Source organism: Coffea arabica, chromosome 4c (genome assembly GCF_036785885.1).
Source record: "Coffea arabica cultivar ET-39 chromosome 4c, Coffea Arabica ET-39 HiFi, whole genome shotgun sequence".
NCBI lineage: Eukaryota > Viridiplantae > Streptophyta > Magnoliopsida > Gentianales > Rubiaceae > Coffea > Coffea arabica.
In genome coordinates this window covers 31,765,972-31,910,150 of record NC_092316.1, presented here as the reverse complement: position 1 = coordinate 31,910,150, position 144,179 = coordinate 31,765,972, and the positions used below count along the sequence as shown (strand labels likewise).

Genomic DNA, 144,179 nt, shown 5'->3' with positions numbered 1-144,179 from the left:
ACACATACTTAAAACGTATATATCTTATTTCCAATCATCGCTTGCAAATAAAACTAGTACCTCCTAGTTTTTCTTTAAAATTCCAAAGCATAATTTCTTTAGAAGGTATGTGGGCGGAAAATGCATTTTACTCCTTTGGTACCTTTTATCTCAGTTCAAAATCATTACACATAAAACTTGACTATCACATCTCACCTTTTATCCATGGCCATGGCCAGTACTAGGAATCACCTCAATTCCTTCCACACTTACAAACATAATAGAATTCAAATTCGTCCAATCTTTCACTAGTCATCTAATTCCTCAATTTTTTCCTACAAGTCCCAAATAAGGAATTTTCAAACAATCAATTTCTTTGTCCCACTAGGATACAATAGCTCCTCGTTCACATAATATTCAAATTAATCTCACAGTCAGGCATCCTAAACTTCAAACTTAGGATACACTACAGAGATCTGAAGCCTAAGCTCTGATACCACCTGTGACAGCCCCAGTTTCCCCTAAGGCGAACCAAAGGGGTTAGCGGACTGCCTGCCCAGCTCTCGCCAGGACTAACGGTGCAGTATAAAGCGATCTATCACGTTTTGAAACTTATAATGCGTGCAAACAAGGCAAAAGGGCAAAATAACCCAAAATAAAAGAAATGAAATCCAGAGTCGGCCATGAATAGTAACCGACCCATCCGAAACCCAACCAAACGTTGAAATACATATACAACATAACATTAACCATTTACAAGCCACAATGGCATTTAAAAGTGATACAAAAGTCACTACATATGTGGGTTGCCAAAACAAAAGTGAAAACGGCCCTAATGATACATTTAGGGTCCCATTTTATATACAACACAAAAGAAGCATTCATCTAGTTCATTCGGCAACCATTTAACAAAATTCATTCCTGTAAGGAAAACAAAAGAAACGGGGTGAGCTATATGCCCAGTGAGAATACAACCACCATAGCAGCTAAGATCACATAAGCATAACCGTTCAGTTCAAGTATGCAAATAAGAAGTAAATCAAACCAGTGAAAGGATACGGACGGCTCTCAAGAGCCCATTTCCACGTTTACATTCTTGATCCAATCTCATTGACCCTCCGTCAATGTTTAAGAATACCCGACCGTAGACCTCACTTCACTCCATTCCTTCCACCAAACATACCCCAACCGGGCCCGCACTCCAATTCAGTAGCTTTTGGTAATACTCGAGTATACCGGAACCGAGAGTCTCATTACTACAAGGTTCCTCAGTACAGTCCCCGTGGTATGTCACGTATCACGACCAAGCCCTTGCCGGCTCGATCCAAATGACCACCAAACGAGGTTGAGCTCAGTAATACAGTGAGGTCGTTGGACATCATCCAAACAACACCAAATCAGTTTTCCAGGATTGCAATTCAATAACTCATATAGCCAGTGCAGTATTTCAGTATAACAGTAGACAGTCATGAATGAAATCACAAGGGGGTGAGGGCGATCAAGTACACCCTCACCTCTATCAATTCCAATAGCCAAGTAAGCCTTCAAGGCTTCAAATTCATATATAACAAAGCCACATTGTAACAATTAAGTGAGTAGTATACTCACAAGCAAGAAAGTGGTGTTTCATACACCGTGGTCACCAAGACGTCGTGAGCTACCGTCACGCCCTAAAACATGTAACACATACAATAAGACTCGAGAACGAGTCACCAAACAATGCTAAACACAACCCCAATAGGGTTTTATATGTATAAATGAACATGATAGCAAATCAGAAATTTAAAAGAGCATTAGTCTTGGCCCCGACTTGAAAAACTGTTTTGCACTCATTATGCGGTAATGGCGTCAATTTCACTACGGTTATCGAATAGGGGTGTAAGACCCACCGTTTCGAAGCTATGAATCAGGGCTACAACAATGTAGAAGTTCACTCAGTCCAGTTCCTAGCTTAACTAGGTCAAAAAATGCCAAATACTATACCAGAATTACCAAAACAGGTTTGCAAAATACAGAAAACTGTAATCGGTATATCTCAGTCCATACAAGTCCAAATGCCGAAATTCCAAAGGCATAAGTTAGCTAAGACATCCAGCTACATTTCATCAGAAGACACCAACTCCAAAATCCAAACCAATTCCAGTCAAAATGGCCAATTACTATCACAGTTTTCGCATTCTGATCAAAGCAGAACAGCTACAGTAATTTCGTCATATCTCACTCTACACTAATCCAAATGACCTGAAATTTTACAGGCACCTCAAACACATCAATACCTACAACTTTAATGTTTTAAGCAAAGTCTAATTCGGCCTCTAACCCTATGATCTAAAACCGGACAGAATTGGGATTTTTATGAACCCTAACTTTCCATTTTTCATCCAAATCCAAAATTGATTGCATTTAACCACAATTCACACCTACTAGAGTCATTATAGTCCATTGCCAATCATCAAAGATGGCCACAACATTCATTTCATATTAAACCAGAAAAATTCTCAATAAAATAAAAACTTCACCAAAACAAGCCAAATCAAGAGATAAATCACCTATTCCAACACTCAAGCCACTTCTAAGCATAATAATACCATCATTAGGTGTAAGGAAGTAGTAAAACATCACTTACCTAAGAACAAGAGATGTAGAGAGGTTGGCCACCTTAGAGCTTCAAACAAACTTCACTAAGACCCTTACTAGCACTAGAAGAAAGGTTTTTATGGAGTAGAATCCAATCTAGGCTTTTGTTTGTAGGAGATTAAGGCAAATGGAAGCTTGAAAGTTGGTGGAATGCCTTTCTTCTTTGCTCAAGGAGAACCGGCCACAAGGAGAGAAAAATGATGAATTTTGTGCAATTTTTGATATTTAATCCTTTGGTCAAAAAAGTCAAGAAAGTGAATAGTATTTCTTAAAGTCCAACCAATAAGAAGATGACACTTGTCACCTCATTAAATGCATTCTTATCTTTCTTTTCTCTCTCACATCAATCACTTCACACACCCTACTTATCTCTTAACACCCGATAAATTTTACACAGTATCCGGAATTTAACCTAATTGGCCGAATTTTTCCGAACTTTTCGCACTAGTGGGTCCCACGTCCACTATTTACTCTTAACTTCCTAAAATTTCTCCAATGCTAGAAAAATCATTTTAAAACTATAATTGCTCATAAAATTCACTAGGAAATTATTTCTAAGCCAGAAAATGCAGAAAACATGCAATTAAGGGGAAATAAACCCTAGGAAAAATATTAGGGTTTTACGGGTTCTCACAAAGCGAGCAACCATTTTGTGACTATTCTTCAAGTGAATTTCAATTTCTTGATCCTTATTGAACGAAACGTCTAAGTTTCGAATCTTAGTCATATTTCAAAATTCTCAAACTGAGTTTTATCGCAGATTTGGACTCCGAACCCGGAGTACAACCTGAAAGTGACCAGTAACGGCACTATATCTTTTGGTGAGTGCTTTCAAATATCGAATTGCACTTAATACTTGTATTTGATACGTGACTAATGTGATTACATGTTATATACGTGAAATATTAGGGCAAGAGTGTACTTTATCGCACTTGCCCTTATCAAATTTGCTATTGTTCCATGATTTCACTCGAAATGCTATACTTGCATACAAATTTCATCTTGTCTGGAATTTCAGAAACCCTGTGACTAGTTAATCGAGTCGAGCCGGCAAGGGCCTGGTCGATTAGATAACAAACCCTTGGTAACTAGTAATGTCGAGTGGAGTGTATCTCCTCGGCAAAACGGTATACTCGAGTATTATCACTTTCATTCGTGTATGCCGTTCGGCCCGGTAAGGGGGTTGATCGGTGAACGGAGATTGGCGTTAAGTGGTGCTCTACTAGATTGGTTACTTACTTGAAGGTTGACGGAGTGTCAACTATTACCTGATCAAGCCCTGATGATGCGATGGGAATTTGGCTCTTGAGAGCCATCCGAATGATTATACTTTGGAGTGATTACTATTTACAGAATTATTGTTTCTTCTGAAAACTTTTACACTCGCTCACTTTGAAATTTGCTATTTGAAGTATTATTGTTCACTCTTATGAACTTTTGATGCCATTAACTTGCTACGTTGATATTCGTATTTTTAAAATGGTTAATTTGTTATTTGGAACCTCACTAAGCTTTTAACCCATTCCACGCCATTTGTTTTCCTTACAGGGGGTACCAGCGAGGCATGAGACATGTACAGACTAGCGTAGTCTAGTTGTTTTGAGTTTTGCTTTTGTACTCACGCTAGTACCCGACTAAGGTTGATTGTACTCGAATTGTATAAACTTTGAAGTTTTTTTTGGTATGTAGAAACTTTGTATCTGGATTTGAGCATCAATGTATATATTAAGTTGAAATGGATATGTTATTTATTTTCTATGGATACACGTTATTTTACTTGAGCTATGAATGAGTGCGTGAGCGAGTCCTGGCGAGAGTTGGGCAGGCGGTCTGCCGAATCCTTTGGTTCGCCTTAGGGGAAAGTGGGGCCGTCACACTAATTCTCTTCAAATATAAGTGTTTTGCTTTTAAGAGAATCAGGTACAAAGGTGTCAAGGAAAGAAAATCAACCAAAAGAAGAAGCAAAAACAGGGCACTCATGTCGGACGTCCGAAAGAATGAAGAACATCAAGAAGGAAACTCTGTCGGACGCTCGTAAGGAAGCATCAGACGTCCGAGAGGATCGGACGCACATCGATCGCATCGGACGTCCGAGAAATTTCGCAAAATTTTGATAACTCTCTGACGACGTTCGGACGCAGATGCTGTCGGACGATAATATCCTATCGGACGTCCGAACGACAACTTGGCTGATTTTCGGATGATGGGATCGGACGGTGATTAATCTGCCGGACGTCCGACGGCCCCAACGGCTAGTTGACTCTTCATCTGCCTACTATCCGTTGCAAGCATTATTGAAGCTCATTTTTGGTCCCCTTTAAATTCAAACGATTCTGAACCAGTGAGGGACTTTTGCACACTTCGTTAACAAGATCTCAAGAGATATTTTAGCTAGAAAATAATCTCCTTAGCAAGATTTGTTCTCCAAGTAGTATGAATTTCTTGTAAGCACTTCTCTTGTGTTTGAAATTTCAATAGTGTAGCTTTGTTGAGAGTTATCTGAGTGATAGTAAAACTTCCTAGCTTGACTAAGTGAAGCTTGGGGCAAGGAGGAAGTGATCCCTCCATAGTACATTGAGTTGATTATTGTTCATCAAAGAGAAGGTGCTCATCTTTGTGATTGGCCTTCAAGTTTGAGGAAAGCTTGGTAGACAATCGGTTTGATACTCTATCTTATTCTTTTTGTTTAATAAAATTCTCATTGCTTATATACACTCTCTTTTCTGATCAACATTGCTCACTTCTTTAAATTTACTTGGCTAGTCACTACTAGAAAAGAAGGTAAATTTTTATTAAAGAAAAAGTGCATAAACTAAATCAAGTAGTTTTAATCAACCTAATTCACCCCCCTCTTAGGTTGTCTTTGGGCCTTACAATTGGTATCAGAGCTTGGTCTCCTTGAGATTAAGCTCAAACGGCTTGGAGTAAGGATGACAACCAATCATGCCATGTTTGTTGAGGGGCAATCTGTCACTAGACCTCCCATGTTTACTGGTTTCAATTATGTTAGTTGGAAAGAAAGAATGATTATCTTTTTGCAATCCATTGATATTGAGCTACGGTTTATTGTGAATGAAGGACCGCATGATGCTAACATTCTTGATGCAGATACAGGTTTGTTTCGGCCAAAAACAAGAGCTGAGTTGAATGCTCAAGATAATACCAATCTCACATTGAATGCCAAAGCCATGAATGTTCTTTATAGTGCCTTAGACTCAAATGAATCAATTAGAGTAAAAGGATGTAAATCTGCCAAAGAAATGTGGGATAAGTTAAGAGAAATTCATGAGGGTAGTGACAACGTGAGAGAACAGAAAAAGTCTATGTTTGTGACGACCCCACCTCCCCCTAGGGCGTACCAGAGGGTTCGGCGGGCCGCCTGCCCAACTCTCGCCGGGACTCAGTCGTTCACTACAATCCTCAAATATATTACAAGAATAAACCTCAAATATTACAATGTAAATCTCCAATATTTACATATAAACAAAACGAAGCGGAAACTAATTCCAAGCGTGGAACGTATGTATACATCCGATCGATTCCAAACATTCAGTACAATCCCTAATAATAACTATCACACAAAAGGAAATCCATCCATTCACATGAATAAGCACAACAAGTCCTGCCTTCGCCTTGAGCCCTGTGGGGGGGGAAAATATAAAACATTTTTGGGGTGAGCTAAAAGCTCAGCGAGTAACCAGAAAATCATTAATCAAATCGGTTTCACAATAGTTCATTTCAATGATGTCATATAGCAATGATAAATCCGAAAACAACTACATCATTTGCAAAACAGTAAATCTGGATGATCAATAATTCAAGAAACATTTACAATGGAAAGCGATAGTAACATTCATGAAAGGATACATTCATTCTCCTGACATTTCCTCGCTCATTTGGTCATTTATTTCATTTCATTCACCCCGTCCCTGGCTTTTGGCCAGGCTCCACCAACCTACATAGGTAATACTCGAGTATACCAAACGTTCACCCAAGTTCCTAATCGCCTGACCGAGTCCGCTTCTGGCTCAAGACGACCGGTAACAAGGGGCAATGGCCAGTTCAGCCCAAAAGGCTTACATTCATGCGCAAGTAACATTTCAATCGAAAATTTCACATTTATCGAGGTCGAGTGCGATAAAGTACACACTCGCCTCGAAAACTCGTTTTGGAAATCATTATAAGCGCTTAACACGTTATCAACCAAAATACAAATCATAAAGTCAAGAAATATAGCAAACAAGGCACACTCACATGCCAGCACGCATGATATGCAAGAAAACATTTCAAAAGTAACTTTGGAAACAGTTCAAAAGTAAATAACGTAAGAAACGGTTCATAAATAACTTTAGAACTAGTTTGAGGTCACTCACCTCCACGGCTCAGAAATCATCCATCATGTATCATTGCCTTGCTCAAAACCAAGTCTTAGATCACAAACTCAATGCAAACTAGTCCTTTAAAAGTTCGGACAGCACTTCCCCTGAATTTGCTTACTTTTCTAGCCGTCAAGGCTTCATTATTTCCTCAGCCAGTTCCAAAGTCACACAAATAAGTTCATCCAATAGCCATTCAGCAAGCTCCAAGTAGTACTAGTACAAGTCAAGCTAGGGAAAAGTCCGGAAATGAAGGTTAAGCTCAAAACCAGAAAAACAGTTTTGACGTCATTTTGCGGTAATGGTACCAAATGCGCTACGATTGTCGGATGAAGGTGCAAGACCCACCGTTTCGAAGCTAAGAAACAGGGCTACAACAATGTAGAAGGCCACTCAATCCAAATCCTAGCACAACTAGGTCAAATATGCCAAATACTACACCAGAACCACCAAAAACAGGTTTACAAATCACACAATGCTGTAATGAACACAACTCAGTCTATACAGGTCCAAATGCCGAAATTCCAAAGGCATATGTTAGCTAAGACATCCAGCTACATTTCCTCAGAAGACACCAACAACAAAATCCAAACCAATTCCAGTCAAAACAAACGATTACAAGCGCAGTTTTCACATTCTGAGCAACCCAGATCAGCAACAGTAAAATCGATATAACTCACTCTACACATATCCAAATGACCTGAAATTTTGCAGGCACTTCAAACTCACCAATACCTACAACTTTCATGTTTTGAGGAAAGGCCAATTCGGCCTCTAACATAGTGCAATAAATTCGGGCAGAATGAAGAACTACAAAACCTAATTTTCTGAAATTTCTTCCAAAACAGAAATTGATTGCACTTAATCACTTTTTCCACCTCCTAGAGTCATTAAACATCATTTCCAATCATCATACATGACCACAACACCATGATCACATTAAACCAGAAAATTCCTCAAAAAAATAAAAAACTTCACCAATTCAACCAAAATCAAGTTTTAATCCATAAACTTGCATCTCCTACTATCACCAAGCATGAATTTAACATCATTAGAGGGAGGAGAGGGGTCCTTCTCAACTCACCTTAGTAACCAAAGAGATGGAGCAACCTTGCACTTAAATCTTCCAAATCACTTCACCAAGAACCTTAATCCAACCAAGAGAAGAGTTTTTATAGAGTAAAACTAAAATTAAACGGTTAAAAGTGAAGATTAAGCAAGCTTGGAGCAAAGAAATTGGAGAGCTTCTCTTCCCTTATTGCTTGAAGGTGGCCGGCCATATGAAGCTTAGCAATGAAGATATTTTGGTCAATTTTTGAAGTTATTATGGTAAATGGTAAAAGGTTGAATAGTAAGTCAAAGTCCAAGACTTAATCTTATGGTGACACTTGTCACCCTTAGGTTTAAAACTTATCTTTTGTCTCTCCAATTACAAATATCTTAACACCTTGTAAAATAATATCACTTAATACAAAATTTAAACAAGTTGTAAAAAAAATATAATGCATTTACCGCACTTGCGGGTCCCACGTCCAAAATACGCTTTTAATTTCTCAAAAACTAATCGATACTAGAAAAATCATTTTAAAACTATTTTTGCTCATAAACTTTATCTGGAAAATTTTTCTAATCAAGAAAATGTAGAAAAGGGGGGCAATTAAAAAAATAAACCCTAGAAAATTAGAAAATTTCCGGGTTCTCAAACTCAGTTTTTTTTTTCGGGGCGTCACAATCTCCCCTCCTTAAAAGAATGTCGTCCTCGACATTTCCTCTTGTACTAATCAAGTCAAGTCATCCTGCACAAATCTCTCAAGAGTCAAATCAAACCCACAGTCCGGCATCCTAAACTTCAAGCCTAGGATACACTACAGAGATCTGAAGCCTAAGCTCTGATACCAACTGTGACGACCCCACCTCCCCCTAGGGCGTACCAGAGGGTTCGGCGGGCCGCCTGCCCAGCTCTCGCCGGGACTCAGTCGTTCACTACAATCCTCAAATATATTACAAGAATAAACCTCAAATATTACAATGTAAATCTCCAATATTTACATATAAACAAAACGAAGCAGAAACTAATTCCAAGCGTGGAACGTATGTATACATCCGATCGATTCCAAACATTCAGTACAATCCCTAATAATAACTATTACACAAAAGGAAATCCATCCATTCACATGAATAAGCACAACAAGTCCTGCCTTCGCCTTGAGCCCTGTGGGGGGGGAAAATATAAAACATTTTTGGGGTGAGCTAAAAGCTCAGCGAGTAACCAGAAAATCATTAATCAAATCGGTTTCACAATAGTTCATTTCAATGATGTCATATAGCAATGATAAATCCGAAAACAACTACATCATTTGCAAAACAGTAAATCTGGATGATCAATAATTCAAGAAACATTTACAATGGAAAGCGATAGTAACATTCATGAAAGGATACATTCATTCTCCTGACATTTCCTCGCTCATTTGGTCATTTATTTCATTTCATTCACCCCGTCCCTGGCTTTTGGCCAGGCTCCACCAACCTACATAGGTAATACTCGAGTATACCAAACGTTCACCCAAGTTCCTAATCGCCTGACCGAGTCCGCTTCTGGCTCAAGACGACCGGTAACAAGGGGCAATGGCCAGTTCAGCCCAAAAGGCTTACATTCATGCGCAAGTAACATTTCAATCGAAAATTTCACATTTATCGAGGTCGAGTGCGATAAAGTACACACTCGCCTCGAAAACTCGTTTTAGAAATCATTATAAGCGCTTAACACGTTATCAACCAAAATACAAATCATAAAGTCAAGAAATATAGCAAACAAGGCACACTCACATGCCAGCACGCATGATATGCAAGAAAACATTTCAAAAGTAACTTTGGAAACAGTTCAAAAGTAAATAACGTAAGAAACGGTTCATAAATAACTTTAGAAGTAGTTTGAGGTCACTCACCTCCACGGCTCAGAAATCATCCATCATGTATCATTGCCTTGCTCAAAACCAAGTCTTAGATCACAAACTCAATGCAAACTAGTCCTTTAAAAGTTCGGACAGCACTTCCCCTGAATTTGCTTACTTTTCTAGCCGTCAAGGCTTCATTATTTCCTCAGCCAGTTCCAAAGTCACACAAATAAGTTCATCCAATAGCCATTCAGCAAGCTCCAAGTAGTACTAGTACAAGTCAAGCTAGGGAAAAGTCCGGAAATGAAGGTTAAGCTCAAAACCAGAAAAACAGTTTTGACGTCATTTTGCGGTAATGGTACCAAATGCGCTACGATTGTCGGATGAAGGTGCAAGACCCACCGTTTCGAAGCTAAGAAACAGGGCTACAACAATGTAGAAGGCCACTCAATCCAAATCCTAGCACAACTTGGTCAAATATGCCAAATACTACACCAGAACCACCAAAAACAGGTTTACAAATCACACAATGCTGTAATGAACACAACTCAGTCTATACAGGTCCAAATGCCGAAATTCCAAAGGCATATGTTAGCTAAGACATCCAGCTACATTTCCTCAGAAGACACCAACAACAAAATCCAAACCAATTCCAGTCAAAACAAACGATTACAAGCGCAGTTTTCACATTCTGAGCAACCCAGATCAGCAACAGTAAAATCGATATAACTCACTCTACACATATCCAAATGACCTGAAATTTTGCAGGCACTTCAAACTCACCAATACCTACAACTTTCATGTTTTGAGGAAAGGCCAATTCGGCCTCTAACATAGTGCAATAAATTCGGGCAGAATGAAGAACTACAAAACCTAATTTTCTGAAATTTCTTCCAAAACAGAAATTGATTGCACTTAATCACTTTTTCCACCTCCTAGAGTCATTAAACATCATTTCCAATCATCATACATGACCACAACACCATGATCACATTAAACCAGAAAATTCCTCAAAAAAATAAAAAACTTCACCAATTCAACCAAAATCAAGTTTTAATCCATAAACTTGCATCTCCTACTATCACCAAGCATGAATTTAACATCATTAGAGGGAGGAGAGGGGTCCTTCTCAACTCACCTTAGTAACCAAAGAGATGGAGCAACCTTGCACTTAAATCTTCCAAATCACTTCACCAAGAACCTTAATCCAACCAAGAGAAGAGTTTTTATAGAGTAAAACTAAAATTAAACGGTTAAAAGTGAAGATTAAGCAAGCTTGGAGCAAAGAAATTGGAGAGCTTCTCTTCCCTTATTGCTTGAAGGTGGCCGGCCATATGAAGCTTAGCAATGAAGATATTTTGGTCAATTTTTGAAGTTATTATGGTAAATGGTAAAAGGTTGAATAGTAAGTCAAAGTCCAAGACTTAATCTTATGGTGACACTTGTCACCCTTAGGTTTAAAACTTATCTTTTGTCTCTCCAATTACAAATATCTTAACACCTTGTAAAATAATATCACTTAATACAAAATTTAAACAAGTTGTAAAAAATATATAATGCATTTACCGCACTTGCGGGTCCCACGTCCAAAATACGCTTTTAATTTCTCAAAAACTAATCGATACTAGAAAAATCATTTTAAAACTATTTTTGCTCATAAACTTTATCTGGAAAATTTTTCTAATCAAGAAAATGTAGAAAAGGCGGGCAATTAAAAAAATAAACCCTAGAAAATTAGAAAATTTCCGGGTTCTCAAACTCAGTTTTTTTTTTCGGGGCGTCACAATCTCCCCTCCTTAAAAGAATGTCGTCCTCGACATTTCCTCTTGTACTAATCAAGTCAAGTCATCCTGCACAAATCTCTCAAGAGTCAAATCAAACCCACAGTCCGGCATCCTAAACTTCAAGCCTAGGATACACTACAGAGATCTGAAGCCTAAGCTCTGATACCAACTGTGACGACCCCACCTCCCCCTAGGGCGTACCAGAGGGTTCGGCGGGCCGCCTGCCCAGCTCTCGCCGGGACTCAGTCGTTCACTACAATCCTCAAATATATTACAAGAATAAACCTCAAATATTACAATGTAAATCTCCAATATTTACATATAAACAAAACGAAGCGGAAACTAATTCCAAGCGTGGAACGTATGTATACATCCGATCGATTCCAAACATTCAGTACAATCCCTAATAATAACTATTACACAAAAGGAAATCCATCCATTCACATGAATAAGCACAACAAGTCCTGCCTTCGCCTTGAGCCCTGTGGGGGGGGAAAATATAAAACATTTTTGGGGTGAGCTAAAAGCTCAGCGAGTAACCAGAAAATCATTAATCAAATCGGTTTCACAATAGTTCATTTCAATGATGTCATATAGCAATGATAAATCCGAAAACAACTACATCATTTGCAAAACAGTAAATCTGGATGATCAATAATTCAAGAAACATTTACAATGGAAAGCGATAGTAACATTCATGAAAGGATACATTCATTCTCCTGACATTTCCTCGCTCATTTGGTCATTTATTTCATTTCATTCACCCCGTCCCTGGCTTTTGGCCAGGCTCCACCAACCTACATAGGTAATACTCGAGTATACCAAACGTTCACCCAAGTTCCTAATCGCCTGACCGAGTCCGCTTCTGGCTCAAGACGACCGGTAACAAGGGGCAATGGCCAGTTCAGCCCAAAAGGCTTACATTCATGCGCAAGTAACATTTCAATCGAAAATTTCACATTTATCGAGGTCGAGTGCGATAAAGTACACACTCGCCTCGAAAACTCGTTTTGGAAATCATTATAAGCGCTTAACACGTTATCAACCAAAATACAAATCATAAAGTCAAGAAATATAGCAAACAAGGCACACTCACATGCCAGCACGCATGATATGCAAGAAAACATTTCAAAAGTAACTTTGGAAACAGTTCAAAAGTAAATAACGTAAGAAACGGTTCATAAATAACTTTAGAAGTAGTTTGAGGTCACTCACCTCCACGGCTCAGAAATCATCCATCATGTATCATTGCCTTGCTCAAAACCAAGTCTTAGATCACAAACTCAATGCAAACTAGTCCTTTAAAAGTTCGGACAGCACTTCCCCTGAATTTGCTTACTTTTCTAGCCGTCAAGGCTTCATTATTTCCTCAGCCAGTTCCAAAGTCACACAAATAAGTTCATCCAATAGCCATTCAGCAAGCTCCAAGTAGTACTAGTACAAGTCAAGCTAGGGAAAAGTCCGGAAATGAAGGTTAAGCTCAAAACCAGAAAAACAGTTTTGACGTCATTTTGCGGTAATGGTACCAAATGCGCTACGATTGTCGGATGAAGGTGCAAGACCCACCGTTTCGAAGCTAAGAAACAGGGCTACAACAATGTAGAAGGCCACTCAATCCAAATCCTAGCACAACTAGGTCAAATATGCCAAATACTACACCAGAACCACCAAAAACAGGTTTACAAATCACACAATGCTGTAATGAACACAACTCAGTCTATACAGGTCCAAATGCCGAAATTCCAAAGGCATATGTTAGCTAAGACATCCAGCTACATTTCCTCAGAAGACACCAACAACAAAATCCAAACCAATTCCAGTCAAAACAAACGATTACAAGCGCAGTTTTCACATTCTGAGCAACCCAGATCAGCAACAGTAAAATCGATATAACTCACTCTACACATATCCAAATGACCTGAAATTTTGCAGGCACTTCAAACTCACCAATACCTACAACTTTCATGTTTTGAGGAAAGGCCAATTCGGCCTCTAACATAGTGCAATAAATTCGGGCAGAATGAAGAACTACAAAACCTAATTTTCTGAAATTTCTTCCAAAACAGAAATTGATTGCACTTAATCACTTTTTCCACCTCCTAGAGTCATTAAACATCATTTCCAATCATCATACATGACCACAACACCATGATCACATTAAACCAGAAAATTCCTCAAAAAAATAAAAAACTTCACCAATTCAACCAAAATCAAGTTTTAATCCATAAACTTGCATCTCCTACTATCACCAAGCATGAATTTAACATCATTAGAGGGAGGAGAGGGGTCCTTCTCAACTCACCTTAGTAACCAAAGAGATGGAGCAACCTTGCACTTAAATCTTCCAAATCACTTCACCAAGAACCTTAATCCAACCAAGAGAAGAGTTTTTATAGAGTAAAACTAAAATTAAACGGTTAAAAGTGAAGATTAAGCAAGCTTGGAGCAAAGAAATTGGAGAGCTTCTCTTCCCTTATTGCTTGAAGGTGGCCGGCCATATGAAGCTTAGCAATGAAGATATTTTGGTCAATTTTTGAAGTTATTATGGTAAATGGTAAAAGGTTGAATAGTAAGTCAAAGTCCAAGACTTAATCTTATGGTGACACTTGTCACCCTTAGGTTTAAAACTTATCTTTTGTCTCTCCAATTACAAATATCTTAACACCTTGTAAAATAATATCACTTAATACAAAATTCAAACAAGTTGTAAAAAAAATATAATGCATTTACCGCACTTGCGGGTCCCACGTCCAAAATACGCTTTTAATTTCTCAAAACTAATCGATACTAGAAAAATCATTTTAAAACTATTTTTGCTCATAAACTTTATCTGGAAAATTTTTCTAATCAAGAAAATGTAGAAAAGGCGGGCAATTAAAAAAATAAACCCTAGAAAATTAGAAAATTTCCGGGTTCTCAAACTCAGTTTTTTTTTTTGGGGCGTCACAATGTTGATCACAAAGTATGAATCATTTGAAATAGAACCCCTTGAGGATATTGATAAAATGTATTGCAGGTTCAATGACTTGATCAAAGATCTCGAGGTGTTGGGTAAAGAATACACCTTGGGAGAGAAAAACAGGAAAATTCTCAATGCATTGGGCAAAGAATAGGAAAGTAAAGTGACTGCAATAGAGGAGGCTAAGGATTTGAATTCTGTGCCTATTGAATCTCTCATTAACTCACTAACCTCCTATGAGTTGAAGTTGAAAACTAAAGTGCAGGAGGAAGAGGACGCAAGAGCAAAGAGAAACATAGCTCTAAAGGCAGCCCAAGGTGATGATGATCCAGCTCTGTTGGATGATGAAGACTCGGATGGTGATGACAACGATCTTGCTCTCATCACAAAAAGCTTCAAAAGAATCTTGAATAAAAGGAAGTTTAGAAGGGGAGGACCTAGCAATCAATTCCAGAATCAGTCTTCAAACGCAAGGAACAAGGGAAAACAAGAATTCAACAAGAAACAATTGGACAAATGCTACGAGTGTGGACAGTCTGGACACTACGCAAACGAATGCTCTCTAAAGAAAAAGAAAGATGGAAAAGCTGATCGAAAGTCAAGGTTCAACAACTTCCAGATTACATGGAATGAATGCAACTCCGAAGGCGAAGTTGAAGAAGAAGAAGAATCAGCTCAAATGGCCTTCATGGCTATTGGAGATAATGAGGTAAACTTCCATACACTTTCAATCTGATAGTGATGATGAAGATGATGATGATCTTGAATCCTTTGTTGAAATATTGCACAATGCGTTGAAGGAATCTTGTGATAAAAACAAGCAGCTAAAACTGAAAATTATTTTTCTCAATCAAGAAAATGCAAGACTTTTTCACCAAAATAAACAACTAAAGACTGACAATGAGTGTCTTGTAAGAGCCGGATGTGATGTTCAAAATGAACTTGATAGAAAGACAAGTGTTTGTGAAAAACTAAAGGAAAGACATGGTGATTTGAATAAAAGGATGGACAATTTGGATGAGATCTTAAAAGCTAGAAAACAAGATTATCTCAAAAAGAACATGTCAACCACCTCTCTTATTGCTCATAAAAGAACATTAGCACACAACAAAAATGCACATAGTTTCACAATATATAAAAGGAGTGAATTGAGATTTATCAAACCATTACATACTAAAGACTCTTCCATTGTGTGTAGTTTTTGTTGTCAAAGGGGGCATTTGAAAGGAGATTGTTATGTGAAAAGAAATCTGAACAAAGGAGAGAAATGCATGTGGGTAGTTAGACACAATGCTAACTAATGAGGACCCAAAAGTTAAAGGGTACCAAACACTCTCTCTTTTCAGGGAAAAGGCTCAAACAAGTCAAAATGGTTCATTGACAGTGGCTGTTCAAGGCATATGACCGGTGATCCTTCGTTGTTCATAAAGCTAAAATCAAAATCAAGTGGAAAGGTGACATTTGGTGATGACGTGAAAGCTAAGACAATTGGAATGGAAAAGCTAACAATTGGAGATGAAGGAAACTTTAAATCAGCAGCAAATGAAATGGAGGATGAAGCGCATGATGATCAAGAAAAGGAAGATGAAGACAAGAATGATGATTCATTCAAAGACCTTCCCAATGCTTGGAAATTTAGCCAAATCATCCAAGAGACCTTATAATTCGTGATCCATCCGAGAAGGTAAAGGCTCGTTCCTCATCTAAGAAATTGATTGACAATTTTGCTTTAGTCTCTCTTTTTGAACCCAAAAATATCAATGATGCTTTAAACGATGAAAACTGGATTTTGGCAATGCAAGAGGAACTTAATCAATTTGAGAGAAATAAGGTTTGGACACTTGTTGATAAACCTCCAAATCAACCTATCATTGGCACGAAGTGGATATTTAGAAATAAGTTGGATGATAAAGGTGCAGTTGTAAGAAATAAAGCCAGATTAGTTGCTAAAGGATATGCACAAGAAGAAGGAATTGATTTTGATGAAACATTTGCTCCCGTAGCTAGATTAGAATCGATTAGAATGCTTCTTGCTTTTGCTTGCTTTGAAGGTTTCAAATTGTTTGAAATGGATGTTTAAAGTGCCTTCTTAAATGGTTGTATTGATCAAGAAGTATATGTGGATCAACCTCCCGGTTTTGAAAATACAAAATTTCCAAGTCATGTGTTTAAACTCTCAAAAGCATTATATGGACTAAAACAAGCTCCAAGAGCTTGGTATGAAAGATTGAGTGGTCTCTTGATTGAAAATGGCTTCAAAAGAGGTATTGTGGACACCACACTTTTTACTAAGCAAGTGTTAAATGATCTTCTTATTGTGCAAATATATGTAGATGATATTATTTTTGGTGCTACTAATGAGTATCTATGCAAGGATTTTTCCACCATTATGCAAAGTGAATTTGAAATGAGTATGATGGGAGAATTAAATTTCTTCCTTGGACTTCAAATACATCAAGCCCTAGAGGGAATTTTTATAAATCAAGCAAAATACACCAAGGAATTGCTGAAAAGGTTTGGCATGGAGGACTCGAAGCAAGTTGGAACTCCAATGTGCACTTCTACAAAACTTGACAAAGATGAAGAAGGTAATCATGTGGATGAAAAGCACTATAGAGGTATGATTGGAAGCCTACTCTATTTAACCGCAAGTAGACCTGATATTATATTTGTTGTTTGCTTGTGTGCTAGATTTCAATCTTGTCCAAAAGAATCACATTTGAACGCTGTTAAAAAGATTTTTAGGTATTTGAAAGGTACATTAGACTATGGTCTTTGGTATGCTAGATCTTATGAATTTGCTCTATATGGATATTCGGATGCAGATTTTGGTGGTTGTCGTGTGGACAGAAAAAGTATTAGTGGAACTTGTCACTTTCTTGGTAATTGCTTAGTTTCTTGGTTTAGCAAAAAACAAAATGCAATCTCTTTGTCTACAACCGAAGCGGAATATATTGCCGCTAGTGCATGTTGTGCTCAACTTTTATGGATGAAACATACCTTGAATGATTTTGGATTGTTATATGACTGCATGCCTATATTCTGTGATAATACTAGTGCTATCAATTTGACCAAAAATCCAATTCAACATTCTAGAACAAAACATATAGATATAAAGCACCACTTTATTCGCGATCTTGTTCAAAAAGGTGACGTTTGTGTGAATTATGTTTGTTCTAAAGATCAGATTGCTGATATTTTTACAAAAGCTTTGCCATTGGATCAATTCATTCATCTAAGATCAAAATTAGGGATAATCGAAAAATCATCTTAAAAATTTTTCAAAGCCTTCGGACGTCTGAAAGTAGATGAGCTGACGTCCGATAATGTTTTTCAGCTATTTTCCCAGAAAGCACCTGTTCGGACGAAACTGTCGGACGCACGACTTCGTTCGGCCGTCCGACAGTGCAACGGTACACTTTTTAAAGTAACTTCCCTCCTCAATTGCTTCAGACCCTTCTTTTTCTCTTCTCTTTCGGACGAAAACTGTCTCGCCTTTCACTATCAATTCATGCTTTTCTGATGCACCTAGTCCAAAATTGACTGAACAAAAAACTTTTCCTGATCATTGCAAGTTCATCTTTCTGATTTTTCACCAAATATCATCACATTTCAACAGTTCCCAAATTTCCCTCAAAACCCTATTTTTCCATAACCACTCTGATCAATCATTTTAAAGGCTCGTTTACTCCAAAATTCTTGTGAGATTCACTCCCATACTACTGTATGCATCATTAGCATCATACATCTCACGCATTTCACACAATGGTGAATCTAAGAGGAGGAAAAGTGCCTGTCGGACTCAAACACACACTCAGGGATGAGGATGCTGATTCTCCTAGGGCCAAAAGATCCTCCAAACATTTCAAAAAGGGAGCAGTAAAGGCTCAAACTTTACAGCCTTTTGCCCAGCCTGAATCCGGACAAGGGACTACATCTCAACCGCCCTCCCAATCAACCACTGTCTCCCCATTCTTTGATGATGCTACCAAAGAAAAACACTCCTGGATAACCCAAAAAGGTTTCATTCCTCAACGCACTATAAATCCCTCTGAATTTCGCAAGATAGGTTTAGAGTCCATTCTGCGTCTCTTTGAATTCCAGAAATGGTCACATATGATTTCCATGCCTAATGTTTATTACCCTGAAATGCTATATCAATTCTTTGCCAATCTTAGGAAAGGCACTGACCACACTGAAATTATGTCCCGGGTAAATGGGGTAGATTTAGTGTTTGATCTTGAGATTGTGAATGCAGTTTTAAATACTGTTATTGAACCAGGATGCAAAAGTAAAATTGCCAATTTCTTTTCTTATGAAGAGCATCCCACTGCTGATAATCACTTTGACAGTGCTAAGATGTTGTCCTATTTTCAAAAGAAGTTTTCTACCCCTGCTGATGTAAAACTAAATGACCTTACTCCTATGAATCTCATTGCTTTCTCAATCATTTCAAATTTGCTTGTGCCTACCGATGGTCATAGGACAGATGCCAATAAAATGGAGCTGTATCTTTTTTATTGTTTTCAAGAAAAAATTCGCATTGACTTTGGCTTTGTCGTGTGCAAGTTTTTACTTCGCTTTACCACTGATTCTCGTAGAAAATTGTCTTATGGAAAATTTCTTCAGAAGATTTTTGAGTTTTTCAAAGTACCCATCCTTGGTGTTTGTCCCAAAGAAATGTTTTCTTCTGCCTTTACTAAGGCTTATTTTGAGCGTAAGAATCTTGTCTTTAGGGATAATTTGTGGGCTTATAAGTGGGCCACGTCTAATGAACCTAGATCTAAGGCTGCACATGATTCCCTTCACACTCTATCACTGACTTCTATTCATCCTAGAAAGACTGCCACTAAAGCATCTTCTTCTTCAAATTCTGAAGTGGTTGAGCTGCTTCTAGATCTTAAACAACATGTTCTACTTCTTGAACATGGTTTCATGCTCACCATGTCAGCTGAGCAACAAGCAGACTTCCTGGATAAAAAGAATCTTCTCTTTCCCCCACCTATGATTGAGGAAGTTCCACATGGCAAAGAGCCGCGCTCTACTAATCCCAGTTCATCAGCTCCTATTCGCTCTATGAGTCCTGCTCCTATTGACCTCACCTCTACTCCCGTGGCATGTGAGAACCCTCATTTTTAAAATATAATTTTTCCAAACTACATGCCTTGCACCAAGATTTAAACCAACTCTTATATGCCCTAACATTATATTTCACAATGTGTTACAACAAATCCCTTGTATTGACCCTCACTTTAAAACACAATTTTCTTATTTACATGCCTTATTATAAGATCTAAACCATTTATTATATGCCCTTATAAAATATTTTCTACATGTTACAATAATTTCCATGTATAATGTTCCATTTTATTTTACTTGAAGTAAGAATATTTTCTAGAGCTATATTAAATTAATGCACCACTTGTGTTTGTCCAAGTGTTCTTTTGTTAGTGGTAGCAAGTTATGTGAGTGATTAGAGATGTTAATCATGTATTGGTACATTTGGAAAGTTAAGTAGACCATTAGTCAAAGATTAAGAAAGGTTTGGTTAAGAAAAGGGCCATGTGGCAAAACCTTGACCATAGACTTGTTGACTAAGGATTAAGAGACAAAATAAAAACTTAGCAAACCCTTTCTTTTCTTCTCATGTTGGCCGAATTTCAGGTCAAGGAAGAGAGAGAGAGAGAGCTCCCAAATCAGGTTTTCTTACCTAAACAAATCAAAGACCAAAATTCAAGAGAGGAATTTAGGGTTTGCAAGGAAGCTTTCTTTGTTTTTAGTGTTGAATCCCAACCTTGGAGCCTCTACTTGGTGGATTTCTTGGTGATTGGAACACCTTGTAAGTAAGGTAAGTACTCTTTAATTTGGGGGTTTTATGTGTTAGATCACCTAGTATAAGCTCTAATCATGAATTGCAAGTTGTTGTGGTTGGAATTGGAAGTTAACCCCTTGAATTAAACAAGTAGTGGATGAATTGTTAGTATGCACACCAAGTGTTTGATGAAATGTTCAACCCTTATTCATGTATGTTTATGAGGTATTGATATGCTTTAAAACCCTATATGGTCAGATGTAATACTTGGGATATGCAAAAAGTGAAAATAATGAGAAGAGTGAAAGTTGGGAAAGAATTAAGTGTGCTGACCGAAATTTGTCCAGCTTGCTGTCCGAAATTTGCCCTGATGTTTCAAGCATATTTTGGCTACAAATGTGAGTGATATATGTTGGGTTATGTGTGTAGAGGTTGTCTACAAAAAATTAGCCAATTTGGTTGAGTAAATTTTGAGTTGCAAGCAAAGGGACAAAACTGGACTAGGTCCAGAAACTTTCTGTCCAGCCATGTTGTAAAGGCTATAACGTTTTACTCACTGATGAAAATTGAGTGCCGTTTGAGGCATTAGAAAATAGACTCTTAGAGCTTTAAAATGGTACCTGGCTCATGTTCTGGTTCGTCCCGAGCAATTCGTGGCAAGTCGTGGAAGTCGGCTACCTGTGCGGTACTGTTCATCCGAGGCAGTCCAGAAATTTCTTTTGGTTTCTTAATTTTGAGCCACTTATGTTGGGATTTTGGAAATGGTTTCTTCTAGACAAATTTTGCCTTATGAGCCTAGTTTCCAATGCAACTGACGGAACCTAATTCAAACTTTCCCACAATGAGAAATGACCATTTTCCTGAGGCTGACCGGGCGAGATAATTTAACCCGTAATGAAGTCTTTGAGCTTTAGTGAAACTTTTCTCTTGCCAAACTTTTATGTACATACTAGACTTGTTTTCCATGAACTTTCACCATGGTTTAGACCCTATTTGCATGCCGGATTAAGTAACTTAAGCTACTCACTTGGCCTCTTACTGAACCTATACTTTAGTAGGGAACGAATCCAATCATTAATGTTTTCACTCGTTGACCTAGGTTTGGGCAACGACGGTGATCGTAACTGAGACGTTTCACGTCGATTATTACTTTTTCTTGACAGGTGAGTGTTCCACTACCTGCTACTTGTTATGTGAAATATTTGTGTACTTGAAAGTATTGAATTGTTATTGATTGAACCAAACACTGTTTTAATTAAAATTGAGGCGAGTGTGTACTTTATCGCACTCGACCTTCCTGGTTATTTTTCTTTTCACTAAGGCTCTACTTACTGAATGAATTAACATGAAATGAGATATTGCTATACATGACTGTGCCTAAGTTGCGTGGATGACATTCCACCAACTACTGTTACTGTTTGGGTACCCAACCTCATAGGTGAGTCGGTTGTATCGAACCAGCAAGGGCTTGGTCGAGAAGGCCGATAAACCTTGAGGACTGTTTACTGTTCACTGGAAATCGAATCTTGCTTGGAGGTCCCTAGTGAAGCATAGCCGTTGTGCTTGCTTGTTGTGTTGTCCAGCACCACTAGTGATAAAAATCCTCGGCTTGATACTGTTTCATTGGAATCCTTGAGCATTGGAAACTCGGATTCCTGGTATACTCGAGTATTACCAAACTACTGTTTTTGGAGTGCGGGCCCGGTGGGGGGTTGTTTGGTGGACGGAGACTGGTGAAAGTGGTGTGCTACGGACCTATATACTGTTACAAGTGTTGACGGAGTGTCAACAGGAGGCAATTATGATCAAGCTCAAGTGGACCTTTGACTTTTGAAAGCCACCCATATCCTTGAATTGAACTGTGATTAAACTGTTATTTTACTGTACGGTGTTTAGTTGGCTATTTTGTGATTTTATGTGGCTGTGTGTTTACTTGTTTACCTGGAACCTCACTGGGCTTTAGCTAACCCCATTCCCTTTGTTTTCCTTAACAGATCGGGAAGGGATTTGATCGAGGGATTTCTTAGCTTTATTTTGCCGTTCTTGCGTTGTGAGGTTGTAACTTTCGTTTAAGCAAACTTGTAAGCTTAAATTCTTAAGGGTGATTTATATTATGTAATTTTGAGTGAAGCGTGGTAAGTTGGCATGCGATGATATGTGTACTAAGCTGAATTGTTGGATTAGTGATTATGTTTGAGTTAGTGTTTCAATCCCCTGCATTGTCAAATGTTACATTCATTTCATTGATGATATTAGTACTTTGAACGACTGAGTCCTGGCGAGAGCTGGGCAGGCAGTTCGCTGATATCCTAGGGTTTGCCCTGGGGAGAGGTGGGGCTGTCACAGTTGGTATCAGAGCTTAGGTTTCCGATCTCTGTAGTGTATCCTAGGCTTCAAGTTTAGGATGCCGAACTGTGGGATTGGTTTGAAAGTTGAGTGATCGCTGGTAGGGATAAAAATTAGAGCCTTGGTTTGAATTGGCCTGAGTGAATGAGAAATATTCGACTTGAGGATTATATTAGACTATTTTCCCCTTAAGAGTACTTAAGTTTCCTTTATACTTTTTGTTGGATGGACGGGACGGATCTAGTGGCCCTAGCAATAGACCGGTTGGCGAGCCGTATCATGGGGACTTACCGATGATTAGGTATCGAATCAGGCCCAGAGGAGCTAGAGCCTATTGGAGCCCATCTAACCGCTACAGGCGGTGCGAGTGTCTGTATATTTATACCTATCCTAATGAAGTAGTGTTGGCCGTTGTGAAGGAGTGGAAGGTGCTTGCAAGGGACAATGCTAGGTTTGAAACTGAAGTGAATCAATTGAAGGAAACTATTAAAAGGCTAACTGATCGGATTAAAGAGTTTGAGTATGATGTGGTCGAGGGCCGAGAAAGGGTTGATGACCTTTGTACACAGCTTGGAGAAGCTCAGGAGCGCAGGATTAAGAGGGCCATGAAAGTGAGGAATAGAGCTGAATCAATTTTGAATATTTGTGATGATCTGCTGGGAGAAGTGAGTGACGAGACTTCTCACAATGGAGATGACATAGTAGCTGAACCTGCCCAGTCTGGGGGGGTCAACTAGCCCTACGACGGATTAAGCTTCTAATCCTAGGCTACTACCTTGGATGATTTTGACTATTACACATAGAAAGGATAGGAGAGGTTGTGGCTCGGTGGTTGTACAGTTTTCTTTTGACACTTGTGCTAGGTTTTGTTTGATATAACTGTACGACTATATCTGTACTCTTGAGGCTCGTACTTGCTACTTTTGGTCCTGTTATTTTGTAAATAACTGTTAGGAGCCTTTATGTACAGTGTTTTGACTGTTAACTTGGATCTTTGACTTTTGAACTTTTTGACTTCTGACTTTGACCTTATTTCGGCATTGGCCTTTAACTGCTTTTCAATTTCACTCGTTTATCGTGACTTCGATTCCATTTCTTATATGACCTTTAAATATGAATAAGCATATTGTATACCCCTATTTGCTTACCTTGTCAGTTATAATACTTGGGCCCTAGACTAGTGAGTAATCATGGAGACTAGACGACAATATGGTTGGGACCATGGGTGTGGATCTAGGTAGGTCCAAGACTAAGAGGAGGAATAAAGGTCTGTAATCAAGTAGAACCAAGGACCCGAATGTGGAGAAGGAGACCAGGTAGCTACAGCTATCAATCGTATGACTGATCTATTGTTTCTAGGCCTGTTTGGTTGACCATCGAGGTCAAGTACCAGGTAACTAGTAAAGGAACCTTGAAGTAAGTGAAGATAGGGCCTGAAATGGTTCCAAAGTTTGCTCCCCCTAAATTTCTTAGAGGACCAAATCCCAAAGCCGCCGAGAACTGGTTTAAAAGAATGGAAGATATTTTTGTTGCTTTGCATGGTCCCTACGTGGAGTGAGTTTGGGGTCAAGTGGTGTTATTGTCCGATTTTGTGGGTAAGTGGTAAGCACTAGGTGCTCTTCTGGGGCGTAAGCTATAAATCATGACTGTTATAAGTATAAACCCTTTATCAGGATACTTGGGAGGAATAGATATGTACGTCGGGTAGGAATCCGTAATATGGGCGATTTACTCTTGGGACTGGTCGGCTCGAGTTGTGAATTATCTTATTGTGGATTCTTGTACTTGAGTACCAAAAAGAGGAGAGCACTAGAATAAGGGTCTGTATCTTGATGGTACTTGAGATAAGTTTTAATGGCAAAAGTCAAGGTACGGAAGATTCTGACACTTGACCTAGTTGTTGGACTGATTGAGGGGATATATCTCGGAAGTTATCATGGACTAATCTTGAAATAGTCTGTTAGCGTTTCTATAGACGGTGGCTAGACTGTAGTGTACGTTGAGAAATTTGCACTGAAGAACTATTTCCTTCTCCTGCGACTGTGAAGACTTGATGAGTGTTTATTTCGAATGTGTGGCGGTTTGATTACAACTACATTGATATTTCTACTCCTCTTGTGACATTCTTTCCTATACTTCCTTGACACCTATCCACTAATATCAAAGTATGGATTTGTTTTGATTATTATAGTGTTGAGATCAAGAGTTTTGGAATTTTGTATGGGGATTGGAGAAAAGAATTGGGTTCTATACCTGTACGCAAAAGCTTGAGATAAGGTGTGGAACTTTTGATATACAAAATACGCTTTAGGGTTTCACTATGTACATAAGTGGCAATTGTACTTCTTGTGTTAAGACACCATAATAGAAATAAGTGGCATAGTATCTTGAAGTATTGCCCCATTTGTGTTCTGCTTTCTTGTCTATCTCAATTGGGAATAGCTAAGTTTAATTCCTCGTGGTCGGATTGGAAATGAATGAACTTAAAAGTTATATGACTAGACCTTCTACGAAGCCAATCATAATTAGAGTTGCCTGGCAAGCTACTATCGATAAGTGAATCGGTGAGATGACAAAGGTGATTGATCAGCATGAGAAAATAGAGACTGTTCAAAAAGAAGTAGAGTTCCAAAAGAGATGAACTGAGTACTGGGAAAGATGATGGGAACCAAAATACCTAAAGAACATTGAACTACCGTATCAGGACATACAATTGAAAGGAAATATGAAGGGGTTCCAGAAGAGGTACAGAATAAGTTTGCATCAGTACATTTGCCTAGTTGAATAGCCATTAATGAGGTTTTGCCCGGATAAATTATAATCATTGGACTATGCATAGTGACATTTTTTTTATAGCAGGATGTATTCCCTTAGGAATAGTGGACTTGGTACCTGCTGTTTTAATAACTGCTATGAAATATTGGTGGTTGTGCAGTATTGGATCCTTATCCCCGAGTTTGTTGCCTTACTTTGGTCTTTGAGTTAAAAATTTATTGTTTGTCGCTCGAAGGGAAGAAATGATTTAATATACAGTGCATGGGTTAACGAGCCAGTAAGAATAGTAACCATGTTGTAACTCTTCTTTTATCGAGATTAAAGTTTGCGTCACATTTTTCACCTTGACTAAATCAACAATTTGACTGAATTGTCTTCATCTTCCCTCTTACTTGGCCGAACTAAGAGAGAAGAGAAACCAAAGAGAGACCTCCAACTTCAACCTCAATTTTGTACTTGAATCTGAAGTTACTCCATGGAAATGTTAACTAAGAAAGATGTCAACGTATTGATGGAGCGATTTTTGAGGAAGAACCCCTGGATTTCCATCTTTCTTGAGGTTATAAGGTAACTTTGGCTAGCAATTTTCCTCTACTACCAATATAGGTAAACTAGTGGATTAAGGTAGTACTTTTGGCAGCTTTATGGAAAATTTCATGGGTTGAACTAGTGTTGTGGTAATTTATAGTTTTATGGTGAATTTTCTATCACACGTCATGCTTAAGTATTGACCATGGTCTGATAGCTTTGTTATGACTTGCCTAAAGAAAATTCTAGCTGGTGATTAAGAATTTCAGCTTCGGGTTTCATTTTGCTAAACTTGAGTAGAGACGGTTATATGCTTGATGTAGTGAGTTGTGGGCTTGGTATTTATATGCTTGAGTTGAAGCTATTTCATGGGAAGAATGAAGCCTTGAATGAGCTAGGAAAAGTTAGTAAACACAAAGGATGTGTCGCTGAAAATTTTTCCGCAGGGCACCTTGGAAGGTTTTACAGAATTTGTTATATCTTGATGTAGAAAAGTCAAAATTGAGTTTTATTTATTATGTTTGAAAATGGGTTCAGAGTATCAGTATTGTTCTCAATTCCCATGAATATCTATGATTTTTCAAAGTTGACTGAAACTGTATACCTGTTCTGTCTGTTACTGGGTGAAGCAGCAACTTTAGGTTGAAATTTGACCGACTCATGGATTGAATCTTACAATGGTACCTTCTAGAAAGTTGTAACAATTTGAATCCATATTCCGACAGTATAAAGTTTTTAAGTTTTGGACATAAGAATCTTGAGATAAGATTTTCAAATGAGATCACGTAAAACTAAAAAAAAAAAATAAAATAAAATAAAATAAAATTCTACTTTTCCTAGGATTATTCCTACTTACATTCCCAACTTTAGGATTGGAGTTAGTAAACTATTTTGAGGTTGGTTTATGAGTGGAATCAAGACTTAAATGAAAGGAAAATGAGTTCTCAAACCACCTTAGGTCGGACAGTTTACAACTTTGCATTTTGAACGTCTTTTCTACTTTCTCTAAACGTTTGGCTATAAGTGATACTTTTCTACTCTAAATGACTTTTACAACATTGATTAGTAAGGACATAAGGATTATTCTTCGATGGGAACAAGCTAGTATTATATTTCGATAGGTTATACAACTATGAAACTTGTAAATGGATACATGTTCAAAAAAAAAAAAGATTTGGAGCTTCAATTCCTACATAATATGGCTTTGAATTGCTGGTCTTACTAAAGCATGCGCTCACAGGACTCGAGAGAGTTAAAAAGGATATTTAACGAAAATATTTTGAACTACTCAGTAATCAAGCTGAGAATTTCAAGGGTGAAATTCTTTAAGGAGGAGAGAGTGTGAGAACCCTCATTTTCAAAATACAATTTTTCCAAACTACATGCCTTGCACCAAGATTTAAACCACCTCTTATATGCCCTAACATTATATTTCACAATGTGTTACAACAAATCCCTTGTATTGACCCTCACTTTAAAACACAATTTTCTTATTTACATGCCTTATTATAAGATCTAGACCATTTATTATATGCCCTTATAAAATATTTTCTACATGTTACAATAATTTCCATGTATAATGTTCCATTTTATTTTACTTGAAGTAAGAATATTTTCTTGAGCTATATTAAATTAATGCACCATTTGTGTTTGTCCAAGTGTTCTTTTGTTAGTGGTAGCAAGTTATGTGAGTGATTAGAGATGTTAATCATGTATTGGTACATTTGGAAAGTTAAGTAGACCATTAGTCAAAGATTAAGCAAGGTTTGGTTAAGAAAAGGGCCATGTGGCAAAACCTTGACCATAGACTTGTTGACTAAGGATTAAGAGACAAAATAAAAACTTAGCAAACCCTTTCTTTTCTTCTCATGTTGGCCGAATTTCAGCTCAAGGAAGAGAGAGAGAGAGAGAGAGCTCCCAAATCAGGTTTTCTTACCTAAACAAATCAAAGACCAAAATTCAAGAGAGGAATTTAGGGTTTGCAAGGAAGCTTTCTTTGTTTTTAGTGTTGAATCCCAACCTTGGAGCCTCTACTTGGTGGATTTCTTGGTGATTTGAACACCTTGTAAGTAAGGTAAGTACTCTTTAATTTGGGGGTTTTATGTGTTAGATCACCTACTATAAGCTCTAATCATGAATTGCAAGTTGTTGTGGTTGGAATTGGAAGTTAACCCCTTGAATTAAACAAGTAGTGGATGAATTGTTAGTATGCACACCAAGTGTTTGATGAAATGTTCAACCCTTATTCATGTATGTTTATGAGGTATTGATATGCTTTAAAACCCTATATGGTCAGATGTAATACTTGGGATATGCAAAAAGTGAAAATAATGAGAAGAGTGAAAGTTGGGAAAGAATTAAGTGTGCTGACCGAAATTTGTCCAGCTTGCTGTCCGACATTTGCCCTGATGTTTCATGCATATTTTGGCTACAAATGTGAGTGATATATGTTGGGTTATGTGTGTAGAGGTTGTCTACAAAAAATTAGCCAATTTGGTTGAGTAAATTTTGAGTTGCAAGCAAAGGGACAAAACTGGACTAGGTCCAGAAACTTTCTGTCCAGCCATGTTGTAAAGGCTATAACGTTTTACTCACTGATGCGAATTGAGTGCCGTTTGTGGCATTGGAAAATAGACTCTTAGAGCTTTAAAATGGTACCTGGCTCATGTTCTGGTTCGTCCCGAGCAATTCGTGGCAAGTCGTGGAAGTCGGCTACCTGTGAGGTACTGTTCATCCGAGGCAGTCCAGAAATTTCTTTTGGTTTCTTAATTTTGAGCCACTTATGTTGGGATTTTGGAAATGGTTTCTTCTAGACAAATTTTGCCTTATGAGCCTAGTTTCCAATGCAACTGACGGAATCTAATTCCAACTTTCCCACAATGAGAAATGACCATTTTCCCGAGGCTGACCGGGCGAGATAATTTAACCCGTAATGAAGTCTTTGAGCTTTAGTGAAACTTTTCTCTTGCCAAACTTTTATGTACATACTAGACTTGTTTTCCATGAACTTTCACCATGGTTTAGACCCTATTTGCATGCCGGATTAAGTAACTTAAGCTACTCACTTGGCCTCTTACTGAACCTATACTTTAGTAGGGAACGAATCCAATCATTAATGTTTTCACTCGTTGACCTAGGTTTGGGCAACGACGGTGATCGTAACTGAGACGTTTCACGTCGATTATTACTTTTGCTTGACAGGTGAGTGTTCCACTACCTGCTACTTGTTATGTGAAATATTTGTGTACTTGAAAGTATTGAATTGTTATTGATTGAACCAAACACTGTTTTAATTAAAATTGAGGCGAGTGTGTACTTTATCGCACTCGACCTTCCTGGTAATTTTTGTTTTCACTAAGGCTCTACTTACTGAATGAATTAACATGAAATGAGATATTGCTATACATGACTGTGCCTAAGTTGCGTGGATGACATTCCACCAACTACTGTTACTGTTTGGGTACCCAACCTCATAGGTGAGTCGGTTGTATCGAGCCAGCAAGGGCTTGGTCGAGAAGGCCGATAAACCTTGAGGACTGTTTACTGTTCACTGGAAATCGAATCTTGCTTGGAGGTCCCTAGTGAAGCATAGCCGTTGTGCTTGCTTGTTGTGTTGTCCAGCACCACTAGTGATAAAAATCCTCGGCTTGATACTGTTTCATTGGAATCCTTGAGCATTGGAAACTCGGATTCCTGGTATACTCGAGTATTACCAAACTACTGTTTATGGAGTGCGGGCCCGGTGGGGGTTGTTTGGTGGACGGAGACTGGTGAAAGTGGTGTGCTACGGACCTATATACTGTTACAAGTGTTGACGGAGTGTCAACAGGAGGCAATTATGATCAAGCTCAAGTGGACCTTTAGCTTTTGAAAGCCACCCGTATCCTTGAATTGAACTATGATTAAACTGTTATTTTACTGTACGGTGTTTAGTTGGCTATTTTGTGATTTTATGTGGCTATGTGTTTACTTGTTTACCTGGAACCTCACTGGGCTTTAGCTCACCCCGTTCCCTTTGTTTTCCTTAACAGATCGGGAAGGGATTTGATCGAGGGATTTCTTAGCTTTATTTTGCCGTTCTTGCGTTGTGAGGTTGTAACTTTCGTTTAAGCAAACTTGTAAGCTTAAATTCTTAAGGGTCATTTATATTATGTAATTTTGAGTGAAGCGTGGTAAGTTGGATAAGTTCGGAAAAATTCGGCCAATAAGGTTAAGTTTCGGATACTGTGAAAAATTTATCGGGTGTTAAGAGATAAGTAGGGTGTGTAAAGTGATTGATGTGAGAGAGAAAAGAATGATAAGAATGCATTAATGGAGGTGACAAGTGTCACCTTCTCATTGGATGGACTTTAAGAAACACTATTCACTTTCTTGACTTTTTTGACCAAAGGATTAAATATCAAAAAAATGCACAAAAACCACCATTTTTCTTCTCTTGTTGGCCGGCCATCTTGAGCAAAGAAGGAAGGAGAAACTCTTCAAGTTCTAGCTTCTACTTGGTGCAAATCAACCAAAAACATTTGCTTCCATCCATTTCACTCCATAAAATCCTACCTTCTAGTGCTAGTAAGGGTTGTAGTGAAGTTGTTTTGAAGAGCAAAGGTGTCCACAACCTCTCTTTCCCTTGTTTCTTGGTAAGTGATGCTACAACCTCTCCCCTATACCTAATGATGCTTATAATATGCTTAGAGGTGCCTTGGGTGATGAAATATATGATTTATTTCTTGATTTGAAGAGTTTTGGTGAAGTTTTTCTTTTATTGGGAATTTTTCTGGTTTAATATGAACTGATTGTTGTAGCTATCTTGGATGATTGGAAATGGACTATAATGGTTCTAGTGGGTGTGAATTGTGGATAAATGCAATTAATTTTGGATTTGAATGGAAAATTGGAAAGTTAGGGTTCATAAAATCCCAATTCTGTCCGGTTTTAGATCACTGGGTTAGAGGCCGAATTGGACTTTGCTCAAAACATGAAAGTTGTAGGTATTGATGTGTTTGAGGTGCCTGTAAAATTTCAGGTCATTTGGATGAGTGTAGAGTGAGTTATGCCGTTTTTACTGTAGCTGTTCTGCTTTGATCAGAATGCGAAAACTGCGATAGTAATTGGCCTTTTTGACTGGAATTGGTTTGGATTTTGGAGTTGGTGTCTTCTGATGAAATGTAGCTGAATGTCTTAGCTATCATATGCCTTTGGAATTTTGGCATTTGGACTTGTATGGACTGAGATATACCGATTACAGTTTTCTGTGTTTTGCAAACCTGTTTTGGGAATTCTGGGTTAGTATTTGGCATATTTGACCTAGTTGTGTTAAGAACTGGATTGAGTGGTCTTCTACATTGTTGTAGCCCTGTTTCTTAGCTTCGAAACGGTGGGTCTTACATCCCCAACCGATAATTGTAGTGAGAGTTGTGCCATTACCGCATTAGGAGGCCAAAACTGTTTTTGTTATTAGGGCTAATATAGTTACATTTCCTGATTTTCTGGTTTGCTATAGTTACATTTTCTGGGTTGTTGTTATGCCGTCCATTTATTTTCTTGGAAATTGAATGAGTTAAAATGGTTTTGGAAATGTATTTTGTATCAAATTTGGGTGTATTTCCTTGAGAATTTCATTGGATCGTTCAACTAAGGATTCGAGGGCTAAGTTCTAGTTACATTTGTATATTTCTGCAAGGCAACTAATGTGACCATTTTACCATTCGAAAGCATGAAACCCCAAATGTTCTTTATGCCTTTCCTATGAATACAAGTGAATTATTTTTAAGCGAGGCTCTAAGTGTGGAAGTTAACGTATTTTGTCTTCCTTTCGCATGCTTTATAGTGAAGACATTTAGCCTATACTATTTCTTTGAAAATGAGTTGATTTTGAACCACGTGAACAAATTTATTTATCAAGTTGGGTTATAAAGTGTTCTAGTTAGGTATTTTCCGTCGGAAACTTATTAACCTTTTTGGAGTTAGTTTTGTACTTAATTTACCAACCCTAGTTATTTCATCCACTGGCCCTAATGGACTCCTTTCACTTTAAAGTCACCTTTATTTGTTTTACTCGCTTTACTCGTACTTAGCCGAATTCCTTGATTTCACTTACTTGTTTTGCTATATGACTTGTAATATTCTTTTCGTTAAATCTTAGGTTTTCTCGGTGACCGAGGGTAATATCTGGAAGAATATTTTGCACGTTATTTTGCGTAATTAGGTGAGTGTTCCTTGTTTGTTATGTTTCATGATGGTATGGCTTGTATGAATGATTGATAAATGTTAAATGCTTTCAATAATTGCTAAAACGAGTTTTTGAGGCAAGTGTGTACTTTATCGCACTCGGCCTAAATGATTGTGAAAGTTTCAATGATTGAACGATTGAAATGTTATTTGTGCATGAATGTAAGCCTTTGGGCTGAACTGGCCATTGCCCCTTGTTACCGGTCGTCTCGAGCCAGAAGCGGACTCGGTCGGGCGATTAGGGACTTGGGTGAACGTTTCGGTATACTCGAGTATTACCTTGTAGGTTGGTGGAGCCTGGCCAAAAGCCAGGGACGGGGTGAATGAATGAATGAACGAATGAATGAATGAGGGTTTTACTTATATAAAATGCATTTTTCAAATGATTGGAGACATAAGGGAATGAAAGGAGAATGAATGAATGAACGAATGAACGAATGGCTCCTTGTGAGCCCGTATCCTTTTCATGAATATGTTTATCGCTTTATTTGTACTTGTAACTTGAATTGTTGTTTATATGTATTGAATGCATTGATTCTCTTCTTGCCTATGTGTGCGGAACCTCACTGAGCTTTCCAGCTCATTCCTTTAGTTTTTGTTTTCCTTAGCAGGGGAAGACGTGCAAGGACGGAAGCTACTTATAGACTAGCCAGTCTAGAACTTTTGACTTTTTTTATGGTTCTCGCCCCAATGTTTGGTGGGCTAGTTGTATGGAGAATAGAGAACCTTTGTACATACGTTGTATTGCTTTTGGGATGGTTATGTATATAAGTTTACGTTTAAGTTTGGAATTATTGTTATTTCGTTTGCTTTGTGGGTTTTATTGCCCTTTTCTTATAGTGACTGACTGAGTCCCGGCGAGAGCTGGGCAGGCGGTCCGCCGAACCCTTTGGTTCGCCTTAGGGGGAGGTGGGGTCGTTACAGTTGGTATCAGAGCCTGCTTCGCGTGGTCTCTGCGCGGAGTGAGCCTGGACTGAGTGTTGAATAGGTATAATGGACTAAGTGCTCGTTTGAGCATAAGCTATCTCTTATGGTATCTGAGGACCATAGATAGGTACGTCTGGTAGGAATTCCGATTGTGGATGGTTTACTCTTGGGACTGGCCAGCTCGAGAGGTGAATTATCTTATCTCGGATTCTCGTACCCGAGTACTCCAGAGTGGAGATGATGTTAAGTATATGAGCTTTATATGTTGGAACCATGAACAGGCTTGGTCCGACTAGAATGAATATAAGAGGTCGGCGGATATCTGGATTGATTAGAAAATGACGTGAGGGACTGGACGGGGTTACCTTAGCTGAGACGGGGACGACACATCACCACCTTGTTTGATTCGCCCGTGTATTCTTATTATATGACGTCCATTGCTGTAATTGTGCACATAAATATTTTTCCTGACTTGATGTGTATTTGTGTAATTGATCATCTATTTTCTTGAAATGTGGAGCATGTGCATATATGTTTACTTGTGTATTTGGTGCCTCAATTTTGGTTACTTTTGAGTCATCTTATTGCATTTATTCATTAAACTACTGTTGGAAAAAAAGAGGGAAGGAAAAATATGGACGGGAGACGTAGTCAGGGACGTGGTCGAGGTCGTGGAACTAAACGGACCCCAGAACCTAGAGCAGAAAGGGAAACGTCCGCTGAACAAGAACAAGAACCTAGAGTTGAGGCCGGGGACCAAATGGCGACGGCAATTCAACAGATGGCAACCATTTTGACAAGGTTGGTGGACCAACAAGGCCAAATGCCTGTAAATCAAACCCAGAACCCTGAAATAGGCGAAGATCGGGCTCTAGAGAGGTTTCAGAAGTTTAATCCTCCGAAGTTCCTTGGAGGGCCTGATCCGGATATTGCTGAGCAATGGGTAGAGGCCATGGTGAATATATTCACAGCCTTAAACTACACCGAACAAAGGCAAGTGAACTTTGCAGTATTTCAATTTGAGGGACCGGCCCGAGCATGGTGGAATGTAATTCGAGCAAAATGGGAAAGAGAGCAGACTATTTGGACCTGGGCGAACTTTACCAGAGAATTTAATGAAAAGTATCTTCCACCTTTAGTTCAAGAAAGGAGGGAGGAGGAGTTTATTGGGCTACGCCAGGGAACATTAAGTGTGGCCGAATATGAGACAAAATTTACTAGGTTATCCAAGTTTGCTTCTGAACTGGTAGCCACTGAACGACGAAGAGTAAGACGGTTTATACAGGGACTGAATTTGGACATCCAAGAGGCGTTGGCAGCGGCGCAAGTGAATACTTTTACGGAGGCCCTTGAGAAGGCTCAACGAATCGAGAGTGCCAAGGCACAAGTAAAGGCCTCCCAAACTCGAAAAAGGGGTGCATCGGGCAGTGGATTGGAAGAGTTTATTGAAACGATGACGCCTTCTAAAGTGCAAAAGATGAGCCAGTTATCCTATCCGCCATGGACAATAGGGGCGATGGATGAGAGGTCTACTAAAGGAAGTCACATCGGATCTAAGGAGATTTCTCAAGATAGTCAAAAGATGACCTCTCACTTGATTTGCGGTTACTGTGGAAAGGCAAATCACACCGAGGATGCTTGTTGGCGGAAAGGGCGGAAATGTTTGATCTGTGGAAGCAGTGAACATCAAGTGAGCAATTGTCCGAGAAGACATCCACGTGAGGGTAGTACTCAGTCACTGGATGGAACTAAATCGAAACCGGTAAAAGAAAGAGGAAACCGAACAAGTGTACCGGCCAAAGCATATGCGTTAAATAACCGACCAGTTCCGGACTCGCCGGGTGCGAATGAAGGTGAGAAAAAAATTTCGAGGACGAAATTTCCTAAGGGGGGGAGATTGTGAGAACCCGTATTTCCCTAATATTGTCCTAGGGTTTTTCCCTTAATTGCATGTTTTCTGGCTTAGAAAAATTTCTTGGTGGATTTTAGGGGTAATTATAGTTTTTAATATGATTTTCCTAGCATTGGGTAGTTTTGAAAAATTAAGAATATATATTGGACGTGGGACCCACTAGTGCGATAAGTTCGGAAAAATTCGGCCAATAAGGTTAAGTTTCGGATACTGTGAAAAATTTATCGGGTGTTAAGAGATAAGTAGGGTGTGTAAAGTGATTGATGTGAGAGAGAAAAGAATGATAAGAATGCATTAATGGAGGTGACAAGTGTCACCTTCTCATTGGATGGACTTTAAGAAACACTATTCACTTTCTTGACTTTTTTGACCAAAGGATTAAATATCAAAAAAATGCACAAAAACCACCATTTTTCTTCTCTTGTTGGCCGGCCATCTTGAGCAAAGAAGGAAGGAGAAACTCTTCAAGTTCTAGCTTCTACTTGGTGCAAATCAACCAAAAACATTTGCTTCCATCCATTTCACTCCATAAAATCCTACCTTCTAGTGCTAGTAAGGGTTGTAGTGAAGTTGTTTTGAAGAGCAAAGGTGTCCACAACCTCTCTTTCCCTTGTTTCTTGGTAAGTGATGCTACAACCTCTCCCCTATACCTAATGATGCTTATAATATGCTTAGAGGTGCCTTGGGTGATGAAATATATGATTTATTTCTTGATTTGAAGAGTTTTGGTGAAGTTTTTCTTTTATTGGGAATTTTTCTGGTTTAATATGAACTGATTGTTGTAGCTATCTTGGATGATTGGAAATGGACTATAATGGTTCTAGTGGGTGTGAATTGTGGATAAATGCAATTAATTTTGGATTTGAATGGAAAATTGGAAAGTTAGGGTTCATAAAATCCCAATTCTGTCCGGTTTTAGATCACTGGGTTAGAGGCCGAATTGGACTTTGCTCAAAACATGAAAGTTGTAGGTATTGATGTGTTTGAGGTGCCTGTAAAATTTCAGGTCATTTGGATGAGTGTAGAGTGAGTTATGCCGTTTTTACTGTAGCTGTTCTGCTTTGATCAGAATGCGAAAACTGCGATAGTAATTGGCCTTTTTGACTGGAATTGGTTTGGATTTTGGAGTTGGTGTCTTCTGATGAAATGTAGCTGAATGTCTTAGCTATCATATGCCTTTGGAATTTTGGCATTTGGACTTGTATGGACTGAGATATACCGATTACAGTTTTCTGTGTTTTGCAAACCTGTTTTGGGAATTCTGGGTTAGTATTTGGCATATTTGACCTAGTTGTGTTAAGAACTGGATTGAGTGGTCTTCTACATTGTTGTAGCCCTGTTTCTTAGCTTCGAAACGGTGGGTCTTACATCCCCAACCGATAATTGTAGTGAGAGTTGTGCCATTACCGCATTAGGAGGCCAAAACTGTTTTTGTTATTAGGGCTAATATAGTTACATTTCCTGATTTTCTGGTTTGCTATAGTTACATTTTCTGGGTTGTTGTTATGCCGTCCATTTATTTTCTTGGAAATTGAATGAGTTAAAATGGTTTTGGAAATGTATTTTGTATCAAATTTGGGTGTATTTCCTTGAGAATTTCATTGGATCGTTCAACTAAGGATTCGAGGGCTAAGTTCTAGTTACATTTGTATATTTCTGCAAGGCAACTAATGTGACCATTTTACCATTCGAAAGCATGAAACCCCAAATGTTCTTTATGCCTTTCCTATGAATACAAGTGAATTATTTTTAAGCGAGGCTCTAAGTGTGGAAGTTAACGTATTTTGTCTTCCTTTCGCATGCTTTATAGTGAAGACATTTAGCCTATACTATTTCTTTGAAAATGAGTTGATTTTGAACCACGTGAACAAATTTATTTATCAAGTTGGGTTATAAAGTGTTCTAGTTAGGTATTTTCCGTCGGAAACTTATTAACCTTTTTGGAGTTAGTTTTGTACTTAATTTACCAACCCTAGTTATTTCATCCACTGGCCCTAATGGACTCCTTTCACTTTAAAGTCACCTTTATTTGTTTTACTCGCTTTACTCGTACTTAGCCGAATTCCTTGATTTCACTTACTTGTTTTGCTATATGACTTGTAATATTCTTTTCGTTAAATCTTAGGTTTTCTCGGTGACCGAGGGTAATATCTGGAAGAATATTTTGCACGTTATTTTGCGTAATTAGGTGAGTGTTCCTTGTTTGTTATGTTTCATGATGGTATGGCTTGTATGAATGATTGATAAATGTTAAATGCTTTCAATAATTGCTAAAACGAGTTTTTGAGGCAAGTGTGTACTTTATCGCACTCGGCCTAAATGATTGTGAAAGTTTCAATGATTGAACGATTGAAATGTTATTTGTGCATGAATGTAAGCCTTTGGGCTGAACTGGCCATTGCCCCTTGTTACCGGTCGTCTCGAGCCAGAAGCGGACTCGGTCGGGCGATTAGGGACTTGGGTGAACGTTTCGGTATACTCGAGTATTACCTTGTAGGTTGGTGGAGCCTGGCCAAAAGCCAGGGACGGGGTGAATGAATGAATGAACGAATGAATGAATGAGGGTTTTACTTATATAAAATGCATTTTTCAAATGATTGGAGACATAAGGGAATGAAAGGAGAATGAATGAATGAACGAATGAACGAATGGCTCCTTGTGAGCCCGTATCCTTTTCATGAATATGTTTATCGCTTTATTTGTACTTGTAACTTGAATTGTTGTTTATATGTATTGAATGCATTGATTCTCTTCTTGCCTATGTGTGCGGAACCTCACTGAGCTTTCCAGCTCATTCCTTTAGTTTTTGTTTTCCTTAGCAGGGGAAGACGTGCAAGGACGGAAGCTACTTATAGACTAGCCAGTCTAGAACTTTTGACTTTTTTTATGGTTCTCGCCCCAATGTTTGGTGGGCTAGTTGTATGGAGAATAGAGAACCTTTGTACATACGTTGTATTGCTTTTGGGATGGTTATGTATATAAGTTTACGTTTAAGTTTGGAATTATTGTTATTTCGTTTGCTTTGTGGGTTTTATTGCCCTTTTCTTATAGTGACTGACTGAGTCCCGGCGAGAGCTGGGCAGGCGGTCCGCCGAACCCTTTGGTTCGCCTTAGGGGGAGGTGGGGTCGTTACAGTTGGTATCAGAGCCTGCTTCGCGTGGTCTCTGCGCGGAGTGAGCCTGGACTGAGTGTTGAATAGGTATAATGGACTAAGTGCTCGTTTGAGCATAAGCTATCTCTTATGGTATCTGAGGACCATAGATAGGTACGTCTGGTAGGAATTCCGATTGTGGATGGTTTACTCTTGGGACTGGCCAGCTCGAGAGGTGAATTATCTTATCTCGGATTCTCGTACCCGAGTACTCCAGAGTGGAGATGATGTTAAGTATATGAGCTTTATATGTTGGAACCATGAACAGGCTTGGTCCGACTAGAATGAATATAAGAGGTCGGCGGATATCTGGATTGATTAGAAAATGACGTGAGGGACTGGACGGGGTTACCTTAGCTGAGACGGGGACGACACATCACCACCTTGTTTGATTCGCCCGTGTATTCTTATTATATGACGTCCATTGCTGTAATTGTGCACATAAATATTTTTCCTGACTTGATGTGTATTTGTGTAATTGATCATCTATTTTCTTGAAATGTGGAGCATGTGCATATATGTTTACTTGTGTATTTGGTGCCTCAATTTTGGTTACTTTTGAGTCATCTTATTGCATTTATTCATTAAACTACTGTTGGAAAAAAAGAGGGAAGGAAAAATATGGACGGGAGACGTAGTCAGGGACGTGGTCGAGGTCGTGGAACTAAACGGACCCCAGAACCTAGAGCAGAAAGGGAAACGTCCGCTGAACAAGAACAAGAACCTAGAGTTGAGGCCGGGGACCAAATGGCGACGGCAATTCAACAGATGGCAACCATTTTGACAAGGTTGGTGGACCAACAAGGCCAAATGCCTGTAAATCAAACCCAGAACCCTGAAATAGGCGAAGATCGGGCTCTAGAGAGGTTTCAGAAGTTTAATCCTCCGAAGTTCCTTGGAGGGCCTGATCCGGATATTGCTGAGCAATGGGTAGAGGCCATGGTGAATATATTCACAGCCTTAAACTACACCGAACAAAGGCAAGTGAACTTTGCAGTATTTCAATTTGAGGGACCGGCCCGAGCATGGTGGAATGTAATTCGAGCAAAATGGGAAAGAGAGCAGACTATTTGGACCTGGGCGAACTTTACCAGAGAATTTAATGAAAAGTATCTTCCACCTTTAGTTCAAGAAAGGAGGGAGGAGGAGTTTATTGGGCTACGCCAGGGAACATTAAGTGTGGCCGAATATGAGACAAAATTTACTAGGTTATCCAAGTTTGCTTCTGAACTGGTAGCCACTGAACGACGAAGAGTAAGACGGTTTATACAGGGACTGAATTTGGACATCCAAGAGGCGTTGGCAGCGGCGCAAGTGAATACTTTTACGGAGGCCCTTGAGAAGGCTCAACGAATCGAGAGTGCCAAGGCACAAGTAAAGGCCTCCCAAACTCGAAAAAGGGGTGCATCGGGCAGTGGATTGGAAGAGTTTATTGAAACGATGACGCCTTCTAAAGTGCAAAAGATGAGCCAGTTATCCTATCCGCCATGGACAATAGGGGCGATGGATGAGAGGTCTACTAAAGGAAGTCACATCGGATCTAAGGAGATTTCTCAAGATAGTCAAAAGATGACCTCTCACTTGATTTGCGGTTACTGTGGAAAGGCAAATCACACCGAGGATGCTTGTTGGCGGAAAGGGCGGAAATGTTTGATCTGTGGAAGCAGTGAACATCAAGTGAGCAATTGTCCGAGAAGACATCCACGTGAGGGTAGTACTCAGTCACTGGATGGAACTAAATCGAAACCGGTAAAAGAAAGAGGAAACCGAACAAGTGTACCGGCCAAAGCATATGCGTTAAATAACCGACCAGTTCCGGACTCGCCGGGTGCGAATGAAGGTGAGAAAAAAATTTCGAGGACGAAATTTCCTAAGGGGGGGAGATTGTGAGAACCCGTATTTCCCTAATATTGTCCTAGGGTTTTTCCCTTAATTGCATGTTTTCTGGCTTAGAAAAATTTCTTGGTGGATTTTAGGGGTAATTATAGTTTTTAATATGATTTTCCTAGCATTGGGTAGTTTTGAAAAATTAAGAATATATATTGGACGTGGGACCCACTAGTGCGATAAGTTCGGAAAAATTCGGCCAATAAGGTTAAGTTTCGGATACTGTGAAAAATTTATCGGGTGTTAAGAGATAAGTAGGGTGTGTAAAGTGATTGATGTGAGAGAGAAAAGAATGATAAGAATGCATTAATGGAGGTGACAAGTGTCACCTTCTCATTGGATGGACTTTAAGAAACACTATTCACTTTCTTGACTTTTTTGACCAAAGGATTAAATATCAAAAAAATGCACAAAAACCACCATTTTTCTTCTCTTGTTGGCCGGCCATCTTGAGCAAAGAAGGAAGGAGAAACTCTTCAAGTTCTAGCTTCTACTTGGTGCAAATCAACCAAAAACATTTGCTTCCATCCATTTCACTCCATAAAATCCTACCTTCTAGTGCTAGTAAGGGTTGTAGTGAAGTTGTTTTGAAGAGCAAAGGTGTCCACAACCTCTCTTTCCCTTGTTTCTTGGTAAGTGATGCTACAACCTCTCCCCTATACCTAATGATGCTTATAATATGCTTAGAGGTGCCTTGGGTGATGAAATATATGATTTATTTCTTGATTTGAAGAGTTTTGGTGAAGTTTTTCTTTTATTGGGAATTTTTCTGGTTTAATATGAACTGATTGTTGTAGCTATCTTGGATGATTGGAAATGGACTATAATGGTTCTAGTGGGTGTGAATTGTGGATAAATGCAATTAATTTTGGATTTGAATGGAAAATTGGAAAGTTAGGGTTCATAAAATCCCAATTCTGTCCGGTTTTAGATCACTGGGTTAGAGGCCGAATTGGACTTTGCTCAAAACATGAAAGTTGTAGGTATTGATGTGTTTGAGGTGCCTGTAAAATTTCAGGTCATTTGGATGAGTGTAGAGTGAGTTATGCCGTTTTTACTGTAGCTGTTCTGCTTTGATCAGAATGCGAAAACTGCGATAGTAATTGGCCTTTTTGACTGGAATTGGTTTGGATTTTGGAGTTGGTGTCTTCTGATGAAATGTAGCTGAATGTCTTAGCTATCATATGCCTTTGGAATTTTGGCATTTGGACTTGTATGGACTGAGATATACCGATTACAGTTTTCTGTGTTTTGCAAACCTGTTTTGGGAATTCTGGGTTAGTATTTGGCATATTTGACCTAGTTGTGTTAAGAACTGGATTGAGTGGTCTTCTACATTGTTGTAGCCCTGTTTCTTAGCTTCGAAACGGTGGGTCTTACATCCCCAACCGATAATTGTAGTGAGAGTTGTGCCATTACCGCATTAGGAGGCCAAAACTGTTTTTGTTATTAGGGCTAATATAGTTACATTTCCTGATTTTCTGGTTTGCTATAGTTACATTTTCTGGGTTGTTGTTATGCCGTCCATTTATTTTCTTGGAAATTGAATGAGTTAAAATGGTTTTGGAAATGTATTTTGTATCAAATTTGGGTGTATTTCCTTGAGAATTTCATTGGATCGTTCAACTAAGGATTCGAGGGCTAAGTTCTAGTTACATTTGTATATTTCTGCAAGGCAACTAATGTGACCATTTTACCATTCGAAAGCATGAAACCCCAAATGTTCTTTATGCCTTTCCTATGAATACAAGTGAATTATTTTTAAGCGAGGCTCTAAGTGTGGAAGTTAACGTATTTTGTCTTCCTTTCGCATGCTTTATAGTGAAGACATTTAGCCTATACTATTTCTTTGAAAATGAGTTGATTTTGAACCACGTGAACAAATTTATTTATCAAGTTGGGTTATAAAGTGTTCTAGTTAGGTATTTTCCGTCGGAAACTTATTAACCTTTTTGGAGTTAGTTTTGTACTTAATTTACCAACCCTAGTTATTTCATCCACTGGCCCTAATGGACTCCTTTCACTTTAAAGTCACCTTTATTTGTTTTACTCGCTTTACTCGTACTTAGCCGAATTCCTTGATTTCACTTACTTGTTTTGCTATATGACTTGTAATATTCTTTTCGTTAAATCTTAGGTTTTCTCGGTGACCGAGGGTAATATCTGGAAGAATATTTTGCACGTTATTTTGCGTAATTATGTGAGTGTTCCTTGTTTGTTATGTTTCATGATGGTATGGCTTGTATGAATGATTGATAAATGTTAAATGCTTTCAATAATTGCTAAAACGAGTTTTTGAGGCAAGTGTGTACTTTATCGCACTCGGCCTAAATGATTGTGAAAGTTTCAATGATTGAACGATTGAAATGTTATTTGTGCATGAATGTAAGCCTTTGGGCTGAACTGGCCATTGCCCCTTGTTACCGGTCGTCTCGAGCCAGAAGCGGACTCGGTCGGGCGATTAGGGACTTGGGTGAACGTTTCGGTATACTCGAGTATTACCTTGTAGGTTGGTGGAGCCTGGCCAAAAGCCAGGGACGGGGTGAATGAATGAATGAACGAATGAATGAATGAGGGTTTTACTTATATAAAATGCATTTTTCAAATGATTGGAGACATAAGGGAATGAAAGGAGAATGAATGAATGAACGAATGGCTCCTTGTGAGCCCGTATCCTTTTCATGAATATGTTTATCGCTTTATTTGTACTTGTAACTTGAATTGTTGTTTATATATATTGAATGCATTGATTCTCTTCTTGCCTATGTGTGCGGAACCTCACTGAGCTTTCCAGCTCATTCCTTTAGTTTTTGTTTTCCTTAGCAGGGGAAGACGTGCAAGGACGGAAGCTACTTATAGACTAGCCCCAAAAGATATAGTGCCTTTACTGGTCACTTTCAGGTTATACTCCGGGTTCGGAGTCCAAATCTGCGATAAAACTCAGTTTGAGAACTTTGAAACATGACTTAGATTCGAAACTTAAACGTTTCGTTCAATAAAATTCAAGAAATTGGAATTCACTTGGATGGTAGTCGTGAAACACTTGCTCACTTTTTAAACGGTAAAACTTTGTAACTTTTATACTTGAAATCGTCATGCGAGTGGAAAATACAAGGAAAACATACTTCGAGCAATCATTATTTCATTTCTCAAGGGTACAAGTTCGGCCAAGTCCTTCCTTATATACCCCGAAACAAAAATACTCAAGTACCCTAGATGGTTCAAGTACTATTCATATCAATTCGACCCAAGTCGGAAGTGTATTTATATAGTCCTCGAGCGTAAATTCGGGCAGCATGCCCTTTGTGTTTACCTAATTTTCCAGCCATTTAGGCTTCATTATTTTTCTCAACCACAACCCAACATCACATATGTCAACAATTCATGTCCAGAGCCGTTCCATAGGCTCACAATATCATAATAACAAGAATCACAACAATGACAAGTGCAGAAATTCAACTTAGCACAAGACAGATTTGACGTACGAATGCGGAAATAACATATCCGAGGCTACGCTTATTGGATTGAGGCGTAACCTATGCCGTTTCGAAGCTAAGATATAGGGCTGCAATGTTCATGAAGGTCACTTAGTCCAGTTCCTAATGTAGCTTAGTCAAATCCTCAAATTACTAAACCAGAAACCAATTCGTCGGCTATATAACCGCATTACCCTGTAATGGTCATATCTCAGAGTACAAAAGTCCGAATCGGGTGTTCTTAGAGGCATTTGAAAGCTAAGTCAGAATACTATAACTTTCATGTTTTTGTAAAAAGCTAAATCAGTACGGATTCTAGTGAAAAAACGTAATAAACTGGACAAACTGAAGAAACGGACTGCTGAGGAAAAACTTAAAACAGTAAGGGTATTTTGGGCTTTTCACGACCTACATTGCTCCGATTGAGTTGAAATTTTATAGGCACCTATAAAACACCATTCTATACAACTTTCCTTCTTTGACCCAAGGCCAATTCGGCCTCCAACATACAGTTACAAATTCGGACAGAATGTTGGGAAAAATTTCCAGATTCTGGAATTTTTTTGTAATCAATGGAACTTTCTCAATTTTCTTGTTCTAATCACTACCAAAACACCTTATACAACCTTAATTGCAACATACAAGCATCATACAACAAATTGGGCAGAAATTCCTCAAGCCCTAGTTCATCATATAAAAGGGGAAAACTTCCAAATTCACCACACCCACTTGCATAATCATGAAATCAAGCCAAAACTTAAGCTAAAAACACATCTTAAAACAAAATTCAAAGCAACCAAGATCATGTTCAGATGTTGGTACCTCAAAAGCAAGGCTTGGTAGAGTGATCCTTCACCCCCTTTGGTATTTCTTGGTTCCTCAAGCTTCCCAACTCACACTTAGTACTTTAATCGGTTTAGAATTGGATTTGTTACTTGGGTTGAAGCAAATCAAGAAGGAAATTTGTTGCACTTGCTCTTCTTTTCTCTCTCTCCTTACTCAGCCAAGGTGCAGAAATAATGAAGGAGATTAAGCTAAGTTTGTCTTATAAGAAGGTTGGAAAGATAAGAAGTAATTCTAGCCACAAGTTTGTCTAACACTTGGTTGAATTACAACCACAAAATTTTCTCTTTCTTTCCTTGCATTTTAACCACTAAATTTCGGCCAATAGGAGAGCTAAGAGGGGGAAGATATTTTGCTCCATTAATGATAAACTTGTATGGCAAGAAAGTGGTGGTCAAGTGGTGCGTTCAATCGGTAGTGCGCGGGACCCGCTGGTTCGCGCCGTTTTTCTTAAAAACACACGTATTAGGGTTTTTACTTCCCATTCACTAACCTTATATCATTGCTACTAATCACATATTATTTCTCACTTAAAAGTCACTTTTAATCCCCAAAATTAATCCTTACTCTGTACCGAAAATTCATCCGGCGAAAAATCGCGAAAACCCTAATTTGCTCAAATCTTGAAAACGAAGAATAAAACCCTACTTTCCAGGTTCATCTGCACTTATTGTTGAACAATTGGGTAGTAGAGCCTTAATAAATAATAATTTTCAAATAAAAGGAAATTTTTAAGAAAACGTGAGGAATTTACAATTTCAATAATTAACATTAGGATCTCTAGTAAAATATGAGAGATTTAAGAAACCGTTTAGTCACAAGTAAACTAGGGTTTTTTTTTTTTGATTAAAACATTAGGGTTTCTAGTCTTTTAAAACAAAATAAGGTTTTAAATCAAACCCGAAGAAATATACTTTAATATTTTCTTCACAAAAAACCTCCTAATATTCAGGATGTTACAAGGGGAGCTTTTGTCAAATGAGAAAGGGGGAGCCTATTTGTAATCATCAAATTTCATTTCAAACCATTGTTTTGTCATCATCGAAAAGGGGGAGAATGTTATTTTTTATTTTGATGATCACAAAGCGCTTTGAAATGTTTATCTAATTCTCTTCAAATATAAGTGTTTTGCTTTTAAGAGAATCAGGTACAAAGGTGTCAAGGAAAGAAAATCAACCAAAAGAAGAAGCAAAAACAGGGCACTTATGTCGGACGTCCTAAAGGAAGCTGTCAGACGTCCGAAAAAATGAAGAACATCAAGAAGGAAACTCTGTCGTACGCTCGTAAGGAAGCATCAGACATTTGGGAGGATTGGACGCACGCTTCGGACGCACATCGATCGCATTGGACGTCCGAGAAATTTCGCAAAGTTTTGATGACTCTCTGACGACGTTCGGACGCAGATGCTGTCGGACGATAATATCTCATCGGACGTCCAAACGACAACTTGGCTGATTTTCGGACGATGGGATCGGACGGTGATTAATCTGTCGGACGTCCGAATGCCCCAACGGCTAGCTGACTCTTCATCTGCCTACTATCCGTTGGAAGCATTATTGAAGCCCATTTTTGGTCCCCTTTAAATACAAACGATTCTGAACCAGTGAGGGACTTTTGCACACTTCGTTAACGAGATCTCAAGAGATATTTTAGCTAGAAAATAGTCTCCTTAGCAAGATTTGTTCTCCAAGTAGTGTGAATTTCTTGTAAGCACTTCTCTTGTGTTTGAAATTTCAATAGTGTAGCTTTGTTGAGAGTTATCTGAGTGATAGTAAAACTTCCTAACTTGACTAAGTGAGGCTTGAGGCAAGGAGGAAGTGATCCCTCCATAGTACATTGAGTTGATTATTGTTCATCAAAGAGAAGGTGCTCATCTTTGTGATTGGTCTTCAAGTTTGAGGAAAGCTTGGTAGACAATCGGTTTGATACTCTATCTTATTCTTTTTGTTTAATAAAATTCTCATTGCTTATATACACTCTCTTTTCTGATCAACATTGCTCCCTTCTTTAAATTTACTTGGATGGTCACTACTAGAAAAGAAGGTAAATTTTTATTAAAGAAAAAGTGCATAAACTAAATCAAGTAATTTTAATCAATCTAATTCACCCCCTCTTAGGTTGTCATTGGGCCTTACAGTCTCAATGTGCAAAAGTTGTTTGAAGTGGTTGACTTTGTTTTTTTTATAAGAGACCAAAAAATTCTTCAATTAATGCTACTAATGGATAAAAGGCAGGTGAAGAGTCAACTAACCATTGGTGGTGTCGGACGTTCGGTAGGCTAGTTTTCTGCGTCCGAACGCAGGCAGTGAGTTGAAAAAGTTTTCTTGAAATATTTAGAGCGTCCAGTACCTCCAGAATATGCGTCTGAAGGTATGATGTAAAACTGGGAATTCTTTTTCAATTCTTTCGGATGTTCGGTGCCTCCAATGTTTTGCATCCGAAGTGTCGTAACATTTGTCGGACGTCCGGTAGGTGTTGTACATCCGATTGAGGTCGGTGAGCTTAGAGGACTTGGCTTATTATCTTCGGACGTCTGAGGGTGGGTTCTTCATGCGTCCAAAGATACTCAATGGTTGTCGGACGGCCGATGTAGTCTTTTTGTGTGTCAGACAGCTATTTCAGCATATGTTAGCCTTTGAACCTGTTTTGCTCCTATCCTGAAAAGGTCTAATAAGAGAATATTAGTAGCATCCATTTGTTTTGTAATCATCAAAAGTTACGGACTGAGATAAACAATTTTTACATTGCTTATTTCTTCTACTTCTCTCAAGTAATTTTGTTCATTCATTAATTGATTCATTGTGTGATCACTTAGAAAAGAGGGTAAATTTCATATTGAGCAAAAAGTGCCCATAACTTAATTAGGTTTTTAATCAACCTAATTCACCATCTCTTAGGTTGTTTTTGATCCTTACAACAACATATCTACACCAAAATCAAGGTCATTTGGTCACAAAAAAATCCCACCAAGTGCTCTGCAAAAACAGGGTAGAATTCGGCCCTTTCTCATGCAAGCTTTCCTTTGATTTTCTTTCCACTTTTTCAACTTATATCCACTAGTTTAACACTTAATCAATATAACTAACACCCTAAATAATCATATCAGTCCAACATGTCCATTGTGGGATTTCATAGAGCCCACTCAAATGATTTCCAACCAAATAAAGATACCCACATGAAACTACAAGCTTCCAAGTGAAATCTAACTCACTAGAATCAAGTTTCAAAGGTTGGATGATTTACTACCTTTTGGTTGATGAAACTCAGATATTTTGACCACTAAGAGCTCCAAGAAAACCGTGGAAATAATGCTCTCTTCCTAGTCCAAGTGAGTCTCCAAGTTGTTGTGAGTTTGTGTAGTGAATTTGGAGCGAAAAGGTGCAAGATTGGAGCAAAACAAGAAGAAGCTTTCTCCATAGGAGAGAAAAGAGAGAGGGTTTGCTGATGGTGAAACTTCTCTTGGAAGCTTGGTGGTTGGTGGCTTTAATTACACAAAAGTCAATTCTCAATAGTGCGCGTACGCGTGCGTTTCGTACCCGTTTCCTCTCGGGTTTGTCTCACTTGTGCACTAATCCTCTAATGCACTTCCTTTAACACTTATTATTATCCACTCTTAGTAGTCCAACAATAATTTTTCTAAAGTTCTTCAATTAGTCGCGCGCGCGAAAATGCGAACTTTCGCCTCGTGCACGATAAAGAGAAATTTCTAAGAATTCTCGTAACGGTAATATAACTAATTAATACTAGGGTAATTATTCATAAAAATACCTAATTTAAAACTAACGTATGAGTCTTCAAATCTCCAAGGTCACTGTAGTCTCAAATCGATTATTGCTTTCAAACGCGTATTCACTAAATCTCACTAAACGAGCTTCCTAAAATTAAATTTATTAATGGGACATTTTAAAATATATGCAAGTCATAGTTCCATGTAAATGGTTCTAAAAGGCTTGAAATAAATTATTCGGAGAAAATAAATGAATAAATATTTAAATAAGCTAGTAATATACGATAAAATAAGAAAATTTTCGAATCCTCACATCCTCCCCTCCTTAAGAAGAATTTTGTCCTCAAAATTCACACTTGGGATAATAGTCACGCTTATCAAGTCAATCAATAACTTACACTCTACAACCCATATCTCACAATTTTTATTCACCCAATTAGCAATCAAACTTTGAGTCTAACTCATGAATCTAGGGTTTTATAAAAGTGTGTGTCGTACTATGGTCACTTAGAACCTTAACTAAACAATAGAAAGCAAGAATCATACCTTCAATGGCCTTAGCGGGATTGGAAACGTGCTGATAATCTAATGCATAAACCCTAGCCGGTGCTTTAGATCGACTTCCTCCAGCACTAGACTGTTTCAATACCGACTTGTCTGGCCGTTGAGCACTACCTCCTTCATTTGGTATACTCCGACAGTTTACAATCTAATGTTCAGTGCTGCCACAATACAAACACTTTCCTGATTTCTTCCAGCACTCATTCTCTGTATGGTTAGGCTTACGACAATAACCACAAATAACTTAAGGAGGCACAGCCTGACCACTTGGAGGTGTCTCTCTCGGTTGATCTCGTCCATTGTGGCCTCCTCTCGATTGAGTCCTTTTTGGTGTACTAGATGTCTCTACTCCTCCCGTTCCTTTTCCTTTTTAGAAGGTGGGGCACCCTTATCTACTTATCCAAGAGGATGACTAGGAGTGCCCCTTTTCTTGGCATGAAAATCTTTAACTTGCAACCTTGCACTTTCGAGTCTCTGCGCCTTCGCTAGGGTTTCAGTGAAAGTAGAGATTTGGGCTGTTGCTAACCCCTCGTGAATTTCCACGTTAAGTCTTTGTACAAATCGCCTTATCCTTCTCCTCTCAGTGGCTACCAGTTCTGAGGCGTACCTAGAAAGTTTAGTAAATTTTCCCTTATAATTGGCCACATTAGACGCCTTCTGCTTCACTTTTATGAATTCGTCCTCCCGTTTTCCTTGAATCAAGAGCGGGAGAAACAGTCAAACAAAATACAATGGTCTCAGCACTAGTATTACCCCAGCTATTCCTAGTCACAAAAGTCAAAAGACTATCACTCTAGGTCTAGTCCACAGTAGGGCTATCAGGGGAAATCTCCTCCTCAGGATCCTCCTCCCGATCCTCCTCTGGGTCCTCCTCCTGAATCGGGCTCTGGACAACGTCCATCACCTCATCTCTCAGCTTAGTGGCATCGGCCAGGATCCTGGAAACCCGATCACGGACCTCCTCACTGTGACAGCCCCACCTCCCCCTAGGGCAAACCAAAGGGTTCGGCGGACCGCCTGCCCAACTCTCGCCGGGACTCATTCACTCACTACAATCCTCAAACGAATTAGAAGACAAATCTCAAATATTACATCCAATTCTCCAAGATTTACATATTACAAGTACCAGAAAGTAAACCCTAGAAAAGCTGATAGCTACAACCACCACGACAACTATATACATCTTACAAGTCAACTTATAACAAGTACAAATTCAACTCATCTATAATAAAAAATGCTAAACACCTTCCCGAGCGATCCCCACGTCGGCCCCCTGCTAAAGGAAACAAATGAAAAGAGGTAAACTATATGCTTAGTGAATAATCAGGGGTAAAACTGCAAACTAACATCATTAAACAAGTAAATCAGGATAATTCACATCAATAACAGAAAAGTAACATCACAATGGTAGGATACGGGTGGCTCCAAAGCTAGTTCAATTCCCCGAGCATGAACGCCTGTTGACACTCCGTCAACCAAAGTACTCATGGTTCGTAGACTCCACGTAAACTTCCCCGTTCACCTTATCAACCCCCGCTGGCCAGTCAACAGCACACAGCAGCTCGAGCAAATTAAAATAACTTAGCTTTCGTCAAAGTTTTAACAGGGAACTAAATCCCAAGTTTAGCATGGAACTATCTTCGACCAAGCCCAGCTGGCTCGAATAGTTCGTCTAAACCTTGTAACCGGGCTGGAACCAAGCCCTGAGATATCCGATCTCTCAATAGATGGTATCTCTCAATAAGTACACAACAAAGTACTTACTCCAAACAGCACACAGCAAATGGGGTTTAATTCAAGTCATGTAATCACCCCCATCAGCACACAGCAAAAGGGTGATAGTCACGTAATCCCCCTCCTCAGCACACAGCAAGAGGGTAATACCCAAGTCATGTAATACCCCTCCTCAGCACACAACAAGAGGGTGATACTCAACATAAGGCATGTATTCTCACATAGAAAATCAAAACAAAGGTTGGGCTTAGGTCGAGTGAGATAAAGTACACCCTCGCCTAAGTACCCATTTAACATATACAAGGTACTTCAACAATTCCACATCAATAAACAACCCAATTGCTCACTTGATAACGCTTGGCACGAAAAACGATACAAGTCACTGAGCTTGACCGTCACCGTCAAAAGCCTCACCGTCTGTATAGATAGAGTATTTGCACACATAAGTGAAACGGCCATACAATAGCAGTTTATAACTTAAACGATCGAATACGGTCGAAAATGGTCAAAATAATCAAAAAACGGTACAAAACGGGTTACACGATTTTGATCATAATTGGAGCTGTGGTTATCGGATCAAAATGTATTAGATAGTGTCTCGAAGCTTAGACAAAAGGGTACAACTTTCATGAAGACACCTTGACCCAGTTTTTAGTGTATTCAAGTTAAATTTGCAAGATACAGAACTAGAACTCCAAAAGCTAGTTTTATCTTTCTCGTGAAAATTTGGCGGCATGCCCCATGTGTTTACTCATTTTCCAGCCATTTATGGTTTCAATATTTTCCTCAAACAACCCAAAGTTACATACACAACAATCTCATTTCAATAGCCGTTCAATAGGCTCAAGACAATACAAGGACAAAAATCAAGCCAACAACAAGTGCGGAAATGAGCTTTAGTAAAAGACAGATTTGATAGGGTTTTGCGTAACGGACACAATTGAGGCTAAGCTTATCGGATTGGAATGAAACTTGTGCCATTTCGAAGCTAAGACACAGGGCTAAAATTCTCATGAAGATCACTTAATCAAATTTCTACTGCATCCCAGTCAAATCCCCTGTTCACAGAACCAAATTCCAACTAGTCGGCTAATTAACCATACTACCTTTAAATGGCCATATCTCAAGCTACCAAAGTCCGTTTAAGGCGTTCTTAGAGGTATTAAAAAGATAAGACAGAGTAATAAAACTTTCATGTTTTCTAAAATGGCTAAATCAGCACAGATCATAGTGAATAGACATGGTCAATTGGATGAACTGTCTAAAACGGATCACTGGAAGCATCCTAGGGCAGCGAGGGTATTTTGGTCTTTTCACAGGCTACGTTCCTCTGATTGGGATGAAATTTTCTGGGAAACCAAAAAATGTTATTCTTTACGACTTTCATGTTTTGTACTAAGCCTAATTCGGCCTCTAACATAGGGCACCGAAACCAGACAGAACTGAAGCACACAATTCCAGAAATCTGGAATTTTGAGATTTCAAGGGCAATCTCTTCATTTTCTTGATTCAATCACTACCACAACCTCTTATACAAGCCTATATACATCATATACCACTCCTACAACAAGTATAAGAAGGAAATCAGTCAAACCCTAGCTTACATACATCACCCCAAAATCATCACAACAACTTGTATAGCTACTAATCTAACCAAAACATGAGTTATATAACATCTTAAACAAAAATTAAAAGAACCAAAGCCATGGGTCAGACCTTATACCTCAAAAAAAGGGCTTGCAAGAGTAATACTTCACCTCCTCTTGAAATTTTTGGTTCCCTTAGCCTCCCAAGTTCAAAACTCACAAGTTAATCGGTTTAGAATCTTGTTTCTTTCACTCAAATAGTGCAAATCAAGATGGATTGAAGGTTTTTCTTTCTTGCTCTCTCTCTCTCTCCCTTGCTCGACCAAAACAGATAGAAATGAAGGAAAATAAGCTTAAATGAAGGATAAAAGAACAAGGAAAAAAAATAAATCAAAGAGCCACAGGGTGGTGACACTTGTCACCACCAAAGCCATGCAAATTTTTCTCTCTCTCCCTTGCATTTTTTGCCACAAATTTCGGTCACATGGCTGAAAATGAGAGAGATATTTTGCAAAAATATCAAGGGTATGTGGTGGTAAGGAAATGGTGGTCAAGTTGTGGGTTCAATTGGTAGTGATCGATACCCGTCGGTTTGAACCGATTTTTCTTAAATCGCGTATACTAGGGTTTCTAACTTCTAATCACTAACTTATTATTATCACTTCTAATCATATAATATTTTCTCATCCAAAAATCACTCTTACCTACCAAATTTGATCCTCACTCCGTACCGAATAGTAACACTACGGAAAAACGCAAAAACCCTAATTCACTCTAACTTAAAAACGGACAATGAAAACCCTTACATCTATATTTGTTTACACTTATTGTGGTGTGATTGGATAGTAGGGCTATTATAAAATCATAAGTTTCAAATAAAAGGGGACTTTTAAGAAAAACGTGAGGGGTTTTACAATTCCATAAATCGAATTTAGGGTTTCGGTTAAAATGTGGGAAATTTGAGAAAACGGTCAATTACAAATGAAACTAGGGTTTCGATTAGACTTTTAGGGTTTCTAGTCTTTTAAAACAAAATGAGGTTTTAAATCAAACCCAAAGAAATAACTTTAGTTTCTTCTTTAAAACAAAATAATGTTTTTTTTAAATAAAAATAAACTAAAGAAACCGTAATAACCTCTTTGAGACTAAACAAAAGATGATCCTAAAAGTTGGGGTAACACAATCTCCCCTCCTTCAAAGAATGTCGTCCTCGACATTTTTTTTTTCAAAAGGTGATTTAGTATGTGACACAGTAAATTGACTAAAACAACAGGATATAGCACACCAAATACACAAGGAGGCATATACACAATATAATGCACCATATACACCAAGAGACATTTCAAGTTAGACAAAATCAAGTGCAGTAAGTACTATATATATTAGCATTAACATACCACAAGTAAATGACATGTAGGAACAATGCAAGGGCAAAACGAAAGAAAACGCGACTTGTCGCCCACACTTAGTGAAAATCACCCCCGTCCGGTTTCGTACTCCACTTCCCAAGGTGCCCGTTGATCTCGTGTACTCACTCTAACCAAACAAAGCCTGTTCATGTTCCCAAAATGCAAGTCTCAAGCGCCTCAACTCTGGAGTACTCAAGCATGAGAATCCGAAATAAGATAATTCACATCTTGAGCTGGCCAGTCCCAAGTGTGAAGACCCGAAAAATTTCTTATTTTTTTTTCGAATATTAATGGTTTCATTAAGTATCTATCCACCTGTTTTCCCCAAATAATTTATTACGACCATTTTAAATCCATTCGTATGGAATAATGTCTTCATTGTGTTTTTAAAATGTCCCGTTAACAACTTCCATTTTTCGGAAGGATTGTTTAAGTGCGAGATAGTGAGCACGAGTGTTTCGAGGTGATATTATATTCGAGAGCATGATTATCCTGGGGAAATTAAGAACGGACAATAGCAGATTAAGAAAAGTTAATCGAGAATTAAAGGTGAATAAGTTCTAAGTGAGCATATACTACTCACGCGTGGATAGTTTCCCAAAAGACGCATGGATACAAATTTATTGGAGATTTGAGGAGTTAATACTCGACTCATGTGAGGACTCGTAAAAACTATTATTTTATTTAAACCTAATTTATGGCTTAATAAATGATTTAATTGGATTTTTGCCACGAGGAATATTTTCTAGTCTTATTAGACCTAAATACATGGTAATATAACTTCATTATATTTTTAAAATGATTCGTTTCAAAAATTAATTTCCTAGAGCGCGTTTAGTAAAAATAGTGAATAGTGCTTGGAGATTTTAACCGCGTAGGAGCACAGTGAACTTGGAATATTGGAGACTTGTACTACGGTCCTAAAATAGGTAATATTATGAATAAATACTCAAGTGATAGTTAGTAGTGCAATCGTTATAAGAATTTTTCGGAGGTTTCGCGTTATAGCGTTAAAATCGACGGTACGCGTTTTCACACGCGATTTTGTTTGAGGGACTTTAGACCCTTATTTCGGGACAATTAAGAGTGAATAATATTTACATGAATATAAGTGTATTAGAGGTTTAGTGCACTAGTGAAACAAATGCGAGAGAAATCGCGCCCAAACGCACCCCAGTGAGAGTTGACTTTGGGGAGGATTTTGCACCACACCTTGTGTCTTCCTTAAGAAGCTAAATTTGGACCAAACACTCTCTCTCTTAGTCTCTCTCTTGGCCGAATTCTCTGCAGCAAAAACACAACACAAAGTTGCCATTTTCATCTTCAATTCTTGCACAAAACCTTCATAGATTCACACCAAATTTGAACTACACTTAGCTTGTTGCTTGGAGAGTTCATCTAGCTAGCAAAAGGAGGAGATTTTCACGGTTTCTTGGAGCATCTTGAGGACCGAAATTTCTGGTTTAAAGCAACAAGGAGGTATAACCTCATCCTACACCTTAAGCTTGGTTTATGATGGTAGAAATGCATCCTTAAGCTATTGCATGTGTATGGGTATCTTGATATTGTTGGAAAAATTGAAAAGTGGGCTCTATGGATTCCCACACTTGGGTTGTTGCTGATTTGATGATTGATGGTGGTTATATTGTTGGTTTAGTGGTTAAAATGATGGATTAGTGGTGGGTAATTGATAGAAACTTCATTGGGTGCAAGAAGCAAAAATTCCCGAAAATACCCCTGTTTTGTTCGGCCACTATAAGGCCAATTTTTGGTGAATTATTGGCATGAACCTGATGTTTATATGTTATATTAGATGTGTGAAAAATTTCATTGAAAAATAATGAGGTTTGAATGGGCAAATGAATTTTTTTTAGAAACCAGCAAATCTGGAAAACTGATTCGCGTATGCTCTGACCAGCAGTAGTATTTTGGCTATAACTCTGTCCTCGGATGTCGAAATCATGTGCCGTCGGTGGCGTTTGAAACTAGACATTCCTAGCTTTAATTTGGTATATAATACACATTCTGATTCTTTGTGAGTAAGCCGAACCAAATGTTTTAAGTTCGCTGTCCTGTTACTCTGTTCATCTGGAATAAGGTGTTCAGGCAGCAACTTGATGCCCGAATTTGAACCAGATGGGTGCCGAATTTGGAAACGATTTCTTCTGTGATGTTTTAACTCTATGAATGTATTTTCCAACGGCGTAAGCCATGCTCGATTTCGAGCTATAATGACTGCGTTGTGACTGAAACAAGTGGACTGCTCTGTTTTGGAAAACCCTAATCTTTGGACTGGTTTGGAACAAAATCTTGGAGTGAACTTGTTAGTTGATGTTCTTGATATTAAACACTTACCAAAGGTATCATGGGTATATCTTAGACCCTTATTTCATAAATGAACCATGGTTGGATAACTTCTTGGTTAAACGGTTGGAAATTTGGAAAATGAAAGTCAAAGGCAGATTGCCTTAGGATTTTTCTTGAACTTTGGTTGGCTCATTAACGACCTTGCCGAAGGTATTTTTCCCTGAAATTTGATAGAGAGATACCTTCCATATAGTATTGAAATACTGCCAATTTTGGTGCCGATTCAAGTTCGTTTCGATACCCAATTGAATTACTAAAGTTAGAGGTTCAAATCTGGAAAATTCTCATCCAGTCTTGAATTTGCTCAACTTCGGGCTACCGTATCTCGGTGCTCGAAACTCCGATTCTTGATCCGCTTGTTTTGTTATAAACTTCACTTGCAACACTAATTGAGCTGCAAAATTCAGAGGCCGGTTTGCAACGTACGAATCGTGCCGAATTTTCAAAGTTGGCCAAAATCCAACTTCATTCTGCCTTGTGAACCAACCCTGCATCTTCAAGCTCATTTTTGACCACTTTTCACTTTGATTCATGGAAAAGTGTCTTCTAGGAACTTATAGTACTTTCTAAGAGGTTTCCAACGGTATAAAGTTTTCCAATTCTCGACTTATACCCGAGCAAGTTATGATTTTTCAAAGATTTATTGTAAAACTGAAAAATTTTCCAACTTCAAAGAAATAGAGTTTTTCAAGAACTCCTTATTCTTTTGATATTCTTAAACGTTTTGCTTACGATTTTCATGATAAAAACTCAAATAATATTGTACCTAATAAAAGGCAAGTTGAACCTCGATTTACGTGTAATTGAGGTTCCTCTTTGCAAAATAATTCTTAGATTGTACTAGTATACAATCTTTCTTGATAAGTGGGTTAATTGTGTGATTATCCACTATTAAATGCCAGGCGCACAAGGAGACCTTCAAGAGGATCTCACCGTGGACACTTGAACTCCAGCCAATAATCTTTATTGATTAGCTCGGTGAGTGTCAAGTGTGTGAATCTTTGATACTTGCTTAATTGTGGTAATTATTAGAGATTTTAAAAATAAGGGCGGGTGTGTACTTTATCGCATCCGTTCTGATTTCAAATGAATGAATGAAATGTATTGAATGAATGAATGAAATGCAATGCTATGTAATGGTTACATATGTCGTTGGAGGGAACCTCCTCGACTTTCAAACGAATGGGGGACGCCCAAACTCATAGGCCGACCTTGAACTCGAGCCGGCAATGGGCTTGGTCGGGAACTTGGGCGAGCCATGAGATTATAAGCTCGACCTAATAAGAGGTCCTGCTTGGCATACTTGTAGAGTATCGCCTTATAATAGACTTGTGGGCCCTTGGGGTGTACGGTGGACGGAGGGAAGTAAGTGGTGATCTACGGAAATGGATATACCGACCCGGTTGACAGGAGGGTCAATGCGGGAAGGTATACGAATGACATCGGCAGAGCGAGTGGAACTTAGCTCCTGAGAGCTACTATATCCTTGAATTGTTTCTGATTATTTTTCCTGCTCAACTGGTACTTTATTGAAATATCACGGTTTTATTTGATAAAGTTGAGATTGCTATTTGAACAATGTGCTTGCATGTGTGTCCTTGGCCTCACGAGCGTTTTGCTCACCCTGTAGATTTGTTTTCCTTAACAGGACTGGAAATGGAGTTAACGCGGAGAAATCTCCTTTTGGATATATTTTGTTTTAGGGTTTCAGGTGTATTTTGGCTTGACCCCTTTATGATTGTACTTTGGAAGTTTAATGTATCATTCGGATATCTGTGATGTATATTTTGAAATTTAAGTTGTATTATGAACGCACGACGTGCGGGTGGCAAGCTGATAGGTACCTTGTGATGTGACCCTGAGAACTGTCACAGTTGGCATCAGAGCCATATGCTGACAGGTTGGGTAATGGATGGATAATGTTAAGCATGAACGTTTCCGCACTATATGTATTCGTACTAATTTGATTTTGGTATCTAGTATCGCTTTAAGGTTGAACGTTTATTGCTTGAGTCCTAGCGAGAGCTAGGCAGGCGTTCCGCGGATACCCTTTGGTGCGCCTTAGGGAGAAGTGGGGGCGTCACACCAAGAGCAAACTATCTACAATTGAAATTCCTATCTGACGTACCTATCTATGGTCCTTAAGTACCACAAGAAAATTTAAGGCCTAGAACATTCACAATTCACAGCTTATGCTCGAACGAGCACTTAGTCCATTATACTTATTCACCACTTAGTCCAGGCTTACTCTGCGCAGAGACCACGCGAAGCAGGCTCTGATACCACCTGTGACAGCCCCACTTCCCCCTAGGGCGAACAAAACGGTTCGGCAGACCACCTGCCCAGCTCTCGCCGAGACTCACTCATTCACTACAATCCTCAAACGAATTACAAGATAAATCTCAAATATTACATCCAATTCTCCAAGATTTACATATCACGAGTACCAGAAAGTAAACCCTAGAAAAGCTGATAGCTACAACCACCACGACAACTATATACATCTTACTAGTCAACTTATAACAAGTACAAATTCAACTCATCAATAATCAAAAACGCTAAACACCTTCCCGAGCGATCCCCACGTCGGCCCCCTGCTAAAGAAAACAAATGGAAAGGGGTAAGCTATATGCTTAGTGAATAATCAGGGGTAAAAATGTAAACTCACATCATTAAACAAGTAAATCGGGATAATTGACATCAATAACAGAAAAGTAACATCACAATGGTAGGATACGAGTGGCTCCAAAGCCAGTTCAATTCCCCGAGCATGAACGCCTGTTGACACTCCGTCAACCAAAGTACTCATGGTCCGTAGACTCCACTTAAACTTCGCCGTTCACCTTATCAACCCCCGCTGGCCAGTTAACAGCACACAGCAGCTCTAGCGAATTAACAAACTTCATCATTCCACCCTCTCGGATCCGTAACCAAACACGCACGAAAAGGGCGATACTATACGAGTATGCTGAACAAGATCTCAAGAGATCAAGTTTTGTTGTCAAGAACACGCACGGAAAGGGTGATACTCCACGAGTATGCCAAACAAGATCTCAAAAAATCATATTGTGTTTTGCAATAATCCCATGGTTCATCAAGCTTCTCGACCAAGCCCATGCCGACTCGAGTCGCAAGATTGGCCAATGAGATTTGGGCATCCCCATAAATCGAGAAGGTTCACTCCACTCGACAACACGATATGCACACGTAAATGAGTATATTTTGCTGACGAGATTCACTCCAATCAATTTTGAAAATCAAGTTTAATGCAAGTAAAGTTTGAGTAAAGGAGAGCAAGTGCAATAAAGTACACACTCATCTCATCAAGTGATATTCACGTATATAAGCAGATAAATCAAGTAAACACAACAAGTCATGCACTTGATACTTACCGATTCAAAATAAGTGACCAAACAAAGCTTAAGATGTCCACACGATATTCACGTATTATGTCCGTACAAACTTCACTTATTACTTCCTCCATTCATCATTCCACCCTCTCGGATCCGTAACCAAACACGCACGAAAAGGGCGATACTATACGAGTATGCCGAACAAGATCTCAAGAGATCAAGTTTTGTTGTCAAGAACACGCACGGAAAGGGTGATACTCCACGAGTATACCAAACAAGATCTCAAAAAATCATATTGTGTTTTGTAATAATCCCATGGTTCATCAAGCTTCTCGACCAAGCCCATGCCGACTCGAGTCGCAAGATTGGCCAATGAGATTTGGGCATCCCCATAAATCGAGAAGGTTCACTCCACTCGACAACACGATATGCACACGTAAATGAGTATATTTTGCTGACGAGATTCTCTCCAATCAATTTTGAAAATCAAGTTTAATGCAAGTAAAGTTTGAGTAAAGGAGAGCGAGTGCAACAAAGTACACACTCATCTCATCAAGTGATATTCACGTATATAAGCAGATAAATCAAGTAAACACAACAAGTCATGCACTTGATACTTACCGATTCAAAATAAGTGACCAAACAAAGCTTAAGATGTCCGCACCGAGATTCCCTTCAAAATATCCTTGATCGCCTGGCCAATTAACAAAAATTTCTCACTCACAATCACGTATTAATCAAGAAAGAAGGCACACTTAATTTGACTAGTTGATACCTGAAACACAAACCTTAGCCACTCAAAACAAAGTTCAAAAGTGAGGATTTATTAACACTAGAAAAACTAATTTCCTTCATGAAATCGAGTTTAAAATGATCAATCATTATAAAAGGGTTGAGAAAAGGTTCCAAAAACTCATTTCTACTCATGTTCGAAAATTTCAGTTTTAAAGAGCAATTTTTGAAAAATCATATCTTGCACTCCTTAGGTCCAAAATTAGAAAACTTGTACCATTGGAAACTAATTTCAAAGTACTAAAAGTTCCTAGAAGACACTTTTCCATGATTCTAAATGTAAGATACTCAAATTTCAGGTTAAAGCTACTGACTTGCACTTCTAAGACAGATTCGGGATTGGTTTTTGGCAAACTTTGGAAATTTGGCAAAAATTCACAGAATGTGAACTAGCCTCTGAAATTTGAAATTAGAGTTATAATCAAAGTTTAAAACACAACAAGCGGAACTAAAATCGGAGAAGCTCAAAGTTGGTTAAAAATTTCTCATTAATCAAGAATTTCCAGATTTGAAACATGAATTTTGGGACTTCAGTTGCGCATTGAAATGGACTTGGAATGGCACTAAATTTGGTATGATTACACTATCATATAAGGGTTACTCCTCTATCAAATTGCATGGAAAAATTCATATGGGAAGTCTGTTAACAAGACCACTAAAATTCCAGGAACTTCTAAGGCAATTCTGCCTTATGCTTCCATTTTCCTTTTTCAAACATTTGGCCAATGAAATCATGTCAAACATGGTTCATTTATGAAGAAAAGATCTAAGAAATATCCAACATACATTTGGTAGGTGTTTGACACCAAAAGTTTCAAAATAACAAGTCCCAATTCGAGCTAGCCAAATTTAGGGGTTTTCCGTCACTGGTGCAGTTCTGTAATTTGGCCATAACTCAGTCAATTCAACTAGGAATTGGGAATGGTTGGTGGAATTGGAAACTACATTCATAAGGCTACATTTTATCTAAAGAAATTATTCTAAAATTCAGTTCATAGCTAGCTCAAATTCAAGAAACAATTTCCAGCAGATCACTGACTCTCCAGCACTGCAATAAAACGAAACAGGTAAATTGAAGAATTGGTACAAATCACTCAGTTTGAATCAGGGGATGCATTTTATACGGTTAGAAAATGGAAGTGTCTAGTTTCAAATGCCACAAACAGAACTTGATTTTGATGTCTGAGCAAAGAGTTATGATCATTCAAAGTTCACTGCCAGGCAACCCCTGTTACCCGTTTTCCAGCTTTGAAAGATTTTCGAAAATGCAACTTTTACCCAACTAAATCAAGTGATTTTTTGTTGAAACTTTTCACACAACCTATTCAACATATCTATATCAAAATCAAGGCCATTTGGTCACAAAAAAAATCCCACCAAGTGCTCTGCAAAAATAGGGCAGAATTCGGCCCTTTCTCATGCAAGTTTTCCTTTGATTTTCTTTCCACTTTTTCAACTTATATCCACTAGTTTAACACTTAATCAACATAAATAACATCCAAAGTCATCATATCAGTCCAACATGTCTATTGTGGGATTTCATAGAGCTCACTCAAATGATTTCCAACCAAATAAAGATACCCACATGAAGCTACAAGCTTCCAAGTGAAATCTAACTCACTAGAATCAAGTTTCAAAGGTTGGATGATTTACTAAATCTTGGTTGACGAAACTTAGAAATTTTGACCACTAAGAGCTCCAAGAAAATCATGGAAATGATGCTCTCTCCCTAGTCCAAGTGAGTCTCCAAGTTGTTGTGAGTTTGTGTAGTGAATTTGAAGTGAAAAGGTGCAAGATTGGAGCAAAACAAGAAGAAGCTTTGTGAGGACCCGTAAAATTTCCCTAGCTTATATTCTTTTATTTTATTTTTTCGCATGCATTTTCCTTACTTTACTTTACTATATTAATTTTCCAAAGATTTTTATCAGTGAATATAGTTTTAAATCGTTTTTCCCAGTATGGGTTAGGTCATGAAGAGTTTGAAGTGTATTATGGATGTGGGACCCGCTAGTGCGGTTAGTGTGATAAAATTTTGATGATTAGTTGGAATTTTTGCAAAGGAATATTATTTTACAAGGTGCTAGGAGACAATTAGAGGTTAGCTAGATAGATTAACCATTGGGAGAAAGAAGATAAGCTTAAACCCTAAAAGGTGCCACATGTCGCGACTTGTTTGGAAGTTAGACTTTGACCTAATTCTTACCTTTACTAAATATCTAATTTTTGACCAAAATCATCTTCATTCTTCATGAAGCTTGGCTGAAATTTTGAGGGAAGAAAGAGGAGAGAAACTTCATCTTGCACCATCCTTTCTTGCTCCAATCTTTGATTTCAACCATAAATCTTACAAACCACACCATGTAAGTTGCTCTTTAGGGAAGATTAAAGCTTGTGGTGGAGTGATTTTGCAAGGAAGAAGCCTAAGCTACCATTTTTCTTGTTGTTAGAAGGTAACTTTCCAAGAAAACCTCTCTTTACTTCTAATAATTACATCATAATGGTTTAAGGTTGTTAAATATGTAGTTTTATGGGAAAAATGATGGCTTGAGGTGGTGTTATGGAAAATTTCAGTTTTACTAGAGGATTTTCTACCCTATTATGAAGCTTAATATTTGACCATGGATTGATAGCCTTGTGATGTGTATTATTGAGCTTTTATATACTAGTTCTAGTTGCCTAAAGGAATTTCCAGCTTGTGTTTGAAATTTCAGATTTAGGGTTTCTAATTTGGTCTTGTTTATGGTTCGTTTTGGAGCTCTCACTTGCTGAGATATGAAGGGTATTTAATGGTTTATGATTTTTATGTGAAGTTGTGGCTGAAATGAGATGAGATTGGGTGTTATTGTTAGGTTGGAAAAGTAAAGAAAAACAAAGGGAGTGCTGCTGGAATTTTCGCATGACGCTTGAGCAGTCTTGGGGAATCTGCTATATCTTGATGTAGAAAAATTGGAATTGAGTTCCGTTTGTTGCGTTTTAAACTAGATTCATAGGGATATAAACCATGTAAATTTCAGACCCTGCTTCTATCTGTACCATTTATGGTGATTTTGCAAAGTTGACTGAAATTGCATACCTATTCTGTCTTTTACTGGACGAAGCAGCGACTTGAGGCTTGAATTTGACTGACTTGTGATCTGAATTTTAAAAAATGTGTCTTCTGAGAAATTTTACTCCTTTGAGTCTATTTTCTAATGGTATAAAGTTTACCAATTTTGAATCTGAGAAACTTGAGATATGATTTTTCAAATGTTCATGCACAAAACTGGAAAATCCAGTTTTCTTAGAATTATTCTTACTCTTATTTTGCATCTTAAGTTTGGAGTTAGTAAATCATTGAGGGTATGTTTTGGGTAGAAGAGAAGGGTTTTTGGACCAACTACTATCTTTTCACTCCAAAACTATACCTTCGTGTGCATTGGTAATTTACTTGGTTAGACATATGACTCGTTGTGACAGCCCCACCTCACCCTAAGGCGAACCAAAGAGTTCAGCGGACCGCCTGCCCAGCTCTCGCCAGGACTACGGAGTCGATTCACGCAAACCCAATATAGTACGCGCGAAAGGATCTAAGGAAAACGAACAATTTTAGACCACCAACAGTTACAACAGAGCTTACCAAACCATACGGAAGTACGGAACATCGGTTAAACACTTATACATATTTTTACATCGGAGTCTTGAACAAGTGAACCAAAATACAAGCCAAAATATTCATGCTACATAAAATACAACTAGGGCTTCGGTCACAAAGGAGCTTAACAAAATAACATATACATTAGCTCGACCCCTTTTCGTCCAAAATCGTGGTTTCAAAATTTGTCCCCTGCAAGGAAAACAAAGATAACAGGAAAGGGGTGAGCTTACGCTCAATGAGGTACCAAAATAATAGCAAGTAAGAAAAGTGAAACTTCATATTCAATTAGTCACATATGCGAATCAAATAAAGAAATGAACAAACACCATAGATAGAAAGGATACGGGTGGCTCTCAGGAGCCAAATTCCCCATTTGCTTCACCGAAGCTTTGATCGAAATAATAGTTGACACTCCGTCAATGCTAAAGGAGTAACCAATACCGTAGACTCCACTTTCTCCGATTCCTTCCACCTCACATACCCCTACCGGGCCCAAACTCCAATCAGTTCAAAAATGGTAATACTCGAGTATACCGGAATCAAAGGTCTCAATACTCAAAGATCCTAAAACTGACTACCGTGGTTCGTTATCTAATCGACCAGGTCCTTGCCGGCCCGACTCGAGTAACTAGCCACAGGTGTTGAGCTCAGAGGTCACAGAAAGGTCGTTGGATGCAAGCCTCCAAACGACGTCAGAACAGATACAGATACAGATAATAGATAACAGATTCAGATTCGCACCAAAAATTGGCATATGAACAGACAAGAGAACGAGTGTGATAAAGTACACCCTCGTCTCAAACAAAATAAACAGATAGTTCGGTCGTTCATATCACAGATTGCATGTACAGAAACCGAGTTAAACAACAAGTGAGGGAAGTGATACACTCACCGGTTCAAGTATGGATACTTCAAAAGTTTTCACTTCAAACTGGCTTTAATCGCCAAGAAACCCTAAAATCATCAAAGTAAAACAATTGAAGGTTTCACATCCAAAATCGAGTGAACGGAATGTACAAGTGAGGCTCAACTACATGTCGTACGTCTTTCCAAGTTAAGTACTAGTACAGAAGAATAAAATATGACTTTTGAGCAAAAGATAACAGTTGGTCCTAGGGTTACAAAAAACCCTCAAACCCCTTCATTTTTACTAAGATCAACTCAAACTTAAAGGAACCAAACGGTCTAGAAAATTGGACAGCATTCCCCTAAATTTGCTTATTTTTCCAGCCATCATGGCTTCATTGTCTTTCCTCAAGTCAGTCCAATTCAACACATAAGAAATCTCAATACAATAGCCCTTCAACTAGGCTCAAGTTCATCCAAACACAAAGCAAGCCCAGGAATGCAACTAGAAATCAAGTTTTTAAAGACAAAAGCTAAATAGCAGGTTTGGTGTCTCTTAGCAGAACAGACACAAGTGAAGCTACACTTATCGGATTGGGGTGCAATTTATACCGTTTTGAACCTAAGACAAGGAGCTAAAACTTTGATGAAGAACTCTCAGTCCAGTTTGTAGTGTATCTAAGTCAAAATTGCCATTCATAGAACCAGAATCTCACATTCGGGCTGGTTAACCGCCTTATGCGTAAACGACAATAACTCAGGCTACCGAAGTCGAAACGAGGTGATTCCAGGGGCCGTTGGAACGCTAAGACATATACCTACATTCCTTATGAAGACCTCCAAGGCCAAATCATGCATTTTCATGGTCAAAAATGGAAAACTCCACGAAAATAGAAATCTAGGCGCGAAACAGGGTTCATAGACAGTCAAGGGTATTTTGGTCACTTCATAAGCTACAGTGCTAGGATCGAGCTGAAATTTTGCAGGAAACTAATTTATACCATTGGATACAACTTTTATGTTTTGGCCAAAATCTAATTCGGTAAGGATCAGGGTGAAAAGTCACGGTCAGATTTGATGAAATGACAACCCTGTTCGCTGAACTCCTACCTAGGTCAGTCTGGGTATTTCCCACTTTTCACAAGCTACCAAGCTCAGATTGGGCTGAAAATTTACAGACTACTATAAAACATCATTCTATACAACTTTAATGTTTTAACCTAAGGCTAATTCGGTCTCTAGCATGCTCAAAAAAAATCCGGATAGAACCGGCCTGTTTGGAACCCTAATCTGGAATTTTAGCTTCAAACCCACAATTTTTCACAACCAATCATTTCCAACACATACCAACTCCATCTTACACCATAACAAACCATTGATACATGACTAAACAACAATTTATATATTAAAACAGAAAATCCTCAATAAATAGGAAAATTTGCACATCTCTACCATAAGTCATGAAATAATCCACAAACTAACATATTCAACCTTTATAAACCTCCAATTCCACATTATTAAGGACAAAAGAGAATTTCCTTGACAATTTACCTTTGTAACTCCAAGAAGCAAGACAACTAGAGCTTGTTCTTCACAAATGGCTCCACACAACACCTTAAACTAGCTTAGCAACTCACTTTTGTGGAGAATTTTGAAATTTAAATGGTTGGTTTGTGAGATTCAAGCAAGAAATTGAGGAAACTAGTTGAGAGCTTTCTTTTCTTTTCTTCTAGTGAGGGAGTCGGCCAAGAGGAGTAGAAACAATATGATTTTTGGGTCAAAATTGAGTATTAGTAAAGGTAAGAAATAATGGTCAAAGTCCAAGCTCGAATGAAAAAGCGACACGTGGCACCTTTTAAGTTTAACACTTATCTTTTTGTCTCTCCAATATTAATCCATATAGGTAACTTCTAATTACCTCTTATCACCTAGTAAATTAATCCCGGCATACAAAACTTAACCTAACTGGCCGAATTTTACTGAACTTTCCGCACTAGCGGGTCCCACGTCCAATATTCACTCCTAATTTCTCATGAACTAACTTACACTAGGAATATGATTTTAAAACTCTTTTCACTTATAAAAGCTCTAGAAAAATCAAAATAGTGGGGTATAATGAAGAGAAATGCAGGCGAGGAAATAAAATAAATAATATAAAATTAGGGCAATTTACGGTCCTCACACTCGTAATCGAGTCTCAATTGTTCTACCTTGTTGGTTTAGGACATGCTAGTGATCCAAGTACTTCGGGAGGAAACGTTTGAAGTTATTTGTTTAAACTGGTGAGCGTACCACTCCCTTAAGTTGTTACTTATCTGTGACTTCTGTATACTTTATATGAAATGAAGGTGTACTTCATCACACTTATTTCTCTCATCTATTCTTTTGGTTCCTGTTATTGTATAAATCTATATTTGTTCTCTGTATTTGTTATTTGTATCTGTGATAGCCCCACCTTCCCCTAGGGCAAACCAAAGAGGTTAGCGGACTGCCTGTCCAACTCTCACCAGGACTACTAAGCTAATCACACCCTGAAATACTTGTTCCGAAAGATAATACAGTGCTCGAGCGCTACAACGACCGATAACAAAAAAACTAAACGAAGAACGAAAACAAGTTGCGGATGAACAGTGACTACCACGTCACAATTCGGCCGGATTCCTAACCGGATTGGAGGCAGAGGCCAGAATGAAAATTTTCAAACCTTCCCTGCATATCCGGCCAGGTATCCGGCCAAGAATTGGCCGGATTCTAGACCGGATTCGGTGAACAGTAACCTCGCCAATATTTCTTCTTCCTCGTTCAACTTTTATACTCAACCGGAGCACAACCCAAAACAAGTACTTTATCCAACATTGATGAATACACATTACTAAAGGATAATGATTCACATATACAAGAGAAAACACTTTGAAATACTAATTTTGGTATATGTACAAGTCAAAAGGAATCGTAGGATCAAAATACCCTTTGTTTTCCCAACTATCAAGGAGCTATACAAAGAACAAAAGAATGAGTAACTAGCTCAACTCGCTTCTCAAAACATGATTCCAAATGTTGTTCTTGTAAGAAAAACAAAGATAACGAGGGTGAGCTTACGCTCGTGAGGTACCAACAAGACGCACAAAGATAATCATGCTTAATTAAGTAACACTTAAGAGATTACATCACAATAACCAAGGTTAAAAGGATACAGTCGGCTCTCAAGAGCCACTTTCCACTTGCCGTACTTGATCTCAAACCCGTTGACCCTCCATCAACATTTGAAAAAAAAAACAAGACCGTAAATCTCACTTTACACCACATTCCTTCCACCGAACATCTCCCTTACCGGGCCTGAGCACCTCACAGAAACAGAGACGGCAATACTCGAGTATACCACAGGGTCGAGGAGATAACACTCCATTCGACTAACAGTCACTCTTGGTTCGTTATCGAACCGACCAAGCCCTTGCCGGCTTGACCTGAATAACGACCAATGAGGTAAGAGCTCAGATATTACAATAAAGTTGTTGGATACAATCCTCCAAATGACATCAAATCATGCACAAGTACAGTTTCATAGTTATACAGTAGCAGTCATACAGATAAGAGAACAAGAGCGGTGAAGTACACTCTCGTCTCATTCAAGTCAACCAAGTTCACAGAATCAAGTACAAACAATCATTTAAGCATTAAACCATACAAGGGTACACTCATCGGTTCAAGTAAACAAGTTTACAAATTTCCTTCCGATGTAGGCTCCGTATTACCGGTACGACTTATAATAAGCAAGAATATAACAATTAAGACTCAAGCACGAGTCATAACCTCTTCAATGAACTACCAATACAAGACCAAAATATAACTAAGAAGTGAAATGGAATAACATTGGGTACTAAGCACAACCAACCCTAAGACTCTTTTGTTTGTACTCACTCTCACTCCCAACTCAAAGTTACCTAATTTCCTCAAATTTGGACAGCATTTCCCCATAATTTTCACATTTTCCATCCTACCATTTGTCACCAATTTTCATCCAAAAACCATCACAAGTACATATACCAATCATAGACTAAATGACACACCTTATTATGGTTATAACACCCTTCAATCAAAGCCAATTAAGAGCTCCACAACAAACTCTAGAAAAGCCCCAAATTTGAAACCCTAAAACTAAAATTTTCCGCACAAATCTGAAATTTTCTGCAAACAACCATAACTAACGTACACGAGCTCCATATTACACCATATCAAGCTATCATTTATGGCCAACCAATAATTATCATATAAAATCCGAAAAATCACCAATAAATCTAAAATTTATCAAACCTCTACTTTCAACCATAAAATCTTTCACAAAATAGCACTTTTAGCTACTACAACGACTAATTTACCGTTATTAAGAACAAAGGGAGGATTTCTTTGCAACTTACCTTATAAACTCAAGAAAGATAGCAACTTAGAACCTACTCTTCTAAAACCACTCCACCACCTTCTTTAATCCTTACTAGCAAAGGACTTTTATGGAGTAATTGGAAGTTTTAATGGTTGGATCACAAATTGTGTGCAAGAAATAGAAAAAATAAGTTGATGGTCTCTCTCTTCTTTCCTCTCAAGAAGCTCGGCCAAGAAGGAGCAAAATGAACATGATTTTGGGTCAAATTTGATTTTTAGTAAAGTTGGAAAATAGTGGTCAAAGTCCACATTCAATCATGTCGCGACACCTAGCACCCTTTTAAGTTCAAACCTATCTTCTTGTCTCTCCATGGTTAATTCATCTAGATAGCCTCTAATAATCTCCTAACACCTAGTAATTTACTCTCTTTATGCAAAACTTAACCTAATTGTCCAAATTTATCGCACTTAACGCACTAGCGGCTCCCACGTCCAATATACACTCATAATATTTGAAAAACTGACTTATACTAGAAAAATACTTTAAAAACTACATTCACTTATAAAAATATCTATAAATTTAATATACTAACAAAAATATATAAAATGTGTGCAAAGAAAGAAAATAAAGCCTAGACATTAAGAAAATTTTGGGGTTCTCACACTCCTCTCCCTTAAAGAATTTTGTCCTCAAAATTTCTTACCATGATTCACAAATAGTTCAGGGTATTTCTTTTGCATCTCTTCTTCCATCTCCCAGGTTGCCTCTTCAACTCTGTGGTTTCTCCACATGATCTTTACGTAGAATTTGTTTATTTTTGAGCTCCTTAACCTTTCGAATGAGTAATTGTACAGGTTTCTCCTCATCGGTGAGTGTTTCATCTATCTCAATTTCCTCTGGTCGTATAATATGGGTTGGATCAGGATAGTACTTTTTAAGCATCGAAACATGGAAGACGTCGTGAATTCGGGACAAACTTGGTGATAACTCGAGTCGATATGCCACTTTCCCAACTCATTGGAGAATCACGAAAGGTCCTATGAATCATGGTTGGAGTTTCTTCCCTCTACCCGCAGTGACACTTCATGTAACGACCCCACCTTACCCTAAGGCGTACCAAAGGGTTCGGCGGATCGCCTGCCCAGCTCTCGCCAGGACTCACTCACTCGTATCACATGCATACATCCGTGAACCATAAATAACATCGCAATTCAAACTTATAATTTACATTGATGAACAATCAAGATACAAAGCCTCAATATACCCAAACTGGTTTAAAGTGTGTACAATCCAAGTACAAATCATTCTACTCGAGTGATAGCGCGAGTACAGTCAAAAGTCAAAAACAACTAGGCTACGCTAGTCTTTACACATCTCACGCCTCGCTCGTACCCCCTGTAAGGAAAACAAATAGCGTGGAATGAGCTAAAAGCCCAGTGAGGTTCCAAATAACAAATTGACTAGTTTAAAAATACAAGTTTTCGATATAGCAAAGTAACGAGCATGAAGAGTTCATAAAAGTGAGCCATAACACGACAAGTAGTAATCTCATTTTATGAGCAATAACACTTCAAGTAGCAATCTCAAAATGAGCGAGTATAAAAGTTTTCAGAACAAACAATAATCATTCCCAAACATAACGATACGGATGGCTCTCAGGAGCCAACCTCCCATTTCATCCTCAGGAGCTTGATCACGTAATAGTTGACACTCCGTCAACTTTCAACTAAAGGAACCAATCCAGTAGAGCACCACTTACACTACTCTCCGTCCACCATTCAAACCCCCTACTGGGCCCAAAATCCTTAATAAACATGGGTGGTAATACTCGAGTATACTGATTAGTCGAGGAGATATCACTCCACTCGACAAAACAAGAGACCCAGGGTTCGTTACCCAATCGACCAAGCCCTTGCCGGCTCGACTCGAGTAACTTGCCGCAGGGTTTCTGGAATTCCAGGAAGTGCGCACATCATAAACAAGTATATCAAATCAAGTGCAACAATAAACAAGTATATCTCACATGAGGGCAAGTGCGATAAAATACACTCTCGCCCTAACAATTCACGTATATAACATGTAATCACGTTGGTCACGTATCAAATACAAGTATCAAGTTCAATTCGGTATTTGAAAGCACTCACCAAAAGTAGTGCCTCTAGTGATCGTGTCTGAGTTGTACTCCGGGTTCGGAGTCCAAACCTGCGATAAAACTTTGTTTAAGAACTTTAAAAATCGACTAAGGTTCGAAACTTAGACGTTTCGTTCAATAAGAAGCAAGAATTGGAAATTCACTTGGAGAATATTCGTGAAACACTCGCTCGCTTTTCAAACTATATAACTTTATAACATTATACTTGAAAATGTCATTTGAGTCAAAAGTACAAGGAAAACATACTCCGAGCAGTCATTATTTTATTTCTCAAGGGTACAAGTTCGGCTAGATTCTAACGTATAACCATCGATAACCAAAGTTACAAAAGTCCTAGAGGGTTCAAGTGATAAGCATTTACCAACTATACCCAAGTCGCAAGGGTATCTCTCTAGTCCTCGAGCGTAAATTTGGGCAGCATGCCCTTTGTGTTTACCTAATTTTCCAGCCATTTTGGCTTCATTATTTTTCTCATTCAAACCCAAAAGTACACACACAACGATCTAACTTCAATAGCCATCCAATAGGCTCAAGATAACATAAGGACAACAATCATACTAGTAACAAGTGCAGAAATGATATTAAACAAAAACAGATTTGACGGGTTTTCGCGGAAATGACACAACCGATACTACGCTTATCGGATTGGTATGCAACTTATACCATTTCGAATCTAAGACGAAGGCCTACAACTTTCATGAAGAGCACTTATTCTAATTTTCAGTGTAACCTGGTAAAATTCCCAACTCACATAACCTGGTTTCAACTATTCGGCTAATCAACCGCACTGCATTCAGGTGACCATATCTCAGTCTACCAAGGTCCATTTAAGGTGTTCTTGGTGGCGTTACAAAGCTAAGACATGGCACTGAAACTTTCATGTTTTGGTGAATGGCTAAAACCAAACAGATTATAGTGAATAAATGCAATCAAATAGACTAAACTGTCCATGCGGAACTCTGGAACATAACCCAGATCAGTGAGGGTATTTTCATCTTTTCACAAGCTACGTTGCTCCGATTGAGCTGAAATTTTGTAGGCAACTATAAAATGCCATTATATACAACTTTATGTTTTAACCTAAGGCCAATTTGGCCTCTATCATGAGGCAACAAAACCGGACAGAAAGGGGAAAAATTTTCCAGAAATCTGGAATTTTCAGTTTTCAGTGCAACCTTCCTTGATTTCTTACTTCCAACACTACCAAAGCCCCTTATATAACCTTATATACAACATATACTAACTATACAACAAGTTTAGGCAGAGATTTATTAAACCCTAACTTGCATATATCACCAAAAATCATCACATCCACTTGCATATCTTGTAATCAAGCCAAAACATGAACTAGATGACATCTTAAACCAAAATTTAAAAGACCAAAAACCATAATCAGATCTTATACCTCAAAGAAAAGCTTGGAAGAGTGATACTCCACCTCCTTTGGAAATTTTTTGTTTGCCCTAGCTTCTTAAGCCCACAACTAGCACTTTAATCGGTTTGGAAGTTTGATTTCTCACTTGGATAGCTAAGATCAAGTAGACGAAAGTTGTTCTTGTTCTCTATTTTCTCTCTCTCTTTGGTCGGCCAAGCTGCTGAAATAATGAAGAGGAAAGGTGCAAAAATTGGGATAAGAAGGATGGTTACTCTCTTGGTCAAGAAACTCTTAGGTGGCGACAAGTGTCGCCACCACCACCTTTCATTTTTCTCTTTCTTTTCCTAGTTATTTTGAGCCCTAAATTTCGGTCAAACTAGCTGGAAAATGAGAAGATATTTTGCTCAAGTATTCATGATCTTGTATGGAAAAAAATGGTGGCCAAGTGGTGCGTTCAATCGGTAGTACACGGGACCCACCGGTTCGCGCCGTTTTTCTTAAAAACACACGTACTAGGGTTTTTACTTCCTATTCACTAACCTTATCTCATTGCACCTAATCATATTTTATTTCTCACTTAAAAATCACTTTTAATCACCAAATTTGATCCTTGCTCCGTTCCGAAAATTCATCCGGCGAAAATTGCGAAAACCCTAATTTGCCCCAATCTTGAAACCGAAGAGTGAAACCATACTTTCTAGGTTCATTTACTCTTATTGTGGAATGACTGGATGGTAGGGCTTTAATAAATGAATAATTTCCAAATAAAAGGAAATTTTTAAGAAAAACGTGAGAGATTTTACAATTCCTGTGATTAAAATTAGGGTTTCAATTAAAATGTGAGAGATTTAAGAAAACCGGTTAGTCACAAGTAAACTAGGGTTTTTGATTAAAATATTAGGGTTTCTAATCTTTTTAAAACAAAATAAGGTTTGAAATCAAACCCAAAGAAATACACTTTAGTATCTTCTTTACAAACTGTGGCGACCCCACTTCCCCCTAAGGCGAACCAAAGGGTTGGCGGGCCGTCTGCCCAACTCTCGCCAGGACTCACGCAAGCATTCTAACCGAAATCCTTTTGAATAATAACCTAATCTATTACAAAACAAATTTCCCCGAATAATATCATCACTAAAACCACATTAACTTCAGAGATAGCAGTGATATAAATAGCCAATTGAGGCTCTTAAACGTCCCACGTGCTACGTACCAAGGTATAAAGTCGTACTGTGACGGCCCCACCTCCCCCTAAGGCGAACCAGAGGGTTTGGCGGGTCGCCTGCCCAGCTCTCGCCAGGACTAACGATGCCGACTAGAACTATCTATAGCGATCCGGAACTTACAAATGAGCGTAAACAAGTCAAAATGGTAAAATAACCCAAAATAAAGAAAATGAAATCCGGAGTCGGCCATGAATAGTAACCGACCCGTCAGAACCCAACCGAAATAGCTAACAAACATTCACATCTGAACTTTAGCGTTTACAAATCAAAATGACATACAAAAGCTTTCAAAAGTTAATACATATACACGGTTTGCCAAATCAAAAGGGAAAACGCCCCAAAAGTACACTTAGGGTTTTAATACATGAGCTATACAAAAGATATGTTCAACTAGCTCAATTTGGCAGCCATTTGTCAAATCCAGACCAAAACGGTTTATTTTCCTGTAAGGAAAACAAAAGGAACAGAAAGGGGTGAGCTTGCGCTCAATGAGGTACCAAACAGATAGCATTAAAATCATGGCATTTCACATTTAACAAATCAGATACACATGTCAGATGTAAAGCAAAGGAACCAATGATTCAAATCAGAAGGATACGGGTGGCTCTCAGGAGCCAAATTTCCAGCACAGTACTTGATCCAAACCGGTTGACTCTCCGTCAACGTATATAGAACCAACGCGTCCGTAGACCCCTCTTAACACCGAATTCCGTCCACCAAACACCCCTTTACCGGACCCGCTCACCTCAAACGAACAAAATGGTAATACTCGAGTATACCCGGAATCAAGGGTCTCAATACCCAAAATCCCCGAACAGACTACCGTGGTTCGTTATCTAATCGTCCAGGCCCTTGCCGGCCCGACTCGAATAACTTAGCCACAGGATTGAGCTCATAGGTCATAGAAATCCGAACAGATGCAGACACAGATAACAGATTCAAATTTTGCATAGTAAATTGGCATATGAGCAGACTAGAGAACGAGTGTGATAAAGTACACCCTCGTCTCGAACAAATAAACAGATTGCAGAGCAGAAATCAAGTTAAACAGCAATGGAGGGGAGTGGTACACTCACCGGCTCAACTTCAAAAGTTTTTACTTCAGATTGGCCTTAATCGCCAAGAAACCCTAAAATAATCAAAATAAACCAATTGAAGGTTTCACATCCATAATCGAATAAACGGAATGCACAAATGAGGCTCGGCTACACGTCGTACGCCTTGCCAAAGAAATACTAATGCAAGGGTGGAAAACATGATTTTCTTGGAAACGAAAAGGTAACATGAAAACTTAGGCGCAAACAACCCAAAAGCCTTTCATTTCCACCAAAAGGCAAATCCAACTTAAAGGAACCAAACGGCCTAGAAAATCGGGCAGCACCTCCCCTAAAATTCTTACTTTTCCAGCCATTAAGGCTTCATTATTTCCTCAAATCAGTCCCAACATTTCACACAAAAGTCATCTCATTTACCAAAAGCCGTTCCCTAGGCTCAAAGTAGTACAAGTACAAAAGTTAGCTAGGAAATGACCGGAATGAGAGCGAGCTCTAAAACATGCAAACAAGTACATGGAGACTCGATAACGAGTCATAAACCAATGCCAATTATGACCCCAATAGGGTTCCATGAACATATACAAACATTAGAGAAAACCAGAAAATTCGGAAGTGCAATTAGCTTTGGCCTTGAAAAACAGTTTTTAACCTCTTTTTACGGTAATGGTACCAAATGCCCTATGATTATCGGATGAAGGTGTAAGACCCACCATTTCGAAGCTAAAAGACAGGGCTACAACATCACAGAAGGTCACTCAACCCAGTTTTGAGTGCAAACAGGTCAAAAATACAAGATACTACATCGAAAACGTAAAACAGATTCACCAAAATGTATTCTAGCGGAAACATCATAACTCAGGCTCTACAAGTCCAAATCCAGAAATTCCAAAACCAGCTGAAAGCTAAGAAACAGGACTAAATTTCTTCAGAAGGTCTCAACAACTAATTCGGAAGCAATCCAGACCAAAACAACCAGTAACAGTCGCAAATCCCAATTTCGGGTAAAACCAGAACAGCAATAGTAATTTCGACTTATCTCATTCTACACTACTCCGATTGACCTAAAATTTTGTAGGCACCTCTAAAATGTCATTCCCTACAACTTTCATGTTTTGAGCTAAGGCCAATTCGGCCTCTATCTATGACCTAAAATTTCGGACAGAATGCTCCACTTAAGAACCCTAGGTTTTCAATTTTCTTCCAAAACAGAAATTGGTTGCAATTAATCACTTTTCCCACCTCCTTAAGTCATTAGAGACCATTTCTAATCATCCTAGATAGCCACACAATAATGCTTATATTTAAAACAGAAAAATCCCCAAAAATAATAAAACTTCATCATTTCAACCACAAATCAAGAAATAATCCATAAACTTGCATCTTCTACTTTCATTAATCATGATTTAAGCATCAATTAAAGGAGGGGGTTGGTTCTTCACAACTTACCTTTAAAACAAGAGAGAGAGAGCTATGGGTCACCTTAACCTTCCAAATAACTTCACACAACAACTCACCACCACTACTTGAAGGTGTTTTATGGAGAAAAATCAAGGTTGGATGGTTGGTTTTGATGATTGAAGCAAGATTGAAGCCAAAACTTGAAGAGGTTTTCTTTCTTCCTTTGAGAGAGAGGGCCGGCACTTGAGAGGAAAGAATGGTGCAATTTTTGGTTAATTTTGTGATTTATTTGGTCAATGGTAAGACATGGAATAGTAGTCTTAAAGGTAACCCAATCAAATGGTGACACTTGTCACCTAATTTAATGCAAGTCTATCACTTTGTTTCCTCTCACATCAATCCAAATTTGCAACCTCTAAATATCTCATAACACCCGATAAATTAATTCCAGTATCCAAAACTTAATTCAGTTGGCCGAATTTTTCCGAACTTTTCGCACTAGTGGGTCCCATGTCCGGTATTCACTCTTAATTTCTCAAAACCTATTCAATACTAGAAAAATCATCTAAAAATTATATTTACTCATAAAATTTATCTAGAAAATTTTCCGGATACAGAAAGTGCAGAAAACAAATCATTGAAAATAAGAAAACCTAGAAATATAATAAAACCTAGAAATTGGAAAAATTACGGGTTCTCACACGTACCAATCTGGATAGATAAGTACATAAATCCCTAATACAATCTTACAAGTCAAGCAATCAAATTAGGGTTTACACATTTTCCAGCTTCAAGTAGCAATCCAAAAGGAAAGTACATTATCCCAATTTAAGCATTACAGCCCACAAAATAAGTCATAGTATTCGAATACATTTCAAAAGGAAACATAAATAAGTATCCAAGCTTTCAATTCCCGGAACCTGTTAAGGAAAACAATAAACGTGGGGAGAGCTAGTGTGAGAGCCCGTAATTTTGTTTAAAGTACCAAGTTTTATTTTTCTTTTAATTGCACGTTTTTTCACATTTTATTGATTTGAAAAATTGTGAAAATAATTTTTATGAGTAAATAAAGTTTTTAGATGATTTTTCTAGTATCGAATAGTTTTTGAGAAATTAAGAGCGTATACCGGACGTGGGACCTACTAGTGCGAAAAGTTCGGAAAAATTCGGCCAGTTCGGTTGAGTTTTGGATACTGGGTTTAATTTACCGGGTGTTATGAGATATTTAGAGGTTACCAAGTGGATAGGTGTGAGAGAGACAAAAAGTTAGGTATACAATTAATGAATGTGACATGTGTCACCATATGATTAAATCTTGTTTTGACTTACTATTCAACCTTTTACCAATTACTAAATAAAACCAAAAATTGACCAAATATCTTCCATTTCTTACAAGCTTGTGGCCGAACCTCTTGCTCAAGAGAAGAACAAAATCCTCCAACTTCCTACCTCATAATCTTGCTCCAATCTTCAAATTAAACCGATACAATTTCAAATAACTCCATAAAACCTCTCCACTTAGTGATTTTGAGGTGATTGGTGAAGTTATTTGGAAGGTTAAGGTGACCCATAGCTCTCTCTCTCTCTTGTTTTAAAGGTAAGTCATGAAGTACCACTCTTCTCCCTCTAATGATGCTTAATTGATGCTTAGTGGTGGTATAAGGTGCCACTTTATGGATTATATTGTGATTTTTGGTTGAATTGATGAACTTTTGTAATTTTTGGGGATTTTTCTGTTTTAATATGAACATGATTGTGTGGCTATATATGATGATTGGAAATGGTATATAATGATTCTAGAAGGTGGAAAAAGTGGAAAATTGCAAGTAATTTCTGTTTTGGAAGAAATCTGGAAAATTAGGGTTCCTTGATTCTTCATTCTGTCCGAAATTTTAGGTCATAGATAGAGGCCGAATTGGCCTTAGCTCAAAACATAAAAGTTGTAGGGAATGATATTTTATGGGTGGCTACAAAATTTCAGGTCAATCAGAGTAGTGTAGAATGAGATAAGTCGAAATTACTATTGCTGTTCTGGTTTTACCCGAAATTGGGATTTGCGTCTGTAATTGGTTGTTTTGGCTGGAATTGCTTCGGAATTGGTTGTTGAGGACTTCTGATGAAATTTATCCCTGTTTCTTAGCTTTCAACTGGTTTTTGAATTTCTGGATTTGGACTTGTAGAGCCTGAGTTATGATATTTCCGCTAGAATGCGTTTTGGTGAATCTGTTTTACGTTTTGATGTAGTATCTTGCATTTTTGACCTGTTTACACTCAAAACTGGGTTGAGTGACCTTCTGTGATGTTGTAGCCCTGTCTTTTAGCTTCTAAATGGTGGGTCTTACACCTTCATCCGATAATCATAGGGCATTTGGTGCCATTACCGTAAAAAGAAGTCAAAAACTGTTTTTCAAGGCCAAAGCTAATTGCATTTCCGAATTTTCTGGTTTTCTCTAATGATTGTATATGCTTATGGAACCCTATTAGGGTCATATTTGGCATTGATTTATGATTAGTTATCGAGTCTCATTGTACTTGTTTGTATGTTTTAAGGCTTACTTTTATTCCGGTCATTTCCTAGTTAACTTTTACTTTGAGCCTAGTGAATGGCTTTTGGAAAGGAGGTGAATTTTGTGTGAGATGTTGGGACTGATTCAAGGAAATAATGAGGCCTTAATGGCTGGAAAAGTAAGAAAGTTAGGGGAAGTGCTGCCCGATTTTCTAGGCTGTTTGGTTCTTTTAAGTTGGATTTGCCTTTTGGTAGAAATAAAAAGGGCTTTTGGGTTGTTGAACCTAGGTCTTTATGCTATCTTTTGTTCCCAAAAATCATGTTTTGTACCCTTGCATTAGTGATTATTTGGCGAGGCATACGACTAGTAGTCGAGCCTCATGTGCATTTTGTTTACTCGATTATGGATATGAAACCTTCAATTTGTTTATTTTGGTTATTTTAGGGTTTCTTGGCGATTAAGGCCAATCTGAAGTAAAAACTTTTGAAGTTGAGCCGGTGAGTGTACCACTCCCCTCCTGTGAGAACCCGTAAAACCCTAATTATTTTCCTAGGGTTTATTTCCCCTTAATTGCATGTTTTCTGCATTTTCTGGCGTAGAAATATTTTCTTAGTGAATTTTATGAGCAATTATAGTTTTAAGATGATTTTCCTAGCATTGGCTAAATTTTAGAAAATTAAGAGTAAATAGTGGACGTGGGACCCACTAGTGCGAAAAGTTCGGAAAAATTCGGCCAATAAGGTTAAGTTTTGGATACTGGAGTTAATTTATCGGGTGTTAAGAGATAAGTAGAGGATGTTATTTGGATTGGTATGAGGGGGAAACAAAGAGATAGAGATTCATTTATGAAGTGACAAGTGTCACCATTTGATTGGTTGGACACTATTCACTTTTTGACTTTTTTTACCAAGTGATTAAATATCTTAAAATTTCACAAAAATCACCATTTCTTCTCTCTCTCATGGCCGAACCTCTTGCAAGGAAAAGGAAGAAAACTTCTCCAAGTTTCAAGCTTCAAACTAGCTCAAATCTTCCAAGAAAATTACTTAAACTAGTTTCTACTCCATAAATTCCCTCTAGTTGGTGCTAGTAAGTGATTTGGTGAAATTTTTTGGAGAAGCTAAGGTGTCCACAATCCCTCTCTCTCTTGATTTCTTGGTAAGTGTTGCTTGAAACACCCTACTACATCTAATAATGCTTATTTTGTGCTTAATGGGGGCATGAGAGAAGGAATATATGATTTGTTTCTTGATTTGGCTTGTTTTGGTGAAGTTTTTATTTTATTGGGAATTTTTCTGGTTTAATATGATCTTGATGTTGGGGGCTTGCATGATGAATTGTAATGGTTGGAAATGGCTCTAGTGGATGTGAAATGTGGTTAAATGCAATCAATTTTGGATTTGGTGTGAAATTTGAAAAGTTAGGGTTCTTGAACCCCAATTCTGTCCGGTTTTAGATCACTGGGTTAGAGGCCGAATTAGACTTTGCTCAAAACATGAAAGTTGTTGGTATTGATGTGATGGAGATTCCTGTAAAATTTCAGGTCATTTGGATTAATGTAGAATGAGTTATGACGAAGTTACTGTTGCTGTTCTGCTTTGGACAGAATGCGAAAACTGCGATAGTAATTGGCCATTTTGACTGGAATTGGTTTGGATTCTGGAGTTGGTGTCTTCTGATGAAATGTAGCTGAGTATCTTAGCTAACATATGCTTTTGGAATTTCGGCATTTGGACTTGTATGGACTGAGATATACTGATTACAGTTTTCTGTGTTTTGCAAACCTGTTTTGGGAATTCTGGGTTAGTATTTGGCATTTTCGACCTAGTTAAGCTAGGAACTGGATCGAGCGACCTTCTACATTGTTGTATCTCTGTTTCATAGCTTCGAAACGGTGGGTCTTACACCCCCATCCGATAACCGTAGAGAATTTGACGCCATTACCGCATAATGAGTGTAAAACAGTTTTCTATTTGGGGCCAAGACTAAGGCCATTTTCTAATTTCTGGTTTGCTATTATGCTTATATATGTATATGAAACCCTATTGGGGTTGTGATTGGCATGGCTTTATGAAACCCTATTGGTTGGCATGGTTTTAAGGCTTACTCTTATTCCGGTCATTTTCTAGCTAACTTTTGTACTTGTACTACTTTGAGCCTAGTGAACGGCTTTTGGGAATGAGATGACTTTTGTGTGAGGTGTTAGGACTGATTTGAGGAAATAATGAAGCCTTAATGGCTGGAAAAGTAAGAAATTTAGGGGAAGTGCTGCCCGATTTTCTAGGCCGTTTGGTTCTTTAAGTTGGATTTGCCTTTTGATGGAAATGAAGGGCTTTTGGGTTGTTTGCGCCTAGGTCTTGATGTTATCTTTTTGTTTTCAAGAAAATCATGTTTTTGCACCCTTGCATTAGTATGTCTCACTTGTGCATTCCGTTTATTCGATTTTAGATATGAAACCTTCAATTGGTTTATTTTGATTATTTTAGGGTTTCTTGGCGATTAAGGCCAATCTGAAGTGAAACTTTTGAAGTTGAATCGGTGAGTGTACCACTGCCTGCTACCCTTTATGTGAAATATCTGAATATCTGAATACTTGACTTATGACTATTGAAGCCAAGTACTACTTTGATAAAGTGGAGGCGAGGGTGTACTTTATCACACTCGTTCTCTGGTCTGTTCATATTCCAATTCTGAACGTCTATCTGAATCTGTTATCTGTATCTGTATCTGAAACTGTACTGAATCTGTTATCTATATCTGAAACTGTATCTGTTTTGACGTCGTTTGGAAGCTTGTGTCCAACGACCTTTCTGTGACCTATGAGCTCAAATCCTGTGGCTAAGTTATTCAAGTCGGGCCGGCAAGGGCCTGGACGATTAGATAACGAACCACGGTAGTCTGTTCGGGGATCTTTGGGTATTGAGACCCTTGGGTTCCGGTATACTCGAGTATTACCGTTTCTGTTACTGATACGGTGAGCGGGCCCGGTAAAGGGGTGTTTGGTGGACGGAATTTGGAGTGAAGAGGGGTCTACGGACGCTTTGGTTCTATATACGTTGACGGAGGGTCAACCGGTCTGGATCAAGTACTGAGCTGGAAATTTGGCTCCTGAGAGCCACCCGTATCCTTCTGATTTGAATCAGTGGTTCCGTTGCTTTATATTTGGCATGTGTATATGATTTGTTAAACATGAAATGCTATGATTTTATTGCTATCTGTTTGGTACCTCATTGAGCGCAAGCTCACCCCTTTCTGTTCCCTTTTGTTTTCCTTACAGGAAAATAATCACTTTTGGGAGCTCATACGTGTTGGTTGCCAAATTGAGCCATGTATATGTCTATTTTGAATAACTCATCTCATGAAACCCTAATGTGTATTGGGTTCATCTTCTGAATGGCAAACCGAATATGTGTATACCATATGTATAGTTTTGACATGCCAAGTGTGGTTGTAAATGTTGAATTGCTATGTATTACTGTTTGGTGGGTTCTCGGTTTCCCCTATTCCAGGCACTATTCATCGTTTTCCTTTTGCTTATTATTTTGTTATTTTGGTTCTTGTGGCTTGTCCGAGCGCACTTTTGCATTTCCGAAACGTTTTAGAACGCGTGTAACCGCTCCGTAGTCCTGGCGAGAGCTGGGCAGGCAGTCCGCTAACCCCTTTGGTTCGCCTTAGGGGAAGGTGGGGCTGTTACACCTCCATTGCTGTTTAACTTGATTTCTGCTCTGCAATCTGTTTAATTTGTTTGAGACGAGGGTGTACTTTATCACACTCGTTCTCTTGTCTGTTCATATGCCAATTTTGGTGTCAATCTGAATCTGTATCTGTATCTGATATCTGTATCTGTATCTGTTCGGACGTCGTTTGGAAACTTGTAACCAACGACCTTTCTGTGACCTATGAGCTCAAATCCTGTGGCTAAGTTATTCGAGTCGGGCCGGCAAGGGCCTGGACGATTAGATAACGAACCACGGTAGTCTGTTTTGGGATCTCTGGGTATTGAGACCCTTGATTCCGGTATACTCGAGTATTACCATTTCTGTTCGGTTACGGTGAGCGGGCCCGGTAAAGGGGTGTTTGGTGGACGGAATTCGGTGTAAAGAGGGGTCTACGGACGCGTTGGTTCTATATACGTTGACGGAGAGTCAACCGGTTTGGATCAAGTACTGCGCTGGAAATTTGGCTCCTGAGAGCCACCCGTATCCTTCTGATTTGAATCATTGGTTCCTTTGCTTTACATCTGGCATGTGTACTTGAGTTGCTAAACGTGAAATGCCATGATTTTATTGCGATCTGTTTGGTACCTCATTGAGTGCAAGCTCATCCCTTTCTGTTCCCTTTATTTTCCTTACAGGAAAATAAACACTTTTGGTCTGGATTTGACAAATGGCTGCCAAATTGAGCTAGTTGAACATATCTTTTGTATAGCTCATGTATTAAAATCCTAAATGTACTTTTGGGGACTGTTTCCTTTTGATTTGGCAAACTAGACATGTATCCACTTTTGAATACTTTTGTATGCCACTTTGGGCTTGTAAATGCTAAGTTTCAAGATGTGAATGTTTGCTTGGTATTTGGTTGGGTTCTGACGGGTCGGTTACTATTCATGGCCGACTCCGGATTTCATTTTATTTTATTTTGGGTTATTTTACTATTTTGATTTGTTTACGCGCGTTTGTAAGTTCTGGAATGAAACAGATAGCTCTAATCTGTTCCGTTAGTCCTGGCGAGAGCTGGGCAGGCGGTCCGCCGAACCCTTTGGTTCGCCTTAGGGTAAGGCGGGGCTGTCACAAGTGGTATCAGAGCCTGCTTCGCGTGGTCTCTGCGCGGAGTGAGTCTGGACTAAGTGATGGATAGGTATGAGGGATTAAGTGCTCGTTCGAGCCTAAGCTCTGAATTGTGAATGTTATAGGCTTTAAATTTTTCTGTGGTATTTGAGGACCATAGATAGGTACGTCTGGTAGGAATTTCGATTGTAGATGGTTTACTCTTGGGACTGGCCAGCTCGAGAGGTGAATTATCTTATTTCGGATTCTTGTGCTTGAGTACTCCAGAGTTGAGGCAGTGTTAAGTATGTGAGATTAGCATTTTGGGAACATGAACAAGTTTTATTTGGCTAGAATGAGACAGGAGGTCAAGGGATAACTAGGTTGGTTGATAAGTGACGTGAGAGACCGGACGGGGTTATTTGACTGCGACCAGGATGATATCGCCTTTACTTTTGATTTGCTCTTATACCGTTATGACATGACATTGGTTTGAGTATTTGTGCATATGATTATTTGTCTAATTTGACATGTATTGGTGTATTGGATTGTCTACCATCTTGATACATGGTGTGTTATACGTGTATATGTCTTTGGTGTAATTGGTGTGCTAGAATTCGATTACTTTTGTCACTTTACTATATTTATTCGCTGAATTACCTTGGGGGGGAAAAAGGAGAGGGAGAAAAATATATATATATGTGAGGAAGATGCAGTTATGGACGTGGTCGTGGCCGTGGAACTAAGCGAGGCCAAGAATCAAGAGAAGAAAAGGGAAACAATAGCTGGACAAGGACCGAGAGTGCCACTTGTACTTAGGAATGTATTATGACCCATTGTTTTGCCCGACAGGCTAGCATCCGAGCACCAGCAACTCTATAAGATGACACATTGGGTTGATCCATATCAGGAAATTGCGGTTCTCCGAGACGAAATAGAGGTTCAAAGAAGGCTGACCGAATACTGGGAAGGGCGATGGAAGCAAGAGTATTCGGAGAAACTTGAGCTCTTACACCAAAATATGGAGTTAAAGAGGAAATATAAAGAGATTTCCAAGGAGACCGTAGCAATGGCACAAAGCAATACTTCTATGGGGGTTCCAGAGGAAGCTCAAAAGACAGGAATTGTAAGGCCACAACTGAAGATCTGCCATGTAAAGAAAAAGGGTAAAGCTGGTAGATCATTTGCTAAGAAGGGCCGTGGAGCTGGTGGTGTGACAATTTGTGGTTATTGTAGAAAATCCAATCATATTGAAGTGGATTGTTGGAAAAAAGGAAGGAGATGTCTGCACTGTGGAAGCGCCGAGCATCTGATTGTTAATTGCCCGGGGTTTATTGCACGAAAGGAAAGGAACCAGCAGCCAACCAAGACCGACCCTGGACCGTCAAGTGGAGAAGGGACTAAAATGAAGAACCTTGTTTCTACTGACTCTGAAGATGAAGAAGGTACAAGCCATTGGTTATTTTAAATTTTGAAGGTAAAATTTCGAGGACCAAATTTCCTTAAGGGGGAGAGAGTGTGAGAGCCCGTAATTTTGTTTAAAGTACTAAGTTTTATTTTTCTTTTAATTGCACGTTTTTCCACATTTTATTGATTTGAAAAATTGTGAAAATAATTTTTATGAGTAAATAGAGTTTTTAGATGATTTTTCTAGTATCGAATAGTTTTTGAGAAATTAAGAGCGTATACCGGACGTGGGACCCACTAGTGCGAAAAGTTCGGAAAAATTCGGCCAGTTCGGTTGAGTTTTGGATACTGGGTTTAATTTACCGGGTGTTATGAGATATTTAGAGGTTGCCAAGTGGATAGGTGTGAGAGAGACAAAAAGTTAGGTATACAATTAATGAAGGTGACATGTGTCACCATATGATTAAATCTTGTTTTGACTTACTATTCAACCTTTTACCAATTACTAAATAAAACCAAAAATTGACCAAATATCTTCCATTTCTTACAAGCTTGTGGCCGAACCTCTTGCTCAAGAGAAGAACAAAATCCTCCAACTTCCTACCTCATAATCTTGCTCCAATCTTCAAGTTAAACCGATACAATTTCAAATCACTCCATAAAACCTCTCCACTTAGTGATTTTGAGGTGATTGGTGAAGTTATTTGGAAGGTTAAGGTGACCCATAGCTCTCTCTCTCTTGTTTTAAAGGTAAGTCATGAAGTACCACTCTTCTCCCTCTAATGATGCTTAATTGATGCTTAGTGGTGGTATATGGTGCCACTTTATGGATTATATTGTGATTTTTGGTTGAATTGATGAACTTTTGTAATTTTTGGGGATTTTTATGTTTTAATATGAACATGATTGTGTGGCTATATATGATGATTGGAAATGGTATATAATGATTCTAGAAGGTGGAAAAAATGGAAGATTGCAAGTAATTTCTGTTTTGGAAGAAATCTGGAAAATTAGGGTTCCTTGATTCTTCATTCTGTCTGAAATTTTAGGTCATAGATAGAGGTAGAATTGGCCTTAGCTCAAAACATGAAAGTTGTAGGGAATGATATTTTATAGGTGAATACAAAATTTCAGGTCAATCGGAGTAGTGTAGAACGAGATAAGTCGAAATTACTATTGCTGTTCCGGTTTTACCCGAAATTGGGATTTGCGTCTGTAATTGGTTGTTTTGGCTGGAATTGCTTCGGAATTGGTTGTTGAGGACTTCTGATGAAATCTAGCCCTGTTTCTTAGCTTTCAACTGGTTTTGGAATTTCTGGATTTGGACTTGTAGAGCCTGAGTTATGATATTTCCGCTAGAATGCGTTTTGGTGAATCTGTTTTACGTTTTGATGTAGTATCTTGCATTTTTGACCTGTTTGCACTCAAAAATGGGTTGAGTGACCTTCTGTGATGTTGTAGCCCTGTCTTTTAGCTTCGAAGTTGGTGTATTCTGATGAAATGTTACTGGATGTCTTAGCTATCATATGCCTTTGGAATTTCGGCATTTGGACTTGTATGGACTGAGTTATAGTAATTACAGTTTTGTGTGATTTGCAAACCTGTTTTGGGAATTCTGGTATAGTATTTTGCATATTTGACCTAGTTGTGTTAGGAACTGGATTGAGTGACCTTCTACATTGTTGTAGCTCTGTTTCTTGGCTTCGAAACGGTGGGTCTTACACCCCCATCCGATAATCGTAGTGAAATTGACGCCATTACCGCAAAATAAGGGCAAAACAGTTTTTCTATTCGGGGCCAAGACTAATGCTATTTCTAATTTCTGGTTTGCTATCATGCTTATTTATGCATATGAGACCCTATTGGGGTTGTGTTCAGCATTGTTTTATGACTCCTCGTCGAGTCTCTCTTAGGGCTTGCTTTCATTTTCGTTGTTTCCTAGCTAACTTTTGTACTTGTACCACTTTGAGCCTAGTGAACGGCTTTTGGGAAATGAGATGAATTTTGTGTGAGATGTTGGGACTGATTTGAGGATAGAATGAAGCCTTAATGGCTGGAAAAGTAAGAAATTTAGGGGAAGTGCTGCCCGATTTTCTAGGCCGTTTGGTTCCTTTAAGTTGGGTTTGCCTTTTGGTAGAATGAAAGGCTTTTGGGTTGTTTGCGCCTAGGTCTTCATGCTACCTTTTCGTTTCCAAGAAAATCATGTTTTGCACCCTTGCATTAGTAATTATTTGGCGAGGCATACGACTAGTAGTCGAGCCTCACATGTGCATTCTGTTTACTCGATTCTGGAAGTAAAACCTTCAATTGGTTTATTTTGATTATTTTAGGGTTTCTTGGCGATTAAGGCCAATCTGAAGTGAAAACTTTTGAAGTTGAGCCGGTGAGTGTACCACTCCCCTCCATTGCTGTTTAACTTGATTTTTGCTCTGCAATCTGTTTAATTGTTGGAGACGAGGGTGTACTTTATCACACTCGTTCTCTTGTCTGTCCATATGCTAATTTTGAGTGCCTATCTGAATCTGTTATCTGTGTCTGCATCTGTTCGGATTTCTATGACCTATGAGCTCAATCCTGTGGCTAAGTTATTCGAGTCGGGCCGGCAAGGGCCTGGACGATTAGATAACGAACCACGGTAGTCTGTTCGGGGATTTTGGGTATTGAGACCCTTGATTCCAGGTATACTCGAGTATTACCATTTCTGTTCGGTTACGGTGAGCGGGCCCGGTAAAGGGGTGTTTGGTGGACGGAATTCGGTGTAAAGAGGGGTCTACGGACGTTTTGGTTCTATATACGTTGACGGAGAGTCAACCAATTTGGATCAAGTACTGCGCTGGAAATTTGGCTCCTGAGAGCCACCCGTATCCTTTTGATTTGAATCATTGGTTCCTTTGCTTTACATCTGGCATGTGTATCTGATTTGAAAAATGTGAAATGCCATGATTTTTCTGCTATCTGTTTGGTACCTCATTGAGCGCAAGCTCACCCCGTTCTGTCCCTTTTGTTTTCCTTACAGGAAAATAAATACTTTTGGACTGGATTTGATAATCGGTTGCCGACTTGAGCTAGTTGAACATATCTTTTGTATAGCTCATGTATTAAAACCCTAAGTGTACTTTTGGGGGCGTTTCTCTTTTGATTTGGCAAACCGTGTATATGTATTATCTTTTGAAAGCTTTTGTATGTCATTTTGATTTGTAAACGCTAAAGTTCAGATGTAAATGTTTGTTAGCTATTTCGGTTGGGTTCTGATGGGTCGGTTACTATTCATGGCCGGCTCCGGATTTCATTTCATTTTATCTTGGGTTGTTTTACTATTTTGATTTGTTTACGCGAGTTTGTAAGTTCCGGATTGAAGCGTATAGCTCTAATCTGATCCGTAGTCCTGGCGAGAGCTGGGCAGGCAGTCCGCTAACCCCTTTGGTTCGCCTTAGGGGAAAGTGGGGCTGTTACAACAAGTCAAGCAATCAAATTAGGGTTTACACATTTTTCAGCTTCAAGTGGCAATCCAAAAGGAAAGTACATTATCCCAATTTAAGCATTACAGCCCACAAAATAAGTCATAGTATTCGAATACATTTCAAAAGGAAACATAAATAAGTATCCAAGCTTTCGATTCCCGGAACCTGTTAAGGAAAACAATAAACGTGGGGTGAGCTAAAGCTCAGTGGTGCCCCAAAACATGCAATCATATAATATCAAACAGCGGTTAATAACTTAGCAAAATTTAAACAGTTAGGAAAGCGTATAACAGCACAAGGTAGGATACAGGGGCTCTCAGGAGCCATTTTCCTCGCTTGATCACCATTCATCGTAGTTGACCCTCCGTCAACTCTCACTACTTATAGTCCATGTAGATCCACTCATTTTAATCCTAACCCGTCACCGTTCATACTCCTGTCCCGGGCCCGCTCGCCAACTAAGGACGCAGTATACTCGAGATATACCCGTAGATGATTGGTCGAGGGATTCACCCAACGACGTTATTGTAGTTAGATTCACGCGTCAAGGGATTCACCCAACGATGTAACTACATTTAGATTTATGGTAGTTAGATTCACGCGTCGAGGGATTCACCCAACGACGTAACTACATTTAAATTTCCCAACGACGTAACTACATTTAGATTTATGGTAGTTAGATTCACGCGTCGAGGGATTCACCCAACGACGTAACTACATTTAGATTTATGGATTCAGGAGAAAATGATTCACGCAAGTCACCACTCGAACGGCTAGTGCGATAAAGTACACACTGCTCACTTCGATGGATCAAAAACTAGTTTTGCAAATTATCACATATTGAGTCAAGAAAGCACTTTAACCAGGTAAGCATAGAACAGGCAGGGACACTCACCAAGAATGAAGTTCAGATGTCAAATTGAGAATCGAATTCCGCGTCCTCGCAATATCCTAGAAACCAAAATTTGAAACTATAAGTTTCTACTCAGTTTTTAAGCTTATAGACATCGAGGTATATCTAATATACTACTAGTCTACTTTTCCTTAGAAGAATCAAGAGTCCCTTAGGTTAAAACTTGACAAAAGTAGAAGAAATGTTTCTTATAGTTTTCCTTAAGATACTTTTTTCCTTATAAAAGGGTAACTAGTATTATTTTCTTGAAATAAGTCGACAAACCTCTTAATATCAATGTCAGAAAGTTACTTTGAACATTTCTTTAAAGTTATGGTTCTTGTAAAATTGTTACTAAAACTATTTTATCTAAAATATGGTTTCTTGCCGAGCAAGTTTCCCATGCTCTTCACTAAAATTATTAAAACTCGCATTTTGGAACTTTTCCTATAGTTAACTAGCCAAGAGCAATACTTAATGAAAGAAAAGGAATTAAACTAAAACTTAGGGTTTTCAAAAGCTATAGAATTTATTTACTATAGCTATCAAGGCTAGTTTGAGCTAAAGGAAATTATCGGGTTGGAAAGTTTTAGGCAAAACACTAGATATTGAGTTTTTACAATTTAATACTAGCTGGAAAATATTTTTGATTAATTTGATCACAGTCACTCGAGTTCGCAAGGTAGAAACGACTTTCACAGCTCCGATTCCGTTTTGAAATCATATTATGGATCAAATATGGCAAAATCACATAGCAAATCACTAGGGCTTCGTCAATCATTAGCCCTAGATTTCAACAAATGCATTTCTGATAAAAATAACATGAATGACCAAGGCTTCATCAATCATTAGCACTTGGTTTCAGCAAGCTCAGCTTAAACAAATAAAAATAAAAGCAAGGCCTCCAAGAAATTCTAGCAATTAAATTTCATCACCCAGTAATACTTATAAAATCATTCAAATGCCCAAGGGCTTCATCAATCATTAGCCCTTGACAACACCAATTACTTCCAACCACAATTCAATTAAGAATTTAAACCACAAGTAAGCTAAAAGTTCGATCCAAACCCAATTTCAGTTTCACGAAGAAACAGGACATTCATACATTTCTTATAAAACTCCAAAACAACATATTCCAGGCATTTCCATCCATCATGTTTCAAGGGAAAAAAAAATTTAAAAGCCAAGCTAAGATTCCAACTCACCCTTCGGCTACCACAAAAGAAATTCCAGCAGCTAATATACTTTAGATCAAAATTTCCCTTGGTTTAAACATGGTGTTAGGTACTCAAATTCAGCATTTAAACACTTAGCTAGTTATTAAAGATTTCCACTTTATAACCAGATTCACACAGCAACTAAAATCATCCAGAAAAATCCAGAAATCTGTCCATTAGCTACGGATGAACATGCATGAAGAGACGTTCTGTTTTCATTTTATTTTTTTCTAGGTTTAAAACATGCTTTTAAACTCTCACTTCCTCATGCAATTACTTAGCTAGAAAATAAACATTTCCAGTTCAGAAATCGAGTTCAAACAACAACCATTAACATCAAAATTTTCTAAAAATTTTCCTGCTTGGCTCGGATGAACATGCTTGGCAGATTACACTTTGATTTCATTTTTTTTCTTTTCTGGTTTAAACTAACTAATTAGCTGCATGCAGAGCCTAATTAACTTGTGATTAACTATATAATTATGGTTGTAAGCTCAAACAATAAAATCGAACCAAATCAGGCTGCAATAAACAAGCTAAGCTCTCGGCAGCTCCAAAACATGCACATAACCGAACTTCTTTTCTTAAAACTCCCATCCGGCTGCCTATCATCCACATGCAAGTTCTTAGATAACTTAAACTTCTTGTTTTTTATTAGTTAAACACTTAATCAAACTCAGATTGTCGCAGGAAGTCAGAAATAAAACTACAATTTCAAGCCAGCTCCTCGGCAGAAATTTTTTAACCAAAACAGAAATTTTTCTCTGCTTAAACCACCTCATCCGAATGCACAAATCAATATGCATGGTCTTAATCTCCAAGTTTTCACTCAGCTAATGACACTTAGGTGTTCAGATTGTCACGGAAAACAAAAATGGAGTTGCAATATCACTTCAGTTTCTCGGCAGCTACATTTTAACCGAACAGAAATTTTTCTAATGGTTTGATTTCAACACCCGACTGCACAATCCTTACATGCAAGCTCAGATATAGCTTGCTCTACTAGTAATCAACCTAATTGGTCCAGAAATTACCTCAGATAACAGCTAATCTCTCACACGAAAATTTCCAGAAATTTCTTCCCTTGCTCTCGGCTTCAAGTGCAGTCGGTTGGTCCTGGTTCCTAAGTTGCGGCTGGAATTGGTTGCAGCTGGTGGATTTGAGTTCGGTTGGTTGGAGTTGGTGGAGATGAAGGTGCAGAATGGTGAAGCTTCACTGAAAATCTTCTCCCTGGTTTCACTCCAGCTCATGGTCGAACCAAAAAAAATTCTGGCCGCTCACGTTCCCTCCTCCCTTGCTCTCGGATGCAGTTCACCAGGTAGCCCTCTCTCTCGGATGCTCTCGGTCTAAGGCAAAGGAAGAGGTGAGATGTGGTTGAGGAGAGGAATTGCAGTGGTTTCGGTGGAGTTGTGCAGAAAGGAAATGAGATTTGTGAAGGCGGTATCTTGGTATTAAGAAAGAAATGGTTTGCGGTTTTGTTTGTGCAGAGAAGGAATTGGAATTGCGGTTTGTGTTTGTGATATGAAATGTGAAATAGAGCAAATGGTATTGTGGTGCCGTGGTTTACGAGAAAGGATTGCGTATAAGAATTGGTTGCGTATCGAATTGGTAATAGCTGCGGTGATTAGACTTGTGGTTAGAAGTTTCGTTTGGTTTGCATGGAAATGTAAGGGCATTTTAGTCTTTTCACTTTGCTCCCTAACCTCAACTTAATTTCTCAATCCAACTTAATTCCAAAAATTATCCCCAAGTGTGATTTGAACGCCTAATAATACACTAGTATACATAAATCATTTTTATCGAATATTTATCGATTAAACTTTAATATTAAGGTTCCTAGTAATTCCTACATTATTTAGCGATTGAATTAGTTATTATAATTTCCAATTATTATTTCCCAAGAAATGGAGTTAGTCTAACTCGAAATTTATCGATTTAATATAATAAAGTCAAGTGAAATAATAATTTAATACAAGTGTGTCAGTTTGCACATAAAATTTATTTTTACGCATTTATTGTGAAAACAAAGAAAGATAAGGATATATTTATCGAAATTTTCACGCCTTAAGTATGTTTAGTATATTAGTACCACATTTATCTAAAATTCATTGGTTTCGTCTTACCGTGAAAGATTTCCTTTTTAACCTATAATGCTAGCAACTAATTGGAATTAATCATTGAGTTTCGAGTAATTTATTTTTAAAGTAATAAGATTAATCGGCTCAAGTATCATTAATTTTGTATAAAGGAATTTAAGTATTCTAACATTTTATGTTAAGGCAAAAAATTTAATCTAACTCCAAAGATATTAATTTAGTCTAGCAAAACCAAGAAAATTCATAACTTAGGAAAATTATATTATTTTTCACATAAACCTATTTTTACGTACTTAACTGCGAACAAGTAAAAGTAATGCTAGAAATTATTAAAGAATAAAAGAAATGCAAATGAAATATGCACTAGCTTATATATCCATTTTCAGGGTTCTCACATCCTCCCCTTCTTACAAAGAATTTTGTCCTCAAAATTCACACTTTCTAAGGAAATAGGTCGGGGTATATATATATGTGTATAAATTCAATTAGGCACTTAATTTAACCACTTATTTGTTATAATATTTCTAATAGTAAAGTAATTAAAATAAAGGATATTCGTAGCGTACATATAATTCATAGCGAAAGATCACAACCTCCAAAAGTGCTAGTCTAGTTTAGGGTAACTATAACCTCTATTCCTCGAGTAAGGTCAAACCCTCTTGATTTGTGAAACATTCACTCCTAGGACCCCGTTCATGGCCATTAGCATGAATTACTTCCATCTGGCACTTGGTCGATCTGTAGCAGACTTAGTTATCTGCTGAGAACTTCCTCTTTGTAAATGCTCTAGGGCAATCCGAAATCTTATGCTTGGTACTATCGCACCTCAGACACTTTCTTTGCTTTAACCAAAACTTGGTCTCAGTGTGGTTAACCTTACCACAATATCCACAATTTGCATGAGAGGTGGTGGCCTGGCCATTTCGAGGATTTTCTTTATGTTTCTTCTCCAGTTCTACGTTCTGGCGTAGTAGCTCAATTTTCTGTGCATATTCTTGTTTCCATCGTCCTTCCCAGTAATCAGCCAATTTCCTTTGAAATTCTACCTCATTTCGGAGGATGTCCATTTCCTTACGCATGTCTTCCAAAGTTGTCATCTTATTAGTTGGCTTAAATCAAATAGCTAGCCTGCCAGACAAATCATAGGATCAAAATAAGCAACTATTCATACTGGAAGCTTGAGCCAAAATACTCTTTCATCCTTTTACTAATGGTTACACCAAAATATAAACCTTAACTACTTTCTACTTAACCCAGCGAGTTCCTAAGTGTCACCGAGATTACCATCGTTAATCACTATCACGACAGAATAAGGAAGCCTTATCCCAAAGGAAAATTTCATGTCTCAGTGCACTATTCAATACTTATCTTTAAAGTTGTTTGAAACAACAGTCATACTTCTTATTCTCACTAGGGCCTTATTGTATTCCTTCGACTCAATCTTACTATTTGCTCTCCCATTTCACGACCAATATTCATTCTTATTTATAAGAGAAGTCCAAATATTGGTAAAAGTTTAAAACATGCCTATAGGGCCAATCACAAGATATATGTAAAATAATCATTAGGTTCACAAGGAAGGACATCACTAGTTACTCAACCAGGTCAATTCATCATAATACCAGTAGATCTCATCTCCTTGTTCAGTTTCAACTTAGATCAAGTGTTAGGATCCCATTGGATTGTACAAGACTATCTATCAATCTTTCCTTCTTTTATCTGTACAACTCTTCTAACGGTTTCAAACCATTAATATCCTTTGACGAGATAATCTTAACTTTTTCTCGTGTCTCTTTTCAAGTTCACCTCGGATCAATATTTTCAAATTTAAGGCCATAAAGTCTAAAAGGACACTTTTATTTCAAACTAAACTTGTTTGTATTTTTAAGTTCCATAAATCCAAAAGGCACCAGTCCTATACCACTCAAAATTCTACATTTGTCCCAAAAGGCATTCCTTCAAGATGAAATTTGTAAATAAATGAATCTTGACCTGAAATTACAGCTTTAACAAATAGGAACAATAAGAATGGATTTGACATTTCATTTATCTTAGGAAAATTTCCGATGCTCATAGAATTTAAGAAAATTTGGAAATTTTACACGGTGAAAAGAGCCATTGTCAACTCCTAAATCTAATAAACGAAACTAATTAAATTTTTTTTTTAACAAAATTTTGGTAAAACCAGGTTTAAAATTATTTCCTTTCAACTTCAAATATCATTTTCAAGAATCAACGTTTAAAATATTAAGCAAAATTTTGCCAATGATTTGTAAGAAAACAGGGCTAAAGGTAACTAAACATGTTCGGCCAGTAGCGATACTACCAAAAATTTTCACCGATCCTATCATCACTTCCCTACTATAATTCATCAATCTCATAGTTTCTTTACACTACTTTGGTTATCAATTTTTACTCAAGTTAAGAATTATTTAATCCCAAGGACTAATGTATTTTACAACATTATAGCAAAATAGACGCGTAATCATCAAATTTCATACTCGCAATATAAATCACATTGCACACCAACTTCATACAACTTCAAGAGCCAAACAATTCACGAATACATTCAATATTTTCATACATAACTCAAACTTCAGTCTTTATAAGCATGAAAGGAAACAATACAACAATACACAAGTTATTATAACCACATAGCTAATAGCCCAACCCTTAGTTTAGATTCATCTTAACCTTCGTTAGTTCAGTCCTGGACAATCCCACTGGACCCCCTTAGTAATACTAATCAAATTTCCCTAGTAAATTGTAGATCTACTACGTCTAGTATCAAATCAAATAATATGATCATTACTTAAGTACATCAGTGGCTCTTAAGTATTCTAAATGAACTCAAACATTTCATTCACCAAGTTTAACAACTAGGTATCTTTATCCCATTGGATATTAGCCCCGAATAATCCTTCAATAAAATTCAAAGACCACAATGTCATCTAGCGCTCACCTTTAATTATTTGCAAATGATAGCATACTAATCACGTGGCAAATTTATCAAACTTATCCCTCCTCCGGGTTTAAAGCCATTCACAACTGCCTAGTTCTTATTTAAACTGCTATTTCACTCAAATCTATGCCTAAACCAATATTTTGGGTAAGAGATGGCATATATTCCCTTTACCATCAAATGACTAGCAAAATTTTTCATCTCAAAAACAGAATTGGCATTAATCTTCAAGATCTCACTGCTGGCTTTGCGCTTTTAACTTTCAAAAGTCAGGCTTGGTCCCTTCGATCCTACTTTTCCAAACTTAATCATGATTTCTAGTCACATCAAAATACGATATACTGAATTCTTTTCAATTGCAAATACTCCATTAAATGTAATATTTGGTACTCGGGTACAAGAATCCGAAAATAAGGTGATTCACAACTCAAGCTGGCCAGTCCCAAGCATGAATCACCTATATTTGAAATTCCTACCCAACATACATATCTAATTCCCTTAGCAATAGTACTTAGTTCAACACTTAATAGGCCTTTCCCCACGGTCTGAGAACCTTTTCCCGGTTTGAGCTCGATAAGAGCTCTGATACCACCTGTGGCGACCCCACTTCCCCCTAAGGCGAACCAAAGGGTTGGCAGGCCGTCTGCCCAGCTCTCGCCAGGACTCACGCAAGCATTCTAACCGAAATCCTTTCGAATAATAACCTAATCTATTACAAAACAAATTTCCCCGAATAATATCATCACTAAAACCACATTAACTTCAGAGATAGCAGTGATATAAATAGCCAATTGAGGCTCTTAAACGTCCCACGTGCTACGTACCAAGGTATAAAGTCGTACCAATCCGGATAGATAAGTACATAAATCCCTAATACAAACTTACAAGTGTGAGAACCCGTAAAACCCTAATTATTTTCCTAGGGTTTATTACCCCTTAATTGCATGTTTTCTGCATTTTCTGGCTTAGAAATATTTTCTTAGTGGATTTTATGAGCAGTTATAGTTTTAAGATGATTTTTCTAGCATTGGTGAATTTTTAGAAAATTAAGGATATATATTGGACGTGGGACCCACTAGTGCGAAAAGTTCGGAAAAATTCGGCCAATAAGGTTAAGTTTCGGATACTGTGGAAAATTTATCGGGTGTTAAGAGATAAGTAGTGTGTGTGAAGTGATTGATGTGAGAGAGAAAAGAAAGATAAGAATGCATTTAATGGAGGTGACAAGTGTCACTTTCCTATTGGTTGGACCTTAAGAAATACTATTCACATTCTTGACTTTTTTGACCAAAGGATTAAATATCCAAAAATTTCACAAAATTCACCATTTTTCTCCTCCTTATGGCCGGCCCTCTCTAAGCAAGAAGAAAGAAGAAACTCTTCAACTTTCAAGCTTCTACTTGGTGCAAATCACCCAAAACATTTGTTTACATCCATTTTTAATCCATAAAACCTTTCCTTTTAGTGATAATAAGTGTACTAGTGAAGTTGTTTTGAAGCTCTAAGGTGGCCAACCTCTCTACACCTCTTGTTACTTGGTAAGTGATGCTTGAACCCTCTACTACACCTAATGATGGTTATATGATGCTTAATGGTGGCATGAGTGAAGGAATATATGATTTATTTCTTGATTTGAAGAGTTTTGGTGAAGTTTTTATTTTATTGGGAATTTTTCTGGTTTAATATGAAGGGGATGTTGTGGCCTTGTATGATGAATGGTAATGGCTGATAATGACTCTATGAGGTGTATTGGATAAGAAAATGCAATCAATTATGGATTTGGATGGAAAAATGGAAAGTTAGGGTTTATAAAATCCCAATTCTGTCCGGTTTTAGATCATAGGGTTAGAGGCCGAATTAGATTTTGCTCAAAACATGAAAGTTGTAGGTATTGATGTGTATAAGGTGTCTGTAAAATTTCAGGGCATTTGGATTAGGGTAGAGTGAGTTATGACGAAATTACTGTAGCTGTTCTGCTTTGATCAGAATGCGAAAACTGAGTTTGTATTTGGCTATTTTGACTGGAATTGGTTTAGATTTTGAAGTTGGTGTATTCTGATGAAATGTTACTGGATGTCTTAGCTATCATATGCCTTTGGAATTTCGGCATTTGGACTTGTATGGACTGAGTTATAGTAATTACAGTTTTGTGTGATTTGCAAACCTGTTTTGGGAATTCTGGTATAGTATTTTGCATATTTGACCTAGTTGTGTTAGGAACTGGATTGAGTGACCTTCTACATTGTTGTAGCTCTGTTTCTTGGCTTCGAAACGGTGGGTCTTACACCCCCATCCGATAATCGTAGTGAAATTGACGCCATTACCGCAAAATAAGGGCAAAACAGTTTTTCTATTCGGGGCCAAGACTAATGCTATTTCTAATTTCTGGTTTGCTATCATGCTTATTTATGCATATGAGACCCTATTGGGGTTGTGTTCAGCATTGTTTTATGACTCCTCGTCGAGTCTCTCTTAGGGCTTGCTTTCATTTTCGTTGTTTCCTAGCTAACTTTTGTACTTGTACCACTTTGAGCCTAGTGAACGGCTTTTGGGAAATGAGATGAATTTTGTGTGAGATGTTGGGACTGATTTGAGGATAGAATGAAGCCTTAATGGCTGGAAAAGTAAGAAATTTAGGGGAAGTGCTGCCCGATTTTCTAGGCCGTTTGGTTCCTTTAAGTTGGGTTTGCCTTTTGGTAGAATGAAAGGCTTTTGGGTTGTTTGCGCCTAGGTCTTCATGCTACCTTTTCGTTTCCAAGAAAATCATGTTTTGCACCCTTGCATTAGTAATTATTTGGCGAGGCATACGACTAGTAGTCGAGCCTCACATGTGCATTCTGTTTACTCGATTCTGGAAGTAAAACCTTCAATTGGTTTATTTTGATTATTTTAGGGTTTCTTGGCGATTAAGGCCAATCTGAAGTGAAAACTTTTGAAGTTGAGCCGGTGAGTGTACCACTCCCCTCCATTGCTGTTTAACTTGATTTTTGCTCTGCAATCTGTTTAATTGTTGGAGACGAGGGTGTACTTTATCACACTCGTTCTCTTGTCTGTCCATATGCCAATTTTGAGTGCCTATCTGAATCTGTTATCTGTGTCTGCATCTGTTCGGATTTCTATGACCTATGAGCTCAATCCTGTGGCTAAGTTATTCGAGTCGGGCCGGCAAGGGCCTGGACGATTAGATAACGAACCACGGTAGTCTGTTCGGGGATTTTGGGTATTGAGACCCTTGATTCCAGGTATACTCGAGTATTACCATTTCTGTTCGGTTACGGTGAGCGGGCCCGGTAAAGGGGTGTTTGGTGGACGGAATTCGGTGTAAAGAGGGGTCTACGGACGTTTTGGTTCTATATACGTTGACGGAGAGTCAACCAATTTGGATCAAGTACTGCGCTGGAAATTTGGCTCCTGAGAGCCACCCGTATCCTTTTGATTTGAATCATTGGTTCCTTTGCTTTACATCTGGCATGTGTATCTGATTTGAAAAATGTGAAATGCCATGATTTTTCTGCTATCTGTTTGGTACCTCATTGAGCGCAAGCTCACCCCGTTCTGTCCCTTTTGTTTTCCTTACAGGAAAATAAATACTTTTGGACTGGATTTGATAATCGGTTGCCGACTTGAGCTAGTTGAACATATCTTTTGTATAGCTCATGTATTAAAACCCTAAGTGTACTTTTGGGGGCGTTTCTCTTTTGATTTGGCAAACCGTGTATATGTATTATCTTTTGAAAGCTTTTGTATGTCATTTTGATTTGTAAACGCTAAAGTTCAGATGTAAATGTTTGTTAGCTATTTCGGTTGGGTTCTGATGGGTCGGTTACTATTCATGGCCGGCTCCGGATTTCATTTCATTTTATCTTGGGTTGTTTTACTATTTTGATTTGTTTACGCGAGTTTGTAAGTTCCGGATTGAAGCGTATAGCTCTAATCTGATCCGTAGTCCTGGCGAGAGCTGGGCAGGCAGTCCGCTAACCCCTTTGGTTCGCCTTAGGGGAAAGTGGGGCTGTTACAACAAGTCAAGCAATCAAATTAGGGTTTACACATTTTTCAGCTTCAAGTGGCAATCCAAAAGGAAAGTACATTATCCCAATTTAAGCATTACAGCCCACAAAATAAGTCATAGTATTCGAATACATTTCAAAAGGAAACATAAATAAGTATCCAAGCTTTCGATTCCCGGAACCTGTTAAGGAAAACAATAAACGTGGGGTGAGCTAAAGCTCAGTGGTGCCCCAAAACATGCAATCATATAATATCAAACAGCGGTTAATAACTTAGCAAAATTTAAACAGTTAGGAAAGCGTATAACAGCACAAGGTAGGATACAGGGGCTCTCAGGAGCCATTTTCCTCGCTTGATCACCATTCATCGTAGTTGACCCTCCGTCAACTCTCACTACTTATAGTCCATGTAGATCCACTCATTTTAATCCTAACCCGTCACCGTTCATACTCCTGTCCCGGGCCCGCTCGCCAACTAAGGACGCAGTATACTCGAGATATACCCGTAGATGATTGGTCGAGGGATTCACCCAACGACGTTATTGTAGTTAGATTCACGCGTCAAGGGATTCACCCAACGATGTAACTACATTTAGATTTATGGTAGTTAGATTCACGCGTCGAGGGATTCACCCAACGACGTGTCGCGCCCCATTTTTTTGGAAAAATAAAATGATTGTTTTTTGTGAATTTATTGATTTGGGAAAAATAAATTTTGTTGATAAAAAACAAAAATGGGTCTAAATGGGACTTTTGAAAATGCGACGATTTGACCCAAGAAAAATAGTTCAAAAAGGGTTTTTATATGAAAAATGGAGTCGCCACTTGGTATAGAGTTAGGGTGTACCAAGTCACCCAAAAAAAATGAATTTTTTAAAGAAAAAAGTAAGAAAACCCTTTTTAAACGACTCCTAGTCCACGTAAAACAAAGAAAAAGGTTCGGGAGTCACATTTGACGAAGGGAAAGGCAAGGATAAAAATCCAAGGCACCCCTTCGACCTAGCCAAGGCTAGTTGCGTGATTTAACCCTTATTTTCCTAATTTTTCTACCCAAAGTATGTATTTGCATTTTGGACAAAGACTAATGAATGAGAAATGCAATCCTAAATTCTACGATGTCTCTCGTGAGGTTTTTGGTCCCAAACCACATGAATTGTGGCGGCCAATAAAGGGAAACCTCATAGAGGTCGATTGATGCAAATGGTGACTCAAGTGCAAGTGTGCAAGTGTATGAAAATCAAAGTGTTTGTGTGTGCAAATGAATGAAGATAGAATAGTACATATATAAGTGAAACTTGAATTTCATTTGTGAAGTAAAGTAAATAAATGATAAAAATGTAGTGAAAAATATGGATTGAGAAATGTAAGAAAAATGTGATTAAAAGAGTATGGAAGTGATAAAAATGAAAGTATGACCCTAGGGGAATGCAACAAGTCGGGTACGGGGGTTGACTTCTAACTTTTTGAGATTTTAATTTTCCCTTTGATTAGAAGGAAAAACTAGCGTGCTAAGGCTATTTTGAAGCCACACTCGCTCGTTTCCCTTACCCAAGGGGGTTTTCACGCAAATGAACTCTAACTAGCATGAGATGCAAGTCCTAAAGTGAAGGGGAAGGGGTTTGAGGAACATACCAAATGATAAACTAAGGAAAAATGCGTGATATGTGGTGATCATGCACTTCGTGAAAAAGGAGAAAAAACCTATTGGGTCTAGCATTGGACTAGCCCCTCCTATGAATTCCGACTAGCGTTGGACTAGTGGAAACGATAAAAGAAACCACAACTAGCGTTAGACTAGTGTGGTGACGTACATTCATCCATTCCATTCATCTATACTTAAAAAAAACGAGTAGACATGCAAATCACTTAAATCATGTAGCACTTATCATGCTCGACTAAATGCCAGATCCTAATAAAGCATTTAACATATAACACATAGGCATGCAACCATTACATTTACTAACTAAAACAAAGGGGAAAGGGAAAATGGACCAAATTACTTGCTACGCCCTATCTATTACAAGCCAAGAGGTGTACACATACCCCATTGATAGAAATCGAAAGTAAATGAAATAAATGAAATGAAATAAGGAGTGGCTAGAAAAGCAAGTAGACATGCAAATTTCAATTAGCACATTAGTCCACATAGGAGAGAAACAAAAGATAAAAGAAAGTTATACCTCCCCTGTTCGTGAAGCTAATAAGTGGAAAAGGTTCTAATTTGAGCTAAAAACCATTAAACAAAAGATTAATGTACCAATTTAATAGTAAATCAATCAACACAAATTATTCAAAAACAAAAGTTAAGGAACCACTAATAGATACGAAATTGAACCATTGAAACCTTTCAAATAATCAAACAAATCCATATTCGTCAAATAGGGATCCAAATGAAAAATGAAAAAGACATTTGAAGGATCAAATTGATGGATATTTCAATTTCTAGAGCCATAGTGCAACAAAAAGGAACTTGAGGGGTCAAAATGCAAATCTTAAAAAATTATTTCATGCAAACTCATGCAAATGAACGTGAGATTGTTTGCAACAAGAAAACATTTCTGCAATCAAACTATCAACCGCAACTTGCATTCTCACAAGCAAATATCAACCTTAATGCCAAAACTTGATCAAAACCATTCAACCAAAAAAAACATCCAAACATACAATGCAATTTCAACATTCAACAAGACAAACCAGAGAAGGAAAATTGCGCAAAGTGCTAGAAGGTAGCTCGGCAAAAAACTGTTTCGTTCATTTTTCAAAACTGTCTGGTAATGGTTCAAGTATTCAAAACCCAAAAGTGCAAACTCAACACCACTCACCCACTTCCCCTTTAACATCGGATTAGGCTAGTAAAAGATAAAATAGAAAGATCAAAACTAGCTTGTGTGGGTTGTTGTGGGAAGAAAAAGAAAGCAGCAAATTATGAGGATGAAAACGCAGCAAAACAAAAAAAATGCAGCAAGAGTTTCTGAAAAACAAACAAGCAGGTTGCTACATTTTCCTTCTCAAACTCAGATTTCAATCACAGCCTTAAGCTAAGCAAGAGACTTCATGACTTCCAACCACAACAAGCAAGAAACAATAAAGGAACTGATGCAAAAGAAAATTCTGGACAAAGCATTCATGCACAAAAAGCTAGGTAGCCTGATTGAATTCTTTCCCAGCAGATACTCAAACCCAATTCAAACATTTCAGATTCAATCATGCAAACTCATCTTCCCCTGCCCCTTTTCACACAAGACATAATAACCAACTAGAAGAAAACGAAGTATGGACAAGAAACGCAGGAAAAGCAAATGCGACAACACCTATTCTGCTGCAATTTTTCTGCTGCCATTTTGCAGCTTCAGGAAAAATCTTTCCACAACCATTCTCATGCAATCTCTTCTTGCACTTAGGCATATTCATGCAAACAACCAATAAAAGGCTTGATTGAACTGTCATCTAAATAAGATACCAGCCTGGAACCGAAATGAAAGAATAAACAAAAGACTAAAACCGTAAGACATGAAGATTCGGCCAGCTATGTACATTTTCCAGCAATGTAGTAGTTTATTTATAGAGCTTTTGTCCCTAATTTTCTTCAATTCTTACTTCAACTCAACATGCAAAAGGTGATTAGCAATCTACAAACTAGTCTTAACATCCAACATAAGAATCTTAGCTAAAATTCGAAGGAAAACTAGTCAAGTGCTCAACTCCTTTCTCTCGGCCATGCTGAAAAATATTTTCCTTCCATAATTACTTCAGTTCATGGTCCAATTCACCAGCTTTTCAAGTGTTAAAAAATCAATAAGATAAACATGAAAACTAGAACAAGATGTTATAAGACATTTTACTTAGGATTATAGCCAATGATCATGGAATTTTCCAAATTAACAAGAGTGTTTCAACCTACTCTCTCTCGGCCAACAAAACAGATTTTCCAGCAAGTTATTTCGAAATTTTCAACAAGGTTTCCATCCAGAAAATTCAACATGCAATACTAGATATAGGTCATATAGGGCATACAACGGGATTTTCCAGCTTCAATCACCAAAACATCCATTAATACTCAAAAGAACCACCATCGGCTAAGCTGAAACTTTTCCAGCGGCCATGTAGTCCTCCAAACAAGAATTCCAGCAACAAAACTCAAGCTTGTCACCATAAAACTTACATGCATCACCAAATAAAGAGCAATCTATCAGGTTTGATCCAAAACCAAGTTCGAACAAACATCAAAAACACTAACCAACCAGAAATTCATTCAGTTCCTCTCGGTTGACTTGCATGCAACCAGATTTTGTTTTCCTTAAATTTTCTTGCTTTCTCACAGCTAATTAACTTCATGCAAAGCTTGATCATCCAGTTTTTAGTTAATTAACTACACAATTAAACTCAGATTATCACAAATTGGCCAATTAAGGCTGTAAATTTCCAGCTTACTCATTCAGCACTCCAATTCTTTCGAAACCAGTTTTCTTGTGACTTAATCTATCATCCAACCACATAACCACCACATGCAAGCTTATAATCAACATCATCTATCCCTAAACAACTAGTTTAGGTCCAGAAATTACCTCAGCTTGGAGTTCACACACACGGCTAGCAACAGAAATATTTTTCTTCCTCTCGACAGTCCAGAAATTGCAGCCCGCTAGCTCTCCCTCTCCCTTGCTCAAGCTTGCGACTAGGATGGAGGAAATTTGGCTCTCAATTTCTTCACTAGCTCACGGATGGAAGGAAGAATGAACAGCAAGTCTCTCTCTTCCCTCCCTAGTTTACGGACAGAAAGGAAAAGAATAAAAGGCTCGGCTCTTTCTCTCCCTCACACACTCTCGGCTCACGGCAGAAAAGAAAAAAAAATGGAAGTGCAATGTTGTGGTGGATTGGAAATCATATCCCCCCCCGTGGAGTGTGTAGGTAGTGGAATGTATATATTGAAGTGTTTGGAGTGGAGCTAAGTCGGCACTTGGAATGGAAGGTGCTGGAATGTGAAGTGGAAATGGAACCGGCAGAAGTGGAGTTGTGATTTTTTTTGATTTTTTGATTTTTTGATTTTTTTTTTTTTTTTGAAATTAACTAAATAAAACTGATAATAAAAATAGATAACAAACAACAAAAACAACAAAAACAAAAAAAATAATAATAATTTAATTAACATTGGATAGAAACTAAATAAACTAGAATCAACAAAGCACAATTTTCCATTTTTCATCAATTTCCTCTTTTCTCTTTTCTTTTTTTTTCACAAATTTTACGTTAAAACTTAAAACTAAAACTAAAACTAAAACGTGAACAAAATTAATATGACAAATAATAACAAATAAAAGACAAATAAAAAGGTAACAACTAAAATGCAGACAATCTAAAACAAAATCATGAATTAGATGCAACATACAAATTATTTAAAAATTTGGTGTCTACAGTTTGCCCCTCTTTGTTTGAGTTTTGAAAAAACTTGAGACAAAGAAGTAGACACCAAATACTTACCTGTGTTATTCGGCTGCAAAATGATTTGAACGGACAGGAATTTTAAAAACGGGACTGACCCGAACATGAAACTAAACGGGACTGACCCAAATAAAAATTTAAAAAACGGGACTGACCCGAACAGGAATTTAAAACGGGACCCGAACAGGAAATTTAAAACGGGACTGACCCGAACAGGAAATTTAAAACGGGACTGACCCGAACAGAAATTTAAACGGGATTGACCCGAACAGGAAATTTAAAACGGGACTGACCCGAACAGGAAATTTAAAACGGGACTGACCCGAACAAGAATTTAAAACGGGACTGGCCCGAACAGGAATTTAAAACGGGACTGGCCCGAACAGAAATTTAAACGGGATTGACCCGAACAGGAAATTTAAAACGGGACTGACCCGAACAAGAATTTAAAACGGGACTGGCCCGAACAGAAATTTAAACGGGATTGACCCGAACAGGAAATTTAAAACGGGACTGACCCGAACAGGAAATTTAAAACGGGACTGACCCGAACAAGAATTTAAAACGGGACTGGCCCGAACAGGAATTTAAAACGGGACTTCACTGGGGAAGTTTAAACAATGAATTGAGTTTTTTTTTTTTTTTTTTTTTTTTTTTTTTTTTTACCTGAGAATAGTTCAACTTTTGTACCAAGAGGGAAATTTGGATTTCTGTGACTGAAACGATAGCTGATGCTGTTTCTTATGATCGAGTCTTGCAAATAACATCTATCCTTGTTTACTGGGAAGCTTTGTCTGACATCAGTTTAGGTGCCAAAAAGAGAGTGACTGCTTTTGTTTGTGAATGCAACATTCCTGCAAGAAAAGAAGAAATAATGGACTTGCCACCATTGTTTGATCCGGTTTGCCTTGAGAATCGTGTAAACATGAGTCTTGTGATGCTTTTATTTCGGCTCGGCGGCGTCTGCCTTAGTCGAACTTGAAACCTTTCAATTTCTGAGACTGATAAAATACGGATTTACCACGTCACCCAATCCAGGTGGTAGCTTTGTTGTATGTTACTCCCTGTAACTGATGATTGAATCCCCTATCTTTGCACAAACCTTAGGGTTTATCATTCATTTGAATTTAATGGTAAAAGAATGATGCATGAAAATTAGTCATATAAAAATCAATGTATATGCAAGATGATTTCCTATGTTAAGCAAAAATGAGCATGCAAAAGAATGTATACAATCATAAGCATTCATACACAAATAATTGAGAACAACCAAGAGGTTTATAAAGATACATTTTGCAAAAGAATATTTGTAAAGAATAATACAAATTTAGCCGATGAATATCATATTCAAGACTTTGGATATTTTCTCTTTGGAACCCGATATTGGCAGAAGTATCACAAATATGAGGAAAACCCTAAATGAACCAGGTCACCAGCTATTCCTTCTTGAGCTTGTCTGTTGAGAAAACCTACCTTGGCGCCCTTTCGGGTTTTCACCAAGGTTGCCCCCACCCTTTTTGTTGTTTTTCTTTTTTTCCTTTTTTCTTTTTTTTCTTTTCTTCTTTTTTTTTCTTCTTCTTTTTTTTCTTCTTTTTTTTTTTTTTTTCGAGGCGCCCTTTCGGGTTTTCACCTAGAGAACCATGAAATATCTCGACCATTATCGACTCAGAAATATGAATTGAAGATTTCTGGCATCAGTAGAATGCATTTCCCTTGTGAGATTAGGCGAAAGCATTATAGACATCACCTGCCAGTTGATTAACAAATTTCCTAATAGAAATACAGCGAGTGACGAAAACCAGGACTTTGGGCTTTTGTAATGAAGTCCGGTGGGGTGTTTTTCAAGAAAAGTTGAGGCTTGAAAGCAGATTTGATACGAGGGATGAAATAACTTGAGATTGCACCCTTTTGAAAACAACTCCAAAACTGAGGAAACTTTGCCCCAGTTTGACCAGATTTTTTTCTCTTTGCATTTTTCATTGTATTTTCCTCACTTTTTGCATTTTTCTTTGAAAACTAAATTTGCCCCAGTGTAGGGTTTTCTTTTTTCTTTTTCTTTCTTCTTTTTTTTTTTTTCTCAAAAATAAATTTGCCCCAGTGTGGGGTTTGCAATTCTCAAGGGTTATGGTTATCAAACGAAATTTGTCAATTCTGATGGCTCAAAGGGGACAAGTAGAGATAAAAATGTTTTTAGTGTAAAAGAAGATGGCCTGACTTGCATTTCGCCATTTGCATGAATTTCTAAAGAAAATTTGCATGATCAAATGAAAAACTTTTTGCACATATCTGAGTTGATGGGTTGAGGGAAAACCCGTCCATCCATTTCCGCCAAAATAAGAGCTCCGCCAGGTAATACCTTTTGGATAATGAACGGCCCTTGCCAATTTGGAGCGAACTTGCCTTTAGCTTCATCTTGCATTGACAAAATTCGCTTCAGTACCTTATCACCTTCTTCAAATGCCCGCCGATGGACTTTTTTATTGTAAGCTCGGGCCACACGTTTTTGATAGCATTGCCCATGACAGATAGCATTGAATCGTTTCTCATCTATCAAAGTCAATTGCTCATGGCGCTGCTTGATCCAATCGGCCTCCTCCAATTTAGCTTCCATAAGGATTCGTAGTGACGGAATTTCAACCTCAGCTGGTAATACAGCTTCCATCCCATACATAAGTGAATATGGCGTTGCCCCAGTCGATGTCCGAATAGAAGTCCGGTACGCCATCAATGCATAAGGCAACTTTTCATGCCAATCGCGATGCTTTTCTGTCATTTTGCGAATGATTTTCTTCAAATTCTTATTTGCGGCTTCTACAGCTCCATTCATCTGAGGCCTATAAATGGCAGAATTGCGGTGTTTGATTTTGAACTGCTCACATAGTCCATCTACCATGTCATTGTTCAGATTCTTGGCATTGTCCGTGATAAGCGTTTCGGGTACTCCAAAGCGACAGATGATGTGATCTCTCAGGAAATTGGCCACTACCTTCTTCGTGACATGTTTGAATGACTCTGCTTCAACCCATTTGGTAAAGTACTCGATTGCCACCAATATAAATCGATGTCCATTTGAAGCAGGAGGATCGATTGTACCAATCATGTCCATACCCCACATTGAACAAGGCCACGGGGCGGTCATGCTATGCAACTCAGTGGGTGGAGCGCGTATAATGTCACCGTGCATTTGGCATTTTATACATCTCCGGACAAAGTCTATACAATCATGCTCCATAGTAAGCCAGAAGTATCCGGTTCTCATGATTTTCTTTGCTAGCAAATGGCCATTCATGTGAGGTCCACAAACGCCACTATGCACTTCTTTCATCATATATTGAGCTTCATCTTCATCAATGCACCTTAAAAGGTTCAAATCCGAGGTTCTTTTGTACAACACTTCTCCATTTAAGAAAAATTTTGAAACCATTCTGCGCAGAAAGCTCTTGTCTTTCGAACTAGCATGCTGAGGGTAGGACCCAGTTTTGAGAAACTCTTTAAGATCATTAAACCAAGGAGTAGTATCCGAGGACTCGTCTGCAGCCCAGCAGTGGGCTGGCTTGTTTTGAAGTTGAATTTGGATTGGTTCGATCTTCAATTCATCAGGATACTGGATCATAGAAGCTAAAGTAGCCAAAGCATCGGCGAATGCATTCCTGGCTCTCGGGAGATGTCTAAACTCCAAATTTTGAAACTGCTTGGCCAAAGTGAGCAGACTACAATGGTAGGGTAGAATTTTCGAATCTTTGGTTATCCACTGTTTCAAAGTTTGATGCACGAGCAAATCTGAATCACTGAAAGCTATCAATTCTTTGATTTCTATTTCCAACGCCATTTTGAGACCAAAAATGCAAGCTTCATATTCAGCCATGTTATTCGTGCAAGCGAATTGCAATTTGGCAGCGGCAGGGTAGTGCTTCCCTTCGGGTGACACCAAAACAGCTCCAATTCCAGCTCCGAGAGAATTCGAAGCTCCATCGAAGAAAAGCCTCCATTCAGGACTTTGTTCACTTATATCATCTGTAGCGCCTACAAATAGGACCCTCTCGTCAGGGAAATAAGTACGGAGTGGTTGATAATCATCATCCCTTGGATTTTCCGCCAAATGATCAGCTATAGCTTGCCCCTTGACCGCCTTTTGTGAGGTGAAAACAATGTCGAACTCTGATAGAATTATCTGCCATTTCGCCAAACGCCCAGTCAGCATCGGCTTCTCCAAAAGATACTTCAAAGGATCAGACCGGGAAATAAGATAAGTGGTATGGCTCAACAGGTAGTGTCTCAACTTTTGGGCTGCCCAGGCCAATGCACAGCAGCTTTTTTCAATGAATGAATAATTAGCCTCGTACTGCGTGAACTTCTTGCTTAGATAGTAAATGGCTTGTTCTTTCCTTCCGGATTCATCGTGCTGACCTAGAACACACCCTACTGCTCCATCAAGTACAGATAAATACATAATCAAAGGTCGGCCCGGTTTGGGCGGCACTAAAACTGGTGGATGCAACAAATAATCTTTAATCTTGTCGAAAGCCTGTTGACACTCCTCATTCCAATACAACGGCACATTCTTTCTCAATAATTTGAACAACGGCTCGCATGTGGCAGTTAGTTGGCCGATGAACCTCCCAATAAAATTAATCTTCCCTAAGAAGCTTTTCACGTCCTTCTGAGTTTTTGGCACTGGCATATCTCGAATTGCTTTGATTTTAGCTGGATCTATCTCTATGCCCTTCTTGCTGACAATGAAACCCAACAGCTTACCCGCAGGTGCTCCGAAGGCGCATTTTGCAGGATTTAGCTTCAAATTGTACTTCCGCAATCTTTCGAACAATTTCTTCAGATCAACCAAGTGGTCCTCTGCCCTTTTAGACTTGATTATAATATCATCCACGTAGACCTCCATCTCCCGGTGAATCATATCATGAAATAGGGTTGTCATGGTCCTCTGATACGTTGCTCCAGCATTCTTTAAACCGAAAGGCATGACTCGGTAGCAAAAGGTACCCCAAGGGGTAATGAAAGCAGTTTTCTCCCTATCCTCTTCTGCCATCAAAATTTGGTGGTAGCCAGCAAAACAATCGCAAAAGGTTTCAATCTCATGTCCGGCAGTATTGTCTAAGAGAATGTGAATGTTTGGTAGAGGGAAATCATCTTTAGGACTGGCTTTATTAAGGTCTCTATAGTCAATACAAACTCTTACTTCTCCACTCTTTTTTGGAACAGGGACAGGATTTGAAAGCCAAATTGGGTAATGGGAAACAATGATAATGTTGGTTTTGAGTTGTTTTTCAATTTGCTCTTTTATTTTGAGGCTTATATCTGGTTTGAATTTTCTGGGTTTTTGTTTTACGGGTGGAAAAGAAGGGTCTGTGGGTAACCTATGCACCACCACATCAGTTGAAATACCAGTCATATCATCATAGGACCACGCAAATACATCCTGGAACATGGTCAAGAATTCAAGCATCTCCTTTTTCTGCCTTTCATTCAAATGAATACTAATTTGCACCTCCTTAACCTCATCCTCAGTGCCAATGTTAACCTTTTCTGTTTCTTCCAGGTTCGGTTTTGGTTTTTCCTCATATTGTTCAAAGTCCTTTGCAAAAGAATCGAATACCTCCTCATTATCACTCTCGCTTTGGAGCTCGGATTCACAGACCTCCAAGTCATGAGTGATATAGAGATTGCCGTTATTGAATTCCAGAATTGTGATATCCAAAGGGTCAAATAATTTTATTTTTGGCCATCTGAAAGAATTAACGAATGTGGGATAATAAGCAAATAAGCATACAACAAACAAATGGTCAAGCAATATAAATATAAACAAGCGAATAAACAACACAACATGACAAGAAAAACTTGTGCACTTTCCATAAAGCCTTTGATTGAAAGCAAATGGAAATGAAAACTTAACAATATTTACATGCGCAAATGTTAGTCAAAAGTAAAATTGTTTTCATTGGCTATTTACAGATGCAAAAGTATTTTCATGAATTCACATGAATGATAAACCCCTTTCAGTTTACCGAAACTCCTTTCGAATGGGCAGAGCCTCGGCTGTCCAGTTGGGAATTGATCCATCGAGGATGTCAGGAAATTCAGCTTCGCCTGGAACACTATCTTCAAATGTTGCCCCAACGAACAATTGGGCCAAACTTGCTTCAATTTCGTCAACTGGGTTGATTTCTGACATGATCATCTCGGCTGGTCGTGGGAAAGTATAATGCAGGGGTGGAATGTCAAGAGCCCTTTGCCTTCCTTCCTTCTCCGCTTTCTTGCGCTCCTTCATCTCTCTAATGTCCTTAGTAGTTGGTCGGAAACCCAAACCAAACGAATCATTTTTCTCCACAATCTCCACTGGCTTTAAAATTCCTTGCAGATCTCGTCCCAGCCCTTTGTCAAATTCATAGCCTCCACGGATCATCTCCTTAGCCATCATGACACTGGCCTTTGATAAAGCTCGCTCCTCGTTTGTGATCCAACTTACAGATACGATATCAGCTGTGCTATGAGGAGTCATGGTGACATTGCGGCTTCCATCTTCTTTTGACCCAGAATCGGTGATTACAAGGCAATCTTCTTCGGCAAATATAGTTATCAGCTTGTCATTTACTACAAACTTCAGCAATTGATGCAATGAAGAAGGCACCGCCCCAGACTTGTGAATCCATGGCCTGCCAAGCAAAACGTTGTAAACACTAGGAAAGTGCATGACTTGGCAGGTTATTTGAAATTGTGCGGGTCCCATCTCGATCACTAAGTCTACTTCTCCTATTGGCTCTCTTTGTGCTCCATCAAAACCTCGGACTATGGTCCCTGAAGGCCTCAGCTTGACATTTTGGAATCCTAGCTTTTCCAAAGTGCTCCAGGGACAGATATTAAGAGCGGATCCATTGTCAATCAACACCTTCGGCAGCATTTTTCCGTTGCACCTTACAACTATGTACAGGGCCTTATTATGTCCAATGCCCTCCGCCGGCAATTCCTCGTCAGAGAAAGTGATTTGCTTGGTAAATAACACATTTCCAACTACATGAGAAAAATTATTAACTGAAATGTCCTTAGGGATTTGAGCTTTGGTCAACACCTCAATCAGCGCGTCCCTATGCATGTCTGAAGAGAAGAGTAGATCCAACATGGATATCTGGGCAGGCGATTTACTCAGCTTCTCAACTACATTGTACTCACTTCTCTGAAGTCTCTTAAGGAAATCCAAGGCTTCTTTCTCGGTGATTGTTGGTTTGACGAGCGGCTCGGAGTTATTTGCTTGAATCGGAATGGTATTTTCAAATGGACTCGCAACCTTTCCTGATCTGGTGACCACTGACACTTCCTTTTTTGCAATTGACTTTTCCCCAATCTGTACGTCAGGTTCATCATAATTCCATGGCACTTGTTGCAGGCTTAAAACAGGCTCTTGCTTCGGGAATTCAATAACCACTGGCTCCAAAGCCTCACTTTCGGCTGGCGTGAGATCCAAAATAAAGGGCTTTTCGTCCTCTTCAAATGGCAATTCTATGACAAAGGGTTGGTCTGTGACCCCAAACACTTCAGCTTCCCTTGTCAATTCTTTGACCGGTTCCACATACTCCGTATCATCCAGAATAATTCCAATGATATTGGCGTGTTCCGGTAAAGGGTTCCTATTTACGTTCGGCCCTTGCGCCTCCCTTTTCCGGATTACAATCTCCCCGGCTTCAACCATATCTTGGATTTTATGCTTAAGCGCCTTGCAATCAAAGGTGGCATGTCCGGGGGCCCCAGAATGATAAGCACAGACAGCTTGTGGATTATACCACGCGGGCATGCCATATGGGTAGGTAGGAGGGGGTACTGTACCAATTTTCCCGGCGGCCTTCAACTGGTCATACAATTGGTCCAGAGGCCTGCCTAAATTGGTGAATGTACGGCTAGGTGGTCGGTTGTAAGGTTCAGGAGGTTGAGGATGGTTGTAAACAGGTCTATTTGGTAGAGGAAATCTTAGGTTATATGGAGGGCGAGGTCGGTTTTGAGGTGGATTTGGTTGGGAAATTTGAAAAGGGGCTGAAGGTGGGTTTGGATAGCTTGGGCGAGGTCGAGGGTGGTGGATGTTGGTAGTATATACAGGATGCGGATTTGAGTAGTAAGGGTAATGGGGTTGGTAGATTGGGCTGTGTTGGTATCGGGGTCTGGGTGAAAGGTTTTGGTTCCAAATAAATGTTGCATCCCCCTCTTTCTTTTTGAACGGCGGCTTTTTCACATTGCTTCCTTGACCTTGTAAAGCATCCAACTGAGATTTCAGGGCAGAGACATTGACAATCTTCCCGGCTCTCACAAAGTCATCAAACTCCTCAAGTTTATTTACAATTGCAGCAAACGAACATCCAGTCATACGGAAAATCTCTTCAAAATATGGAGGATCATGCGCCTTTATGAATGTGCGAATAATTTCATCCTCAGTCATCGGTGGCTCCACCTTCGCAGCTATCTTTCTCCATCTCTTGGCATATGTCTTATGATCTTCAGATGGTCGCCTTTTCGTTCCTTCCAGAGTAGTCCGAGTTGGCGCTAGCTCACAGTTATACTCATATTGTCTAATGAAGGCATTGGACAGATCGAGCCAGGTCTTCACTTCCTCCGACTTTAGGTTGGAATACCAGTCAAGCGCATCCCCTTCTAAGCTTTCTGGAAATAATCTCAACGGCAAATTCTCGTCATCCACTGGCTTGCCCAACTTGTTAGCAAACAAGCGCAGGTGCGTTTTAGGGTTGCTTGTTCCATCATATTTGTTGAATTTAGGGGTCTTGAACCCCACCGGCAATTGCACGTTCGGAAACAGGCACAAATCATCATAATCCAACACCCCTTGTTTGCTTAAACCTTGGCTTTTTCGGATGAATTCATCAAAACGATCCAAGCGTTTAAGTAGCTTCATATCAATCTGGGTAGACGACTCTCCCATTTCTGGCTTATTTTGAAAAGTGTGCTCCGGTATCACGGGTTCTGCGGTGGTTTGATAAAAAGCTGGTGGGTTCTGATGCATGTTTGGGTCGCTTTGAGGCTGAAATCCTTGACCATAAGGAGGGTAGAAAGGCGGATTTTGAGTAAAAGCATATTGTGGGTTAAAAGTTCCCTCACAGGTGGTTTGAAATGGAGGAATAACAAATGGTAACGTGGTCTGGCTGGGAGGAATAACAAATGGTTCAGATTGTGGTTGTGTGGCGGGCACAGGCTCAGGTTGCACTCCGCTACTAACGAGTTCGTCTATCAACCTCTTTTGAGCGGCCATTTCGGATGCCATTTCCCCAAATTTTGCGAGTAATTCAGTCAACTGAACCCCAGGACTTGCAGCTTCCGGCTGGGTAGTGGCAACGGCCTTATCGGATGATTCTGGTTGAGTACTCATGTCTACACGATTCCTTTGGGCTTTACTTCGGGATCGCGTAATAATGGGGCTTTTCCGAAAAGCTATTTTGAAATTTACCTGAAAATGCAAAAGACTTCTTTAGATAAACCAATGATTACTGAATTTCTGCAATTTAAAGAGAGAAAAAAAAAGAGAAAAGAAAGAAAAAAAAAACATGAGTTAGTAATTATTCAAACAATTCGGATGCATGTCCTATTTTGGGGGCCCTTTTTGTGCCAAGGGTAGGCCTAGCATGATGCAACACCTTCGAAATGGGACCCGTAACACAAACCTGTTTTTGACAATAATTCCAAATGAGGGCAAAAGAAAAATCATTTTCATTGATAAACTTGCCAATATTTACATCATATCACGAAGACGATTCCGTACAAGATTACCAAAACTTCTGAACCTATCTAATACAGAGTCCTTTGTTTCCCTAGCATATGGAATTCTAACACATTCAGTTTGGTCATATAATTCTGCACATTTCCTTTTCAGCTCTTGACGCCTTCCTCGTTCCTTTTCATACAATTGCTTGCTTTGCTCGGCCATCCCTTTGTATGCTTCGACAGACTTACTTAACTGCAGAATCTCCTTATCCCTTGCTTCAATAATGGCTTTTAACCTTTCCACCTCCTTGGCTGGCTCATCTTGTGTTTCTTGTATGGCGGACCTTCCTATCCAGTCTTCATATTGCGGAGTGGTTAATCCCCTTTGTTTGAGTTCCGGAATGTACTTGACGCGTTCGTCATCGGATAACGTTTCCCAGGCCTCATCAATAAGAGTCTTCATTGGAATTTCCTTCGGACATATCCCTTTGTCGAAAACGATGACAAATGGAGTCAGATCAACTGCGGGTGGTACATCTTGGACTCGCCCTAATTGTCGGAGAAACCTCCTCGGATTGTATGCCATGATACCCTGAGTACCCCATAAAGGAACAAATTCGGATGCCTTGGTATGAAGAATAGGTTTGGTACAATTGGTCCAATCCAATACCCATCTAACATTTTGATTGGTCATATTCGTCAAGAAATCCACAAATTCGGACGCATTACACGGCAAATTGCTGCTATCAATCCTCTTATGATGTGTGATTACCCAGTTATATCCGGACATTGGTAGACTCTCGGGAATAGCCGGTCGTCTCATGAAGTGTTCCATCCCCCACACATGTAAGATTAAATTTGATCCACAAAAGAACTTTCCCCCTCTCTGACAGGTAGAGCAGGCTATGAAAATATCGGCTAGAATGGTTGGAATAATAGAACAGGGCTTATTATTGATTCCTAAAAACAGGTCATACATGATTTTGGTGAGCTTGAAGGCTATCTTTTTGTCTTTCCTGGGAAAAAGATAAGTTCCCGCCATGACTAATCCATACACCCAAAGTCTCTTTCTATACCACATTTCCTTAGAAGTAAACAAGAAGTCCCCTCGATGTCTTTCGAAACCATCCCTTAACGCGAATCGGTCAAACAAGAATTTTGCCTCTATATTCTGGTCTGACTCTTGTACTACTGACTCCTTTAAACCGGTAAAACGACAAAACTCCACCCTGTCAGATGCTAATGGGAATATTACAGCGGTTCCCTGAACCGGCAAATTGAGAAATCCAGCGATCTCCTCAATTGTTATGGTCATTTCTTCTTTCCCTAGCCTAAAAGTAGAACAAATGGGATCCCATAAGTGCACCAAAGCCTCTACCAAATATCCATCGGACTTAATGTCTTTAAAATCCCCGATAGGTCCCAATCGAGTGGATACTTGATTAATCTCGCTTGGCGAAAGTAATGTGGGCCATTTTTGCACCTCAACTGGTATTGCTAACATCTGTTGGACGCGGCGAGGATTTCCCATCTAAGAACGAAAACCGATGTCAAATACCTTACCTACGGGTCCCACCCCTCTAGTTAAACATGAATTTAAACGTGCAATTCCCAAAATAGGGTTAGATACCCACGGGAAAAAAAAATTGGCTTATCCCTAATATAGGATTCCCTATATGGCATTCCCTTTCTAGGGTTTATGCATGATGCCATTTATTAAAGCAGTAAAATATGCAATATGACCTAAAGGACCCTTGATTTGCCAGGGTAGGCCTAAAATGACATGACATTATTATTTATGCACAAAAATATACAAAAACTTCTTAAACGTGCCATATCCTATCTACACGGGTAGGATTCTTAAAAGAAGGTCATGCCAGACCTCTTATTTGCTAGGGTTGTGAATGCAAAAACAAGAAACAAGGAAAGTTAGTTCCACATATAATCACATAACACGTTGGATAATTAAATGATAAAAAACAGGAAAAGTAAATAAGGAAAAGGATGGGATCCCTCCCCTCGTGAATGGTGTCCCTAATAGGGTAAGGCAGACTCTACCCTAGGTGAACTATATGGATGCATGAGGTTGGGGTTCACTAATGCATCTAACTCGATAAGCTCAAGTCCCCAAGCCTTCAGACTTAGGGCCAAGGGTCATCAATTCCATGGCCCTTTGTCGGTGGCTCGAGCGATTCCCCAAACACCGCTACGCACACGTCGTGTCACGGCCGCATGTTTGAGTGAATCTATAAAAAACCTCAACCTTCGACTAAAAACTAAGGATATTAACCCAAAGTTTAAAGCGGAAGAGTGAGTGACCCATTGGATCGTGCTACGCACACGTCGTGTCACGATCACACGTCCAAGTGGGTCTCCTAATCCTAATAGGGTGGAGTGGCGTGACAAGCCACTAAAAAGAAAAATAAAGGGGGATGAATAGTAAAGCGTATGCGCGTATGATAGTGCACGTTTTGGAGGGGAGGGATCGAGAACCAATGCGTGGCTCTAAGGGTGACACACACCCCCCCAAGTGCAATGACAAGCGCGGTATAAACAATTAAACATTCATTCAAACATCCAATCATACATACGTGAGTGAGGGAGCTTGATACGTGAGCGAATCAAAAAGTCCTAAAAAATGAAAAATGCAACCCTAATATCCAAATGCAATTCATAAAAGGGGTAGAAAAAAGGAAAAAGAATGGTTAAATAAAAAATGCTCGGACCCACTTAGGAAGTCCCCAGTGGAGTCGCCAACTGTCGCGCCCCATTTTTTTGGAAAAATAAAATGATTGTTTTTTGTGAATTTATTGATTTGGGAAAAATAAATTTTGTTGATAAAAAACAAAAATGGGTCTAAATGGGACTTTTGAAAATGCGACGATTTGACCCAAGAAAAATAGTTCAAAAAGGGTTTTTATATGAAAAATGGAGTCGCCACTTGGTATAGAGTTAGGGTGTACCAAGTCACCCAAAAAAAATGAATTTTTTAAAGAAAAAAGTAAGAAAACCCTTTTTAAACGACTCCTAGTCCACGTAAAACAAAGAAAAAGGTTCGGGAGTCACATTTGACGAAGGGAAAGGCAAGGATAAAAATCCAAGGCACCCCTTCGACCTAGCCAAGGCTAGTTGCGTGATTTAACCCTTATTTTCCTAATTTTTCTACCCAAAGTATGTATTTGCATTTTGGACAAAGACTAATGAATGAGAAATGCAATCCTAAATTCTACGATGTCTCTCGTGAGGTTTTTGGTCCCAAACCACATGAATTGTGGCGGCCAATAAAGGGAAACCTCATAGAGGTCGATTGATGCAAATGGTGACTCAAGTGCAAGTGTGCAAGTGTATGAAAATCAAAGTGTTTGTGTGTGCAAATGAATGAAGATAGAATAGTACATATATAAGTGAAACTTGAATTTCATTTGTGAAGTAAAGTAAATAAATGATAAAAATGTAGTGAAAAATATGGATTGAGAAATGTAAGAAAAATGTGATTAAAAGAGTATGGAAGTGATAAAAATGAAAGTATGACCCTAGGGGAATGCAACAAGTCGGGTACGGGGGTTGACTTCTAACTTTTTGAGATTTTAATTTTCCCTTTGATTAGAAGGAAAAACTAGCGTGCTAAGGCTATTTTGAAGCCACACTCGCTCGTTTCCCTTACCCAAGGGGGTTTTCACGCAAATGAACTCTAACTAGCATGAGATGCAAGTCCTAAAGTGAAGGGGAAGGGGTTTGAGGAACATACCAAATGATAAACTAAGGAAAAATGCGTGATATGTGGTGATCATGCACTTCGTGAAAAAGGAGAAAAAACCTATTGGGTCTAGCATTGGACTAGCCCCTCCTATGAATTCCGACTAGCGTTGGACTAGTGGAAACGATAAAAGAAACCACAACTAGCGTTAGACTAGTGTGGTGACGTACATTCATCCATTCCATTCATCTATACTTAAAAAAAACGAGTAGACATGCAAATCACTTAAATCATGTAGCACTTATCATGCTCGACTAAATGCCAGATCCTAATAAAGCATTTAACATATAACACATAGGCATGCAACCATTACATTTACTAACTAAAACAAAGGGGAAAGGGAAAATGGACCAAATTACTTGCTACGCCCTATCTATTACAAGCCAAGAGGTGTACACATACCCCATTGATAGAAATCGAAAGTAAATGAAATAAATGAAATGAAATAAGGAGTGGCTAGAAAAGCAAGTAGACATGCAAATTTCAATTAGCACATTAGTCCACATAGGAGAGAAACAAAAGATAAAAGAAAGTTATACCTCCCCTGTTCGTGAAGCTAATAAGTGGAAAAGGTTCTAATTTGAGCTAAAAACCATTAAACAAAAGATTAATGTACCAATTTAATAGTAAATCAATCAACACAAATTATTCAAAAACAAAAGTTAAGGAACCACTAATAGATACGAAATTGAACCATTGAAGCCTTTCAAATAATCAAACAAATCCATATTCGTCAAATAGGGATCCAAATGAAAAATGAAAAAGACATTTGAAGGATCAAATTGATGGATATTTCAATTTCTAGAGCCATAGTGCAACAAAAAGGAACTTGAGGGGTCAAAATGCAAATCTTAAAAAATTATTTCATGCAAACTCATGCAAATGAACGTGAGATTGTTTGCAACAAGAAAACATTTCTGCAATCAAACTATCAACCGCAACTTGCATTCTCACAAGCAAATATCAACCTTAATGCCAAAACTTGATCAAAACCATTCAACCAAAAAAAACATCCAAACATACAATGCAATTTCAACATTCAACAAGACAAACCAGAGAAGGAAAATTGCGCAAAGTGCTAGAAGGTAGCTCGGCAAAAAACTGTTTCGTTCATTTTTCAAAACTGTCTGGTAATGGTTCAAGTATTCAAAACCCAAAAGTGCAAACTCAACACCACTCACCCACTTCCCCTTTAACATCGGATTAGGCTAGTAAAAGATAAAATAGAAAGATCAAAACTAGCTTGTGTGGGTTGTTGTGGGAAGAAAAAGAAAGCAGCAAATTATGAGGATGAAAACGCAGCAAAACAAAAAAAATGCAGCAAGAGTTTCTGAAAAACAAACAAGCAGGTTGCTACATTTTCCTTCTCAAACTCAGATTTCTTAATCACAGCCTTAAGCTAAGCAAGAGACTTCATGACTTCCAACCACAACAAGCAAGAAACAATAAAGGAACTGATGCAAAAGAAAATTCTGGACAAAGCATTCATGCACAAAAAGCTAGGTAGCCTGATTGAATTCTTTCCCAGCAGATACTCAAACCCAATTCAAACATTTCAGATTCAATCATGCAAACTCATCTTCCCCTGCCCCTTTTCACACAAGACATAATAACCAACTAGAAGAAAACGAAGTATGGACAAGAAACGCAGGAAAAGCAAATGCGACAACACCTATTCTGCTGCAATTTTTCTGCTGCCATTTTGCAGCTTCAGGAAAAATCTTTCCACAACCATTCTCATGCAATCTCTTCTTGCACTTAGGCATATTCATGCAAACAACCAATAAAAGGCTTGATTGAACTGTCATCTAAATAAGATACCAGCCTGGAACCGAAATGAAAGAATAAACAAAAGACTAAAACCGTAAGACATGAAGATTCGGCCAGCTATGTACATTTTCCAGCAATGTAGTAGTTTATTTATAGAGCTTTTGTCCCTAATTTTCTTCAATTCTTACTTCAACTCAACATGCAAAAGGTGATTAGCAATCTACAAACTAGTCTTAACATCCAACATAAGAATCTTAGCTAAAATTCGAAGGAAAACTAGTCAAGTGCTCAACTCCTTTCTCTCGGCCATGCTGAAAAATATTTTCCTTCCATAATTACTTCAGTTCATGGTCCAATTCACCAGCTTTTCAAGTGTTAAAAAATCAATAAGATAAACATGAAAACTAGAACAAGATGTTATAAGACATTTTACTTAGGATTATAGCCAATGATCATGGAATTTTCCAAATTAACAAGAGTGTTTCAACCTACTCTCTCTCGGCCAACAAAACAGATTTTCCAGCAAGTTATTTCGAAATTTTCAACAAGGTTTCCATCCAGAAAATTCAACATGCAATACTAGATATAGGTCATATAGGGCATACAACGGGATTTTCCAGCTTCAATCACCAAAACATCCATTAATACTCAAAAGAACCACCATCGGCTAAGCTGAAACTTTTCCAGCGGCCATGTAGTCCTCCAAACAAGAATTCCAGCAACAAAACTCAAGCTTGTCACCATAAAACTTACATGCATCACCAAATAAAGAGCAATCTATCAGGTTTGATCCAAAACCAAGTTCGAACAAACATCAAAAACACTAACCAACCAGAAATTCATTCAGTTCCTCTCGGTTGACTTGCATGCAACCAGATTTTGTTTTCCTTAAATTTTCTTGCTTTCTCACAGCTAATTAACTTCATGCAAAGCTTGATCATCCAGTTTTTAGTTAATTAACTACACAATTAAACTCAGATTATCACAAATTGGCCAATTAAGGCTGTAAATTTCCAGCTTACTCATTCAGCACTCCAATTCTTTCGAAACCAGTTTTCTTGTGACTTAATCTATCATCCAACCACATAACCACCACATGCAAGCTTATAATCAACATCATCTATCCCTAAACAACTAGTTTAGGTCCAGAAATTACCTCAGCTTGGAGTTCACACACACGGCTAGCAACAGAAATATTTTTCTTCCTCTCGACAGTCCAGAAATTGCAGCCCGCTAGCTCTCCCTCTCCCTTGCTCAAGCTTGCGACTAGGATGGAGGAAATTTGGCTCTCAATTTCTTCACTAGCTCACGGATGGAAGGAAGAATGAACAGCAAGTCTCTCTCTTCCCTCCCTAGTTTACGGACAGAAAGGAAAAGAATAAAAGGCTCGGCTCTTTCTCTCCCTCACACACTCTCGGCTCACGGCAGAAAAGAAAAAAAAATGGAAGTGCAATGTTGTGGTGGATTGGAAATCATATCCCCCCCCGTGGAGTGTGTAGGTAGTGGAATGTATATATTGAAGTGTTTGGAGTGGAGCTAAGTCGGCACTTGGAATGGAAGGTGCTGGAATGTGAAGTGGAAATGGAACCGGCAGAAGTGGAGTTGTGATTTTTTTTGATTTTTTGATTTTTCGATTTTTTGATTTTTTTTTTTTTGAAATTAACTAAATAAAACTGATAATAAAAATAGATAACAAACAACAAAAACAACAAAAACAAAAAAAATAATAATAATTTAATTAACATTGGATAGAAACTAAATAAACTAGAATCAACAAAGCACAATTTTCCATTTTTCATCAATTTCCTCTTTTCTCTTTTCTTTTTTTTTCACAAATTTTACGTTAAAACTTAAAACTAAAACTAAAACTAAAACGTGAACAAAATTAATATGACAAATAATAACAAATAAAAGACAAATAAAAAGGTAACAACTAAAATGCAGACAATCTAAAACAAAATCATGAATTAGATGCAACATACAAATTATTTAAAAATTTGGTGTCTACAATCGTTATAAGAATTTTTCAGAAATTTCGTCTTATCGCGCATAAATTGGAAGTACGCGTTTTTACGCGCGCGATTTAATTTAGGAACTTTAGACCCTTATTTTGGGACAATTTAAGAGTGAATAATAGTTATATGAATATAAGTGCATTAGAGGTTTAGTGCATTAGTGAAACAAACGCACGAGAAAATCGAGCCCTAATCGCGCCAAACGCACCCTAATGTGAGTTGACTAATGGGTGATTTGAGGCCACAAGTTGATGTCTTCTCTTGGAAGCTTAGAAATCTGATCACACTCTCTCTCTTGCTCCCTCATCTGGCCGGCTAACAAAGGAGAAAAACAACTCCAATTCCATCCTAATTTCTTCACCAAATCTTCTCCATTTCACTTCAAATTTCAACCACTCTTAGCTAATTACTTGGAGATTACATCAAGCTAAGAAAGAGGGCTGCTATCCACGATTTTCTTGAGCATCTAAGGGGCCGAAATTTCTGTCTATTCATCAAGGGAGGTAATGGACGATCAACTCCTTGAATCTTAGTTTACGGAAGCTCTATTACACGTATAAACTCTTGCATGCATGTGGGTGGTCTTGTTTATGGTTGATTTGTGTTGTGTGGGCTCTAGAACTCCCACTTTTGATGGAAGGACTGATTGATGTTCGATGATGAAATTAATGGTGGTTTAGTGCTTATATTAGTAGATTAATTTTGTATTGTTGGTAGAAAATCAAAGGAGGTGCTTGGAGCAAAAGTGACTGTTTTACCCCTGCCTTGTCCGACCATTTTGTGCACAATTTTGAAGTTCTAATGACTTGATTATGTTGTTTACATGTTATTGTGAGTGTGTACAAAATTTCATTGAAAAATAACATGATTTGGTTGGTCAAATGAGTTGATTTCCAAAGTTAGCAAAACTGGAAAATGAATCCCGTATTGCCCAGGCAGTCATTTTGTATCGGCTATAACTCTTTGCTCCGATGTCGAAATCAAGTGACGTTTGTGGCATTGGAAACTAGACATTCCCAGCTTTCCATTGGTACCAATTTCACATTCTGGTTCCACTTGAGTGAGTCACACCATTCGATTGAAAATCACTGTCCTGTTTCATTTCTCTAGACAGGACAGGACTTGTATCTTGATGCTCAAAAACGAGCTGTTTGTGGATAGAATTTCAAAATGGTTTCTTCTGATAAAATTCAGCTTTATGAGATAGCTTTCCAACGCCATCAATCACGCTCAATTCCAAGTTGAATTGAGTGAGTTGTGGCCATATTTCGAAACTGATGCAGTGAGTAAAAATCCTCTTTTGACTAGTTGAATGGCCTAGCTTGATTTGGGACTTGTTGTTTTGGAAACTTTGATGTCCAATATCTACCAAACTTTATATTAGATGTTCCTTGGACTTTGTTTTACAAATAAACTGGATTTGGGTTGGTTGCATTGGACAAAATGTTTAAAAAGAAAGAAGAGCTAGAAGACAGTTTTGCCTTGGGAAATTTCTTAAACTTTAATGGTTTAGTTAACTACCTTCTCGTGTGAATTTTCAAATGAAATTTGATAGAGGAGTGGTCCTCATATGGAGGTTTAATTGTACAAAATTTGGTGATATTCTAAGACCATTTTGATATGCAAATGATGCCCCGAAATTGCTCTTCGAATCTGGAAAACTTTTCCTTTTCTCTTAGCCGATTAGCCAATCTTGACTTGGGACTTGTCATTCGAAATTCTTGGTATAAATCACCTACCAAATACAGCTTGGATGTTTCTTAGGCATTATCTACGCAAATGAACCATATTTGAGAGGTTTTTAGTGGCCAAATGTTTGAGAAAAGGAAAACAAAGGTACGAGGCAGATTGCCTTGGAAATTCTTGAAAACTTCAACAGTTTTGTTAATTGACTCTTCGTGCTAGATTTTGCTTGAAAATTTGCAGAGGAATAACCCCTATATGGTAGTGTAATACTGCTAAATTTGGTGCCATTCCAAGTCCGTTTCAGTGTTCAACCAACGTCCCAAAGTTCATGTTTAAATCTGGAAATTCTTGATCGAGGAGGAAATTTTAGCCAACTTTGAGCTGCTATATCTTGGCACTCAAAACTTTGATTCTTGTTCCGTTTGTTTTGTTTTAAACTTTGATTGTAGCTCTAATTGAGTTCTAAATTTCGGAGGCTAGTTCGTATTGTGTGAATTTTGCTGGATTTTCAAAGTTGGTCAAAAACCAACCCCGAAACTGTCATAATGGTCCCAAGCAGCAACTTTGAGTCAATTTTTGAATATCTTCCGTTTAGAATCATGGAAAAGTATCTTCTAGGAACTTTTAGTGCTTTTGAAGAAGTTTCCAACGGTATCAAGCTTTCTAATTATGGACCTACATAGTGCAAGATACGATTTTTCTAAATTGACACCCAAAGCTGAAATTTGTCAATTTCTTAGAAAATGAGATTTTGGAAACTTGCCTTCTTTTCTCGATACCGATTGAACATCTTGAACTCGATTTCATGGAAAATGTTAGTCTCTCTCTTTAGACTTTAAAACTTTACTCTTGAACCTCGATTTACGAGTAATTGAGGTTCATTTTCATAAGATTTCCTTAGATTGCAGTAGCGTACAATCTTCCTCGATAATTAGAGATTCGTAGTGATATTGAGTGGTACTTGATTATTGTTTACTCAGGCACTCGACGGAATCTCCAAGAGGAACTCGGAGCGGACACCATAACGCTTGTTTGAAAAGTACTTGCTTGTTTTGACTAGGTGAGTGTTCCATATAGGAATACGTAATTGAATAAGTCTAGGACACGCTTATTTCATGATTATTAAGTGTTAAGTGCTATGTGTTAAGTATTTACCATACTCATGCCTATTTAAGGAATGTATACTTGCATTGTATATCTACATGAATTGGTTAAATGATTAACCATATCAAATGACCATATGAACTCGATACATGCTTAACTTGCTAGATTATTTACTTAGCCTACTTGATTTTGAGAAATGGAGTCGACTGTGTACTTTATCGCACTCGTTCTCTTTTGAGATGAATAACTCATGCTTGGAAATGCTCGAATAACATGACTTGGTATGCTAAGGTTGCATACTTCGTTGGAGTGAATTTCCTCGACTCTCACATGGTAAAAATGGGATAACGGCCAATGATGGCCTATTCATATGACAAATGCCTGTCAATTAACCGTCACTACTTAACTGTTAACCGTTAACCGTCAACCGTTAACCGTGAACCATTTACCAACCGCATGACTACTTGATTACTTGACTATTTGCTCACATGATTTTCAATCTACATGACTATTCGATATCCATGAATTACATGCTCCCATGAAATCAACTTGTATTGCTTACGTGCTTACGTGCTAAGTATCTACTTGATTATCATGAATCACATGTTATATGAAACTGTCCATCATTATTAGGCGAGTGTGTACTTTACCTCACTCGACCTACTCTAATGATGAATTTTACCTTTTGTCGAATTACTTGGTTATCTGTGCATGTTGTAAGCTCTAAGCTGAACATGGGCCCTGCCCTTGGTTACTGACCTACTCGAGCCAGAACTGGGCTCGGTCGGGTAGGTTGGAACCCTGGGCCACCGTTTCGGAATACTCGAGTATTACCACTGGAGGGATAAGGCGATGGCCAGACCGTACCGTGGGGATCCAGAAGTCATAAGGTGCAGATGACCGACAGAGTTCCACTGGAACACCGTATCCTACAGTATATGTTTACCTGGTATCATGATAATTGTTTCATGCTAAAATGCCAATATGAAATCCTGAGCTATGCCTGTAATAAGCTCCAATCACTCGTGAACTATACATGCCAATGTCTTGAACCATAATAACTGTCTCATGATAAATGTCTCATACCATGATAATGTCTCAAATTACCGTACAATGATTATCACCTCATGATAACATGCCATTGCGTAACCTTGAACCATGCATATGATATGCCCAATCTACTTGATTTATTTGAACTGTTAGAGTGTCCTGGAACCTCACTGGGCTGTGTGAGGACCCGAAAAAAATTTCTTATTTTTATCGAATATCAATGGTTTAATTAAGTATTAATCAACCTGTTTTTCCCAAATAATTTATTACGACCATTTTAAATCCATTCGTATGGAATAATGTCTTCATTATGCTTTTAAAACGTCCCGTTAACAACTTCAATTTTCAGAGGATTGTTTGAGTGAGAAATAATGAACACGAGTGTTTCAAGGTGATATTGTATTCGAGAGTATGATTATCCTGGGGAAATTAAGAACGGACAATAGCAGATTAAGAAAAGTTAATCGAGAATTAAAGGTGAATAAGTTCTAAGTGAGCATATACTACTCACGCGTGGATAGTTTTCCAAAAGACGCATGGATACAAATTTATTGGAGATTTGAGGAGTTAATACTCGACTCATGTGAGGACTCGTAAAACTCCTATTAAAACCCTAATTTGAGCTTATTTAATTATTTACTTGTTCATTTATTCCGAGTATTATTTTCTAGACCTATTGAACCTAATTACGTGGAAATATAGCTTCGGTATATTTTTAAAGTGACTTGTTTCAAGAATTAATTTCCTGGAGTACGTTTAGTAAAAATAGTGAATAGTGCTTGGAGATTTTATCCGCGTAGTAGCACAATAAGTTTGGAATATTGGAGACTTGTACTATGGTCCTAAAATAGGTAATCTTATGAATAAATACTCAAGTGATAGTTAGTAGTGCAATCGTTATAAGAAATTCTCGGAAGTTTCGCGTTATAGCGTTAAAATTGACGGTACGCGTTTTCACACGCGCGACTTCATTTGAGGGACTTTAGACCCTTATTTCGGGACAATTAAGAGTGAAGAATATTTACATGAATATATATGCATTAGAGGTTTAGTGCACTAGTGAACCAAACGCGCGAGAAAATCGAGCCCAAAACGTGCCAAACGAGCCCTAATGAGAGTTGACTATTGGGTGAATTTCCACCACTTATTTCACCTTCTCTTGGAAGCTAAAGGAAATCAGATTTCTCTCCATCTTCTCTCTCCTCATTGCCGACCAGCTCTCTTCTCTCTCTAACTCATTTGCTTCAAAATTTTCAGCTCACAAATCTCACTCAAAACCACCCCAAATCATCTTCAAATTCAACCAAACTTGCACCACACTTAGCTTGATACTTGAGGAGCCTTTTGAGCTGCAAACAAGGGCTGGAAATCACGGTTTTTCTGGAGCAATAGAGGGCCGAAAATTCTGCTTGAACACCCAACCAAAGTAAGTGATGATCCACTCTTGGAAACTTGAAGTTTGGAAGCTATCTTACCTTGTTAAGTTCATGCATGCATTTGGTTAGCTTGTGTATGGTGTAAAAATGTGATAGTGGGCTCTTTGAATTCCCACACTTGGGTTGTTGTTGCTGATTTGATGATTGATGGTGGTTATATTGTCGGTTTAGTGGTTAAAATGATGCATTAGTGGTGGGTAATTAGTAGAAACTTCATTGGGTGTAAGAAGCAAAAACTTCCGATTTTGCCCCTGCCATGTTCGGCCATTTTGAGGCCAATTTTTACTGGTCTAATGGCTTGAATTGGATGTTTATAGGATGTATTAGATGTGTAAAAAATTTCATTGGATAATATTGAGGTTTAATTGAGCAAATGAATTTTTTTGAGAAACTAGCAAATCTGGAAAACTGTTCGCGTATGACTCTGACCAGTGGTAGTATTTCGGCTATAACTCTGTCCTCGGATGTCAGAATCATGTGCCGTTGGTGGCTTTTGAAACTACACATTCCTGGATTTAATTTGGTATATAATTCACGTTCTGATTCTTTGTGAGCAAGCCAAACCAAATGTTTTAAGTTCGCTGTCCTGTTGCTCCGTTCATCTGGAATGAAGTGTTCAGGCAGCAACTTGATGCCCGATTTTGAACCAGATGGGTGCCGAATTGTGAAACGATTTCTTCTGTGGTATTTTAGCCCTATGAATGAATTTTCCAACGGCATAAGCCATGCTCGATTCCGAGTTAAATTGATTGAGTTGTGACTAAAACAAGAGGACTGCCCTGTTTTGGAAAAACGTAATATTTGGACTGATTTGGGACAAAAACTTGGGAGTGATCTTATTAATTGAAATTTTGGTGCTAAACCATTACTAAAGGTATCATGGATGTATCATAGATCTTTATTTCACAAATGAACCATGATTGGATAGTTTGCTTGATTAAACGTTTTGAAATGGGTAATGAAAGTCTCAAGGCAGATTGCCTTATAATTTTCCTGAACTTTGGTTGACTAATTAACTATCTTACCGAAGGTATTTTTCCCTGAAATTTGATAGACCGGTACCTTTCATATGGGAGTAAAATACTGCCAATTTTGGTACCAATCCAAGTTCGTTTCGATACCCAATTAAATTGCTAAAGTTGGAGGTTCAAATCTGGAAATTCTTCTCCAGTCTTGAATTTCCCTAACTTCGGGCTACCGTATCTCGGTACTCGAAATTCCGATTCTTGATCCGCTTGTTTTGTTATAAACCTCACTTGTAAAACTAATTGAGCTACAAATCTCAGAGGCTGGTTTGCAACGTGTGAATCGTGCCGAATTTCCAAAGTTGGCCGAAATCCAACTTAATTCTGCCATGTAAACCAATCCTGCATCTTCAAGCTCATTTTTGAACACTTTTCACTTCGATTCATGGAAAAGTGTCTTCTAGGAACTTATAGTACTTTCTAAGAGGTTTCCAACGGTATAAAGTTTTCCAATTCTCGACTTATACCGAGCGAGTTACGATTTTTCAAACATTCATAATAAAACTGAAAATTTTCCAATTTCAAAGAAATAGCGTTTTTCAAGAACTCTTTATTCTTTTGATATTCTTAAACGTTTTGCCCGCAACTTCCATGATAAAAACTCAAATAATATTGTACATAATAAAAGGCAAGTTGAACCTCGATTTACGTGTAATTGAGGTTCCTTTTGCGAAATAATCCTTAGATTGTACTAGTTTACCATCTCCTTGATAAGTGGGTTATTTGTGTGATTATCCGCTATTAATTGCCAGGCGCACAAGGAGACCTTCAAGAGGATCTCACTGTGGACACTTGAATCTCCAAAGACAAGGGGTGTCGACAGATCCCTTTACTGCAGACCACACTATTGAATTGCTCGGTGAGTGTCAAGTGTGTGAATTCTTGATACTTGCTTAATTGTGGTAATTGTTGGGAATTTTAAAAAAAAAATAAGGGCGGGTGCGTACTTTATCGCACTCATTCTAATTTCAAATGAATGATTGAAATGTATTGAATGAACGAAATGTATTGAATGAATGAATGAAATGCAATGTTATAATATGATTACCTACGTCGTTGGAGTGAACCTCCTCGACTTTAGAATGAATGGGGGACGCCCAAACTCATAGGCCGACCTTGGACTCGAGCCGGCAATGGGCTTGGTCGGGGCCTGGGGCGAGCCATGAGATACATATAAGCTCGACCTAATAAGAGGTCTTGCTTGGCATACTCGTAGAGTATCGCCCAATAAATGACTTGTGGGCCCTTGGGGTGTACGGTGGACGGAGGGAAGTAAGTGGTGATCTACGGAAATGGAAATACCGACCCGGTTGACAGGAGGGTCAACGCGGGAAGGTATACGAATGACATCGGCAGAGCAAGTGGAACTTTGCTCCTGAGAGCTACTATATCCTTGAATTGTTTCTGATTACTTTTCCTGCTTGAATGGTCGATTATTGAAATAACGTGGTTTATTTATTAAATTTGGGATTGTTATTTGACTAAGTGCTTGCATGTGTGTTCTTGGCCTCACGAGCGTTTTGCTCACCCTGTAGATTTGTTTTCCTTAACAGGATTGGACTTGGAGAAATGTTGGAGAAACCCCTCTTGGTGTACTCTTGTTTTTAGGGTTTCCGTTGCACTTTGGGGCTAGACCTGTGATTGATGTATATTTTGAACATTGATGTGTTTCGAGATTCCGATGTAATGATTGGGCAGATGTTGAATATTCATAAGCTTGAATGCTTACGCACTGATTGTATTGATGATATTTAATCGTAACGTCTAGTATTGTATTAAGCTTGGACGGAAATTGCTTGAGTCCTGGCGAGAGCTGGGCAGGCGTCCCGCGGATACCCTTTGGTTCGCCTTAGGGAGAAGTGGGGGCGTCACAGTTGGTATCAGAGCCTAAGCTTCAGATCTTTGTAGTGTGTCCTAGGTCTAAAAGTTTAGGATGCCGGACTGTGGAACTGGTTGGAAAGTTAAGTGACTGCTTGTGGGAACGAAAACTAGAACTTAGGTTTGAATTAGTCGATGATAAGGAGTCTTGATCTTGTGTGATACATGTGGGATAGAATGGGATGAATAAATCCAGTTTATTTGGTGTATTTGGTCCCATTTAAGCTTTTAATCTTAATTGTAAGTTGCGGAAAGTAATGGTGGCATTGCACCGTCTTGGAGACGCATTATGGTAACCATGGCCGTGAAGGGCCTAGGGGAGGGCTCGTTGGAAGTGTAATCCAACTCGCCGAACTAGTACGATATGTTATTTCCAAAGGACTTACTCGTGCCCAAGTAATGGAGTGTTTATAGTGGCCGATCATCGGAAGTGGCTATTTGAGGAAAATAGGGTGATTCAAGGGGATAATCGAGAACCGATGGCGATTGCGGAGGTCTAGACTACTAGGATTCCTGAAGTGGAGATTGAGATATTTAAGGAGCGAGGAAGACAAAGGCTCCTAGTGAGAAGCTTCAAAAGCTAAAAACCAACTTGTTGGAGTAGTGCTCGAAATTAAAGATAGGATGGATGAGTCGGTGGCTGGGTGTGTTACCTTGGTCGAATGAGTGAAGAATGACAAGATATTCGATAAGGGACATGAGATCTAAAACTCCTAGTGCTGAAAATGAAATTGATCCTACGAAGGTAGTGAAGACTTTTGGATTCCGCCAATCACAAATTTAGTGATTTAAACTATTTTGATAGTTTTTGCCAAAGATAGATAGGGTGACGCTCGCTTAAAGGCCGTTGTATTTTGTGTCTTGTTTCAATATGTTTCCTACCTTTTGAGGCAATTAAACATTTCTCACGACATGTTTGACTTTACTGTTTTATGATCTTAAATCCATGATTGGGGGTTGTACGTATTTGCGATTATCTTAGCGTCTTCCCTTTTATTCTCGTATTTGTTTAGCGTGAGCAAAGTCTCACTTTTCAAACTTCGTTTATGTGCATTCATTTTATGCCATGTTTAGATGACTGTTAAAGTTATGAGTGGCCAAAAAAAAAAAAAAAGAGCCGAGTGCAAAGGATTATGCCACCCCAAGCTCCAGGGGATAATTAGGGAATGATTGCTGGATTGAACCGAAACCCTAGAAATGAAGGAAAACACCTACATAGCTTCCACCATTGACCATACGACTGATATCCTAGAACGGTTGGTTAAGTACCAAAGCTCTGGACCAATAAGCCAACCTAAGAACCAGGAGAGGTGTGGAAATGAAATAATTCTTGAAGGTCGTCTATCTTGGTTTCCCGGGGGACCCAACCTTGAGACAGTAAGATTGATTTGAAGGGATACAATAAGGCACTAATGGGACTACGAGATTTTGATCCCTTTTCAAACCACTTCATAGACAAGTATCGAAGATTGAAGTAAGACATGGAAAATTTTATATCAAGGAATAAAGTCCCCGTATCTGGTTGTAATTTGAATTAATGGTAGTGATTTTATGGAGACTTAAGAACTCATCCATGTTCGGCAGAGAACAGCTAAGATTTATATTTCGGGGTGACCTATAAGCAAAAGAATGAAAGAGTACTATGACTTGAGCTTCCATTATGAATAGTTACTTATTTTGATCCTCTGATCTACCTGGCAGGCTAGCATTTGACTTAAACCAACCGGTGAGATGACAACCTTGGAAGAAATGCGTAAGGAAATGGATATTCTTCGAAATGAGGTAGAATTTCAAAGAAAACTAGCTGAGTACTGGGAAGGACGGTGGAAACAAGAATATGCAGAGAAAACTGAGTTACTACGCCAGAACGTAGAACTGGAGAAGAAACACAAAGGAAATTCTTAAACTAGTCAGGCCGTCACTTCTCATGTAACTTGTGGATATTGTGGCAAGATTTACCACACTGAAGCCGGGTGCTGGAGAAAGCAAGGAAAATGTTTTAAGTGCGGTAGTACCGAGCATAAGTTTTCGAATTGCCCTGGTAACCCTATCAAAAAGAGGAAATACTCAGCAGCCAGCTAGGCTGCTATAAAGCAATCAAGTGCCAGATGGAAGTAATTAGTACTAATGGTTATGAAGGGGGTTCTAGTAGTGAAAGTTTTGCGAGTGAGGATGCTTTGACTGCACTCAAGGGATAGGGGTTGTAGTACCCTAGAATAGACTAGCACTTTTGGACGTTTCACCTTGTGGAAAAGGGAAAAAGTCTTTTGTTTTGTATCTTGGCAATTTGGCACGTTTTGTTACGACCCTATTGTTTCCCCTTTTCCTTTTGAAATGATTTGATAAATCTATTCCCACTTGATGTACCTATTATGATCCTTATGACATATGAAACTTTATTCCGCTTTTAATTTGTTTTACGACTTACATGTATATTCAAAATCTTGCCCACACTTTTAGACTTATAATAAGACACGAACGGTATTAGACATAGTCGAGATTGTGCTTGAGAATATAGACCACCCTAAGGTCTGGAGGCGACTAGGGATCGTGACCAAATCGAGAGCTTGATGTTGAAGTTGGAATCCAATGTTTGGTTACCAATTTGATATATTAATACTGTGAGACTTGGGTTAATGAAAGAAAATCTTTGGTAGATTTCCGAGCATAATGATTGAGGAGTCGGATATCACATTTGGAATGGAAGCTTGAGGGTATATATATATATATACAATAACGAGACTTGAACGATGTGTCCACTAAGAGCAAATGCTCCATTGTCTCACATAGTCGGAAATTTCGACCAATGGCAAGGAGCCGTGATATTATTTCAGTTGAATTTGAAGTAGAGTTATTACCAGTCGAGGACTCTAAAAACTGATGTGTTTAAAATCACTTCCAATTCAAGATAGAGACACTTTGAACTTTCAATTACGCCATTGGGTTGACCAATGCACTAGTAGCAACTATGACCTGAATGCATTGGGGTTTTAGATTGTAATTGGATTAATCGGTGGTGGCATTTATTGATGATATATCGGTATACTCTAAGGTTTGAGAAGATCATGAAAGATACTTGGAGATGTGTTACAAACCCCGAGAATGCACCAACTTTCGTTAAGTTCGACAAATGTGAGTTCGATTGGAAGGAAATAGCCTTTCTAGGTTATACAGTATCTAAGGAAGGAATTATTATTGACTCAACTAAAATGAAAGATTGTATAAGACAAAACGACCAGAAAAGCATATTGAAGTTTGGAATTCTCGGAATTAGCCGAATACTTCCTTTGGTTATCAAGGACTTTTGTAAGAGTGCAAGACTTGGCAAACCATTTGAGGTTCTATATGTAAAGGAAAATCTTGAGATACAGAATGTTAATCGGTGTACATGTGTAGGAGGTAATTTTGTGATTTACACAGATGATTCAAAGGATGGTTTAGAATGTATATTAATAAAACATGATAAGGTGATTGTATATGCCTCTAGGAAGTTAAAATATTACGAGAGGAAGTAGCCAACTCCTGATTGGGAGTAAATAACTACAATATTTGCCTCAAAGAAGTGAAGATATTGCCTATATGAGGTAGACATGAGGCCGATTAAGTTGCTCTATGACTTGGAAATTAAAATACCTATTGAAGAAAAAAAAATCAAGGTTTGACTGCTAGTCGAATGAATGGCAATTGTCAAGTGTAAGTTCGAAAAACGTACTTGGTGATCAATCAGATAGACTTAACCATGAAGGGAATGATATTTTCTCAGGTGTGAATTTCGAGGACGAAATTCTGTTAAGGAGGGGAGGATGTGAGGACCCGAAAAAAATTTCTTATTTTTATCGAATATTAATGGTTTAATTAAGTATTAATCCACCTGTTTTTCCCAAATAATTTATTACGACCATTTTAAATCTATTCGTATGGAATAATGTCTTCATTATGCTTTTAAAACGTCCCGTTAACAACTTCAATTTTCGGAGGATTGTTTGAGTGAGAAATAATGAACACGAGTGTTTCAAGGTGATATTGTATTCGAGAGTATGATTATCCTGGGGAAATTAAGAACGGACAATAGCAGATTAAGAAAAGTTAATCGAGAATTAAAGGTGAATAAGTTCTAAGTGAGCATATACTACTCACGCGTGGATAGTTTTCCAAAAGACGCATGGATACAAATTTATTGGAGATTTGAGGAGTTAATACTCGACTCATGTGAGGACTCGTAAAACTCCTATTAAAACCCTAATTTGAGCTTATTTAATTATTTACTTGTTCATTTATTCCGAGTATTATTTTCTAGACCTATTGAACCTAATTACGTGGAAATATAGCTTCGTTATATTTTTAAAGTGACTTGTTTCAAGAATTAATTTCCTGGAGTACGTTTAGTAAAAATAGTGAATAGTGCTTGGAGATTTTATCCGCGTAGTAGCACAATAAGTTTGGAATATTGGAGACTTGTACTATGGTCCTAAAATAGGTAATCTTATGAATAAATATTCAAGTGATAGTTAGTAGTGCAATCGTTATAAGAAATTCTCGGAAGTTTCGCGTTATAGCGTTAAAATTGACGGTACGCGTTTTCACACGCGCGACTTCATTTGAGGGACTTTAGACCCTTATTTCGGGACAATTAAGAGTGAAGAATATTTACATGAATATATATGCATTAGAGGTTTAGTGCACTAGTGAACCAAACGCGCGAGAAAATCGAGTCCAAAACGTGCCAAACGAGCCCTAATGAGAGTTGACTTTTGGGTGAATTTCCACCACTTATTTCACCTTCTCTTGGAAGCTAAAGGAAATCAGATTTCTCTCCATCTTCTCTCTCCTCATTGCCGACCAGCTCTCTTCTCTCTCTAACTCATTTGCTTCAAAATTTTCAGCTCACAAATCTCACTCAAAACCACCCCAAATCATCTTCAAATTCAACCAAACTTGCACCACACTTAGCTTGATACTTGAGGAGCCTTTTGAGCTGCAAACAAGGGCTGGAAATCACGGTTTTTCTGGAGCAATATAGGGCCGAAAATTCTGCTTGAACACCCAACCAAAGTAAGTGATGATCCACTCTTGGAAACTTGAAGTTTGGAAGCTATCTTACCTTGTTAAGTTCATGCATGCATTTGGTTAGCTTGTGTATGGTGTAAAAATGTGATAGTGGGCTCTTTGAATTCCCACACTTGGGTTGTTGTTGCTGATTTGATGATTGATGGTGGTTATATTGTTGGTTTAGTGGTTAAAATGATGCATTAGTGGTGGGTAATTAGTAGAAACTTCATTGGGTGTAAGAAGCAAAAACTTCCGATTTTGCCCCTGCCATGTTCGGCCATTTTGAGGCCAATTTTTACTGGTCTAACGGCTTGAATTGGATGTTTATAGGATGTATTAGATGTGTAAAAAATTTCATTGGAAAATATTGAGGTTTAATTGAGCAAATGAATTTTTTTGAGAAACTAGCAAATCTGCAAAACTGTTCGCGTATGACTCTGACCAGTGGTAGTATTTCGGCTATAACTCTGTCCTCGGATGTCAGAATCATGTGCCGTTGGTGGCGTTTGAAACTACACATTCCTGGATTTAATTTGGTATATAATGCACGTTCTGATTCTTTGTGAGCAAGCCAAACCAAATGTTTTAAGTTCGCTGTCCTGTTGCTCCGTTCATCTGGAATGAAGTGTTCAGACAGCAACTTGATGCCCGATTTTGAACCAGATGGGTGCCGAATTGTGGAATGATTTCTTCTGTGGTATTTTAGCCCTATGAATGAATTTTCCAACGGCATAAGCCATGCTTGATTCCGAGTTAAATTGATTGAGTTGTGACTAAAACAAGAGGACTGCCCTGTTTTGGAAAAACGTAATATTTGGACTGATTTGGGACAAAAACTTGGGAGTGATCTTATTAATTGAAATTTTGGTGCTAAACCATTACTAAAGGTATCATGGATGTATCTTAGATCTTTATTTCACAAATGAACCATGATTGGATAGTTTGCTTGATTAAACGTTTTGAAATGGGTAATGAAAGTCTCAAGGCAGATTGCCTTATAATTTTCCTGAACTTTGGTTGACTAATTAACTATCTTACCGAAGGTATTTTTCCCTGAAATTTGATAGAGAGGTACCTTTCATATGGGAGTAAAATACTGCCAATTTTGGTACCAATCCAAGTTCGTTTCGATACCCAATTAAATTGCTAAAGTTGGAGGTTCAAATCTGGAAATTCTTCTCCAGTCTTGAATTTCCCTAACTTCGGGCTACCGTATCTCGGTACTCGAAACTCCGATTCTTGATCCGCTTGTTTTGTTATAAACCTCACTTGTAAAACTAATTGAGCTGCAAATCTCAGAGGCCGGTTTGCAACGTGTGAATCGTGCCGAATTTCCAAAGTTGGCCGAAATCCAACTTAATTCTGCCATGTAAACCAATCCTGCATCTTCAAGCTCATTTTTGAACACTTTTCACTTCGATTCATGGAAAAGTGTCTTCTAGGAACTTATAGTACTTTCTAAGAGGTTTCCAACGGTATAAAGTTTTCCAATTCTTGACTTATACCGAGTGAGTTACGATTTTTCAAACATTTATAATAAAACTGAAAATTTTCCAATTTCAAAGAAATAGAGTTTTTCAAGAACTCTTTATTCTTTTGATATTCTTAAACGTTTTGCCCGCGATTTTCATGATAAAAACTCAAATAATATTGTACATAATAAAAGGCAAGTTGAACCTCGATTTACGTGTAATTGAGGTTCCTTTTGCGAAATAATCCTTAGATTGTACTAGTGTACCATCTCCTTGATAAGTGGGTTATTTGTGTGATTATCCGCTATTAATTGCCAGGCGCACAAGGAGACCTTCAAGAGGATCTCACTGTGGACACTTGAAACTCCAAAGAATAATCCCTATTGAATTGCTCGGTGAGTGTCAAGTGTGTGAATTCTTGATACTTGCTTAATTGTGGTAATTGTTGGGAATTTAAAAAAAAAATAAGGGCGGGTGCGTACTTTATCGCACTCGTTCTAATTTCAAATGAATGATTGAAATGTATTGAATGAATGAATGAAATGCAATGTTATGATATGATTACCTACGTCGTTGGAGTGAACCTCCTCGACTTTCAAATGAATGGGGGACGCCCAAACTCATAGGCCGACCTTGGACTCGAGCCGGCAATGGGCTTGGTCGGGGCCTGGGGCGAGCCATGAGATACATATAAGCTCGACCTAATAAGAGGTCTTGCTTGGCATACTCGTAGAGTATCGCCCAATAAATGACTTGTGGGCCCTTGGGGTGTACGGTGGACGGAGGGAAGTAAGTGGTGATCTACGGAAATGGAAATACCGACCCGGTTGACAGGAGGGTCAACGCGGGAAGGTATACGAATGACATCGGCAGAGCAAGTGGAACTTAGCTCCTGAGAGCTACTATATCCTTGAATTGTTTCTGATTACTTTTCCTGCTTGAATGGTCGATTATTGAAATAACGTGGTTTATTTATTAAATTTGGGATTGTTATTTGACTAAGTGCTTGCATGTGTGTTCTTGGCCTCACGAGCGTTTTGCTCACCCTGTAGATTTGTTTTCCTTAACAGGATTGGACTTGGAGAAATGTTGGAGAAACCCCTCTTGGTGTACTCTTGTTTTTAGGGTTTCCGTTGCACTTTGGGGCTAGACCTGTGATTGATGTATATTTTGAACATTGATGTGTTTCGAGATTCCGATGTAATGATTGGGCAGATGTTGAATATTCATAAGCTTGAATGCTTACGCACTGATTGTATTGATGATATTTAATCGTAACGTCTAGTATTGTATTAAGCTTGGACGGAAATTGCTTGAGTCCTGGCGAGAGCTGGGCAGGCGTCCCGCGGATACCCTTTGGTTCGCCTTAGGGAGAAGTGGGGGCGTCACAGGCTGTGTAGCTCATCCCACGTTGTGGTTTTCTTTTACAGGGTTCGAGACCAAGGGTGCTCGTGAGTAGTATTAGATTGCTTTCTTTTGAAGATTTTAAGTTATATTATAACGGATGGCTATTGTACCCTTTTCCGTCGGGTTGTATTTAAGCTTGAAAGCTGTATAATTGTAAGTGTGAGATATTTGAAGTACTTTAATTATGTATTGAAGTTACTTAAAGTATTTCGGGCTTTTGAATGATGGATTGTAGTGAGTCCTGGCGAGAGCTGGGCAGGCGTCCCGCGGATACCCTTTGGTTCGCCTTAGGGAGAAGTGGGGGCGTCACAAATGGTATTGTGGTGCCGTGGTTTACGAGAAAGGATTGCGTATAAGAATTGGTTGCGTATCGAATTGGTAATAGATGCGGTGATTAGACTTGTGGTCAGAAGTTTCGTTTGGTTTGCATGGAAATGTAAGGGCATTTTAATCTTTTCACTTTGCTCCCTAACCTCAACTTAATTTCTCAATCCAACTTAATTCCAAAAATTATCCCCAAGTGTGATTTGAACGCCTAATAATACACTAGTATACATAAACCATTTTTATCGAATATTTATCGATTAAACTTTAATATTAAGGTTCCTAGTAATTCCTACATTATTTAGCGATTGAATTAGTTATTATAATTTCCAATTATTATTTCCCAAGAAATGGAGTTAGTCTAACTCGAAATTTATCGATTTAATATAATAAAGTCAAGTGAAATAATAATTTAATACAAGTGTGTCAGTTTGCACATAAAATTTATTTTTACGCACTTATTGTGAAAACAAAGAAAGATAAGGATATATTTATCGAAATTTTCACGCCTTAAGTATGTTTAGTATATTAGTACCACGTTTATCTAAAATTCATTGGTTTCGTCTTACCGTGAAAGATTTCCTTTTTAACCTATAATGCTAGCAATTAATTGGAATTAATCATTGAGTTTCGAGTAATTTATTTTTAGAGTAATAAGATTAATCGGCTCAAGTATCATTAATTTTGCATAAAGGAATTTAAGTATTCTAACATTTTATGTTAAGGCGAAAAATTTAATCTAACTCCAAAGATATTAATTTAGTCTAGCAAAACCAAGAAAATTCATAACGTAGGAAAATTATATTATTTTTCACATAAACCTATTTTTACGTACTTAACTGCGAACAAGTAAAAGTAATGCTAGAAATTATTAAAGAATAAAAGAAATGCAAATGAAATATGCACTAGCTTATATATCCATTTTCAGGGTTCTCACACAAACAACCTCCTAATATTCGGGGTGTCACACTTCATAGCGGTGTGATCTTAAAAAAAATACGGTCTCCAACTTCAAACTCCAAATCTTTCCTTCGGTTGTCCACGTAGCTCTTTTGGCGGTTTTGAACTGTTTGGAGTCTTTGACGTATCAACTTAACTTTGTCTTGTGCATCCTCCATCCATGGAATGGTTACTAAATCTAGAACCTTCTTTTCCCCTACTTCATTCCAATAGATCGGTGAGCGACACTTCCGTCCATAAAGAGCTTCATACGGTGCCATTTGAATTGATGAATAGTAACTATTATTATAGGCAAACTCTGCTAAAGTCATATGTTGGCCCCAATTACCCCCAAAATCCAAAATGCAAGTCCTTAACATATCCTCGAGGGTTTGAATTGTTCGTTCCGACTGTCCATCTGTCTGAGGGTGATAAGCGGTACTAAGGTTAAGTTTGTTTCCAAAGGTCTCTTGAAACTTTTGCCAAAACCTCGACATGAAATAAGGATCTCAGTTGGAAACTATACTCATTGGGATCCCATGTAGCCTCACAATTTCTTCCATATATAACTGGGCCAACTTGTCCATGGAATACTTCATATTTACAGGTAAGAAGTGGGTCGATTTAGTTAACTCGTGAACAATCACCCAAACAGCATCATGTCCCTTTTGTGTCTTTGGCAATCCAGAGACGAAATCCATTGTAATATTGTCCCACTTCCATTCGGGTATCTCAAAAGGTTGCAACAATTCAAAGGGTTTCTGATGTTTAGCTTTAACTTGCTGGCAGACAAGACAGGTTTGTACATATTGAACAATCTCCCTCTTCATCTTATCCCACCAGTACAACCTTCGTAAATCCTGATACATCTTGTTGCTCCCAGGATGGATCGTATATTTCGATCAATGGCCTTTCTCCAAAATATCCCTTTTCAAAATTTCATCTCTAGGCACCACTACTCGATTCCTATATCTTAAAATCCCTTCAGGACTCAAATTAAAATTAGGCACTTCCTCTTTTTCCACCTTTTTCACCCACTTCTGTACCATCGGATCCTCATCTGGGCCTCTTTGATTCGGCCTAATATAGTGGATGTCACCCGAATATTTTCAAAAGTCACCTTGTGACGTTCCAATCTAGGGTTCCACTCACTAACTACTCCCAACATTTCCCACTCCTTGACCATTAACCCAGCTATTTGAGCCTTCCGACTTAAGGCATCAGCTACTACATTCGCCTTCCCTGGATGCGAATGTAGTCTTCCGAAAATTCCATCCACCGTCACTGTCTCATATTCAACTCCTTTTGGGAAAAGAAGTACTTCAGGCTCTTATTGTGAGGACTTGTAAAATTCTTTATATTTTCTTAAAAATTCCCTTTTATTTGAGAAATATTACTCTATAATAGCTTTACTACTCAATCACCCCACGATCAGTGTAAATGAACATAGAATTCAGGATTTTCCCTTTTGTTTTCAAGCTAGTGCAAATTAGGGTTTTTACGCCTATCCGTAGTGTGACTATCTGGTACGGAGTGTGGATCAAATTTGGTGATTAAGAGTGAGTTTTAGATGATATTAAGTATGTGATGAAAAGTGATAATAATAAGTTAGTGAATTATAAGTTAAAACCCTAGCATACGCGATTTAAGAAAAATCGGCTCGAACCGACGAGTATCGTTCACTACCGATTGAACACCCCACTTGACTACCACTTCCCTACCATCACATATCCTTCATGTTGTTGCAAAATATCTCCCTTATCCTCAGCTCTCTTGGCCAAAATTTTTTATCCAAAAATACAAGGAAAAGAAAAAAAAATTGAGATGGATTTTGGTTGCGACAAGTGGCGGCCATCCATGGATTATTTGTGACAGCCCCACCACCCCCTAGGGTGTACCCCAGGGTTCGACGGACCGCCTGCCCAGCTCTCGCGGGGACTCAGTCGTTCACTACATTCCTCAAACAGATTACAATATAAATCTCAAAAATTACATCAAATGTTCCCACAATTACACATTCAAGTCTCCAATAATTACATGTCACAAGCGAAGCGAAAACAATTTCCAACTATACATAAAATGATTCCAAATCCAAATTGTACAAAATATACGCCATCCATTCACGTGAATAAGCACAACAAGCCCTTCCTTCGCCTTGAGCCCTGTGGAGGGGAATAAAATATTTTTTTGGGGTGAGCTAGAAGCTCAGCGAGTAACCAGAAAAATCAGTAATCAAATCGGTTTCACAATAGTTCATTTCAATGATGTCATATATCAATGATGTCATAAATCAAATGATAAGTCCATAAACAATTACAACATTTGCAAAACAGTAAATATGGAGTATCAATAATTCAAGAAACATTTACAATGGAAAGCGATAGTAACATTCATGAAAAAGATACGTTCGTTCTCCTGACATTTCCTCCTTCCTTCAAACTTTTGAAAAATGCATTTTCTTTTCTTTTATAAATAAACCCCTCGCTCATTTGGTCATTCATTTCATTCACCAGACTCCACCAACCTCCACCAACCTACAAAGGTAATACTCGAGTATACCAAACGTTCACCCAAGTCCCTAATCACCCGACCGAAACCGTTTCTGGCTCGAGATGACCGGTAACAAGGGACAATGGCCAGTTCAGCCCAAAAGGCTTACATCATGCGCAACTAGCATTTCAATAATTAAATCCTTGAAAATTGCACAGTTATTTAGGTCGAGTGCGATAAAGTACACACTCGCCTAGAAAGCTTGTTTTGGAAATCATTCAAAGCACTTAACACGTTATCAATCAATAATACAAGTCATGAAGTCAAGAAAATATAGCAAATAAGGAACACTCACATGCAAGCACGCATGATGTGCAAGAAAACAGTTCAAAAATAACTTCGGAAACAGTTTAAAGGTAAATAATGCAAGAAAATGGTATAAAAGTAACTTTGGAAACAGTTCAAAAGTAAATAATGCAGGAAACGATTCATAAATAACTTTGGAAATAGTTTGAGGTCACTCACCTCCGTGGCTTAGAAACCATCCATCATATATCATTGCCTTGCTCAAATCCAAGTCTTAGATCACAAACTCAATGCAAACAAGTCCCTTTAAAGTTCGGACAGCACTTCCCCTGAATTTGCTAACTTTCCAGCCATCATGGCTTCATTATTTCCTCATTCAAACCCAAAGGTACACACACAACCATAAGTTCATTCAATAGCCATTCAGCAAGCTCCTAGTAGTACAAGTACAAGTCAAGTTAGGGAAAAGTCCGGAAATGAAAGTTAAGCTCTAAACCAGAAAAACAGTTTTTGACATCCTTTTGCGGTAATAGCACCAAAGACACTACGACTTTCGGATGAAGGTGCAAGATACACCGTTTTGAATCTAATAGATAGGACTACAATATTGCAGAAGGTCACTCAACCCAGTTTCGAGTGTAACCAGGTCAAAAATGCAAGATACTACATCAGAATCACAAAAACAGATTCACAGAACGCATTCTAGCGGAAACATCATAAATCAGGCTACCTAAGTCCAAATCCAGAAATTCCAAAACCAGCTGAAAGCTAAGAAACACGGCTACAATTCATCAGAAGACCTCAACAACCAATTCGGAAGCATTCCTAACCAAAACAACCAATTACAGAAGCAATTCCCAAATTCGGGTAAAACCAGGACAGCAAGGGTAATTTCGACTTTTCTCAAGTTACACTACTCTGATTGACCTGAAATTTTGTAGGCACCTATAAAATACCATTCTCTACAACTTTCATGTTTTAAGCCAAGGCCAATTCGGCCTCTATCTATGAACTACAAATTCGGGCAGAATGAAGAACATCAAACCCTAACTTTCCAAGATTTCTTTCAAAACAGAAATTGTTTGCAATTAATCACTTTTTCCACCTCATAGAGTCCTTAAACAACATTTCCAATCATCATATATAGCCACACAATCATGTTCATATTAAAACTGAAAAATCCCCAATAATTATAAAACTTCACCAATTCAACCAAAAATCACAATATAATCCATAAAGTTGCACCTTATACCACCACTAATCATCAATTAAGCATCATTAGAGGGAGGAGAGGGGTCCTTCACAACTCACCTTAGCAATACAAGAGATAGAGCAACTAGCCACCTTAGCTTTCCAAACAACTTCACAACCAAGCTCAACTCCACCAAACTAAGAGGTTTTATGGAGTAATTGGAAGATTAAACGGTTTAATTGAGAGATTGGGCAAGATTGGAGACTAGAAAATTGAGAGCTTTTCTTTCTTTCTTTGAGCAAGAAAATTCGGCCAAGAAGCTTGCAAAATGAAGTGATTTTTGGGCCAATTTGAATTAAATGGTAAAGTTATGAATAGTAGTCAAACTCAAGACTAAATCTTACGGTGACACTTGTCACCTTTAGGTTTAAAACTTATCTTTTTGTCTCTCCAATACAAATATCTTAACACCTTAAAAAATAATATCACTTAATACAAAATTCCAACAAGTTGTCAAAAATATAATGCATTTACCGCACTAGCGGGTCCCACGTCCAAAATACGCTTTTAATTTCTCAAAAACTAACCGATACTAGAAAAATCATTTTAAAACTATCTTTGCTCATAAACTTATCTGGGAAATTTTTCTAATAAAGAAACTGTAGAAAAGGCGGGCAATTAAATAAAATAAACCTTAGAAAATTAGAAAATTT

General features: G+C 38.4%; 1 protein-coding gene across 1 annotated transcript; it reads right to left on the bottom strand.

Moving 5' to 3' along the window:
• Positions 1-49,598: 49,598 nt before the first annotated feature.
• On the bottom strand, positions 49,599-112,656 carry LOC140004767 (uncharacterized). Its single transcript, XM_072044911.1, has 2 exons — positions 110,993-112,656; positions 49,599-49,737 (listed from the first exon to the last, which is right to left on the bottom strand). Exons 1-2 carry the CDS (start codon positions 112,654-112,656, stop codon positions 49,599-49,601), a joined length of 1,803 nt encoding a protein of 600 aa, XP_071901012.1.
• Positions 112,657-144,179: the final 31,523 nt, after the last annotated feature.

Coding starts and splice junctions, on each gene's coding strand:
- LOC140004767 (XM_072044911.1), bottom strand. CDS start 112,656: ATGCCCGCGTGGTATAATCCACAAGCTGTCTGTGCTTATCATTCTGGG. Junction 49,738..110,992: donor GAAGCAAGTTTGGCCCAATT/GTTCGTTGGGGC, acceptor TCGGGTTTCCAG/GATCCTGGCCGATGCCACTA.